The 116323-nt window shown below is 31.2% G+C and overlaps 7 protein-coding genes and 4 long non-coding RNA genes across 11 annotated transcripts; 1 reads left to right on the forward strand and 10 right to left on the reverse strand.

Annotated features, from left to right (window-relative positions):
- Window positions 1-5929: 5929 nt before the first annotated feature.
- Window positions 5930-7467, reverse strand: LOC140050056 (receptor-type tyrosine-protein phosphatase alpha-like). The gene is made up of 4 exons (XM_072095069.1): window positions 7217-7467; window positions 6849-6991; window positions 6489-6624; window positions 5930-6042 (listed from the first exon to the last, which is right to left on the reverse strand). The coding sequence occupies exons 1-4, from the start codon at window positions 7409-7411 to the stop codon at window positions 5968-5970; spliced, it is 549 nt and encodes a 182-aa protein (XP_071951170.1). The 5' UTR covers window positions 7412-7467; the 3' UTR covers window positions 5930-5967.
- A 5444-nt stretch (window positions 7468-12911) lies between these two features.
- On the reverse strand, window positions 12912-13894 carry LOC140050057 (uncharacterized). The gene is made up of 3 exons (XR_011845357.1): window positions 13777-13894; window positions 13266-13338; window positions 12912-12971 (listed from the first exon to the last, which is right to left on the reverse strand). It is a non-coding gene; the product is annotated as an uncharacterized lncRNA (long non-coding RNA).
- A 398-nt stretch (window positions 13895-14292) lies between these two features.
- LOC140050060 (uncharacterized) lies at window positions 14293-14853 on the reverse strand. Its single transcript, XR_011845360.1, has 3 exons — window positions 14779-14853; window positions 14458-14536; window positions 14293-14320 (listed from the first exon to the last, which is right to left on the reverse strand). It is a non-coding gene; the product is annotated as an uncharacterized lncRNA (long non-coding RNA).
- A 1597-nt stretch (window positions 14854-16450) lies between these two features.
- On the reverse strand, window positions 16451-20158 carry LOC140049150 (uncharacterized). The gene is made up of 7 exons (XM_072093967.1): window positions 19789-20158; window positions 19436-19684; window positions 18910-19044; window positions 18273-18413; window positions 17832-17963; window positions 17327-17470; window positions 16451-16800 (listed from the first exon to the last, which is right to left on the reverse strand). Exons 1-7 carry the CDS (start codon window positions 20156-20158, stop codon window positions 16451-16453), a joined length of 1521 nt encoding a protein of 506 aa, XP_071950068.1.
- Window positions 20159-27862: 7704 nt separating this feature from the next.
- LOC140049151 (uncharacterized) lies at window positions 27863-37254 on the reverse strand. The gene is made up of 18 exons (XM_072093968.1): window positions 36885-37254; window positions 36541-36780; window positions 36015-36149; window positions 35378-35518; window positions 34937-35068; window positions 34432-34575; window positions 33594-33905; window positions 32931-32998; window positions 32462-32699; window positions 31877-32191; window positions 31556-31634; window positions 30875-31418; window positions 30343-30415; window positions 29980-30047; window positions 29276-29530; window positions 28908-29050; window positions 28548-28683; window positions 27863-28084 (listed from the first exon to the last, which is right to left on the reverse strand). The coding sequence occupies exons 1-18, from the start codon at window positions 37252-37254 to the stop codon at window positions 28010-28012; spliced, it is 3468 nt and encodes a 1155-aa protein (XP_071950069.1). The 3' UTR covers window positions 27863-28009.
- A 3202-nt stretch (window positions 37255-40456) lies between these two features.
- On the forward strand, window positions 40457-44326 carry LOC140049153 (uncharacterized). The gene is made up of 2 exons (XM_072093971.1): window positions 40457-42112; window positions 42209-44326. Exons 1-2 carry the CDS (start codon window positions 40457-40459, stop codon window positions 44324-44326), a joined length of 3774 nt encoding a protein of 1257 aa, XP_071950072.1.
- A 5351-nt stretch (window positions 44327-49677) lies between these two features.
- LOC140050054 (receptor-type tyrosine-protein phosphatase alpha-like) lies at window positions 49678-54467 on the reverse strand. Its single transcript, XM_072095067.1, has 9 exons — window positions 54399-54467; window positions 54078-54156; window positions 53398-53941; window positions 52866-52938; window positions 52504-52571; window positions 51800-52054; window positions 51433-51575; window positions 51073-51208; window positions 49678-50617 (listed from the first exon to the last, which is right to left on the reverse strand). Exons 3-9 carry the CDS (start codon window positions 53689-53691, stop codon window positions 50543-50545), a joined length of 1044 nt encoding a protein of 347 aa, XP_071951168.1. The 5' UTR covers window positions 53692-53941; window positions 54078-54156; window positions 54399-54467; the 3' UTR covers window positions 49678-50542.
- Window positions 54468-55158: 691 nt separating this feature from the next.
- Window positions 55159-56194, reverse strand: LOC140050058 (uncharacterized). Its single transcript, XR_011845358.1, has 3 exons — window positions 56118-56194; window positions 55454-55521; window positions 55159-55222 (listed from the first exon to the last, which is right to left on the reverse strand). It is a non-coding gene; the product is annotated as an uncharacterized lncRNA (long non-coding RNA).
- A 14568-nt stretch (window positions 56195-70762) lies between these two features.
- LOC140049155 (receptor-type tyrosine-protein phosphatase kappa-like) lies at window positions 70763-82973 on the reverse strand. The gene is made up of 14 exons (XM_072093973.1): window positions 82929-82973; window positions 81441-81528; window positions 81051-81127; window positions 80451-80487; window positions 80189-80286; window positions 79675-79797; window positions 78873-79039; window positions 78362-78497; window positions 77742-77841; window positions 77212-77285; window positions 74735-74992; window positions 72797-72945; window positions 72234-72369; window positions 70763-71903 (listed from the first exon to the last, which is right to left on the reverse strand). The coding sequence occupies exons 1-14, from the start codon at window positions 82971-82973 to the stop codon at window positions 71832-71834; spliced, it is 1560 nt and encodes a 519-aa protein (XP_071950074.1). The 3' UTR covers window positions 70763-71831.
- Window positions 82974-83019: 46 nt separating this feature from the next.
- LOC140050059 (uncharacterized) lies at window positions 83020-84233 on the reverse strand. The gene is made up of 3 exons (XR_011845359.1): window positions 84079-84233; window positions 83481-83557; window positions 83020-83158 (listed from the first exon to the last, which is right to left on the reverse strand). It is a non-coding gene; the product is annotated as an uncharacterized lncRNA (long non-coding RNA).
- A 9333-nt stretch (window positions 84234-93566) lies between these two features.
- Window positions 93567-113166, reverse strand: LOC140049651 (uncharacterized). The gene is made up of 28 exons (XM_072094600.1): window positions 112937-113166; window positions 109967-110353; window positions 109435-109683; window positions 108904-109038; window positions 108457-108597; window positions 106369-106494; window positions 105950-106090; window positions 105362-105673; window positions 104891-104958; window positions 104487-104724; window positions 103525-103800; window positions 103204-103291; window positions 102946-103055; window positions 102484-102722; window positions 102020-102107; window positions 101790-101866; window positions 101411-101447; window positions 101121-101218; window positions 100581-100703; window positions 99939-100102; window positions 99548-99683; window positions 98857-98994; window positions 98524-98623; window positions 98183-98256; window positions 97629-97886; window positions 97053-97201; window positions 96729-96864; window positions 93567-96341 (listed from the first exon to the last, which is right to left on the reverse strand). Exons 1-28 carry the CDS (start codon window positions 113007-113009, stop codon window positions 96270-96272), a joined length of 4233 nt encoding a protein of 1410 aa, XP_071950701.1. The 5' UTR covers window positions 113010-113166; the 3' UTR covers window positions 93567-96269.
- Window positions 113167-116323: the final 3157 nt, after the last annotated feature.

The raw sequence follows: 116323 nt of genomic DNA on the forward strand, positions 1-116323 counted from the left end.
AACATTTAGAGAAAAACATCTCTACTCCTGCCCTACTAACCACTATATCTGGGTGGTTCTCAGTTGTAATGCAACGTTCGTCAGTAAATAGAATATCTTTTCCTTGTATGATCGTTTTATGTTTAACCAAGCTTCCCGTTTCTTCAATTCCTGAAACTCGATGATTGTTTTAATAGCTTAAAATAATTCCTTAGTTTTAATCGGGGGTTAATGCACTGTACGCAGTTTAATTTTGAATAGTTCTTGTTAATATAATATCATTTCCTTGTGATGTATTTTTGACGTTTTATGTTTAAACAAGTTTCCTGTTCTTTCAATTTCAGACACCGGACACAGATGATTATTATAATAATATTTAAATTGTTTCCTTTTACGTTACTTGAACATTTACTTCTCCATTTCAACTTACAATGTTGTATTTAATATACTTTTTATTTACAGTGATTCCTTAATTATCTGAGGGGCTGATAGGTGAGGAGAAAAGATGAAGAGGTCACAGGATGATCGAAGATGGGAACCGATGTTAAAAGGAAGAATTTAGATGAGATAGGTAACTCTGACTTCCTCGACCAGTATGATTGGTACCACATTTTTTGTGGTTTTCACAACTTAACATAGGGGTCAGCAGGGAAACAATAAACAAAACATGATAACAAAAAACTACTTATGCACACAAATAATATAATACAGTTTTGTCTTTCGCACATATATACACATTGTTTTGTTCTTCAGGTTGTTCATGGATTTAGGATCAAAGGTCAGGGAATAAGGTATTTTTTGCTGTAGAAGCCTAATAGGCGTTATACTAAAACAACGGTACTGAGATCATTTAATAATTTGTAGAGTATTTAAAAATACTCTACCATTTATTATTTTCATTTTACTCATTTTTAGCTATATACAGCTTTGAAGCTGTATATTGTAGCTAAAGCTAATTAATTTTAAATACTCTACATTTATTATTTTTAAAACAATGTTTCATGTGTGGGCCAATCAAGATTAAAACAAATGTTAGGGTAAGAGATCACATGAAAAAAGTATATTAATAGTTATATTACCATCATAATAATCCACATTGTTCTTTACTAATTCCAGTTATGATTCGAAATGGCCAACTAGGTTAATGTTCTATTGAACACGATATCTCTACTTTAAATTCGAGTGTTTGTTAAAATCATTACGTTATTTCCAATGCATAATTACCTCTGACTAGATGGTTCTCGAATACACAGTAATTTCAGCGTAACAAAACTTGCGATTTCAAATGTGGTACAGCAGGACTATAATACATTGTCGTTTACAGAAACGAATAAATAGACACGATGATTGATGTAGTCAACTAAAATTAGCACCCTGGGAATTACTTCCGAAGGAGAAACTTATCACAAAATGAGTTCAAATTTTTGATTTGGACTCATTTAAAGAAACCCAATTTGTGTTTTGTATGTAACATTAGGGTTGAGGGATGGGAAAGCGTATAGGTACAAAAAAGAACAATTTTTAAGTATATTCTTTATCCACTCAGTAACGAAATATTTCTTTCATGTTTTATAGGCCTATAAATAATATAGGCCTACATCTAAATACAGTAAAACATTTGCGATTTAATACTTTGTTAAAACTGTCGATTGAAATATTAAAGTACACGATACACCGCTACGACGTTTATATTTTTGGTAATTATTAATTAATACAAACGTTGAGAAGTAACTGTCAGTATAAAGTTTATTTGTATATAATAATGTGTTTATATATCTAAAAGTAGAGCCTATCCACAATCTCAGTAATAAAGTTTATTTGTATATATTTTTATATTACATCTATTCAGTACGAACATTCACAGTAAGAAATGTTCGATTCAAATGAGGACCAACAATAGTTAATAGGTATTTACAGTATTTTCGAAGTATTGAGCAAGTTTATTCTCAAAGGGCCCATATATTTACCTACCGTATGTGTTAAACCAAGGGCTCATAAATTTACCTACTTGTGTTAAACTCTGGCAGACTGAGAGATTGGGATGTTCCATTCATCGCAAATCAATACATTTGTAGAATCGTATATTAAATCTATCAAAATAGTATTTTTTAAAGAAAATCGGACTGACTTCAACATTTGATGCTGTACTCTAGCTGTTCAACCGGTTTTCAGCTATTAAAAACAATTATCGTAGGAGGAGATAGGAAAATGCGAAGCCTCCTCGCATTTTTGTGGCGGGTATTTTTCAAGATGGACATCCATTAGACAGTGTATACCACGATCGGAAAACACCCCTCTTTGGGGCAAATCGTTGAACCTAAATTCGTTTTAATCGTCAATAACGAATTATCTAACTTAATTTAATTAGTAAATAGGGTTAAATCAGGTGGTTAAAATCAGTACCGACGCGCGATTTACCGAATTTTGCCCTTATGTAAATTTATATATAGATATTCTTTATCCTCTGAGTAACGAAATATTTTTTTTCATGTTTTATAGGCCTATAAATAATATACCTCTAAATACAGTAAAACATTTGCGATTTAATACTTTGTTAAAACTGTCACTGTCATAATCGATTGAAATATTAAAGTATATGTCACGATACACCACTACGACGTTTATATTATTGGTAATTATTAATTAATACAAACGTTGAGAAGGAACTGTCAGTATAAAGTTTATAACTAATTACCTAACTTAATTTAATTAGTAAACAGGGTTACATCAGGTGTTTAAAATCAGTACCGAAAGTACGAACCAACTTTATATACCATCGAGTAAAAATTCTAGAAGTATGGCGCGATTTACCGAATTTTGCCTTTACGTAAATTTATATATAGATGAGTAGTACAAATCATGTACCAAAAACTTATTTTCTATATATTAGATTCCTTTGCTTTCTGTTGTTTGTATCCTGAATTAAATGCTATTGAATTACATAAGGAATAAGCATACCATTATTCTAAGGACTACTCAGGCTCTAAAGTTGGCAATTAAGGAAGCGATTGGAAGAGACAACAAAGCCGATAATAACGAGGAAACAATAATAACAAATCAAATATTTCTGACATTGAAGGTCAAATAAGGGAATAATGTTTTTAAACAATTTGGAATATTAATTGAAAAATGTATCAATGTGACAACATGTTGAAATTAATTCGCTAACAACATGAGACAGAAGATACTCTAGTTCAATCTAATTTTCTATTCAGTAATAATGTAATTATTATAGCATAATACATTATCTGATATTGAGGGAGGTGTTTATTCGAATAAATACGGTATATAAAATATAATGTATTACTATGATGAATGACAACATACAACTTACATAAACAAACATACATAAACTACTGAAATTACTGGACACGCAGTTAGTGTACACGTCCAATTCGTTATGAATACGTCATGTACAGGGAAAAATGGAAAAGCCCAGAATATGCCACAAAGAAACTTTAAAACGTGGAGGACTCGCTGCCTAAATTGTAAAGGTGTGACAGGGCCTTTAGGGTTTAAAATAAATGGTTCACAAAAAATATTTTTGTTTTGTAATGCATATATATAATTAGCTCTTTAATTTTCCTTACTGATTTAGTTTTTTGATTATTTTATTTTGTATCTCCATTGAGATCCTGAAACTGATACCAACAGCATTGTCATTTTTTCAGTATTTTGCTTTTGATTTATAAATTATTCATAAATATTACTTTCCTGCATAGTGTTTTATATAATATTATTATCATGTTAAATTATCATATTTTAACTTTTCGTGTAAACTATTATATGTACCGTTGTTTTGTGAACTGTTGAGGGCATCATGTATGTCAGCCTATGCCGTTTTGAGTTACCCTCGTTAAACAAAGAAAAATTCAATAACATGTAAAACTAATCTTAACAGCGCATGAGAAGAAACATTCAATCAAGTGTTGTCGGTAATATATTTGGTATATTTCACAGTTTATTATCGTATCACATGATATTTATACTCCTTCAAACGTTATTTATTCTATACAGAATAGTATAGCTAGACCTATGCAAGTGCACATATGCCTAGACGAACATCAGTAGGCCTATAGCACTATACTCAATACTCAACAATAGGGGCTACTATCTATAGTCACATTCCAACAGGCAGCGTCTGTTAGACTAGGCTCTAGAAAACGTATAGGTTAACAAATGGCATGATACTTACTTAAATCAAGTGAAAATTGTTCTGCAATCGACCAGCATTAGGAAAATGTAGGCTTACACACTTTGATAGATAATGTTTTAAACTTCGCGCTAACTTGCTACGACACGTCATTTCAACTCAGGGCCTGCGGGCCGGCTGCAATATAATTGCATTAGCATCATGATTGTACTGTAGATTCATTGTCAATATTCATTAATCCACAGTATACCAGTCCGTTGTAAACCGATATTATCCTTGTTGACGGAAACAATCAGTCTTTAATTCATGCTATTCTCCAAATTCAACTCATAACATGCATTATTTAGTAAACGTAACGTAACGTTCTTGTTTTGGTTGCTCTACGTTGTTTTTGTCGTCGGTAAAAATTTGAAAAGCCCGGCTCTTTGTCCAGTCGTTATCATAAAGTCAAACAACAATAAAAGAGGCCACCAGTTGTCAGAAAAAACAAGAATTACTTATAAGCAGCGCACTTATTATTTATTTATTTATTTTATATTACTATTCTTCTTTCTTAATTTATCTTATTTCAACATTATAGTAGTATTATACTGACGACGGAATAGTTTCTGAGAACCACTGATACGAAGTGAATTTAAATAAAATACTTCTTACAGAATATAATGAATGTATAAGCTTTTATTACCGAAAGAAGTAGTAAGTATAATATTATTAAGCAAAATCTTAATTAAAATATGATTTCATAAATAATAATAACCAGTTCAAAACGTAACATGACACACTCGCCTGTGCCTAGTTAGAATTGATAGTGTAATGTACAGAGCAATTTGATAATGATTTAAAGCTATTTAGGATATAAAAACTTTATTTATTTAACATCTTATTTTTATCATTTTTTAGAAGTAAAAACAGTAAATGTTGTCGATAAAGAAAGCACAGGGCAGATCGGTGTTGGATGGAGGCGGAATTATTTTTTTCCATTATTTCGCTGATTTTCAACGGACAATTAACACCTACAGCTCGTTTTCTTACTCCAAAAAAAAACGGACATTCACTGTTATAATACAAAAAGCTTTGATTATTTACATCCTATAAAGACTCATATAAACATATACTCGCTTGTATGCAGTATATATTAATTTTATGTTCCAATATTACATAAAGAACTCCTTCTGAAATTTGTCATACTCCATTTTATGTTCATTTTACCGCATTTTTAGTTTAGATTGAATAAGAAAGTTTCTTTTCTAAGATATATTGTCGCCGCCTCCCCCCCCCCCACAATAAAAAAACAAAATAGTCAGTTAAATTTAAAAAAAAACGCATTAGTAGGCAGCCAATTTTGGTAAATATATATTTTGTCGATCCAATTTTTGATAGAAGTGAATAATTATTATGTGACATTAAATTGGCATATTTTAAAAATGATTTTGTTTTCAGGAGGACAAACTTAACACAAAACAGTTAATTCAAACAAACTGAATTACACAGGGCTGTCCATTTGAAGATTAGTACAACATTAATACACGCTTTTCCATGAGTTCTTGTCTTATTTAACTATTCAAAATGGTCCATGGTTATAACAATTTAAATCCAAATGATTACTTTACATTCAATAAGGAAAATAGAACACGAGGATATATTTCATTGTCGAAAAATGTAACAATTTACTTCCGGTTACAGTAAATTCTAAGTTAAAAACACAAATAGAAAGAGACTACAACCATAGAGAGCCAAATAACAATAAGAAGAATTGATGGTCACAAAAGTGGAAGCTTAAGAAATATGAATAAAAAATGAATTAAATCCATTTAACAATTGTATTTAGTATTATTTTACTTTACGTTAGCATATTCCTCGTACATTTTCAGATAACACAGGGCAGCATCGTAGCAAAAGCTGTACTGAACCTATAAATACAACATTAAACACTATTACTATTATCAAATAAAGCTCTAGTTTAATGTTCTAAAAGTGATGTGCCAAAATATTGTAGTGATATGACATCACTATGTCCATATATGGGCACATCGCATTTTGTGTCACATAAAGTTGATATTGTAGACGATTACTTCGAAAGGCTTCAGATTCTGAAGTAGTTTGATAAGATGTAGATTTTTTTGGTTTATTTTATTTACGACATAAACAAAATTGTTTTGTTTTGCAATGAATGTCTTTTTGGCGATTCAGCTTTAAAGCACCCATTGGGTTAATTGAGTTTGAGAGCACACATTCAACGAATTTTAAACAAAAGTAATTGTTAAAATGTATAAGAAATTAAACGAAAATAATCGTTGGTATGATAGAAATTCAAGAAAGATAAGAGAGACAATAAGACGCAATAAAAAGAAACTACCTCAGAGTCCACCACAGTAGGACATGCTGACCTCAGTGTTTTAAGTGTTTGGGATACATCCACCACCTTGTCTTCTCGCATTTTCTGTATCACTGAATAAACTAGGCAAAATAATCCAGATCTACCAAAATCATCCCTATTGCATAAATGCATTGTATTAATAAACCAATACAGCCGTATTAGAATAGAAATACCAGGGAAGAGTGAAATTACCTTCACTCTTCACCAACTTGACGCCAAGTTGTTACTGTAACAAATTGTTTTGTTGTGAAAAAGAGAAATACATGTTTATCACAGTGGAAAAGCATTTATCATATAAAATAATTATTTCAGTTAATTTTACTTTTTGATTTTACTTACATGCAATGAACAGAGATTGGTGAAGTATCATCTCGTTCCATTATTTTCATAATGATTTTAACAAATGCATCAACTTCTGGAACAGGTTCGTTTTTTGGCCATTGGTTAACCTCATACTGAACAATGTGTCGTTTTCCATCATCCTTAATGAAAAAAACAAATCAATGAATCAATTCCATATTTACAGTAAGAAGATACAGGAAATGATGGTTGATAAGCAGACGATTGATTTAAATCACCATCTCATTTATTAAATTAAAATAGGTTACTACGATTACTTATAATTATTTCGTTTCAATTATTTCATTGATAAGTAATCTATAATATATGGCATTATTCACTGACTTTACAAAAAAACAAATATTAACCTTTTCTAAGACGATTCGTCTCTCATTCATAAATTCATTCTGATAATTTGATTTGACAGTGACTGTATATTCACCAAATGTTTGTTTCTGATTGATCTTTTTTGGGAGGTACAGTGCACTCGTTATATCTTCCATCTCATTTAGCTGTACTGTGACGTCACATCTATAGTCAAACACTAAACGCCAGAAATCCATAGTATTGTTAGTATGCGATGGCGTCTGAGTAACGATAAAAGCACGATGATCACTGTACCGCTTCGGAATAAAACAACATAAACATTAATTGAAAAAAACACGATTATACAAAACAAAAGAGAAAATGTGGGGGATACTTGCGCATGTGTCTTTTTATATCGTTGTATAATACTGTAAATTATTTTATTCGAAAGAAATCGCTCTTGACCAAAAAGGTAGTGTCGATAGAGTAGATAATTCTGTTTTTACAATAACACATTTTATGAAAAATCTGAATCTTAATGACATCTGGAGAAAAAATAACCCGGATACATGTCAATTCACATGGCGAAGGAAATCCACCCAAACGTACAGAAGGTTGGACTATTTTTTTATATCTAACGACTTATGTGAATATGTTAACACATGTGATATCAGGCCGTCAATCATGTCTGATCACCAAGCCATATCCTTAAAAATAAGTTTAACTAATGAAGAAAGAGGCCCAGGATTATGGAAAATGAACAATTCTCACTTAGATAATGAAGATTATATAAACAACATCAAAAACATAATAGAAAGAGCTAGATTAGAAGAACTTAACCCAAAGGATAAATGGGAAATGATTAAAGTAAAAATAAAGGAATTCTCCATAAAATATGGGAAAATGAAAAATAAAAATAAATGCAAAAGAAAAGAAATACTTCAACAGGAAATTGCTATCATTAATGATTTAATTATGAAAAAGGATAATACTGATAATAATATCCAGTATGAAACAGAATTATATCAAAAAAAGAATGAACTTGAGCAAATTTACCTATTGGAAGCTAAAGGCGCTCAAATTAGGTCAAGAGTAAAGTGGATAGAAGATGGCGAACGAAACACTAAATACTTTCTTGGTTTAGAGAAAAATAATAGTAATAAAAAACATATTAAAAAATTAAAAAAACAGGACGGATCCATTATATCAAATTCCACAGAGATATTGAAGGAAGAGGTTAATTTCTTCAAAAAAATATATGCAAAACAAGATGTTCCTTACAAATCAATTGATAAGGAGCCTCGCTCCTAGTTGGTTCGAGGCCGACTCGCTCCTAGTTCTGGTGGTGGAACAAGTCTTCTCGGATAAGGACTATAAACCGTAGGTCCAGTGTACACAGTTATAACCTGTGTGTACTTTAAAGAAACCCAGTTCATTATTCGAAAAAGAGTAGGGGGTTACCCCGGTGAACTGGTTCACACAATAGCCCCTGTATCAGAGGGATTACCACCTATCTGATAGGACAGTGATTAATTCACTATTGGTAATCCTTGGCCACATTGCCTAAAGACATAAAATAAAAAAATAAAATAAGTACCTATCTCATGTTAATTTAACTAAACTCACAGAGGCAGAACAAGAGATGTGTGAGGGTCATCTCTCTCTCTTCGAATGTGAGCAAGCAATAAAGAAAATGAAAAAAAATAAAGCTCCAGGCAGTGACGGTTTAACAGTTGAGTTTTATCAACTCTTCTGGTACCTTATCTGTGACCTTGTTTGTGATGCACTAAATTATGGTTTTGCCACACAAGAAATGTCTGTGTCACAAAGAAGGGGAATAATCAACCTTATTTACAAAAAAGGTGATCACAAAGATTTAAATAACTGGCGCCCTATCACTTTACTCAATATTGACTACAAAATAGCTTCTTTTGTTCTTACAACAAGATTACATCGAGTTGCAAAGTATATAATAAACAATGACCAAAAAGGGTATGTAAAAGGTCGCTTTGGTGGTGACAATATAAGACTAATAGAGGACATAATTACTTACATGGAAAATGAACAGCTTGAAGGTATACTTATAAGTTTAGATTTCCAAAAAGCATTTGACAGTGTCAATAGATCATTTTTAATAGAAGCCTTAAATAAATTCAATTTTGGTATTTCATTTGTGAACTGGGTAAAAGCACTGTATAACAATACAAATTGTATATTCACAAATAATGGTTGGCAATCAGAAAGTTTTGCAATGCACCAAGGTATTAGACAAGGATGTCCCTTGTCTGCTCTATTGTTTATTTTAGTAGCTGAAGTCCTAGCTACAAAAATAAGAGCATGTGATATGGTCAAAGGCCTGATTGTTCCTGCAGGCAATGGTATATTTAAAGATATTAAGATTGCACAGCTAGCAGATGACACTGTGCTTTTTCTAAAGGATATAAATAGTATAGATAACAGCATAAGTATTATTGAAAAGTTTGGAGAGGTTTCTGGATTAAAATTAAATAAGAATAAAACAAATGCTTTTTGGCTTGGCAGTTTAAGAGACTGCAAGGACACACATGGTAACATTTCTTGGACATCCACACCAATTCGGATATTAGGTATCTATGTTGGACATGATAAGGAATATTGTTATCAAAAGAACTGGAAAGAAAAAATAGACGCATTAGAAAATACCCTAAAAACATGGGAGAAAAGACACCTCACTTTTTTTGGAAGAATTACTATTGTAAAAACATTAGCGCTCTCAAAAATTATATACAATTCCTGCATTTTGCTAGTACCAGAAAAAGTAATAAAAGAGGTGGATAAATTAATTTTTAAATTCATTTGGGAAACTAAGAAAGAGAAAATAAAAAGAAAAACCATGTGTGCCAATTACAGTCAAGGTGGTCTAAAAATGGTAGAATTCAGATCTCAGGTAATATCTTTCCAAGTTAAATGGTACAGGAGACTGTATGAAAACGATGATGCCAAATGGAAATATTTACCTACATTTTATATAGAAAAGATAGGCCCAAAATCATTAACCTCAAATTTATCAAAAGTTCCGTGTAATATATCCGTACCACCATTTTACCTCTCAGTTATTAAGTCTATAGCAGTAGCTAATGCTTGTAATAATAGATTAAATAAGGAACCAATAAGCTATGATGACATTATTAATCAATCATTATGGGGTAATGAGTTTATATGTATTAAAAAGAAGCCGTTATATAACTGTAACTGGATTAGTTCAGGGTTTTTAAAAATATATGATGTAATAAATAATAATGTGTTTAAGCCTGCGATAGAGATAAAAAGAAGGTTAAGATGTACACAAAATTGGATCAGTGAATATTCATGTATATTGAAAGCCATTCCAAAAGAATGGAAATGTATTTTAAAATCAACACATGACATTAATGTAAATGATATACCTATTACAAACAATAAGGTCTTAAATATGACGTCTAGACAATTATATAGATTCATAATAGATGCTCAATATATTACACCTACGGCACAGGTTAAGTGGGAATCCATATTTGGTAATATGCCATGGACAAAAATATGGGTTAAGAAAGTTTCTGGTCTTAAAGAAAAAAAACTGGCACATTTTAATTTTAAATTGTTGCACAGAATATTGCCAACAAATGAAAGATTACATAGGTGGAGACTTGTAAATTCCCCATGTTGTGACACATGCAATGTTATTGAGAATGATAAACATATGTTAGTAGAGTGCATAACAGTAAAATGTTTATGGAGAGAGATAAACGAAATAATTAGAGCAGTAAGCATACATATTCCTGTTTTTTCTTTCAAAAGACTTTTTTTGAAACTGACAATAATTACGTAAATAAATTATACACTTTAGGAGCATTTTGTATTTATAAAGTAAAGATATTAAGTTTATTGGAAAAAGAAAAAAAAATCAATCTCCTACAAATGTTTAAATCTGAAAAAAAGATAAGAAATATGTAAATCTGCAGGTATACTGTATATGCTCAACCAGATTAAGGAAGAAAATATGTAAATGAGATACCATGAATGATGAATCTATTATGTTTTTTTTTTTTTTTTTTTTTTTTTTTTTTTTTTTTTTTTTTTTGTTTTTTTGTTTTTTTTTTTCTTGCTACTATACTGTATGTTTTGTAAACATGTATACCTTGATGATTTGAAAACAAAAAGACAAAATGTGAAAAGCTTTTTATAGATTGATGATAAAAAAAAATGATGAAGGATAAGAAGGTTTAGGTTTAAGTGGGGAAGTGTTTTCATCAAAGCTTTCATATTATAGGTATATACCGTATATATGTAATTTGCACATTCTTACTGCATGTGGAATTTTGAAATGATAAAATGGTTAAAAAGAAAAAAAAGAATGTCTAATTTTTTTAATGGATCATTAAACACAAATGTTGTTAAATGATAATGTATGTATAAAAAAATAATAGAATAAATAATAAGTAAAAAAAAAATAATTGAATGAACCCACATAGGAAAAAAAAAAGTTAAATGAAACTTTGATGGGTTATACTGTAGATGCAAAAAAGGATAATCTGTTGGAAATAAATTTTGTAAACATTTAAAGATCAAAAAAATCAATGTTAAAGGATGAGGAAAATATAATGTTAACAGTAAAAAGTTAGTAAGTAATTAGTATAACAGAGAATATGCATTGTTTAAATGAAAATATGTTTGCATAGATAAATCCAAAGAAAAATAAAATGGGACAAACCCATGGGATGGATTTATTAAACATAAACGTATTATATTTGTATGAAATAAATATGCATGTAGATGAAAAAAAAAACAAAAACAACTATGTAAGAAAAAATAAGCTTTGTTAATGAAAATGTGTTATAGATAATATGTATAAAAAGAGGAAACTATGTAATCAATGTGGTTAAATGATAATGTATGTATAAACAAAATAATATATGGAAATAGTTTTTTTTTTTAAAGAAAATAAGTAAAAAAAAAAAAAAAAGTGGAATGAATCCACATAAGAGAAGAAAGTAAAAAAGTTAAATGAAAATTTAAGAAGTTATAGATGCAAAAAAGGATCTGCTGGTTTTGTAAACATTAAAGAACAAAAATATTAATATTAATGTTAAAGGATGAGAACAATATTATGTTAACAGTAAACATGTAGTAAGTAATGAGTATAACAGAGAATATGCATTGTTAAATGAAAATGTGGTAGATGAAAAAATCAAAAACAACTATGTAAGAAAAAAAAATAAGCTTGTTAATGAAAATGTGTTACAGATAATATGTTTAAGCAATGTGATAATATGTAAACAAATGAATAAATAAGCATATGTATACAGATGATTAAACAAACATTGTAACTATAATGATATGTGAAAAATATATGTAAAGAGAACAGTGGTTTGTAAATAAAAGTGGGATGAACCCACATAAGATAAAAAAAAAAAAGAAATCGCTCTGTCTATCTTACTACGAGTAAACCTACAATGCCTACTGTACGTCATTTTTGTGTTTCTTAAATGTATCAAGATGATTTGAAAGGTTAAAATAACAAAGTATATTGTGCCATTTTCTAATATCAAACTTAAACGAGTTTCCACATGTTCATATTAGAACTCCAATATCAAACTGGCTCAATTTAATTGTTAATAGATTTAAAAGAGTTTTTCACATTTTCATATTAGAACTTAATATTACATATTGTGAGACTGGTTGTAACGACATCCTCTCCTCAATACATGCTTTCCCACAACCTGGTACCTACCTCAGCATGTGAAGCGTTAATGTATTCTTCACCAGCGTCAACATTTATTTGGAAACACCGTTTATTTACTGTATTAAATTAAATAAAAACAAATCATTATTGAGTAATTAATATTGTAGTATTATATTTGATTTTGGTCATCGGCTCAGCAAACTTCAAGTCAAGTCTTCTTTTAATTAACAAAAATGGTGTAGGCCTAATTTCACTGCATTTCACAATAATGCTTAAAAACGTTCTTCTTTAAAAAAAAATATTTTTTTATATTTGTATAGACAAAGAAAATTAAAAAATGTTTCATTATCAATTGTTATCATTTAACATAATCAAATCGTAACATACTAATACTAAGGTATAAAACTTACAGATCAAAACATCTGGTCGTCTGGCACGTGACGTGTCATCATCCAAATGACGTAGAAGCAAACTGTTTACGGTCTAAAAAGAAAAAAAAGTGAGGCTATTATCTTACGAATTGATTATTTGTTATTTTTATGTTACCGTTTTATAATAATTGAAAATCGTGGTTGAGGAAATGAAACCCATAATACACTATTTAGACATGTAATTTACAAGAAAGAAATTTAAAAACGTATTATTTATTATTATTAGTGTTGGTATTTATAAATATTTTTATTTCCATATAATATTATTCTCTACCAAGCCTCTTCCTAAAATGCTACGTTTTCCTAAAACAGGTGGAGGAGGAAGGAAGGTTGATCTATTGTATGTAGGCCTATATGATTATTTTTAATCTACTACGTCTATATTTTTCTATAATATTTATAATTACAGTTTTATTTGTTTTTACTACTGTTAAACTTGTTATTTTAAAAAGGTTTAAAATAAATTTTAATTAAATTAATAAATCAGTACCTCAAATTCTTTCTTGAAACCGTTCCTGACGCTTGATTGGCGTTTCGTTACATAATCAAGAAGTTGGGACAACTCAATAGGTTTGTATGCTTTGTCATCTAGTTCTGTGACATCAACAGCATGAGTTGGCACAGGCTCTTGTTCCGGAATTGTTTCGGGAATTGGTTCTATGTATACGGGCTCAGCAGAAGAAATGACAAGAGCAGACATATGCATTTCATATGCACCTTGATCATTAACATGATCTTGTTTATGTTCGGGTTCTATGTATACTGGTTCAGCAGCAGAAGACATGGAAACATCAGACTTAATGTTTTTATATTCACTTTGCTTTTCCAGATTTGCAACATCATTAACAGGATCCTGTTCAGGCTCAGCGTATATGGGTTCAACAGAAGATGTGGCACCACTAGCTTGAACACTTTCAAACTCATTGGGTTCATATTTTTTGTACAAACTTTGGTAATTTTTATCTTTTGCGTTTAGATCTTGTTGACGAGTAGAAGCTTTAGTAACCTCTGTTTTCGCGCTTGATTGTTTTAAACTAAAATAAAACAAAGAAATGAATACGATTAAGTCGATGGTTATTTTGAGTTTCTTCTTCTCCTTTTTCCTTGCAATGCCACCCCGAGTAAATTGTTATTTCAAAATTGGCAAAAAACTATATGACTGATACTTTACCGTTTCAATATTATCAAAGTGATAGTAACTACGAAAACGGCCACAACTACTGAACCAATTACAACACCTATTACGTAACCTAAAAAGTAAAATATTACTGTACTTGAACATGGACACTTTTTATAAGGTATTCAATGTGAACGGGTCCGGTTTTCTTTTAAGTAAGTTTAACCCAATGTACAATTAACAAAAAATAACAACAATCCGAGTGGGAACGGTTAGATATTAAAACATTTTCCAATTCTTATGATTTTGGTTTATTCGTACTGAATGAAAATAAGAAAATTCCAAAAAGTAAAGTGTGTTGATTATTTCACTAACCTTCTAGTTTCTTTTTGTCTGAAAAAGTATTGTTAGTTGACGGATTACAATCAATCCCAAACAGAATTGTCTTTGTTTGAGACGTCGTATTAACGTTTAGATATGAAGCAAAAACTGTAAATGTATATTCTATACATGGCTCAATTCCGTCACCAAATATAACTTCTGTTTCTATTGTAATTCCTTGACGAAATATACCGCCTGACAGTTCATAATGGTAGGTCACCTGATAGTCTGGAATGTCACATTTAGAAGCGTTCCATTTCACCAGTAAATGTGTTCTATTTGCAAATATATTACTTTCTATCGATGGCTCTATATACGAATATAAGTAGAATTTGTAGGTCAAAGGTGCTCATTTTACTTTAAAACTTACAATATCAATATAACAAAATATAAAAAAATATTTGTTTGTCATTTTTTTGTTTGTTTTTGACTTACCCTTATTAAAAAAAGTTTTTTTTAATGAAATTAATAAATAGGTATAAACAAAAACATAATGGGTTGAATATATCATGTTTGCATATAGTGTTCAACAAACTAAGTAACTCAATTAGTGTATTTTGGCATCCGAAGTCTAACTTACCTGATGGTGCTGTTTGTATCAATATGTCCTCTCCCCAATTACCAGCAATATCCATATTATTAACAATTCGAGCGTTTATTATATAATCAGTACAACGTGATAATCCTGATATTTCAACCTGTTTAGAACTGTTTGTTGTATTGACTACACCTTGTATATTTCCATCTCTATCCGAATACTGCACTTGATATCCAAGAATATAGTTACATTGAATTCGATCATAATCACTAGATACAGGCTGAAAATAAAGTATACCATTAAATTACACTGTATTTCGTAATTGTATAATCATGTTGAATTAAAAAACAAACAAACAAATAAATAAAAACAAATATAAAACTTTTGAGAATAATGTAACATTTATAAAAAATATATTTAATTAATCCAACTGTTTCTTTGAATGATTGAATCCAATTATTTGGAGGTTTGGCATAACTTGGCATAACTAAATGAATGCTGATACTAATACCTTTAATTTTAAGATTATTTTTTTATCTTTCCTTGTTTTTATTGTTGTTACTAGTTCTACCAATGGTTCTATAGTAAGTAAACAATACATTAGGAATAAATTAAAAATATAATGAAGTAATAACATAGGCCTATAAATTATAAATAAATAAAACAGCAAGAATAAAGTGTAAACCTATTTGTAATAGAAAAATATTTACGGGCACATTATTATTACTGAAGATATGTATAGTATTTTATTTCTGATCGAGTAAGATTGCTTTTTGTTTTTAATTGATTGAAATGTTATTTTTAAAGTATACACATTCATTACATTATTTTTTTCTCTTAAAAATCAGGAAAGTGTTTGTTATTCCAGGTAAAGTGAAATTTAACTTTTCCCTGGTTAATTAATTTTGCCATAAATGATTTTTGTATAATTATGATAATGACTATTAAAACGGCGGTTTTTATTTAAAATTAACGTACATGGTATCTAGAAAAAATATATATTAATTACATTCGGTTATAGTAGGCGTTATTCTATTTTCAAATTTCAATATAATAAATAAAAATAAATAAAATGACATTTGGCTAGAATTTATGGGTGAATATGATCTGAGCATGCGTATAGAGATATCAGGTTATAGCAAGTAATCCTGAAAAATAGTGCTTACTTGAACAAATCAATTTAGTGGATCCAACGTTACTTCTTGGTCCACCTGTCTGATTATTATAAACCATTCTAAAAAATTGTAATCTAAATTTTATTTTCGCATTTGGAATTAAGTTATCGATTATCAATAATTTATTCTTAATAGGAAAAGAGACAGAAGTCCATGTATCATTATATTCTGGCTTATACAAAAGCGTCCGTTTTATAATTGTTCCTGTTCCATAGTCTTCACCAGGAATCCAAGTGACGTCAAACGTCACGGTAGTTACTGTCTGCTCTACAATAGTTGGCGGTTCAGAACGATATGGTAATGCTAAGACAAAATAAAATACAGAATAATAAATATAAATAAATTCAAATATACAAATTACCTAGCCTATTACTATATAATGACAAATATTTATTCTATACGAACTTATTATTTTCAAAGTTAAATTGTGTGTTTACTTAACAACATCTGAATACATTTTCTTCTGTATGCAATACAGTATAATACTATAGGCCTACATTCATTTAAAAATTCAGAAAAAAAAGAAATATAAATAAAATCGAAATAAATGAAATAAATCGAATATAGGGCTGCTTTGTTTATACTATTATTTGACAACCGAAAGTTTATACAATGTGTCCAGATAGAAATGTCTTGTACGGTACCGTATTTATTGTATGACTTGCCTACGTGGTGGGTGGATACACCGCGAAGAAAAAATGAAAATGAAAATGAAAAAAGGGTAGAAAATTTGCAATAATTAAAAGTCCATAGCATAAACGAACAACAGCGGCGGAGAATGAATATTATACTAGTAGTAAATGTGTATCATAACAGTGTATGGTGTTACCTATGCTACAGTTTGGCCCGGCCCAAGCCTCATGGCATCCACTATCGCAACTTCCATCTCGAGTACAATTTTCAGAGTCTTTGCAGTGACACTGGAAATTACACAAATCACCAAAGAATCCGGATGAACATGACACATGCTCTACTGTAGTGTAACAAAGCAATAAACCAATGTGATGTGAATATATATCAAAGTATGCTGTGTTATAATAAAGTACATTCTTTGTTGGAGTCTAGATTTAGACAGACATTGATGTTCGTATTTTGTGGCAAAATAATGGGTGGACTTGTAAGAGGCCACGCGTGTTAGAAATTCTGGTTAATTATCTACCACATGAGTATTTCTTAGTTTGTCAATATGTATAGTATACATTCTTATAGGTCATGTCAAGTTCATATTGGTACACTCAGTATAGATATTTTTGGAATCATAACTGGTAAATGCAGCGTTAATTATGCCTATAACTAGATAATGTATACATAATTTAGTAACTACAAAATACTACCGAGACATCCTTCTCCGGTGTAACCGTCTAAACACATTGACTTAGTCCTACATCCACTCGTTGTATCACAATGTTCGCTGTCACAGTGACAAACTTGCCGGCAATCAGCTCCATAGAAACCTGTGTCACACACTATAAACAGATGTTTTATACAATGCAGAGACAACAATTATGTAATTATGTCACAGATAATTATAATACAAAAATTAATAAATATTCATACCTGAACTTAAATAACATGATACATATTTGTAATGACAATAAAAACACCTATTATATTTAATTAATACGATGATGACAACGTAAAAATCAACGAATATTGTAATCATGAATTACAATTATTAACAACAAATGAATAAGTAGTAACCATTATAACATATTATTTCCTCTTAAAATGCATTGATGCATGCAAAACTATATTTATATTATTTAAATGTTAACCTGTATTGCAATCATTTCCTCCAAAACCATTGTGGCATGTACAACCAACTGGATCAGGTGGAGATAAAACAATTCCTGTGCAATTTCCTCCAACAGAACACACAAAGTTGCAGTCACGACCCCAGTCGTTATATCCACAACCTTTAATAAATCAAATAAAATGGGTAAGTATATATAGGCCTACGTACGTAGGAATAAGCTAATCAATCGACCCAAATCATCTGAATTATTAAATAATCTAAATAATTAAATGATAAATAATAATAATAATTAATAATAATAATAATAATTAATTAATGATAATAATTAAATAATAATAATAATTAAATAATAATAATAATAATATTTATTTATTTTTATTTTATGTCTTTAGGGAATGTGGCCAAGGATTACCAATAGTGAATTAATCACTGTCCTATCAGATAGGTGGTAATCCCCTTGATACAGGGGCTATTGTGTGAACCAGTTCACCGGGGTAACCCCCTAATAATAATAATAAAAATAATAATAATAATACACACGTACATCCAAATTATATATTATCAAAACAAAATTCAACATTATTTTGTGTATTTAAGCTTAAGAAATAAATTTTAATTATTAATTATTACGTACTTTTAAGGAGCAAATGCAATACCTTGTTTGCAAGACGTTCCTTTAAATCCTGCTGTGCAAATACAGACACCCGTCTTATCGTCACATACTCCGCCATTATAACATACGGGACAGTCCATTTCACAGTCTGGAGGATTCCACTTTGGCGAGGGACAAGCTAAATACAATATGAATAATTAAACAGTGCCAAAATGATATCTAATAATACTGTATAAATAGACAAATAAAGGTTTCAAGATTATAACAGATTACAACAAAATCCAATAAACAAATAGGCCTTATATCTTTAATTAGTATACAGTGAGTGATGGATAAAATAAATTATTTCAGGAACGAGGATGCTAATTGTAATAGACTTCTGAGTTATGTAACTTTAGATAAAAACATTGAGAAGTCAAATTTATTTTGTAAAATACACATTATAGATGAGAACTGCATTACAAAATGATCAATAATAAGCCCTTCTACAATATTAACAAACATATATTAATAACCATTCTTCTATGGGAAAGGTTGTAGCAATCAATAATTTTATAAACGTAATGTACCTCTAACAATAAGTCTCATGATACCATGGTTACCATCAGGGCTATCACCTGTAAAACATTCATATACGCCATCATCTTTCATTCGTATGTTTTCAATCACAGCAGACGTATTGCTCCTCAGATGGTCTATTTCCTCACCGTAATTATGTCTCCAACGTAAATCGTCAAGATCAGTACCTTTACTGAGATTGATAGTGACATACTCTCCAATACCGACTGTTATCGTTCTATACTCCATTCTAATTACAGCTGTAAAGAATAAGAGATAAAAATGTGGTTTTAGAAAAAGAGTAAATTTTAATAGTTAAAATAATGGTATTAGGTTCCATTACGATCTATCTGAACTTACTCACCGGAATCGGATGTCAAGACAATGGCTGAATCTGTAACTACTTCGCCTTTCTTTGCTTCAAATGAAAAAACTCCAACTCTATCATCAGGTTGTAAGTCAGCAACACCTAGAAACGTGTGGTAGATGGAAGTTTGGAATTCAATCTTGCTATTTGTGTTAAAGATTTTACCATTGGGCATACTTTTCTCTTGTTGTTGTCCAGTATTGTTATGAGGCTTAGTATCATTCCAAGTCACTTTATCTCTCCCATCAATATTCTTGTACAATATTCCAACTGATAAATCTCTGATGTCTTTGTCCTCTTGAATTGCGTATCCTCGAAACCTGCGTTTACCACTATATCTGGACGTCAATGGTGTATTAGAATACATGGTTATATCTAATGGATCTTCACAAAGAGATATATAAATAATGTTTGAATTATTATACAAATATAATTAATACTCTTAAAAAAGTATAATACAAATATGAATACTATTAAATATAAATACTTTAAGTACAAATATTGTTATGGATAAACTTGGTATGTAAATATTTGTATTAAAGTGGTTTTGAACAATAAAAACTGAATATCTAATTGGGCGAGAAAACACATGGTAGAAAATTATTATTATTTTTCATTTTTTTTATTTTTATAATATCCTTTAACTTTTATCTAATTTATATTATTTTTATCCAATATTCTAAGTGAAGATAACTGGATAAATTGATAATAATAATTGATATCCGTTTTTGTATGTAACTCTGACATATTGTATACTAGGCCTTTTGTTCAACTTCAATGGGTATTTTATTTTACGATTGCAAAAGTTTCAATAAATGAATGAATAAAACAATTAACCGGATTGTGTAACAATATAAAATCTAAACAATGGAATTAACTTGATTATATTATTTGATTTTTCCTTTAATGGTTTAAAAAAATTATATTTCTGAAATAAACACATTTCGGTAATATAATAAATGTCGTAATACGTCCACATCTTCGACTGTCCATATTCTTTCGTACCGATTTATAATGCTTAAGAGATTGGGCATTTTGTACATAATAGGCAACTTATTCTACTAATCAATAGAGGTGTCTATGAATGATAATCTACTATGTATTAGGCCTACCTGTTTTTAGTTTATATATTGACTTTCTTGTTTAAATAAATTTATTCTTCAGGCATTTATCAAGTCAATATAAATCATATTACTGCTATCAATTGACATACCCTTTCGACTAAAATAATCCAAGGAGTCCATTAAATACGTCCTACTAGACTATATAACTCATAACAATAAATGAAGAAAGAGAAAGAGATTGTTCTAACCTTTCAAGACATACCTGATAATCCTAATTGCCACAAACAAAGACTTAAGATAAAAAGCTGAAAGCTTGTATAGAGAAACATCTCTACTCCTGCCCTACTAACCACTATATGGGTGGTCCTCAGTTGTACTCCGTATGAATGCAACGTTCGTCAGTAAATACAATATCGTTTCCTTGTATGTACGTTTATGTTCAACCAAGGTTCCTGTTTCTTCAATTCCTGAGACCCGATGATTATTTTAATAGCTTAAAATAATTCCTTAGTTTTGATCGAGGGTTAAACATAATAGTTCGTTCTTTTTTAGTGCTCTACAAGCAAGCTTTTCTAAGCGCTGAACATTATTACCCCAGTCATTTTTCGGATCAAACACGTATGTAAACATATTCCCATAATTCAGCTATAGTAATCAGCGCAAAGTTGTGTTTTGATCTAACCGGGTACCCATTTATACACCTGGGTGGAGAGGCAAACGTAAGTAAAGAGTAAAGTATCTTGTCTAATGATACAAGCAATGCGGCGAGAGTTGGATTCGAACCTCGGTCTCACGATCACTAGTCCAACTTCCAACACCATGCGCCACACGCCCTCACATGCACTGTACGTAGTTTAATTTTGAATAGTTCTTGGTTATAAATATAATATCATTTCCTTCTTGTGATGTATGTTCGTCAACGTTTTATGTTTAAACAAGTTTCTTGTTCTTCCAATTCCAGAAACTGAACACAGATGATTATTATAATAATATCTAAATTGTTTCCTTAAGATAAGATCTATCTTATCTAAATATAAATTCTTCCTTTTAACATCGGTTTCCATCTTCGATCATCTTGTTACCTCGTCCTCCTTCCACCTCACCTATCCTCAGCCCCTCAGATAATTAAGGAATCATTGTAAATAAAATTCAAATACAATATTTAAAGTTGAAATAGAGGAACGACTTCCTCCAAACTCGACCATTATGATTGGTACCACATTGTATGTGGCGTTCACAACTTGGAATCAAAGGTAACATAGGGCAGCATGGTAACAATTAAAAAAAATTAAGAAAAAAAAACACTCCTCATGCACACAAATACCATACTACGTTTTAGTCTTTCGCACATTATTTATACATTGTTTTGATCTTCATGTTGTTTAGGATCAAAGGTCAGGAATGGGGTGTTTGTTTTTGTAGTAGAGGCGTTATAATAAAATAATGTACTGAGATAGACTTATTTGTATCTATATACAGCTTAAATACAGCTTAAATACCAATTAAATGATGATATCTTGTGAAAAGTTGTGGGTCAATCAAGATTAAAACAAATGTTAGGGAAGGGATCACCTCAAAAGAGTATATTAATAGTCATATTATCATAATAGTAATACCATTTGTTCAATGAAGGTCAAGTAAGTGATGTAATTAAGTATATTAATTGAAAAATGTAACAACAATTGGAAATTAGCTCGTTAACAATTACGTGAGACAGAAGATACATGTTTAACTAGGCTTAAAGGACAACTTGACCGAGGACCATGTTTTAGGGATGTACCTATATGATTTCAGCACCATTGTGAGATTAAGGATATCGCCGCACGGGCTTGCCGTACAAGCCGTCGCCGTAAATTGCTGTGACGTCACAGGTGCAGCGCAAAATTCTGGCATTTCTAGTAAACACACCGTAACAAATATAAATGTTGATTTTGTTATTGTTTATTTTGCTTATCTAGACTCATTAAGTAGATTTTGCGATGCACCTGTGACGGAACAGCAATTTATGTAAATGATTTAAATAAATTGTTCACAAAAATAAAATTGTAACCATGAGACATAAAACTAGACACAGGAGTAAGAAAAGCATTTTTAATATTTTTGTTTTTGTTTTTTTTATTCGTATTTTAAAATAATGTATATAATCTGTATATAGGGTATAAATGAATTGTATGTCAAAAATACTACCGAAAATAACTATACAACATTAGTAAATGTATCTCATACAGTACATTTATTAGTTAAGTGTTCACAATGTTAGATGTTGAGAATTATAGAACAAAAAAAATACTAGAAAATTATGAAAAAAGTGGATAACAGAAAAGAAATAATGCTCTGATTCCAAGAACAGTAACGTTGATAAAATAAAAATAAAAAAATATATATATATATATATAAATACACCAAACCAAACAAAAGTAAGAATAACAATGAATAGTTATTATTATTATTAGAAATAATTGTATTAATCTGTTGATGAAATGAAATGAATAAATAGTGGTTAACGCCACAAAAGAGAAAAAAAAAAAAAAATAAAATTGTAATGCATTATTATATAATTATCCATAAACATAAAACATCGAAAAAGTCCGAACCATGGCTGGTCAATTTAAAGTCTCTTACCGGCTCAATGTTTTGGAACAACCTGCCTTTAGATTTAAAGAATATTTTTTCTAAAAATTTGTTCGTTAAACATATAACATAACTTTTATTATCAAGATACTGATTTAAGGTGGCCCATCTCTTATGGTTTTTGTCTGCCCTTTATTTTGTTAATTTCATTGTATTGTTATTTTCCATTGTTATTGTTTGTATACAATGTATTTGTTAGTTTGGGACAAACGCTCGATTAACGAAAGCATTTTTTTTGCTCCAATTTTCTATTGGTGAATAAATAAGTAAATGATACATTCCTGCTTAGTGTTTTTAAATTTTATTTATATATATATATATATATGACTGCACCCTGGCTCCCTTTGTTATATTTCTTTTATTCCTGTCCACCGAGGCAGCACTTGCCAGCTTTATACTCTGACGTTATCCAAATTCCTTCACTTGCACTGATGAAGGGCTAGTGTTGCCCGAAAGCTCTGCTAACTTTTCTGGCTGTTTACTTTATCGTTTTGATTTAGCTTTTCGCTTTTTATTTTTGTATCTCCATTGAGATCCAGCCACTGATACCCACAGCATTGTCATTTTTTCAGTAATTTGCCTTTGGATTTATATATATAACGTACCACGCCGAGAATGTTAAAGAGTCGCTATCCAATCGAGTTCGAACAATACCATGAAAGCCCCAGTGGTCTAATGGTTAGGACATCTGCATATCAAGCAGGCGGTCCGAGTTCGAGTCTCGGTTGGGGCGACTTGTTCTCATTCTCACAGATTTCCTCATCTTTATCGTTTCAAATTAGTTAATTAAAATTTCAGTATATCACCGGGCGGTTTAGAATTAATGTTCTTTGCCTGATTTGTTTATATATATAAAAGTATCTCTTCGGAGATCCCGCCTCGTGAATAAAAATACTGTAAGATGAGGGCGTATCAATTTGATCTCTGGTGCGCGTGCGTACAACTGAGGACTAGTGCTGTTCCGCCGTACCACGCCGAGAATGTTAAAGAGTCGCTATCCAATCGAGTTCGAACAATACCATGAAAGCCCCAGTGGTCTAATGGTTAGGACATCTGCATATCAAGCAGGCGGTCCGAGTTCGAGTCTCGGTTGGGGCGACTTTTTCTCATTCTCACAGATTTCCTCATCTTTATCGTTTCAAATTAATTAATTAAAATTTCAGTATATCACCGGGCAGTTTAGAATTAATGTTCTTTGCCTGATTTGTATATATATATATATATATATATATTATTATTATTTTATATTATTCATTCATTTATCTTTTTATTTCAGAATACAATGGTGACATAATATATCCATAGCAAAAAAGAAAAAAAATCTTAACTCATAGAACAAAAATAAAAATGTATATACACCTATATAAAAAAGTCAATGCAACAAGGCATTCCATTGTATGTGCATTCTTGACACATTAAGAACGTGGCGATTAATGGCCATGATCAAAGAATTACTACTTGCGTTCACACGATTTTTAAAACTAAAAATAGATTTTCCAATGAACTATAATGTTCTAAAGTTTCATGTAAACTTTTATGTACCGTTGTTTGGTGTGTTGAGGGCCTCATGTATGTCAGCCTATGCCGTTTTGAGTTACCATTGTTGAATAATAATTAATAAAATGATAAATAAAACTAATCTTAACAGCGCATTCAATCAATTATGGGTATTTGTGTATCTGTTGTATCATGTGCTATTTTCATAGCACATGATATTTATATTCCATCCTCCAAATTATTATTTTTCTATTCATAATAATATATATATGCATATGCCTAGTCAACTAATCAGTATAGGACAAGACGTCATACAAGTCAACAATATGATCTACTCTAAGTTTAATCAGGTAAAACAAATGGAATTATACTTACGTAGATCAAGTTAAAATTGTTTTTCAATCGGCAGTAAAATGTAGGCCTAGCCTCGTTGAAAGAAAGTGTTTTGAAATTTGCGCTACCTGGCTACTACGACACGTCATTTCGACTTAGACATAAGGCCAGCCTATTATTAAATGTAGATTCATCGTAAACATTCATTATTTCACAGCCACTCAATATTAAACCGATATAATCCTAGTTGAATGAAACAGTTTGTCTTGAAGTTCATGGTATTTTCTCAACATTCAACTCCTAACATACATTATTCAACAAACATAACTAAACTATTTTTGTGGATCTACCTTGTTTTTGTCGTCGGTTAAAATTTGAAAAGCTGGGCTCTTTGTCCAGTCGTTATCATACAGTCGCAATATTCGACAATGAAGGATGCCATCAGCTTTCAGAAACGTTTGATTCTTCAGTATGTTACAGTTATAAGCAGCGAATTTATTACGATTTTTTACTATTATTACTCAACTATCAATAATGTTTTGCGTAGATATTTTAAATAAATGGTCTTTAATGTAACAAATCTAATAACGCTGTATCTTATTATAATTTGATTCATTTCTGGATGGTTAAGGATCATTAATTGTTAATAACCATGTGATTCTTAGTTGTAAACTTGAACTGGTGAATTTGTACATCAACGGAGATTGAAAACTATTTACTAAACGTAAGTTACCGGTAACGTTCTTGTTTTGGTTGCTTTACGTTGTTTTTGTCGACGGTTAAAATTTGAAAAGCTCGGCTCTTTGTCCAGTCGTTATCATACAGTCGCAAACAACAATAACAGAGTTGTCGGAAAAACAAACATTACTTATAAGCAGCGCATTTATTATTTATTTATTTATTTTATATTACTATTCTACTTTCTTACTTTATCTTATTTCAACATTATAGTAGTAATATACTTTAGCCCTGACGACGGAATAGTTTCTGAGAACCACTGATACCAGGTGAATTCAAATAAAATACTTTTTACAGAATATAATGAATGTATGAGCTTTTATTACCGAAAGAAGTAGTAAGTATAATATTAATAAGCTAAATCTTAATTAAAATATGATTTCAAAAATAATATAACCAGTTCAAAACGTAGCATGACACACTTGCCTGCGCCTAGTTAGTTAGAATTGTTAGTGTAATGTACAGAGCAATTGGATAATGATTTACATAAAGATATTTAGGATATAATAAACTTTTTTATTTAACATCTTAATTTGTATTATTTTTTCAGAAGTAAAAACAGTAAAGGTTGACGATAAATCCTCTAAGACTCTAAAACAAATACGCGCTTGAATGCAGTAGGACTAAATATTAGTTTTATGGTCCAACATTACATAAAGAACTCCTTCTAAAATTGTTTCAAACACAAGTTTTCTTTTGGAACAATTGTTCATACTCTCTTTTATTTTTCCTTTACCGCATTTTTAAAGTTTAGGTTGAATAAGAAATTTTCTTCTCTTGAAAATATATTCCCCCCCCCCCCCAAAAAAATAATCAGTTAAATTCAACTAAAATCGCATTAGTAGGCAGCCAATTTTGGTAAATATATATTTTTGTCAATCCAATTTTTGATAGAAGTGAATAATTAGTGTGTCATTAAAATGGCATATTTTAAAAATGATTTTTTTTTTCAGAGGGAAAATATAACTTCACACAAAACAGTTGTATTGTCCCCCTGAACATTTATATATATATATATATATATATATATATATATATATATATATATATATATATATATATATATATATCTATATATTTTTATTATGCCAGTTTATGTCACTTTAATCAAAAGTTGAACAAAAAACAAATAATTTACATGTAAAAAGTGCATATTAAAGCAAATAAATTGTCAAATTGGCTGCCAGCCAATGAGTTTTTGATTTAATTTTACCGTTTATTTTGTCATTATATAACTGAAAACATTATTTTTGTTCGTGTTTTTTTTCGACGGAATTGATTAACTTTGTTAAAACTACAAAATGGTCTATTTAAAGTTTGATTTTATTCATCTTAATTTTTCATGTTTTTAGGAGACAATGCATTTTTAGTTTAAAAAAAACTGAATTAAACAGGGCTGTCCATCTGAAGGTTAATACAATATCATTACACGTTGCAATCTTTTCCATGAGTATAGATATGTAAAAGCAACAGAGAGTAACTAAACTACCTCCAGAATTGAAAGACCATAGCTATGATACAAGAAGAAATGCAATGCATCTTTCGACACTATAGACGTGAACGTTCTTGTCTTATTCAACTATTCAAAATGGTCCATGGTTATAACAATTTAAATTCAAATGATTACTTAACATTTAATAAAGAACATAGAACACGAGGCCGTAACTTCAAATAAGCAACATACTAAGACAATGCACAGAAAAAAGTTTTCTCATATTTCATTGTCGAAAAATGGAACAATTTACTGCCCGTTACAGTAAATTCTAAGTCAATTAATAAGTTAAAAACACAAATAGAAAGAGACTACAACCAGAGAAAGCCCAACAAACAATAAGAAGAATTGATGGTCACAAAAGTGAAAGCTTAAGAAGACTCTATCAACAAATGAACAATGAATGATGAACAAACAATTCAATGAACAAACAAATGAATTAACAGTTGTATTTAGTGGTATTTTACTTTACGTTAGCATATTCCTCGTACATTTTCAGATAACACAGGGCAGCATCGTAGCAATAGCTGTACTGAACCTAGAAATACAATATTGAACACTATTATTATTAAATAAAGCTCTGTGAACACTGTCATCTGTCAAGAGTTTGAAAAAAAAGTGTGATGTGCCAAAATATGGTAGTGATGTGACATCACCATGTCCATATATGGGCACATCGCATTTTGTCACATAAAGTTTGATATTGTAGACGATTACTTCGAAAAGCTTCTGATTCTGAATTAGTTTTATAAGATGTAGAGTTTTTTGGTTTATTTTATTTACGACATAAAACAATTTGTTTTGTTTTGCAATGAATGTCTTTTTGGCGATTCAGCTTTAAAGCACCCATTGGGTTAATTGAGTTTGAGAGCACACATTCAAAGAATTTTAAACAAAAGTAATTGTTAAAATGTATAAGAAATTAAACGAAAAAAATCGTTGGTATGATAGAAATTCAATAAAGATAAGGGAGACAATAAGACGCAATAAAAAGAAACTACCTCAGAGTTCACCGCAGTAGGACATGCTGACCTCAGTGTTTTAAGTGTTTGGAATACATCCACCATCTTGTCTTCTCGCATTTTCTGTATTACTGAATAAACTAGGCAGAATAATCCAGATCTACCAAAATCATTCCTATTGCATAAATACATTGTATTAATAAACCAATACAGCCGTATTAGAATAGAAATACCAGGGAAGAGTGAAATTACCTTCACTCTTCACCAACTTGACGCCAAGTTGTTACTGTAACAAATTGTTTTGTTGTGAAAAAGAGAAATACATGTTTATCAAAGTGGAAAAGCATTTATCATATAAAATAATTATTTCAGTTAATTTTACTTTTTGATTTTACTTACATGCAATGAACAGAGATTGGTGAAGTATCATCTCGTTCCATTATTTTCATAATGATTTTAACAAATGCATCAACTTCTGGAACAGGTTCGTTTTTTGGCCATTGGTTAACCTCATACTGAACAATGTGTCGTTTTCCATCATCCTTAATGAAAAAAACAAATCAATGAATCAATTCCATATTTACAGTAAGAAGATACAGGAAATGATGGTTAATAAGCAGACGATTGATTTAAATCACCATCTCATTTATTAAATTAAAATAGGTTACTACGATTACTTATAATTATTTCGTTTCAATTATTTCATTGATAAGTAATCTATAATATATGGCATTATTCTTTGACTTTACAAAAAAACAAATATTAACCTTTTCTAAGACGATTCGTCTCTCATTCATAAATTCATTCTGATAATTTGATTTGACAGTGACTGTATATTCACCAAATGTTTGTTTCTGATTGATCTTTTTTGGGAGGTACAGTGCACTCGTTATATCTTCCATCTCATTTAGCTGTACTGTGACGTCACATCTATAGTCAAACACTAAACGCCAGAAATCCATAGTATTGTTAGTATGCGATGGCGTCTGAGTAACGATAAAAGCACGATGATCACTGTACCGCTTCGGAATAAAACAAACTAAACATTAATTGAAAAAAACACGATTATACAAAACAAAAGAGAAAATGTGGGGGATACTTGCGCATGTGTCTTTTTATATCGTTGTATAATACTGTAAATTATTTTATTCGAAAGAAATCGCTCTGTCTATCTTACTACGAGTAAACCTACAATGCCTACTGTACGTCATTTTTGTGTTTCTTAAATGTATCAAGATGATTTGAAATGTTAAAATAACAAAGTATATTGTGCCATTTTCTAATATCAAACTTAAACGAGTTTCCACATGTTCATATTAGAACTCCAATATCAAACTGGCTCAATTTAATTGTTAATAGATTTAAAAGAGTTTTTCACATTTTCATATTAGAACTTAATATTACATATTGTGAGACTGGTTGTAACGACATCCTCTCCTCAATACATGCTTTCCCACAACCTGGTACCTACCTCAGCATGTGAAGCGTTAATGTATTCTTCACCAGCGTCAACATTTATTTGGAAACACCGTTTATTTACTGTATTAAATTAAATAAAAACAAATCATTATTGAGTAATTAATATTGTAGTATTATATTTGATTTTGGTCATCGGCTCAGCAAATTTCAAGTCAAGTCTTCTTTTAATTAACAAAAATGGTGTAGGCCTAATTTCACTGCATTTCACAATAATGCTTAAAAACGTTCCTCTTTAAAAAAAAAATATTGTTTTATATTTGTATAGACAAAGAAAATTAAAAAATGTTTCATTATCAATTGTTATCATTTAACATAATCAAATCGTAACATACTAATACTAAGGTATAAAACTTACAGATCAAAACATCTGGTCGTCTGGCACGTGACGTGTCATCATCCAAATGACGTAGAAGCAAACTGTTTACGGTCTAAAAAGAAAAAAAAGAGAGGCTATTATCTTACGAATTGATTGTTTGTTAGTTTTATTTTACCGTTTTATAATAATTTGAAATCGTGGTTGGAGAAATGGAAACAATAATAATACTCGTATTTAAGACATGTAATTTACAAGACAAGAAATTTAAAAAACGTATTATTTATTATTATTAGTGTTGGTATTTATAAATATTTTTATTTCCATATAATATTATTCTCTACCAAGCCTCTTCCTAAAATGCTACGTTTTCCTAAAACAGGTGGAGGAGGAAGGAAGGTTGATCTATTGTATGTAGGCCTATATGATTATTATTAATCTACTACATCTATATTTTTCTATAATATTTATAATTACAGTTTTATTTGTTTTTACTACTGTTAAACTTGTTATTTTAAAAAGGTTTAAAATAAATTTTAATTAAATTAATAAATCAGTAGTAAATATAACATACCTCGAATTCTTTCTTGAAACCGTTCCTGACGCTTGATTGGCGTTTCGTTACATAATCAAGAAGTTGGGACAACTCAATAGGTTTGTATGCTTTGTCATCTAGTTCTGTGACATCAACAGCATGAGTTGGTACAGGCTCTTGTTCCGGAATTGTTTCCGGAATTGGTTCTATGTATACGGGCTCAGCAGAAGAAATGACAAGAGCAGACATATACATTTCATATGCACCTTGATCATTAACATGATCTTGTTTATGTTCGGGTTCTATGTATACTGGTTCAGCAGCAGAAAACGTGGAAACATTAGAATTAATGTTTTTATATTCACTTTGCTTTTCCAGATTTGCAACATCATTAACATGATCCTGTTCAGGCTCAGCGTATATGGGTTCAACAGAAGATGTGGCACCACTAGCTTGAACACTTTCAAACTCATTGGGTTCATATTTTTTGTACAAACTTTGGTAATTTTTATCTTTTGCGTTTAGATCTTGTTGACGAGTAGAAGCTTTAGTAACCTCTGTTTTCGCGCTTGATTGTTTTAAACTAAAATAAAACAAAGAAATGAATACGATTAAGTCGATGGTTATTTTGAGTTTCTTCTTCTCCTTTTTTCTTGCAATGCCACCCCGAGTAAATTGTTATTTCAAAATTGGCAAAAAACTATATGACTGATACTTTACCGTTTCAATATTATCAAAGTGATAGTAACTACGAAAACGGCCACAACTACTGAACCAATTACAACACCTATTACGTAACCTAAAAAGTAAAATATTACTGTACTTGAACATGGACACTTTTTATAAGGTATTCAATGTGAACGGGTCCGGTTTTCTTTTAAGTAAGTTTAACCCAATGTACAATTAACAAAAAATAACAACAATCCGAGTGGGAACGGTTAGATATTAAAACATTTTCCAATTCTTATGACTTTGGTTTATTCGTACTGAATGAAAATAAGAAAATTCCAAAAAGTAAAGTGTGTTGATTATTTCACTAACCTTCTAGTTTCTTTTTGTCTGAAAAAGTATTGTTAGTTGACGGATTACAATCAATCCCAAACAGAATTGTCTTTGTTTGAGACGTCGTATTAACGTTTAGATATGAAGCAAAAACTGTAAATGTATATTCTATACATTGCTCAATTCCGTCACCAAATATAACTTCTGTTTCTATTGTAATTCCTTGACGAAATATACCACCTGACAGTTCATAATGGTAGGTCACCTGATAGTCTGGAATGTCACATTTAGAAGCGTTCCATTTCACCAGTAAATGTGTTCTATTTGCAAATATATTACTTTCTATCGATGGCTCTATATACAAATATAAGTAGAATTTGTAGGTCAAAGGTGCTCATTTTACTTTAAAACTTACAATATCAATATAACAAAATATAAAAAATATTTGTTTGTCATTTTTTTGTTTGTTTTTGACTTACCCTTATTAAAAAAAGTTTTTTTTAATGAAATTAATAAATAGGTATAAACAAAAACATAATGGGTTGAATATATCATGTTTGCATATAGTGTTCAACAAACTAAGTAACTCAATTAGTGTATTTTGGCATCCGAAGTCTAACTTACCTGATGGTGCTGTTTGTATCAATATGTCCTCTCCCCAATTACCAGCAATATCCATATTATTAACAATTCGAGCGTTTATTATATAATCAGTACAACGTGATAATCCTGATATTTCAACCTGTTTAGAACTGTTTGTTGTATTGACTACACCTTGTATATTTCCATCTCCATCCGAATACTGCACTTGATATCCAAGAATATAGTTACATTGAATTCGATCATAATCACTAGATACAGGCTGAAAATAAAGTATACCATTAAATTACACTGTATTTCGTAATTGTATAATCATGTTGAATTAAAAAACAAACAAACAAATAAATAAAAACAAATATAAAACTTTTGAGAATAATGTAACATTTATAAAAAATGTATTTAATTAATCCAACTGTTTCTTTGAATGATTGAATCCAATTATTTGGAGGTTTGGCATAACTTGGCATAACTAAATGAATGCTGATACTAATACCTTTAATTTTAAGATTATTTTTTTATCTTTCCTTGTTTTTATTGTTGTTACTGGTTCTACCAATGGTTCTATAGTAAGTAAAACATATTGCAATACATTAGGAATAAATTAAAAATATAATGAAGTAATAACATAGGCCTATAAATTATAAATAAATAAAACAGCAAGAATAAAGTGTAAACCTATTTGTAATAGAAAAATATTTACGGGCACATTATTATTACTGAAGATATGTATAGTATTTTATTTCTGATCGAGTAAGATTGCTTTTTGTTTTTAATTGATTGAAATGTTATTTTTAAAGTATACACATTCATTACATTATTTTTTTCTCTTAAAAATCAGGAAAGTGTTTGTTATTCCAGGTAAAGTGAAATTTAACTTTTTCCTGGTTAATTAATTTTGCCATAAATGATTTTTGTATAATTATGATAATGACTATTAAAACGGCGGTTTTTATTTAAAATTAACGTACATGGTATCTAGAAAAAATATATATTAATTACATTCGGTTATAGTAGGCGTTATTCTATTTTCAAATTTCAATATAATAAATAAAAATAAATAAAATGACATTTGGCTAGAATTTATGGGTGAATATGATCTGAGCATGCGTATAGAGATATCAGGTTATAGCAAGTAATCCTGAAAAATAGTGCTTACTTGAACAAATCAATTTAGTGGATCCAACGTTACTTCTTGGTCCACCTGTCTGATTATTATAAACCATTCTAAAAAATTGTAATCTAAATTTTATTTTCGCATTTGGAATTAAGTTATCGATTATCAATAATTTATTCTTAATAGGAAAAGAGACAGAAGTCCATGTATCATTATATTCTGGCTTATACAAAAGCGTCCGTTTTATAATTGTTCCTGTTCCATAGTCTTCACCAGGAATCCAAGTGACGTCAAACGTCACGGTAGTTACTGTCTGCTCTACAATAGTTGGCGGTTCAGAACGATATGGTAATGCTAAGACAAAATAAAATACAGAATAATAAATATAAATAAATTCAAATATACAAATTACCTAGCCTATTACTATATAATGACAAATATTTATTCTATACGAACTTATTATTTTCAAAGTTAAATTGTGTGTTTACTTAACAACATCTGAATACATTTTCTTCTGTATGCAATACAGTATAATACTATAGGCCTACATTCATTTAAAAATTCAGAAAAAAAAGAAATATAAATAAAATCGAAATAAATGAAATAAATCGAATATAGGGCTGCTTTGTTTATACTATTATTTGACAACCGAAAGTTTATACAATGTGTCCAGATAGAAATGTCTTGTACGGTACCGTATTTATTGTATGACTTGCCTACGTGGTGGGTGGATACACCGCGAAGAAAAAATGAAAATGAAAATGAAAAAAGGGTAGAAAATTTGCAATAATTAAAAGTCCATAGCATAAACGAACAACAGCGGCGGAGAATGAATATTATACTAGTAGTAAATGTGTATCATAACAGTGTATGGTGTTACCTATGCTACAGTTTGGCCCGGCCCAAGCCTCATGGCATCCACTATCGCAACTTCCATCTCGAGTACAATTTTCAGAGTCTTTGCAGTGACACTGGAAATTACACAAATCACCAAAGAATCCGGATGAACATGACACATGCTCTACTGTAGTGTAACAAAGCAATAAACCAATGTGATGTGAATATATATCAAAGTATGCTGTGTTATAATAAAGTACATTCTTTGTTGGAGTCTAGATTTAGACAGACATTGATGTTCGTATTTTGTGGCAAAATAATGGGTGGACTTGTAAGAGGCCACGCGTGTTAGAAATTCTGGTTAATTATCTACCACATGAGTATTTCTTAGTTTGTCAATATGTATAGTATACATTCTTATAGGTCATGTCAAGTTCATATTGGTACACTCAGTATAGATATTTTTGGAATCATAACTGGTAAATGCAGCGTTAATTATGCCTATAACTAGATAATGTATACATAATTTAGTAACTACAAAATACTACCGAGACATCCTTCTCCGGTGTAACCGTCTAAACACATTGACTTAGTCCTACATCCACTCGTTGTATCACAATGTTCGCTGTCACAGTGACAAACTTGCCGGCAATCAGCTCCATAGAAACCTGTGTCACACACTATAAACAGATGTTTTATACAATGCAGAGACAACAATTATGTAATTATGTCACAGATAATTATAATACAAAAATTAATAAATATTCATACCTGAACTTAAATAACATGATACATATTTGTAATGACAATAAAGACACCTATTATATTTAATTAATACGATGATGACAACGTAAAAATCAACGAATATTGTAATCATGAATTACAATTATTAACAACAAATGAATAAGTAGTAACCATTATAACATATTATTTCCTCTTAAAATGCATTGATGCATGCAAAACTATATTTATATTATTTAAATGTTAACCTGTATTGCAATCATTTCCTCCAAAACCATTGTGGCATGTACAACCAACTGGATCAGGTGGAGATAAAACAATTCCTGTGCAATTTCCTCCAACAGAACACACAAAGTTGCAGTCACGACCCCAGTCGTTATATCCACAACCTTTAATAAATCAAATAAAATGGGTAAGTATATATAGGCCTACGTACGTAGGAATAAGCTAATCAATCGACCTAAATCATCTGAATTATTAAATAATCTAAATAATTAAATGATAAATAATAATAATGATTAATAATAATAATAATAATTAATTAATGATAATAATTAAATAATAATAATAATTAAATAATAATAATAATAATATTTATTTATTTTTATTTTATGTCTTTAGGGAATGTGGCCAAGGATTACCAATAGTGAATTAATCACTGTCCTATCAGATAGGTGGTAATCCCCTTGATACAGGGGCTATTGTGTGAACCAGTTCACCGGGGTAACCCCCTAATAATAATAATAAAAATAATAATAATAATACACACGTACATCCAAATTATATATTATCAAAACAAAATTCAACATTATTTTGTGTATTTAAGCTTAAGAAATAAATTTTAATTATTAATTATTACGTACTTTTAAGGAGCAAATGCAATACCTTGTTTGCAAGACGTTCCTTTAAATCCTGCTGTGCAAATACAGACACCCGTCTTATCGTCACATACTCCGCCATTATAACATACGGGACAGTCCATTTCACAGTCTGGAGGATTCCACTTTGGCGAGGGACAAGCTAAATACAATATGAATAATTAAACAGTGCCAAAATGATATCTAATAATACTGTATAAATAGACAAATAAAGGTTTCAAGATTATAACAGATTACAACAAAATCCAATAAACAAATAGGCCTTATATCTTTAATTAGTATACAGTGAGTGATGGATAAAATAAATTATTTCAGGAACGAGGATGCTAATTGTAATAAACTTCTGAGTTAAGTAACTTTAGATAAAAACATTGAGAAGTCAAATTTATTTTGTAAAATACACATTATAGATGAGAACTGCATTACAAAATTATCAATAATAAGCCCTTCTACAATATAAACAAACATATATTAATAACCATTCTTCTATGGGAAAGGTTGTAGCAATCAATAATTTTATAAACGTAATGTACCTCTAACAATAAGTCTCATGATACCATGGTTACCATCAGGGCTATCACCTGTAAAACATTCATCATCTTTCATTCGTATGTTTTCAATCACAGCAGACGTATTGCTCCTCAGATGGTCTATTTCCTCACCGTAATTATGTCTCCAACGTAGATCGTCAAGATCAGTACCTTCACTGAGATTGATAGTGACATACTCTCCTATACCGACTGTTATTGTTCTGTACTCCATTCTAATTACAGCTGTAAAGAATAAGAGATAAAAATGTGGTTTTAGAAAAAGAGTAAATTTTAATAGTTAAAATAATGGTATTAGGTTCCATTACGATCTATCTGAACTTACTCACCGGAATCGGATGTCAAGACAATGGCTGAATCTGTAACTACTTCGCCTTTCTTTGCTTCAAATGAAAAAACTCCAACTCTATCATCAGGTTGTAAGTCAGCAACACCTAGAAACGTGTGGTAGATGGAAGTTTGGAATTCAATCTTGCTATTTGTGTTAAAGATTTTACCATTGGGCATACTTTTCTCTTGTTGTTGTCCAGTATTGTTATGAGGCTTAGTATCATTCCAAGTCACTTTATCTCTCCCATCAATATTCTTGTACAATATTCCAACTGATAAATCTCTGATGTCTTTGTCCTCTTGAATTGCGTATCCTCGAAACCTGCGTTTACCACTATATCTGGACGTCAATGGTGTATTAGAATACATGGTTATATCTAATGGATCTTCACAAAGAGATATATAAATAATGTTTGAATTATTATACAAATATAATTAATACTCTTAAAAAAGTATAATACAAATATGAATACTATTAAATATAAATACTTTAAGTACAAATATTGTTATGGATAAACTTGGTATGTAAATATTTTTATTAAAGTGGTTTTGAACAACAAACAAAAACTGAATATCTAATTGGGCGAGAAAACACATGGTAGAAAATTATTATTATTTTTCATTTTTTTTATTTTAATAATATCCTTTAACTTTTATCTAATTTATATTATTTTTATCCAATATTCTAAGTGAAGATAACTGGATAAATTGATAATAATAATTGATATCCGTTTTTGTATGTAACTCTGACATATTGTATACTAGGCCTTTTGTTCAACTTCAATGGGTATTTTATTTTACGATTGCAAAAGTTTCAATAAATGAATGAATAAAACAATTAAGCGGATTGTGTAACAATATAAAATCTAAACAATGGAATTAACTTGATTATATTATTTGATTTTTCCTTTAATGGTTTAAAAAAATTGTATTTCTGAAATAAACACATTTCGGTAATATAATAAATGTCGTAATACGTCCACATCTTTGACTGTCCATATTCTTTCGTACCGATTTATAATGCTTAAGAGATTGGGCATTTTGTACATCATAGGCAACTTATTCTACTAATCAATAGAGGTGTCTATGAATGATAATCTACTATGTATTAGGCCTACCTGTTTTTAGTTTATATATTGACTTTCTTGTTTAAATAAATTTATTCTTCAGGCATTTATCAAGTCAATATAAATCATATTACTGCTATCAATTGACATACCCTTTCGACTAAAATAATCCAAGGAGTCCATTAAATACGTCCTACTAGACTATATAACTCATAACAATAAATGAAGAAAGAGAAAGAGATTGTTCTAACCTTTCAAGACATACCTGATAATCCTAATTGCCACAAACAAAGACTTAAGATAAAAAGCTGAAAGCTTGTATAGAGAAACATCTCTACTCCTGCCCTACTAACCACTATATGGGTGGTCCTCAGTTGTACTCCGTATGAATGCAACGTTCGTCAGTAAATACAATATCGTTTCCTTGTATGTACGTTTATGTTCAACCAAGGTTCCTGTTTCTTCAATTCCTGAGACCCGATGATTATTTTAATAGCTTAAAATAATTCCTTAGTTTTGATCGAGGGTTAAACATAATAGTTCGTTCTTTTTTAGTGCTCTACAAGCAAGCTTTTCTAAGCGCTGAACATTATTACCCCAGTCATTTTTCGGATCAAACACGTATGTAAACATATTCCCATAATTCAGCTATAGTAATCAGCTCAAAGTTGTGTTTTGATCTAACCGGGTACCCATTTATACACCTGGGTGGAGAGGCAAACGTAAGTAAAGAGTAAAGTATCTTGTCTAATGATACAAGCAATGCGGCGAGAGTTGGATTCGAACCTCGGTCTCACGATCACTAGTCCAACTTCCAACACCATGCGCCACACGCCCTCACATGCACTGTACGTAGTTTAATTTTGAATAGTTCTTGGTTATAAATATAATATCATTTCCTTCTTGTGATGTATGTTCGTCAACGTTTTATGTTTAAACAAGTTTCTTGTTCTTCCAATTCCAGAAACTGAACACAGATGATTATTATAATAATATCTAAATTGTTTCCTTAAGATAAGATCTATCTTATCTAAATATAAATTCTTCCTTTTAACATCGGTTTCCATCTTCGATCATCTTGTTACCTCGTCCTCCTTCCACCTCACCTATCCTCAGCCCCTCAGATAATTAAGGAATCATTGTAAATAAAATTCAAATACAATATTTAAAGTTGAAATAGAGGAACGACTTCCTCCAAACTCGACCATTATGATTGGTACCACATTGTATGTGGCGTTCACAACTTGGAATCAAAGGTAACATAGGGCAGCATGGTAACAATTAAAAAAAATTAAGAAAAAAAAACACTCCTCATGCACACAAATAACATACTACGTTTTAGTCTTTCGCACATTATTTATACATTGTTTTGATCTTCATGTTGTTTAGGATCAAAGGTCAGGAATGTTACAGCTTGAGTACGACGCATTTGGCGTCCCATACTTTATTTTTAAATTACCTTTCTTGCTTCTCATGTTACCGAGGTTACTGTGTTGTTTTCTCCGAAAGTGAGCAGTCATCTTCACCATGTTTCATTCCAAAAGGCATAGTCACAGATAGATGTATGTTTTTATATGCTTTTAATTATTATCATACATTTAATTAATAACTTAGGAATCATATGACGTAAGATTTAGTATTTGTAACTTTATAGTTTTCTTTATTTTGTAAGTTTAAGTTTCGATCATCCTTGATTGTTACCATCCATTGTGTACAGCGTTATGCTAGCCTAAAGGATGCGATTAGCGCTGTTCGCCCGACTATATAGATTAGTTGGAAGCTTTAATTATTTATAACTTTATATATTATGATTGACATTCATCGTATTCTGTGGTAGATTTACCCACGATATTGTAGTTTATGTGATCAACATTTTAGTAGTTCATGTGTAGTTAGTTTAGCTATGTAATTGGAAACTTATATTTCAATATAGAATTCTTCATGGATAGACCATGTGAGTTATCACGGCGTGCAGAATTATGTTCGTTACGCTTGACTGAGCACAAGTAGTGCGCAGCTGCAGAATAGGCCAATAAGATTGTTTATATGTTATATAAAGGAATTGACTATAGAAATCATCAGTATGTACAATACAGTGCTTAATTAGTATTTTGATGTTAATTCTTGTTTATTTTTTCTATTAAATTTCAGTTAAAACCGTTTGACACAATAACGCGTTACAAGTTTCTGTTATTTGCCTTTTACACGTGACTGGAGGTCACATTTTAAGTTTTAAATCTTTGTGAGTGGAAACTTGCAAGAATACGATGTCACAAGCGGGATCGTCAGTGAGCAGGAGTGGTAGTCATGTGAGCATAAGCCATGCTCGTGCGAGAGCTGATTTGGCCATGGCAAAGGCACGTGTTGAATTTGCTAAGAAGAAAGTTTCTCTATTAAGAATCAAAGCTATAGCTGAGGCAGACGTTCAACTGTTAAAAGCAGAAGAAGATGAGGCAGTTTGAGATAGTGCAATCACCACTCAACTCAATAATTCAAAGTCATCAATGGCAGTTAACGGAAATGCGACACGAGTAGGTCTAGCTGTAGTACCTGTCAAAGTAAGGTGCCCAGGAACCAGAAAGACAATCAAAACGTACGCATTTCTGGACAATGGATCAACTGCAACCTTCTGCACAGACGCCCTAGCTCACAAATTAAATGCGAAAGGCAAGAGAGTCCAGTTAAAATTAACCACAGTAAACGGTCAATCATCATCGGAATGCAACCTCATCTCATTAGAAATTTCAACCCTGAATGGTGATGCAGTCTTTACAGCACCAAACGTTCACACAAAACCAAAATTGCCAGTCTTAAAAAGTGCAATTGCCACGATAGATGATATTAAGAATTGGGTGCACCTGGAAGGGGTAAACATAGATACCATTGATGCAAATGTTGATTTGCTGATTGGGGGAGACCTACCAGAACTACACCAACCATATGAAGTGAAACCAGCTATGAATGGTGGGCCATACGCCACACGAACAGCTCTTGGTTGGGTTGTGAATGGTCCGTTGACTTCAACTAGATGCCAAGTTCAAAACTGCAATTTTATCTGTGCAGAACCACTGGAAGAGCAGTTTAAGCAATTTTGTAACATTGAGTTCAATGATATCCCAACTGAGAAGACAGTTATGTCTCGGAACGACCTTCAAGCACTACAGATGATGCAAGCATCGACTAAATTCAAAAACGGCCATTACCAAGTATCGATGCCATGGAAAAGCCCACCTGAGGAATTTCCAAACAACAAGGCTGTGGCGCTGAAAAGACTCAATCTTCTAAAATCTAGGCTGATCAAGGACAGTACACTTCACACGAAGTACACAAAATTTATGAACGACCTGTTGTTAAAGGGCTACGCGGAAAAGGCGTTGCAGAAAGACCAACCTAGATGGTATTTGCCGCACCATCCGGTGTTGAACCCACAAAAGCCAGGAAAGGTTCGAGTAGTGTTCGATGGGTCAGCTAAGTATCAAGGTGTTTGCTTAAATGATAAACTTTACCAAGGTCCTGATCTTACAAACACATTAGTCGGCGTACTACTGCGCTTTCGTCTGGGACCCATCGCCTTTGCAGCGGACATCGAAAAGATGTTCTACCAAGTAAAGGTTGGAGAGACTGATAGTCACTACCTATCATACTTATGGTGGGAAGACGGCAATCTGAATATGAACCCACAAGAGTACCAGATGGTTGTACATCTTTTCGGAGGAAAATCTTCACCTAGTTGTTCCAATTTTGCTCTCCGGAAGGTTGCCAAAGACCATGCGGAAGATTTCGATCCTGTTGTAACTAACGCAGTCAACAACAACTTTTACGTAGACGACTGTCTCAAATCCGTAGACAGCGAAGAGACAGCCATTGAGCTTGCCAAGGGATTAAAGAATTTGCTGACTCGTGGAGGTTTCAACTTGACCAAGTGGGTCTCAAACTCCAACCCACTTGTATCCACGCTCACAGACAGTGGACAGAATGCTTCAACATCATTGTTTGGAGGGGAACAACAAAGAGCACTGGGAGTACACTGGTTTGTAAAACAAGATGCACTTGGTTACGTTATTTCTCCAAAGAAGCAACCCAGCACAAGAAGGGGAATTTTGTCTGTAGTAGCATCCGTCTACGACCCTCTAGGACTAATAACACCATTCATATTAAAGGCAAAGCTGCTACTCCGATAACTGTGTTTGATTGGATGCAAATGGGACGAACCTATTCCAGTAGAACTACAGATTAAATGGCATGAATGGTTAAAGGAACTTCAGAGTCTCGATAAGTTGAACATTCGACGTTGCTACAAACCATCAGATTTCGGCAACGTCACGTATAGAGAGTTACATCATTTTGGAGATGCATCATCCACGAGCTATGGAGCTGCATCCTACCTTTACCAGAAGGACGAGTGTGGAAACGTATGCGGGACCCTTGTGACTGCGAAGTCAAGACTTGCTCCGGTCAAGACCCAGACAATTCCTAGATTGGAACTACAAGCAGCTGTCCTGGCAAGTCGCCTTGACAGAATCATTCGAGAAGAGCTGCATGAAATAAAAATCGATAGAACAGTTTGTTGGACAGACAGCACATGCGTGTTGAGATATTTGAACAATGAAGAAACGAGATTCAAGACATTTGTTGGGAATAGAGTGACAACAATTCTTAATCAAACAACTAAGGAACAGTGGCGACACGTCAGTTCCGCTCAAAATCCAGCCGATCTAGCCTCACGCGGAATGTCTGCAGAGGATATGATGACAAGTGAAATGTGGTTCACTGGTCCCAGTTTCTTGATGGAAGATGAAAGTGAATGGCCTCAAATGCCTACCGACTTTATTACTATCGTAGAAGATCCAGAAGTAAAAACTGTAAACGCTGTAACCGTTAAATTAGATGACGACAGAATAAATGACCTCATCAACCGCTTTTCAAGTTGGACCAAGTTGATAAAGGTTTTTGCTTGGATACTACGATGGCGACGCAGAGTAAAGAACAAAGGTACCAACATTAACAGTTTCATATCCGTTGATGAGTGGAAAAACGCTGAGACAGTAATTTTCAGATACATACAAAATCAAGCACTTCACTCTGAAGTTAACCATCTCCAAACCAATCAACAAGTCAAGAAGGGTAGCTCTCTCATAAAGCTAGATCCAATTGTAATGAACGGTTTGATGCGAGTAGGTGGTAGATTGAAAAGATCTGAAATTAGTGATGCAGCAAAACATCAAATTATCCTTCCAAAGAATCACCATGTAACCTTACTTATCCTACGACACTATCATGCTATTTCCGGACATTCTGGCGTAGAGCATACACTGGCGGCGATACGTCAACGATTCTGGCCGATCGGTGGAAGAGTAAATTTGAAGTCAGTTGTTCGCCGATGTGTGAAGTGCCGTAAGAATACAGCGCCAGTAATGCAACAAAAGATGTCCGATCTACCAGCTGATCGCGTTAAATCTACACCACCATTTACCAACATTGGAGTGGACTGTTTCGGTCCATTTTATGTGAGACAAGGAAGGTCAAGTGTTAAAAGATACGGAATCATCTTCACTTGCTTAACTGTCAGAGCAGTTCACCTTGAATTATCAAGCTCCTTGGACACTACCTCGTTTATTAACGCTTTAAGGAGATTTATTGCCAGAAGAGGAACTCCAGTAGAGATTCGCTCTGACAATGGAGGAAATTTTGTCAAGGGGAATAAGGAGTTAAAGGCTGCAATTGAACTGTGGAATCAAGACCAAATTCACCAATACCTCCTGCAACGACATATTGTGTGGAAATTTAACCCTCCTCTAGCCTCTCACTTCGGCGGAGTGTGGGAAAGGTGTATTCGAACAGTACGTAAAGTTTTAAGTGGATTAATACAGGAACAAATATTGAAGGAGGAAGGATTAAGAACCCTGTTTTGTGAGGTAGAAAGCATTATCAATAATCGACCACTTACAAAGGTGTCTGATGATCCGAAGGATAGCGAGCCATTGACTCCGAATCACCTATTGCTGTTACGCACAGGTTCTCAACTACCACCAGCAACACTTACGCAAGATGATGCTCATGTAACCAGGCGCTGGCGGCAAGTTCAGTACCTGGCCGACTTATTTTGGCGTAGATGGAAACGAGAGTACCTGCCCTCTCTACAGGAAAGGCGCAAATGGCATCACAAGCATGGAAACCTCAAGGTCGGTGACGTTGTAATCGTTGCGAATGAGTTAACTCCACGGAATTCATGGCCGCTGGCAGTTGTCGTGGAAGTATACACAAGCACTGCAGATGGTCTTGTTAGATCTGCTAAAGTGAAGACTAAAATGTCAACTCTCGTTAGACCAATCTCAAAATTGGTATCGCTTGAAGTCGCAAGTGATTTGTTTTAAGATATGAACTTTATGAACCTTTATTTTAATCTTTATGTAGTTAGTGTAACTCAAGCTTATTGTTTGAATTTGTAAAGGCTGGTTAGTGGCGCCTTTAGGGGCCGGTGTGTTACAGCTTGAGTACGACGCATTTGGCGTCCCATACTTTATTTTTAAATTACCTTTCTTGCTTCTCATGTTACCGAGGTTACTGTGTTGTTTTCTCCGAAAGTGAGCAGTCATCTTCACCATGTTTCATTCCAAAAGGCATAGTCACAGATAGATGTATGTTTTTATATGCTTTTAATTATTATCATACATTTAATTAATAACTTAGGAATCATATGACGTAAGATTTAGTATTTGTAACTTTATAGTTTTCTTTATTTTGTAAGTTTAAGTTTCGATCATCCTTGATTGTTACCATCCATTGTGTACAGCGTTATGCTAGCCTAAAGGATGCGATTAGCGCTGTTCGCCCGACTATATAGATTAGTTGGAAGCTTTAATTATTTATAACTTTATATATTATGATTGATATTCATCGTATTCTGTGGTAGATTTACCCACGATATTGTAGTTTATGTGATCAACATTTTAGTAGTTCATGTGTAGTTAGTTTAGCTATGTAATTGGAAACTTGTATTTCAATATAGAATTCTTCATGGATAGACCATGTGAGTTATCACGGCGTGCAGAATTATGTTCGTTACGCTTGACTGAGCACAAGTAGTGCGCAGCTGCAGAATAGGCCAATAAGATTGTTTATATGTTATATAAAGGAATTGACTATAGAAATCATCAGTATGTACAATACAGTGCTTAATTAGTATTTTGATGTTAATTCTTGTTTATTTTTTCTATTAAATTTCAGTTAAAACCGTTTGACACAATAACGCGTTACAAGTTTCTGTTATTTGCCTTTTACACGTGACTGGAGGTCACAAGGAATGGGGTGTTTGTTTTTGTAGTAGAGGCGTTATAATAAAATAATGTACTGAGATAGACTTATTTGTATCTATATACAGCTTAAATACAGCTTAAATACCAATTAAATGATGATATCTTGTGAAAAGTTGTGGGTCAATCAAGATTAAAACAAATGTTAGGGAAGGGATCACCTCAAAAGAGTATATTAATAGTCATATTATCATAATAGTAATACCATTTGTTCAATGAAGGTCAAGTAAGTGATGTAATTAAGTATATTAATTGAAAAATGTAACAACAATTGGAAATTAGCTCGTTAACAATTACGTGAGACAGAAGATACATGTTTAACTAGGCTTAAAGGACAACTTGACCGAGGACCATGTTTTAGGGATGTACCTATATGATTTCAGCACCATTGTGAGATTAAGGATATCGCCGCATGGGCTTGCCGTACAAGCCGTCGCCGTAAATTGCTGTGACGTCACAGGTGCAGCGCAAAATTCTGGCATTTCTAGTAAACACACCGTAACAAATATAAATGTTGATTTTGTTATTGTTTATTTTGCTTATCTAGACTCATTAAGTAGATTTTGCGATGCACCTGTGACGGAACAGCAATTTATGTAAATGATTTAAATAAATTGTTCACAAAAATAAAATTGTAATGCCTTATTATATAATTATCCATAAACATAAAACATCGAAAAAGTCCGAACCATGGCTGGTCAATTTAAAGTCACTTACATCGGCTCAATGTTTTGGAACAACCTGCCTTTAGATTTAAAGAATATTTTTTCTAAAAATTTGTTCGTTAAACATATAACATAACTTTTATTATCAAGATACTGATTTAAGGTGGCCCATCTCTTATGGTTTTTGTCTGTCCTTTATTTTGTTAATTTCATTGTATTGTTATTTTCCATTGTTATTGTTTGTATACAATGTATTTGTTAGTTTGGGACAAACGCTCGATTAACGAAAGCATTTTTTTTTGCTCCAATTTTCTATTGGTGAATAAATAAGTAAATGATACATTCCTGCTTAGTGTTTTTAAATTTTATTTATATATATATATATATATATATATGACTGCACCCTGGCTCCCTTTGTTATATTTCTTTTATTCCTGTCCACCGAGGCAGCACTTGCCAGCTTTATACTCTGACGTTATCCAAATTCCTTCACTTGCACTGATGAAGGGCTAGTGTTGCCCGAAAGCTCTGCTAACTTTTCTGGCTGTTTACTTTATCGTTTTGATTTAGCTTTTCGCTTTTTATTTTTGTATCTCCATTGAGATCCAGCCACTGATACCCACAGCATTGTCATTTTTTCAGTAATTTGCCTTTGGATTTATATATATAACGTACCACGCCGAGAATGTTAAAGAGTCGCTATCCAATCGAGTTCGAACAATACCATGAAAGCCCCAGTGGTCTAATGGTTAGGACATCTGCATATCAAGCAGGCGGTCCGAGTTCGAGTCTCGGTTGGGGCGACTTGTTCTCATTCTCACAGATTTCCTCATCTTTATCGTTTCAAATTAGTTAATTAAAATTTCAGTATATCACCGGGCGGTTTAGAATTAATGTTCTTTGCCTGATTTGTTTATATATATAAAAGTATCTCTTCGGAGATCCCGCCTCGTGAATAAAAATACTGTAAGATGAGGGCGTATCAATTTGATCTCTGGTGCGCGTGCGTACAACTGAGGACTAGTGCTGTTCCGCCGTACCACGCCGAGAATGTTAAAGAGTCGCTATCCAATCGAGTTCGAACAATACCATGAAAGCCCCAGTGGTCTAATGGTTAGGACATCTGCATATCAAGCAGGCGGTCCGAGTTCGAGTCTCGGTTGGGGCGACTTTTTCTCATTCTCACAGATTTCCTCATCCTCACAGATTTCCTCATCTTTATCGTTTCAAATTAATTAATTAAAATTTCAGTATATCACCGGGCAGTTTAGAATTAATGTTCTTTGCCTGATTTGTATATATATATATATATATATTATTATTATTTTATATTATTCATTCATTCATCTTTTTATTTCAGAATACAATGGTGACATAATATATCCATAGCAAAAAAGAAAAAAAATCTTAACTCATAGAACAAAAATAAAAATGTATATACACCTATATAAAAAAGTCAATGCAACAAGGCATTCCATTGTATGTGCATTCTTGACACATTAAGAACGTGGCGATTAATGGTCATGATCAAAGAATTACTACTTGCGTTCACACGATTTTTAAAACTAAAAACAGATTTTCCAATGAACTATAATGTTCTAAAGTTTCATGTAAACTTTTATGTACCGTTGTTTGGTGTGTTGAGGGCCTCATGTATGTCAGCCTATGCCGTTTTGAGTTACCATCGTTGAATAATAATTAATAAAATGATAAATAAAACTAATCTTAACAGCGCATTCAATCAATTATGGGTATTTGTGTATCTGTTGTATCATGTGCTATTTTCATAGCACATGATATTTATATTCCATCCTCCAAATTATTATTTTTCTATTCATAATAATATATATATGCATATGCCTAGTCAACTAATCAGTATAGGACAAGACGTCATACAAGTCCACAATATGATCTACTCTAAGTTTAATCAGGTAAAACAAATGGAATTATACTTACGTAGATCAAGTTAAAATTGTTTTTCAATCGGCAGTAAAATGTAGGCCTAGCCTCGTTGAAAGAAAGTGTTTTGAAATTTGCGCTACCTGGCTACTACGACACGTCATTTCGACTTAGACATAAGGCCAGCCTATTATTAAATTCATAGATTCATCGTAAACATTCATTATTTCACAGCCACTCAATATTAAACCGATATAATCCTAGTTGAATGAAACAGTTTGTCTTGAAGTTCATGGTATTTTCTCAACATTCAACTCCTAACATACATTATTCAACAAACATAACTAAACTATTTTTGTGGATCTACCTTGTTTTTGTCGTCGGTTAAAATTTGAAAAGCTGGGCTCTTTGTCCAGTCGTTATCATACAGTCGCAATATTCGACAATGAAGGATGCCTTCAGCTTTCAGAAACGTTTGATTCTTCAGTATGTTACAGTTATAAGCAGCGAATTTATTACGATTTTTTACTATTATTACTCAACTATCAATAATGTTTTGCGTAGATATTTTAAATAAATGGTCTTTAATGTAACAAATCTAATAACGCTGTATTTTATTATAATTTGATTCATTTCTGGATGGTTAAGGATCATTAATTGTTAATAACCATGTGATTCTTAGTTGTAAACTTGAACTGGTGAATTTGTACATCAACGGAGATTGAAAACTATTTACTAAACGTAAGTTACCGGTAACGTTCTTGTTTTGGTTGCTTTACGTTGTTTTTGTCGACGGTTAAAATTTGAAAAGCTCGGCTCTTTGTCCAGTCGTTATCATACAGTCGCAAACAACAATAACAGAGTTGTCGGAAAAACAAACATTACTTATAAGCAGCGCATTTATTATTTATTTATTTATTTTATATTACTATTCTACTTTCTTACTTTATCTTATTTCAACATTATAGTAGTAATATACTTTAGCCCTGACGACGGAATAGTTTCTGAGAACCACCGATACCAGGTGAATTCAAATAAAATACTTTTTACAGAATATAATGAATGTATGAGCTTTTATTACCGAAAGAAGTAGTAAGTATAATATTAATAAGCTAAATCTTAATTAAAATATGATTTCAAAAATAATATAACCAGTTCAAAACGTAGCATGACACACTTGCCTGCGCCTAGTTAATTAGAATTGTTAGTGTAATGTACAGAGCAATTGGATAATGATTTACATAAAGATATTTAGGATATAATAAACTTTTTTATTTAACATCTTAATTTGTATTATTTTTTCAGAAGTAAAAACAGTAAAGGTTGACGATAAATCCTCTAAGACTCTAAAACAAATACGCGCTTGAATGCAGTAGGACTATATATTAGTTTTATGGTCCAACATTACATAAAGAACTCCTTCTAAAATTGTTTCAAACACAAGTTTTCTTTTTGAACAATTGTTCATACTCTCTTTTATTTTTCCTTTACCGCATTTTTAAAGTTTAGGTTGAATAAGAAATTTTCTTCTCTTGAAAATATATTCCCCCCCCCCCCCAAAAAAAATAATCAGTTAAATTCAACTAAAATCGCATTAGTAGGCAGCCAATTTTGGTAAATATATATTTTTGTCAATCCAATTTTTGATAGAAGTGAATAATTAGTGTGTCATTAAAATGGCATATTTTAAAAATGATTTTTTTTTTCAGAGGGAAAATATAACTTAACACAAAACAGTTGTATTGTCCCCCTGAATATTTATATATATATATATATATATATATATATATATATATATATATATATATATATATATATATATATATATCTATATATTTTTATTATGCCAGTTTATGTCACTTTAATCAAAAGTTGAACAAAAAACAAATAATTTACATGTAAAAAGTGCATATTAAAGCAAATAAATTGTCAAATTGGCTGCCAGCCAATGAGTTTTTGATTTAATTTTACCGTTTATTTTGTCATTATATAACTGAAAACATTATTTTTGTTCGTGTTTTTTTTCGACGGAATTGATTAACTTTGTTAAAACTACAAAATGGTCTATTTAAAGTTTGATTTTTTTCATCTTAATTTTTCATGTTTTTAGGAGACAATGCATTTTTAGTTTAAAAAAAACTGAATTAAACAGGGCTGTCCATCTGAAGGTTAATACAATATCATTACATGTTGCAATCTTTTCCATGAGTATAGATATGTAAAAGCAACAGAGAGTAACTAAACTACCTCCAGAATTGAAAGACCATAGCTATGATACAAGAAGAAATGCAATGCATCTTTCGACACTATAGACGTGAACGTTCTTGTCTTATTCAACTATTCAAAATGGTCCATGGTTATAACAATTTAAATTCAAATGATTACTTAACATTTAATAAAGAACATAGAACACGAGGCCATAACTTCAAATAAGCAACATACTAAGACAATGCACAGAAAAAAGTTTTCTCATATTTCATTGTCGAAAAATGGAACAATTTACTGCCCGTTACAGTAAATTCTAAGTCAATTAATAAGTTAAAAACACAAATAGAAAGAGACTACAACCAGAGAGAGCCCAACAAACAATAAGAAGAATTGATGGTCACAATAGTGAAAGCTTAAGAAGACTCTATCAACAAATGAACAATGAATGATGAACAAACAATTCAATGAACAAACAAATGAATTAACAGTTGTATTTAGTGGTATTTTACTTTACGTTAGCATATTCCTCGTACATTTTCAGATAACACAGGGCAGCATCGTAGCAATAGCTGTACTGAACCTAGAAATACAATATTAAACAATATTATTATTATATAAAGCTCTGTGAACACTGTCAAGAGTTTGAAAAAAAGTGTGATGTGCCAAAATATGGTAGTGATGTGACATCACCATGTCCATATATGGGCACATCGTATTTCGTCACATAAAGTTTGATATTGTAGATGATTACTTCGAAAATCTACTGATTCTGAATTAGTTTTATAAGATTTAGAGTTTTTTGGTTTATTTTATTTACGACATAAAACAATTTGTTTTGTTTTGCAATGAATGTCTTTTTGGCGATTCAGCTTTAAAGCACCCATTGGGTTAATTGAGTTTGAGAGCACACATTCAACGAATTTTAAACAAAAGTAATTGTTAAAATGTATAAGAAATTAAACGAAAAAAATCGTTGGTATGATAGAAATTCAATAAAGATAAGGGAGACAATAAGACGCAATAAAAAGAAACTACCTCAGAGTTCACCGCAGTAGGACATGCTGACCTTAGCGCCTTAAGTGTTTGCGATACATCCACCACCTTGTCTTCTCGCATTTTCTGTATCACTGAATAAACTAGGCAAAATAATCCAGATCTACCAAAATCATCCCTATTGCATAAATGCATTGTATTAATAAACCAATACAGCCGTATTAGAATAGAAATACCAGTGAAGAGTGAAATTACCTTCACTCTTCACCAACTTGACGCCAAGTTGTTACTGTAACAAATTGTTTTGTTGTGAAAAAGAGAAATACATGTTTATCAAAGTGGAAAAGCATTTATCATATAAAATAATTATTTCAGTTAATTTTACTTTTTGATTTTACTTACATGCAATGAACAGAGATTGGTGAAGTATCATCTCGTTCCATTATTTTCATAATGATTTTAACAAATGCATCAACTTCTGGAACAGGTTCGTTTTTTGGCCATTGGTTAACCTCATACTGAACAATGTGTCGTTTTCCATCATCCTTAATGAAAAAACAAATCAATGAATCAATTCCATATTTACAGTAAGAAGATACAGGAAATGATGGTTGATAAGCAGACGATTGATTTAAATCACCATCTCATTTATTAAATTAAAATAGGTTACTACGATTACTTATAATTATTTCGTTTCAATTATTTCATTGATAAGTAATCTATAATATATGGCATTATTCACTGACTTTACAAAAAAACAAATATTAACCTTTTCTAAGACGATTCGTCTCTCATTCATAAATTCATTCTGATAATTTGATTTGACAGTGACTGTATATTCACCAAATGTTTGTTTCTGATTGATCTTTTTTGGGAGGTACAGTGCACTCGTTATATCTTCCATCTCATTTAGCTGTACTGTGACGTCACATCTATAGTCAAACACTAAACGCCAGAAATCCATAGTATTGTTAGTATGCGATGGCGTCTGAGTAACGATAAAAGCACGATGATCACTGTACCGCTTCGGAATAAAACAAACTAAACATTAATTGAAAAAAACACGATTATACAAAACAAAAGAGAAAATGTGGGGGATACTTGCGCATGTGTCTTTTTATATCGTTGTATAATACTGTAAATTATTTTATTCGAAAGAAATCGCTCTGTCTATCTTACTACGAGTAAACCTACAATGCCTACTGTACGTCATTTTTGTGTTTCTTAAATGTATCAAGATGATTTGAAATGTTAAAATAACAAAGTATATTGTGCCATTTTCTAATATCAAACTTAAACGAGTTTCTACATGTTCATATTAGAACTCCAATATCAAACTGGCTCAATTTAATTGTTAATAGATTTAAAAGAGTTTTTCACATTTTCATATTAGAACTTAATATTACATATTGTGAGACTGGTTGTAACGACATCCTCTCCTCAATACATGCTTTCCCACAACCTGGTACCTACCTCAGCATGTGAAGCGTTAATGTATTCTTCACCAGCGTCAACATTTATTTGGAAACACCGTTTATTTACTGTATTAAATTAAATAAAAACAAATCATTATTGAGTAATTAATATTGTAGTATTATATTTGATTTTGGTCATCGGCTCAGCAAACTTCAAGTCAAGTCTTTTTTTAATTAACAAAAATGGTGTAGGCCTAATTTCACTGCATTTCACAATAATGCTTAAAAACGTTCCTCTTTAAAAAAAAATATTGTTTTATATTTGTATAGACAAAGAAAATTAAGAAATGTTTCATTATCAATTGTTATCATTTAACATAATCAAATCGTAACATACTAATACTAAGGTATAAAACTTACAGATCAAAACATCTGGTCGTCTGGCACGTGACGTGTCATCATCCAAATGACGTAGAAGCAAACTGTTTACGGTCTAAAAAGAAAAAAAAGAGAGGCTATTATCTTACGAATTGATTATTTGTTAGTTTTATTTTACCGTTTTATAATAATTTGAAATCGTGGTTGGAGAAATGGAAACCATAATAATACACGTATTTAAGACATGTAATTTACAAGACAAGAAATTTAAAAAACGTATTATTTATTATTATTAGTGTTGGTATTTATAAATATTTTTATTTCCATATAATATTATTCTCTACCAAGCCTCTTCCTAAAATGCTACGTTTTCCTAAAACAGGTGGAGGAGGAAGGAAGGTTGATCTATTGTATGTAGGCCTATATGATTATTATTAATCTACTACATCTATATTTTTCTATAATATTTATAATTACAGTTTTATTTGTTTTTACTACTGTTAAACTTGTTATTTTAAAAAGGTTTAAAATAAATTTTAATTAAATTAATAAATCAGTAGTAAATATAACATACCTCAAATTCTTTCTTGAAACCGTTCCTGACGCTTGATTGGCGTTTCGTTACATAATCAAGAAGTTGGGACAACTCAATAGGTTTGTATGCTTTGTCATCTAGTTCTGTGACATCAACAGCATGAGTTGGCACAGGCTCTTGTTCCGGAATTGTTTCCGGAATTGGTTCTATGTATACGGGCTCAGCAGAAGAAATGACAAGAGCAGACATATGCATTTCATATGCACCTTGATCATTAACATGATCTTGTTTATGTTCGGGTTCTATGTATACTGGTTCAGCAGCAGAAGACATGGAAACATCAGACTTAATGTTTTTATATTCACTTTGCTTTTCCAGATTTGCAACATCATTAACAGGATCCTGTTCAGGCTCAGCGTATATGGGTTCAACAGAAGATGTGGCACCACTAGCTTGAACACTTTCAAACTCATTGGGTTCATATTTTTTGTACAAACTTTGGTAATTTTTATCTTTTGCGTTTAGATCTTGTTGACGAGTAGAAGCTTTACTAACCTCTGTTTTCGCGCTTGATTGTTTTAAACTAAATAAAACAAAGAAATGAATACGATTAAGTCGATGGTTATTTTGAGTTTCTTCTTCTCCTTTTTCCTTGCAATGCCACCCCGAGTAAATTGTTATTTCAAAATTGGCAAAAAACTATATGACTGATACTTTACCGTTTCAATATTATCAAAGTGATAGTAACTACGAAAACGGCCACAACTACTGAACCAATTACAACACCTATTACGTAACCTAAAAAGTAAAATATTACTGTACTTGAACATGGACACTTTTTATAAGGTATTCAATGTGAACGGATCCGGTTTTCTTTTAAGTAAGTTTAACCCAATGTACAATTAACAAAAAATAACAACAATCCGAGTGGGAACGGTTAGATATTAAAACATTTTCCAATTCTTATGATTTTGGTTTATTCGTACTGAATGAAAATAAGAAAATTCCAAAAAGTAAAGTGTGTTGATTATTTCACTAACCTTCTAGTTTCTTTTTGTCTGAAAAAGTATTGTTAGTTGACGGATTACAATCAATCCCAAACAGAATTGTCTTTGTTTGAGACGTCGTATTAACGTTTAGATATGAAGCAAAAACTGTAAATGTATATTCTATACATGGCTCAATTCCGTCACCAAATATAACTTCTGTTTCTATTGTAATTTCTTGACGAAATATACCACCTGACAGTTCATAATGGTAGGTCACCTGATAGTCTGGAATGTCACATTTAGAAGCGTTCCATTTCACCAGTAAATGTGTTCTATTTGCAAATATATTACTTTCTATCGATGGCTCTATATACGAATATAAGTAGAATTTGTAGGTCAAAGGTGCTCATTTTACTTTAAAACTTACAATATCAATATAACAAAATATAAAAAAATATTTGTTTGTCATTTTTTTGTTTGTTTTTGACTTACCCTTATTAAAAAAAGTTTTTTTTAATGAAATTAATAAATAGGTATAAACAAAAACATAATGGGTTGAATATATCATGTTTGCATATAGTGTTCAACAAACTAAGTAATTCAATTAGTGTATTTTGGCATCCGAAGTCTAACTTACCTGATGGTGCTGTTTGTATCAATATGTCCTCTCCCCAATTACCAGCAATATCCATATTATTAACAATTCGAGCGTTTATTATATAATCAGTACAACGTGATAATCCTGATATTTCAACCTGTTTAGAACTGTTTGTTGTATTGACTACACCTTGTATATTTCCATCTCTATCCGAATACTGCACTTGATATCCAAGAATATAGTTACATTGAATTCGATCATAATCACTAGATACAGGCTGAAAATAAAGTATACCATTAAATTACACTGTATTTCGTAATTGTATAATCAAGTTGAATTAAAAAACAAACAAACAAATAAATAAAAACAAATATAAAACTTTTGAGAATAATGTAACATTTATAAAAAATATATTTAATTAATCCAACTGTTTCTTTGAATGATTGAATCCAATTATTTGGAGGTTTGGCATAACTTGGCATAACTAAATGAATGCTGATACTAATACCTTTAATTTTAAGATTATTTTTTTATCTTTCCTTGTTTTTATTGTTGTTACTGGTTCTACCAATGGTTCTATAGTAAGTAAAAAATATTGCAATACATTAGGAATAAATTAAAAATATAATGAAGTAATAACATAGGCCTATAAATTATAAATAAATAAAACAGCAAGAATAAAGTGTAAACCTATTTGTAATAGAAAAATATTTACGGGCACATTATTATTACTGAAGATATGTATAGTATTTTATTTCTGATCGAGTAAGATTGCTTTTTGTTTTTAATTGATTGAAATGTTATTTTTAAAGTATACACATTCATTACATTATTTTTTTCTCTTAAAAATCAGGAAAGTGTTTGTTATTCCAGGTAAAGTGAAATTTAACTTTTCCCTGGTTAATTAATTTTGCCATAAATGATTTTTGTATAATTATGATAATGACTATTAAAACGGCGGTTTTTATTTAAAATTAACGTACATGGTATCTAGAAAAATATATATATTAATTACATTCGGTTATAGTAGGCGTTATTCTATTTTCAAATTTCAATATAATAAATAAAAATAAATAAAATGACATTTGGCTAGAATTTATGGGTGAATATGATCTGAGCATGCGTATAGAGATATCAGGTTATAGCAAGTAATCCTGAAAAATAGTGCTTACTTGAACAAATCAATTTAGTGGATCCAACGTTACTTCTTGGTCCACCTGTCTGATTATTATAAACCATTCTAAAAAATTGTAATGTAAATTTTATTTTCGCATTTGGAATTAAGTTATCGATTATCAATAATTTATTCTTAATAGGAAAAGAGACAGAAGTCCATGTATCATTATATTCTGGCTTATACAAAAGCGTCCGTTTTATAATTGTTCCTGTTCCATAGTCTTCACCAGGAATCCAAGTGACGTCAAACGTCACGGTAGTTACTGTCTGCTCTACAATAGTTGGCGGTTCAGAACGATATGGTAATGCTAAGACAAAATAAAATACAGAATAATAAATATAAATAAATTCAAATATACAAATTACCTAGCCTATTACTATATAATGACAAATATTTATTCTAAAACTTATTATTTTCAAAGTTAAATTGTGTGTTTACTTAACATCTGAATACGTTTTCTTCTGTATGCAATACAGTATAATACTATAGGCCTACATTCATTTGAAAATTCAGAAAAAAAAAGAAATATAAATAAAATCGAAATAAATGAAATAAATCGAATATAGGGCTGCTTTGTTTATACTATTATTTGACAACCGAAAGTTTATACAATGTGTCCAGATAGAAATGTCTTGTACGGTACCGTATTTATTGTATGACTTGCCTACGTGGTGGGTGGATACACCGCGAAGAAAAAATGAAAATGAAAATGAAAAAAGGGTAGAAAATTTGCAATAATTAAAAGTCCATAGCATAAACGAACAACAGCGGCGGAGAATGAATATTATACTAGTAGTAAATGTGTATCATAACAGTGTATGGTGTTACCTATGCTACAGTTTGGCCCGGCCCAAGCCTCATGGCATCCACTATCGCAACTTCCATCTCGAGTACAATTTTCAGAGTCTTTGCAGTGACACTGGAAATTACACAAATCACCAAAGAATCCGGATGAACATGACACATGCTCTACTGTAGTGTAACAAAGCAGAATGTTAACAATAAACCAATGTGATGTGAATATATATCAAAGTATGCTGTGTTATAATAAAGTACATTCTTTGTTGGAGTCTAGATTTAGACAGACATTGATGTTCGTATTTTGTGGTAAAATAATGGGTGGACTTGTAAGAGGCCACGCGTGTTAGAAATTCTGGTTAATTATCTACCACATGAGTATTTCTTAGTTTGTCAATATGTATAGTATACATTCTTATAGGTCATGTCAAGTTCATATTGGTACACTCAGTATAGATATTTTTGGAATCATAACTGGTAAATGCAGCGTTAATTATGCCTATAACTAGATAATGTATACATAATTTAGTAACTACAAAATACTACCGAGACATCCTTCTCCGGTGTAACCGTCTAAACACATTGACTTAGTCCTACATCCACTCGTTGTATCACAATGTTCGCTGTCACAGTGACAAACTTGCCGGCAATCAGCTCCATAGAAACCTGTGTCACACACTATAAACAGATGTTTTATACAATGCAGAGACAACAATTATGTAATTATGTCACAGATAATTATAATACAAAAATTAATAAATATTCATACCTGAACTTAAATAACATGATACATATTTGTAATGACAATAAAAACACCTATTATATTTAATTAATACGATGATGACAACGTAAAAATCAACGAATATTGTAATCATGAATTACAATTATTAACAACAAATGAATAAGTAGTAACCATTATAACATATTATTTCCTCTTAAAATGCATTGATGCATGCAAAACTATATTTATATTATTTAAATGTTAACCTGTATTGCAATCATTTCCTCCAAAACCATTGTGGCATGTACAACCAACTGGATCAGGTGGAGATAAAACAATTCCTGTGCAATTTCCTCCAACAGAACACACAAAGTTGCAGTCACGACCCCAGTCGTTATATCCACAACCTTTAATAAATCAAATAAAATGGGTAAGTATATATAGGCCTACGTACGTAGGAATAAGCTAATCAATCGACCTAAATCATCTGAATTATTAAATAATCTAAATAATTAAATGATAAATAATAATAATAATTAATAATAATAATAATAATTAATGATAATAATTAAATAATAATAATAATTAAATAATAATAATAATAATATTTATTTATTTTTATTTTATGTCTTTAGGGAATGTGGCCAAGGATTACCAATAGTGAATTAATCACTGTCCTATCAGATAGGTGGTAATCCCCTTGATACAGGGGCTATTGTGTGAACCAGTTCACCGGGGTAACCCCCTAATAATAATAATAAAAATAATAATAATAATACACACGTACATCCAAATTATATATTATCAAAACAAAATTCAACATTATTTTGTGTATTTAAGCTTAAGAAATAAATTTTAATTATTAATTATTACGTACTTTTAAGGAGCAAATGCAATACCTTGTTTGCAAGACGTTCCTTTAAATCCTGCTGTGCAAATACAGACACCCGTCTTATCGTCACATACTCCGCCATTATAACATACGGGACAGTCCATTTCACAGTCTGGAGGATTCCACTTTGGCGAGGGACAAGCTAAATACAATATGAATAATTAAACAGTGCCAAAATGATATCTAATAATACTGTATAAATAGACAAATAAAGGTTTCAAGATTATAACAGATTACAACAAAATCCAATAAACAAATAGGCCTTATATCTTTAATTAGTATACAGTGAGTGATGGATAAAATAAATTATTTCAGGAACGAGGATGCTAATTGTAATAGACTTCTGAGTTAAGTAACTTTAGATAAAAACATTGAGAAGTCAAATTTATTTTGTAAAATACACATTATAGATTAGAACTGCATTACAAAATGATCAATAATAAGCCCTTCTACAATATTAACAAACATATATTAATAACCATTCTTCTATGGGAAAGGTTGTAGCAATCAATAATTTTATAAACGTAATGTACCTCTAACAATAAGTCTCATGATACCATGGTTACCATCAGGGCTATCACCTGTAAAACATTCATATACGCCATCATCTTTCATTCGTATGTTTTCAATCACAGCAGACGTATTGCTCCTCAGATGGTCTATTTCCTCACCGTAATTATGTCTCCAACGTAAATCGTCAAGATCAGTACCTTTACTGAGATTGATAGTGACATACTCTCCAATACCGACTGTTATCGTTCTATACTCCATTCTAATTACAGCTGTAAAGAATAAGAGATAAAAATGTGGTTTTAGGTAAATTTTAATAGTTAAAATAATGGTATTAGGTTCCATTACGATCTATCTGAACTTACTCACCGGAATCGGATGTCAAGACAATGGCTGAATCTGTAACTACTTCACCTTTCTTTGCTTCAAATGAAAAAACTCCAACTCTATCATCAGGTTGTAAGTCAGCAACACCTAGAAACGTGTGGTAGATGGAAGTTTGGAATTCAATCTTGCTATTTGTGTTAAAGATTTTACCATTGGGCATACTTTTCTCTTGTTGTTGTCCAGTATTGTTATGAGGCTTAGTATCATTCCAAGTCACTTTATCTCTCCCATCAATATTCTTGTACAATATTCCAACTGATAAATCTCTGATGTCTTTGTCCTCTTGAATTGCGTATCCTCGAAACCTGCGTTTACCACTATATCTGGACGTCAATGGTGTATTAGAATACATGGTTATATCTAATGGATCTTCACAAAGAGATATATAAATAATGTTTGAATTATTATACAAATATAATTAATACTCTTAAAAAAGTATAATACAAATATGAATACTATTAAATATAAATACTTTAAGTACAAATATTGTTATGGATAAACTTGGTATGTAAATATTTTTATTAAAGTGGTTTTGAACAATAACAACTGAATATCTAATTGGGCGAGAAAACACATGGTAGAAAATTATTATTATTTTTCATTTTTTTTATTTTAATAATATCCTTTAACTTTTATCTAATTTATATTATTTTTATCCAATATTCTAAGTGAAGATAACTGGATAAATTGATAATAATAATTGATATCCGTTTTTGTATGTAACTCTGACATATTATATACTAGGCCTTTTGTTCAACTTCAATGGGTATTTTATTTTACGATTGCAATAGTTTCAATAAATGAATGAATAAAACAATTAAGCGGATTGTGTAACAATATAAAATCTAAACAATGGAATTAACTTGATTATATTATTTGATTTTTCCTTTAATGGTTTAAAAAAATTGTATTTCTGAAATAAACACATTTCGGTAATATAATAAATGTCGTAATACGTCCACATCTTCGACTGTCCATATTCTTTCGTACCGATTTATAATGCTTAAGAGATTGGGCATTTTGTACATAATAGGCAACTTATTCTACTAATCAATAGAGGTGTCTATGAATGATAATCTACTATGTATTAGGCCTACCTGTTTTTAGTTTATATATTGACTTTCTTGTTTAAATAAATTTATTCTTCAGGCATTTATCAAGTCAATATAAATCATATTACTGCTATCAATTGACATACCCTTTCGACTAAAATAATCCAAGGAGTCCATTAAATACGTCCTACTAGACTATATAACTCATAACAATAAATGAAGAAAGAGAAAGAGATTGTTCTAACCTTTCAAGACATACCTGATAATCCTAATTGCCACAAACAAAGACTTAAGATAAAAAGCTGAAAGCTTGTATAGAGAAACATCTCTACTCCTGCCCTACTAACCACTATATGGGTGGTCCTCAGTTGTACTCCGTATGAATGCAACGTTCGTCAGTAAATACAATATCGTTTCCTTGTATGTACGTTTATGTTCAACCAAGGTTCCTGTTTCTTCAATTCCTGAAACCCGATGATTATTTTAATAGCTTAAAATAATTCCTTAGTTTTGATCGAGGGTTAAACATAATAGTTCGTTCTTTTTTAGTGCTCTACAAGCAAGCTTTTCTAAGCGCTGAACATTATTACCCCAGTCATTTTTCGGATCAAACACGTATGTAAACATATTCCCATAATTCAGCTATAGTAATCAGCGCAAAGTTGTGTTTTGATCTAACCGGGTACCCATTTATACACCTGGGTGGAGAGGCAAACGTAAGTAAAGAGTAAAGTATCTTGTCTAATGATACAAGCAATGCGGCGAGAGTTGGATTCGAACCTCGGTCTCACGATCACTAGTCCAACTTCCAACACCATGCGCCACACGCCCTCACATGCACTGTACGTAGTTTAATTTTGAATAGTTCTTGGTTATAAATTTAATATCATTTCCTTCTTGTGATGTATGTTCGTCAACGTTTTATGTTTAAACAAGTTTCTTGTTCTTCCAATTCCAGAAACTGAACACAGATGATTATTATAATAATATCTAAATTGTTTCCTTAAGATAAGATCTATCTTATCTAAATATAAATTCTTCCTTTTAACATCGGTTTCCATCTTCGATCATCTTGTTACCTCGTCCTCCTTCCACCTCACCTATCCTCAGCCCCTCAGATAATTAAGGAATCATTGTAAATAAAATTCAAATACAATATTTAAAGTTGAAATAGAGGAACGACTTCCTCCAAACTCGACCATTATGATTGGTACCACATTGTATGTGGCGTTCACAACTTGGAATCAAAGGTAACATAGGGCAGCATGGTAACAATTAAAAAAAATTAAGAAAAAAAAACACTCCTCATGCACACAAATAACATACTACGTTTTAGTCTTTCGCACATTATTTATACATTGTTTTGATCTTCATGTTGTTTAGGATCAAAGGTCAGGAATGGGGTGTTTGTTTTTGTAGTAGAGGCGTTATAATAAAATAATGTACTGAGATAGACTTATTTGTATCTATATACAGCTTAAATACAGCTTAAATACCAATTAAATGATGATATCTTGTGAAAAGTTGTGGGTCAATCAAGATTAAAACAAATGTTAGGGAAGGGATCACCTCAAAAGAGTATATTAATAGTCATATTATCATAATAGTAATACCATTTGTTCAATGAAGGTCAAGTAAGTGATGTAATTAAGTATATTAATTGAAAAATGTAACAACAAATGGAAATTAGCTCGTTAACAATTACGTGAGACAGAAGATACATGTTTAACTAGGCTTAAAGGACAACTTGACCGAGGACCATGTTTTAGGGATGTACCTATATGATTTCAGCACCATTGTGAGATTAAGGATATCGCCGCACGGGCTTGCCGTACAAGCCGTCGCCGTAAATTGCTGTGACGTCACAGGTGCAGCGCAAAATTCTGGCATTTCTAGTAAACACACCGTAACAAATATAAATGTTGATTTTGTTATTGTTTATTTTGCTTATCTAGACTCATTAAGTAGATTTTGCGATGCACCTGTGACGGAACAGCAATTTATGTAAATGATTTAAATAAATTGTTCACAAAAATAAAATTGTAATGCATTATTATATAATTATCCATAAACATAAAACATCGAAAAAGTCCGAACCATGGCTGGTCAATTTAAAGTCTCTTACATCGGCTCAATGTTTTGGAACAACCTGCCTTTAGATTTAAAGAATATTTTTTCTAAAAATTTGTTCGTTAAACATATAACATAACTTTTATTATCAAGATACTGATTTAAGGTGGCCCATCTCTTATGGTTTTTGTCTGTCCTTTATTTTGTTAATTTCATTGTATTGTTATTTTCCATTGTTATTGTTTGTATACAATGTATTTGTTAGTTTGGGACAAACGCTCGATTAACGAAAGCATTTTTTTTTGCTCCAATTTTCTATTGGTGAATAAATAAGTAAATGATACATTCCTGCTTAGTGTTTTTAAATTTTATTTATATATATATATATATATATGACTGCACCCTGGCTCCCTTTGTTATATTTCTTTTATTCCTGTCCACCGAGGCAGCACTTGCCAGCTTTATACTCTGACGTTATCCAAATTCCTTCACTTGCACTGATGAAGGGCTAGTGTTGCCCGAAAGCTCTGCTAACTTTTCTGGCTGTTTACTTTATCGTTTTGATTTAGCTTTTCGCTTTTTATTTTTGTATCTCCATTGAGATCCAGCCACTGATACCCACAGCATTGTCATTTTTTCAGTAATTTGCCTTTGGATTTATATATATAACGTACCACGCCGAGAATGTTAAAGAGTCGCTATCCAATCGAGTTCGAACAATACCATGAAAGCCCCAGTGGTCTAATGGTTAGGACATCTGCATATCAAGCAGGCGGTCCGAGTTCGAGTCTCGGTTGGGGCGACTTGTTCTCATTCTCACAGATTTCCTCATCTTTATCGTTTCAAATTAGTTAATTAAAATTTCAGTATATCACCGGGCGGTTTAGAATTAATGTTCTTTGCCTGATTTGTTTATATATATAAAAGTATCTCTTCGGAGATCCCGCCTCGTGAATAAAAATACTGTAAGATGAGGGCGTATCAATTTGATCTCTGGTGCGCGTGCGTACAACTGAGGACTAGTGCTGTTCCGCCGTACCACGCCGAGAATGTTAAAGAGTCGCTATCCAATCGAGTTCGAACAATACCATGAAAGCCCCAGTGGTCTAATGGTTAGGACATCTGCATATCAAGCAGGCGGTCCGAGTTCGAGTCTCGGTTGGGGCGACTTTTTCTCATTCTCACAGATTTCCTCATCTTTATCGTTTCAAATTAATTAATTAAAATTTCAGTATATCACCGGGCAGTTTAGAATTAATGTTCTTTGCCTGATTTGTATATATATATATATTATTATTATTTTATATTATTCATTCATTCATCTTTTTATTTCAGAATACAATGGTGACATAATATATCCATAGCAAAAAAGAAAAAAAATCTTAACTCATAGAACAAAAATAAAAATGTATATACACCTATATAAAAAAGTCAATGCAACAAGGCATTCCATTGTATGTGCATTCTTGACACATTAAGAACGTGGCGATTAATGGCCATGATCAAAGAATTACTACTTGCGTTCAAACGATTTTTAAAACTAAAAACAGATTTTCCAATGAACTATAATGTTCTAAAGTTTCATGTAAACTTTTATGTACCGTTGTTTGGTGTGTTGAGGGCGTCATGTATGTCAGCCTATGCCGTTTTGAGTCGTTGAATAATAATTAATAAAATGATAACTAAAACTAATCTTAACAGCGCATTCAATCAACTGTGGGTATTTGTGTATCTGTTGTATCATGTGCTATTTTCATAGCACATGATATTTATACTCCATCCTCCAAATCATTATTTTTCTATTCATAATAATATATCTATGCATATGCCTAGTCAACAAATCAGTATAGGACAAGACGTCATACAAGTCAACAATATGATCTACTCTAAGTTTATTCATGTAAAAAAATGGCATTATACTTACGTAGATCAAGTTAAAGTTGTTTTGCAATTGACAGTAAAATTTAGGCCTCGCCTCGTTGAAAGAAAGTGTTTTGAAATTCGCGCTATCTGGCTACTACGACACGTCATTTAGACATGGCAACCTATTATTGAATGTGGATTCATCGTAAAAATTCATTGTTTCGCAGCCACTCAATATTAAAGCGATATAATCCTAGTTGAATGAAACAGTTTGTCTTGAAGTTCATGGTATTTTCTCAACATTCAACTCCTAACATACATTATTTAACAGACATACCTAAACGTTGGTTGCTCCACCTTGTTTTTGTCGTCGAGTAAAATTTGAAAAGCTGGGCTCTTGGTCCAGTCATTATCATACAGTCGCAATATTTGACAATGAAGGATACCACCAGTTTTCAGAAACGTTTGATTCTTCAGTATGTTACAGTTATAAGCAGCGAATTTATACGATTTATTACTATTATTACTCAACTATCAATAATGTTTTGCATATATATTTTAAATAAATGGTTATTAATTGTAAAAAAATCTAAATCTTATTATAATATGATTTATCTTAATCACATTTATGGATGGTTAAGGATGTTTATGGTTATTAATTGTTAATAATCTTAGTAACAATGTGATTCTGAGTTGTAAACTTCAACTGGTGAATTTGGAGATAAATGTGTTTATGTGTATCTGTATTCCTTATGTTTATATTAAATGAATAATAGTGACATTTTTTCTTGGTAATATCGAGCCGGGGACTTATAGATATATTTCAGCTAGCAATACAGTATTGCGTACTTGTACTTTTAGCCATGGCGACGGAATTGTTTCGGACTCTCCTTTTTAAAATGTTGATAACAGATTAGGAACCGCTGATACAAAGTGAATTTAAATAAAATACTCATTATAGAATAATGAATTAAGCTTTTATTACTTACAGTACTAGGCCTAAGTATAATTATAACTATAGAGCAAAATAATTCTATAAAATATGTTACAACTTCATGCACCGCCATGGGCTAAAACATAACAGAAGATAGTTGCCTATACAAGAGGCCTAAACTAATTAGAACATTAGTATATAGTATATATTATTATAATAATATATAATAATATTAGTTAGTGCGATGTAAAGAGCAATCAAATAAGATTTACATTAAAATATTATTTCCATGTCGGTTCGTCACGGCTTGTTCAGAAGTGAAACCCGTGTTGGGTTGACGATAAACTAAGCACAAGAGAGACCGGTCTCCATTATTTAGCTGATTGTCAATGGATACTCACACATTGGGTTTGTGTTTTTTGTTCAAACTTTGGTAACTTATTGCGTTTATATCTTGACTAAAAACTTCTGTTTTCGCGCTTGATTGTACAGTATTAAATCTAGAATGAAATAAAGAAATGAATACGATTAAGTCGATCGTTATTTTCAGTTTCCACCCCAGTAAATCGTTATTTCAGACGGCAAAAACTGTATGTGTGATACTTTACCGTTTAAACAAAGTGATGGAAACTATTAAAAATACCACTACTACCAAACAAATTACAACAACACCTATTACGTAACCTGTAAATAAAAGCATTAATGTACTTATTTAATAAGTATTAATTTACTATTAAGTATTATGTGTAATCTTTTGTCTCTTACTGTAAAGTAATTTAGACTTTAATACCAAAATAATTCTAATCACAATATTGCTTGAACACAGTATTTCAAATGTAAACGGGTTGGGCTTTTTCTCGATTGTGAAGTTTAACCCACTGCAATTTTAAAAAAATGATCAGATATGTATCGTCTGAAGTTTTCTGACCTGGGCTATTTCAACCAAATTAGAAAATCCCAACAAGTAAAGTGTGTTTATTATTTCACTAACCTTCTAGTTTCTGTTCGTCTGAAATGTTATTGTTATCTGGCTGATTACAATCTGTTCCAAACATGAATTGTTTTGTGTCACATGTTAAAGTGGTTGCTGTCTGGTTTATAACAGTTGGCGGTTCAGATCGGTCAGGTAATGCTAACAAAACAAGATAATTAAACTTATGAATATGGTTATTTAATAAAATAAAAGATAGGATTTATTATTTTGCCGGAAGTCAGGGAACAACGCCAGTTGTACAGGGCGAGTATGTGAAAATAACCCTGTGATATCCACACATTTCGATCGCAAAACGCTAAATTTTGTCGTTGTAAAAGGCAAAAATTGAAAAATATCGTAATATCCGGGCGGTTTAGAATTTATTCTGTGCCTGTGATGTTTAACGCAGATCATGAAAGCGAAAGTGCTTGATACAAAATGTAGAGCCAAATAGAAATAAAAATAGAAATAAAAATAGAAATAACTGATTATTCAGAGCCAAGCACGTGAAGATTTAGTTCATACTCATGAAACAGCCTGTAGTGCAATAAAATGTTCAGTTGGTAATTTACTAGCGTCTTTATCATTTATGTCTATATACTATATATTTAGATCTTTGACAATTGTTTACACAAACAATAAGTGATCACATAATAATGAAATATTTACAAAATGGGATATAACTTACAAGAAATCGGTATTGTTGAAACTATGAAATCATCGCTCCATGACCAAAGCCCATATCAGTAAACGCACGTACAAGAAATGTGTATTTTTTATTTTCTTCCAATGTTTTAAAAACAACTCCAGGGGTATTGCCAGTAGCTGTTTTAATCATGTAGGTAATACGTGATGTGTTTCCTTTGTACAATTCGTATTCAAAGTGAGTTATTATACCATTTCGTTTATCCTCACTCGGTTCTTTCCATTTTAAAATAAATGTGTTCCTCGACAACTCGTAGGTGATATTCATTGGACAACCAGTAGGTATTGTGGAACAAGATGATGATCAAATTACGTTTTTGTCACATAAAGATTGATAGTGTAGACAGAAAAAAACACGATAATAATAGTTACATACCAGACTGTTGTGTGGTAGCGTTCATGGTGGAAAATTCTCCAAGCTTTGTTGTCTTGGCACCGACCATAATAAAATAGTTAGTGTATGGCTTCAGGTTTTGAATGTAGAATGTTTGTAACCAGGTGCATAAAGTGTCTTAACTACACCGGTTCTTTGATCAATGTACGTTATATTAAACGATCTGATTTCGCCATTTGTGACAGTTGGTTCATTCCATGTCACCAATAAAGTGTCACTGGCCTGAACAGTTACTGTCATCATTTGTAGAGGTCCCGGAGCTGTGTATCAGTAAAAACAATACATCTCTACATTAGCTTACATTTAGTAATGGAGCGATAGTATTACATGTTTTCCTGTAATGAATTTTAAACGGACCGGACACAGTCATGGACTAAATTAAAATTAATTTACTATAACTTATTGTTCCGTCTTGTGCACTGTTTTGCCAAAATTTAGGAGGTTAAAAAACATTTCTTATTTTCAATAATTGTATTGCATGCTAATTTTATCTTAAATTAACTTGGTAAATCGAAAATGATTTTTTTTATAGGTTGCTTCACATAAGATTCAGTCAAGATTTTAAAATTTTAAAGAATTTTTTTTAAAGAATACATAAATCACTCTACCTCCATCTTCTGTATAGACACTTCGCAAAACACTATAAACTCTCCGGCCCCCACAGCTTTTAGCAAACATTTTGCAATAGTATTCTTTTGACGCTTTCAGTCCCGTTACGTCACATTGATATACATCTGGTGTGATGACTGAAAATTGTTTCCATATCAATGTTCCCCTCATTCGGCACGTAATGACAAACTCTGTTATAACCATGTTGTCGGATTTTGGGAACTATAAGTAAACAGCACGTATCGCACATTAATACTTGCTTTTTTGATACAAGTATACATAAATAACAATACAGTATGTATTCTACTAGATGTGTTTGACCAGAATATTTGGAGCGAACAAGTTTGGTATAAGGAGAGGTATTATTCAATACTATGTTTTTTTACATGAATTATCATTATTTAAATACATTAATACAAAATTAAATTGAAACTTACTGTCCAAGTCACACGAATACTACTTTCACTTGTCGGGGCTTCGACATGGCGCTGAAAACAAAAATATTTAAATATCCACCAAAATATACAAAACTATAGACGAATAAAAATGTAGATGTATGGGAATAGCATGTGTATCGCAGTCTAACTGGACTCAATTGCGCATAGAAATATACTACATTATTAAGTTAACGCTGCGAGAATAGCCTGAGTGCAGTACAAATTTTGCGGGAAAAAAGTATAGGAAAATTTGTTTCTTTTTTTTTCTGATAGAGTATACCATATAGAAGGTCAGAAAAAAATCCCCATCCCAGGGTCTTGGGGAAAAGTGTTTACGGCACTTTTAAATGTTGGCCTATATAACACACACAAATGCCTTAACACACACAAATACCTATATATAGGGGATAGGGAAAACCAATTCACGTTTTTTTTAACTTGGCGTTGTGTTATGATGATTAAAATTAGCTGAGGCTTACTTTAATAACTACTTCTCATAGTAGTTGATAAATCGAGTCGATAACAATGACATCATCATGCCAGAATCCAATATGGCGTCCAATTTGGCGAAAAAAAACAGGGTATTGCTAAACCCCCGCAAACCCCTGGAAACCTCCAAAATAACATAGCAAACCCCACCAAACCAACATAAAAGTGATTGAATCATGGAGTGTATGACCCACTGGGTATATCCATGTAAAAAAAAAAATTAAATTTCTACTGTTAACTACTTATTTTTGGGGTAAAACATCATTTTTTGGTCAAAAATGATTGCTAAACCCTGCAAACCTCCAAAAAAACATAGCAAACCCCACCAAACCAACATAATAAAAGTGATTGAATCATGTGGTGTACGACCCACTGGGTATATCCATGTAAACAAAAATTAAAATTTCTACTGTTAACTACTTATTTTTTGGATAAAACGTCATTTTTTGGTTAAAAATTAGCAATCATTTTTTTTCCAAAAAACTCTATGAATGATTGATAATAATTTAAAAACCAAAAGCCATTTTTGTTTATTAAAAGGTCAACTTCATATGAATTAAAAATATCTCATATCTTTCCTGTTCAATTCTCTTAAATTTTCATGAACTTCAAATGCAAAATAACGAAACACGTGGACATTAAACTTTGTGAATAAATATGCCTATGCCAAATCTATTATTGCTCCTTATGATCAATTACCGCCATTTTTTAAAACTCATTATGGAAGCTTAAGAGCTATAAGTTACCTATAAGTTATAATTTATGTAAAATGTCTTCATCTTTCTTTTTACGTAACATATTTACAATATTGTATTGGATACATTATTTACATTAATTCTTTATCTGATGGGCTGATGGTAGGAGAGTAGGAATGATGATGAGGTTACAGGAGAAAATCGAAGATGGAAAACGATATTAAAATAAAGGAGTGTGATGTAAGAATGAAAGTAGGCCTATATGCCATACGGATATTGATCATTAGGATAAAATGAATGTGTCCTAAGGGCAAGTTGCCTTTCTCTCACTGCCTCATTAAACCATTATCCATTAATGTAAGTATTTTAGATTTTGTGATTCAAATTGCAATGACAATTTTGACTGATTTGAGTTCATATTAGTTAGGCTGTTCCCCACTATTCTGCTGCAGCAAGAACACGTATGCCTAGGCCTACATTACAACCAATGTATTCCATGCCTTACATACGTATTATGTAAAACACTTTTGACTGTGTTAACCCATTTAAAATCAATGTAACTTTTGAACTGCTATTTGTCTAATATCTGTAGGCCTATAAATGGTGTTATACTCACGTTATGCCAATAAAAAATGTAGGCAGATAATACTTTGAACTTCGCGCTACCTGGCCTCGTCATTTATCATTTTTATATTTTGCACTGTTGATTCATCGTAAACATTCATTGTTTCACAGTATACCAATTAACATTATTGCTATTATCCTTGTTGAATGAAACAATTTATAGTATTCTTCGTATCCAACGCGTAAAATGCATTATTTTACAAACGTAACTTAACGTTCCTGTTTCTGTCGGATAAAATGTTAAAAGCTGGGCTCTTGGTCCAGTCGTTATACAGTCGCAATCAACAATGAAGGAGGCCACCAGTTGTCAGAGACCCCTAGTATCTTACATTAGGCTGCGAATGATTAGGCCTACTATAATTGTTACAAAACTGCTTAAGATTATTTTGTCAATGTAAATAGACAACATTAAATAAAGAATCGTTTGTATTAAAATCAAATGACACGAAATGAATGAATTAATATATAAATCTCGAAGTGTCCAGTTTATTATTATTTTAAGCTTTATTACAATTCGCTATTTACGGAATGATTATATTTTGACTTTTCATTGATATAAATAATTTAAACAATCAAAGAATTTCTTTCTTTTTTAAACAAGTAACAGTAGTTTAATTAGTAACTACAGTATTAATATCTAAATTTTACAATAAACGCTCATTTATAATAACATAACAAAAGAGGATAATATGGAAGAATGTATATGGACATTTAGAATTTACACGATGTAAAATTGAATAAAATGATAAGTATCATATTTATTGTTTATTATGGTATTTCTAATAAAATTGGTAGTTCACTCCAGAGAAAAAAAATCAATCAATAAAACGGTTATTCGTTTGTACATAAACCAATGTAACTTATCTATCCGTTGGTATACGGTTTACAAATTTACCTTTAATTTAACAATTAATATATAATTACAATCACTGTAATTCTATCTGCATTTATAACGTATTTTTCTTTTTAATGATGGTATTTAATGTGTGTATACATGATGAAACCAATATAAAACGATCATAGGCCTAATAGTATTGCTATAGTATTATAAATATTTTAGTTTAAATAATTACAAATCGTATACTGCAGGAAATGCAATTAAGTGTAATAATAAAATGTTATCTATAACTTAACGAGTGATTAGTTTTGTGGGTCAATATAAAATTTGATAGATAGACTTAAGGAGAAAGGTATGTCTTGACAATAATTCTCCGACACTCTAAAGCAATGTTCCTGTATTCAACCTATGAAAAATGATTGTTTTAATTGTGAACATTAATCAGTAATGTAACCTACCAAAACGATACATTTATTTTATATGAAGTTTGATTATTATTTCCTATGAAAGAGTGTACCAACGATTGCATTACTTTAGAATGGTTAAACATGAATCACTGCAATGTACGTACAACTATAACTATACCTTGTCAACAAGCAGTCAGGTGATAAAGATCTCTGATAAAATCGAAACGTTCGAGTAATTACTAAATTTTTTGCACTATAACTCTTTAAAAAAAAGAAAATACAACTATGAATAGTTTAATGACTTCACTGCTTTAAACATTGACATATTCTTGATAATTCTGCAGGTAACATTTTGCTGCATCGTAACAAAAGTTGTATTGAACCTACAAGTAAAAACATTTAATCAATTTAAGAAGTGTACGACAATATTTTGGGTTGTTAGTGATGTATTTTAATTCGTCTAACTATATAATTCATATTGTAAGACTAACATGTAATGGTGGTTGGCTGGTTGAGTTATTATTATACACTGTTTGGCTGTGATAGTAATGTGTACACGACGCATATAACGAAATAAAACTCTAGTCTGATGTTCTTGTACGATTTCACAAACTCACATAAAAAACTAGCATCGTATGCTTAATGATTTTGGTAGGAGTGGAATTTAAATTAACCTAAAAGTTTATGACAATATTTATCAATAATTGCAATACCTTAGTTTTCACCATAGTAGGACAGGTTGAACGCAGTGTTTTAAGTGTTTGGAATACATCCACCACCTTGTCATCTCTCATTTTCCTAATCATTGAATGAACTAGGCAGAATAATCCAGATCTGCAAACTCCATCCCTAATACAGAAAAGAAATTTGAAAATCAGAGTCAACTATTAATTCGTAATTCGACGATGAAGCTAATTCATGTAAAAAAATATAAATAGGCATATGGTTAATTATTTAGATATTCAAATAATTAAGTTCACTCGATAATATTTTTTTTTAAGACTGTGTACATTCTCTATTACTCTCCAAAGTTAAACCAGCAATTTATTTGATTGTTAAGTGACATTATTGCATAACAATTATGTATTTATAACATTGTAACATGTACACTTTGAAGATAATAAAAGTGGGATGAACCTACGAAAGACAAACAGAAACAGATTGTGCGTTGTTGGGGAATTATACTATTATTAGTTCAATAATCTTGAATCTTGAAAACGAAACAACAACAGCAAGGAACAACAGCAAGGAACAATAATTACGATACTGTACTTACAGACAGTGCACGATGATTGGCTTGTTTTTAGAAACAACGCCCTCTCCAATGTTTGTAATGAACCTCACAAACGGATCCACTTTGGGAACGGTCTTTCCTTTTGGCCATTGCCGGAACTCGAAGTGAGCAATTTCCCGTACGTTTTTTTCCTTAAAAATATAATAATAAATTAATTTAAATTATTCCTGTTTCTTTCTTTAATTTTCTACGTACGTTGTTATTGTTAATGAAAAAATAATAAACAATAATTATTATTCATGCATACTTTCTTAAATTTAATCTTCAAATAGTAATATTTTTTAGGCATATCATTGTTGTTTTTCTTCTTATTTTTGTAATTGTTCTGTGTAATTGACTCATATGCAGTACATTCATTACTCAAATTCAATAATTTACTACTGTAGTAATAATAATATATATATCGAATATTGACATAATGTACAACTAGATTTAATTCGTCACTATGACGAATTATAGGTTATATGCATTGATTTAAATAAAGATAATTGATTTTTAAAAGATATATTGATTGATTGATTTTCTCAGAATCTTTAATTATTTATAATATATGACAGGACCTTGCTAACGTGAACACCATAGCCGGTATCACAATCCGATCAAAGATCCATATGCGTATAATGTCATAAACCACATTTGTTGTTACATAATAATAAAGACATAAGTTAATTTTTATCTAGATTTCATTATAAATCATGTGTATAATCTATACACTAAGAAATAAATTTGAACAAACAATACGGATAATAAAAAAAAAATTCTTATTTCGTTTCCCAAGGTGAGACTCGATCTCGGTACCTTGAATGCCATAGACACGAGCACAGACAATCGAGCCGTACACAACTGACTAAAAGTTGTAGAAAAATTCCTCCGTGTATTTACTATGCAGTAACCACTTTGGTGCAGATAGATTATTACATACCGAAATGAATTATAATTTTTTACTATGATGACATCTTTAAAATGTAAACAAATGATGCACTGTCAAACTACATACTTTTAACTTTAATATATGAACTTTTGAAGGAAGAAAGTTAATGTTAAGTTTGTTATTTTGGCCTAAGAAAATGTCATAATTTGTTTGATTGTCGAAATTATTATTTTTTAATTTAATATGCAATTAATGATGACTTAATCAACTTTGGTCCTCTTAATTTGATAATAGATCATACATATGATACATACACTTCAAGAAAATGAAATAAAAAATAGGTGTTCCCCTGCATTCTGACGATATATATTAATTTTAAAATTTAGCATATTTTCACCATTTTGTTAACTTATACGTGCGTAGCCAATCACTTTTGACGTGCTCGTATAACGCAATTTCGAGTTGAAACCTGAATCAAATATGATGATATTATTAAAGAAAGATTGTAAAACAGAAATCGGGCAAAAAGAGTGCGCACCAACGTTTAACGCGCAGTGCGCGTGCAAAACTTTGCGCACTCATGGCAATTTTTTAAACGCTTAAAATTGCCTGAAACGTACTCTAATTTCATCGAAAATAAATTTTGACAATTTTGAACATTTTAAGCGCGTGTACGCAAGCGTTATATGCGCTACGCACGTAATTTTATTGCCATATGATGAAATATGACCTGAAATTTATGAGTACCAAATTTTGTTTAATTGTGATTCATGCTTGTGAAGATATGATTACAAACGTGATTTCGTAAAATCGCGCGTAGACCGCGTAATTTTTGATTACGCATCGTGAAAATATAACCACATCGATTCCTGGCCATAAGGAATATACTCTGAAAACTTGACTTAGCTAGATGAAACTGATGCCAAGATAATGCACGGACAAAATAGTGCTAAGGAAAGAATAAATAAATAAATAAATAAATAAAGATTTTGACAGAATCAAGAGGTTATATGCATATCATGCATATAACCTAATAATAAAAAAGTCACCTTTTCTAGTGATATCTTTCTTTCGATCATAAAGTCATTCTTCACTACTGATTTTACAGTGACGATAAATTGCCCGAATTTCATTGGTTGTTTTATTTGCTTGTCAATGTACGCGCCACACGTTTGGTCCATTTCATTCAGCTGCACAATGACGTCAGATTTATAGTCAAACACCAACCGCCAGAAATCCTCAGTAGTATTGGCTGGGTCAGCCAATGGAGCCTGTGTCACAATGTACGCGTTGGGCTTCTTGTAATTCTTAAAATATAGAAATACGTACTATGATTAATGTTATAAAACAGAAATAATGGATTTGTATGAAACAGTATAGCCTATTACTTAACGCACTAAGATAATAAAATATAATTCATATTTTGCGCAATATCATTTTCAATGTTATAGAAACACACTGAAAAATACTGATAATCTATATATTAATGCTACTAAATTTTTCGCGTAATTTTACGTATCTCCTCCAAAACCACTGAAAGGTACGTGCTCACATTTAGCACACTAATGTTTATTGAGGGGCCGCACACGATAGGCTATGTCACTTTCCTGAATTTTAAGGATAAACACTAAAAAAAGGCAAAAAATAGCAGTAATTTGATGTCTCAGCGACCAAGTTACGTCATTGTAAAACTACTCAACCTCCTCTGTTGTGTACCACCATGGCCGGATCTACAACTACCATGCCGGGCCGCTAAATACACAGTCTTTAGTCAACCGTATCGACTGAAGTTTTAATTAATTACACCTATCCTTGGAACAGAATGTATTTTGTAAATCACGGTTTGGCTCAGTGAGCAAGTCGCCGTGACCATTGATATGAATGCTTAGTAGGTTCATGGAGGAAATATACAGACTGTACTGTATTTCCTCGATGGTAGGTTCGAGCTCAATCCGCGAAATGTGTAATAATTAAGTATCACCGTTTAAAGCTAAAAATCAAAACTAAACCACAATGTAATTACAAAACTAGCAAAAAAGATACGAAAAAATACACACAAAAAAATGGTAAAAAAAACATGAAAAAATGTAAATGAACAAATAAAACGAATCCACAAAATAAATAATAAATAAATGTCATTGTTTCATTTTTGAGCATTTTATGTAAATAAAAAACCCACACACAAGTAAAACGAATCCAATTGAGTGTCGTGTTTCCGCTAAATTCAAATATCAACGAAAAATACACCCACAATGTTTGTGTCCGAGCGCTTCATCTAATTTCGACTACTTTTTGTGTTGAGTCCGTAATCATTGTTATTATTCCAATACTTCACATCTTAATTCGATAACTTACCAATTCATTATTTTATCATTAAAATGTTTTAATCTCTGCCAACTGATTGACAAAAGTCTGTCCCGCTCATGCACTTTGTCACTTTCTGAGGCGCACCCCAAATCCAGTATTGCTTTCATTTTGTAGCTTACATATATTTCAAAGTAAAGGAATACTCGGTGTATAACAAAATCAATGGCCGTAAGTAGTTCCGAATTGTATTTTTGACAATTTGTTTGTTTAAAAAAAACAATTTGTCAGGGGCCGGGAAGTGATTTTTTTATTTCGTACAGAAGTTGAGGCCCCTTATGTGAAAGATAGCCGAACTACTTAAGTTCCTAAATATAACTAAACCTAACCCTCTCTATAATCTCTCTCTTACTATAAAATAAAAAGAACTTGCTCATCTGATTCGAACCTCATACATCGACATGTAAAGTCCAAAGCCTAATCCACTCGACTACACAGACGGCTCGATAGAAAATCTTTGTATTAGCGAATTGTTAGCTCATTTCTAACGTAGCTTATGGACATGATTAATGAATATTCATGTTTATTTTGTGACGTCTCATGAGGGGTCCCCAACTTACGAAAAGAAACATCACGGCCGGGAAAAGTACGCTTTTATTATACTTAATAATCATGCCACGGCGGTGAATTTTTATTAAGGTAGACAAACCGTGCGGAGCACAGGTTTCTGGTAGACCACACTTTAATTACTTTAATACACTTTTTTTTATCTCTACGTATCAAATAATTAATACACCACGAAAAACACCCAAAATAATATAGTTTGGCATGTTTATACTTTCGTTATGCGTTTGCGCGCATCATCTAATTTACAGCACAATTTTTCTTTAGCGTCTTTTATTTTCCAGTCAAAAGTAAAGTCAAAGTTCTACTGTACTATTGCTTTAATTTTTCAGCCTACATTATATTGAAGTGAAGGAATAGTGTATAACAAACCAATGGCCGTAAATACGGTAGTTTCGAATTTTATTCGTGATACAATTTGTTTTAATTTTAATAATTTGTCAAAGTACTTTTATCAAAGTGCGCTGTTATTATACTTGCTCATGCAAAGTATATAACAACATATTAAAGCAGAAAAAGACCGTGCGGAGCACGGGCTACTGCTAGTACAATAAATAATACAAGTAATTGTATGTTACGTAAATTTAAATCGTCTTACGTCACAGAATGATGCGTTGATGTAATCAGTACCACGGTCGGATGGTGACATCAAGAATGGACGAGCTTTGTTTACTGCAAGACAACAAGAACAGTTTCTCTACCTATACTGTATTGAATTATGTGCCAATACAACGCAATGAAGAAATCACTCATATTTGTCAGCAGAATAAATAAATGGATTTTAACAATATTTTATATGTTCATTATATGCAGTATTCTTTGGCCTATTATTGTAAACAGAACCAACCAAATATTGCAAATAAAAAAAAAACATAAAATTAAAAGATACAAAGGCGGAGATGTCTTAAAGTATAAAACCATGAGATTATGTCATTAACATGAATAAATAATGATGGGCAGCTTCGAAATCATACGAATAAAAAGAAAAAAACGTGTTTAGTATTTTTTTGGCAATGTCTGAAACTAAAATTCCAATTATTAAATAAACAAAACAGGCGTTGTTTTACAAAATCACAACCTAATGTATTTTCTTATATTCTTATTTTCTTATATAAATCTAGAACTTACGAGGTAATACGTCATCGAATCTGTTCTTGAAAATGTTCTCAGGTTGTCTTGCGTGTGACGTAAGATCATCAACAGAAAGTGGAAACAAACAGTTCAAAGTCTATGTGTAAATAAGATAAAAGTGTTAAGAGGGCGTCTCATACAAGGGGAACGATCTTTATAAATAAGCAATATCGTGTCATTCATTCATTGTGAATATAAGTATAATAGTTAATGAAATGAATTATGTTTAGAATTAAACTTAATAATGCTCACTTTGAGTTGAAAATCAAAATGTGTGTGAGTTTGTTGTGTTTGTCTTTGTATTTCGTTTTGCAATTCAGTTACAGGAATTACAGTCTTTCCACAAAACAATTCCTGAAGTATGACGGCATAGATGAACTTATATTGTTCCTGTAAATAAAATTAATAACCATTTTATTTTTAGTATTTATACGCCATACTGACCTATGATTTATGTTGAAACCAACCAAAATAAACAAAGCAATTCAACATTTTGCTTTATAAGTAAAAGTGTGAGCATACGTGCAATATAAACTTATTTATTGAATTTGATATTATTTTGCTAATTTTGTCAGTTGAAGAGATATATTTAAATAAAGAACGAATTGATGAATAACCTCTGTTTGAACCATTTGGATACGGTTCTGCCTCATACTTCGTACAAAATTGAACACGTCCACTTTGCCTTGGTCCTTCGACATATCCAACATGGCTGCAATGGTGATCACAGTTCCCGTCCTGCCAGCTCCAGCGCTAACCAATGTATAGTAAAAATTATATCAACCGAATAATATAATAATAACAATATATACAACATGATTGCAATTGCGATCATAATTCATCATATTTCAAATATATTCAAAGGTAATTATGATAACAATTGGTTTGCTAGCAATTTATAATTTTGTTGTCTCATCTGTAATTACCATATTGACGTAATCATAATGTCATGGTTGTTTAAATATCAATACCTTTTTAATGCGTGTAAAATCATTCACATTTGGATAAAATAGAGTACCGAAACTGATGTTGTCATTCGGTTAAATTATCAGTTATGATTACTAGTACAATTTTTAAAAAAGATCAAAGTTATACTCTCAGTTTGTAGTTTTTCAGTTAGATTATTACCTGCAATGTACAATAACTGGCCCACTGGTACTAGCAAACTTCTGCTGAGTTTTTCTAAAGGCTTGGATAAAATCGATTAACTGCGGGACGGCGTTGGAAACACTCTTGTCAGGCCATTCCGTGAAATGATACTGGTATACATTGTAGATGCTATTCTCATCTCCCACCTTCAATAATAGATCAAGACAAATAAACAGTATTTTATTATTTTATCTAATGTTTTGGTGTGATTTTTAAAAATAACGACTGAATACATGATGGTAATTAAAATGATTATATTAAAGTAGCTTATAATAATACACACATATCCTGTTTTTATATTATATGTATTCATACTTTTGCTATATTATATAGGCCTAAAGAAAGAATTCACATGTACTGGAAGTAATAAACTGAATATCTTCTTTTTAGAAAAATAAATGTATAAGTAATCGCTTTTTGATAATGAGCAACTCTACAATATAGGAAATGTTTTTTTAAATATTTTATATCCATTATGTTGTGTTTATTGTTTTATGTTTTTTATGTAAAAGGGTCCTGCGAAAACAGAAGTGTAAACTTCTCTATGCAGGATCCTTGCCATCATTTATGCTATGAAACTATATTTATAAAGGATGAGTAAATAAATGTGAATTGAATTTGAATTAATGATCATTTCAAATTGAAACCACAATAATAACATATGGTTGTCTCTATTATAAACGTGTTAGTAAAATTTGTTTTTTGAAGTGTAATGTTTTAATAAAGAAAAGTGTTGTAGGATAGACACAACTTCAAATCACTGGATGAAACATAATTTTACCTTCTGAATTTGAAAAATTCTTGCCACATAGAAACCGTGATTGGTTTCACCGGCATTCGCTACAGACAATTCTGCGTACACCTGCGTATTATGTAAATCAGGCCAGTATTGTTCACATTTTTTCTGCAAAATTAAAACACAACAAAATTAAATACAAACAAATTAAATAGACCTACACCAAAATTAAATACAACAAAAGTACATTACCAAATACCAACTAAATTAATGAAATGTGTTTAAAACGTAGGATACGCATTACTTGAAGGTACAGACAAAAAAATAGCTTGTATCATGAAGAATTTTGTCATGCCCTAAATAATGCACTCAATATACTTGTATTCAATTTCGCACCGTCGGAAAGTTAGTATTTGTAAATCCAAATTGTTAATAATCGGTACAAGTACAGAAAAAACTCAATAATGGCAAGATGAAGAGGATAATGAACCTTTCGTCTTTTTTACTACTTTTTTTTTATCGAATACCATTGCAAATTCATACTAGAAAACTATAATACCCTCGTTCCCTCAACAAGATTCGTAACAACGACAATAACTCTAGACTTTTCTTTCCAGACCATTCTCCACATATCGTTGATTGAAGCCATATTTGGACCTGAAAATGTAAAGCTAATACAAATTAATATTTTAAAACATTAATAACACACGAAATCATTGTATACATTATTAGCATCTTGTTTTAATTTATTGATTGCTGCTAAAACTTAAGAGACTTAGAACTTAGTACATGCGTATTAAACTGGCCTAATTAGTTCTTACCTTGGCATGCGATGAACTCATGTGGTATTGTATATCCCTGAAAAAAAGAAAGGCTACATTAAAATGGGTACAATTCAAAACAGCAACTACTACTAATATGACGTTGAAACGGTGTGTAAGAGTTATTGCTTGTAGAAATTAATTACTATAGTCGGGTTATCACTATAAAGACATAAGCGTTTAACTTTTTAATTACATACTGTTAAATCACTGCATACATACAGTATTATAGTATCTATATATAATCATTTTAATTTGTTTAAATATATAATCATAAAAAACAAACTCGCAGGACAGATTGCTATTTTTCTTGTATCATCACTGTCTCTATTCCTACACTTCAAACATTGCTTAAATCGCACTTGAAGTAGTAGAATGTATTGTTATGCACCAGAAATAAATATTAAAAGAAAATAGTGTAATATTTATCATTTGTGGAATGTCAGTAAATATTTATGTTTGGTCAATTTAGCAATCCCACTGTAAAGTATCTCAAGAACAATGAACCTTTGTTGCTATTATATTCTTTAAAGCGAAAATATATGGTTTTTAATATAATATTTATTTAATTGTTATAAAATTGTAATCAAAATAACTTACATCAAGATATGAAGCGTTAATGTAGTCCGACCCCGGAACATCTTCGATCTGGTCAAGAACTACACGGGTATTGTCATCTGAAATTTGAATAATTGTAAGTTATTAGGTTGTATAAGGATTTGGCGCGAAATAATATTTGCCAAGCATAATTCTATAGGGCCTGATTTTATTCTTGCTTTTATGCGAGCTGAAAAGAAAATATAATGAATTTTTTGCTTTATGTGCAGTTTTACATGGAAGAATGTTGAGTTACTAATTGCGTTGTATGCGTATTTGTTTTTTATATATAATATGAGTTCGTTAAATTCCGCAGTCTCCGTATAGCAACAACACAATAGTATATACCATGTTAGGGCAAATTATGATAATAAAAATGTTCAAGAAACTTACATGGAATGACGTTTGCATATCGATTTTTCTTCGTATTTATTGACGATTTTGCGACTGTGCTCGAGAATAAGGGCTTGTTGCCAAGATCCTTAAACAAATTGATAACTAATTAATAATTAATATACTCTGAGTACAGTATGTGATAAGAACTTGCTGAACAATTATGGCTAATAGAGTGGCTTAGTATTTAGGGTAAGCCATGTAAAAAAAAAATAATGCTAGCAATTTGAAAAAAAGCCATATAAAGTAATGTGCATCAACAATATGTAACTAAATATTGGGGAAAAAACATTAATTTAGAGTAAATAATTATTTTAGAGGTTCTAAGTAAAACACAACACTATATTTTACCTTTATTGGGAGTCAGTTTTATATTATGTTATATTTTACCCTTATTGTGAGTCAGTTTTATATAATGCTATATTACATAGCCTATGTAAATACGCGAACGTGATTGGTTGAAACTGCATCACATGACTACCGCTGCGAGGATGTTAATCGTATATATCCTCGAGAACGATGATATTGACTGTGTAATTTTCGCGTACCCTGTCATTAATCATATAAATTCTCGAGTACGATGACATTGACTGTGTAATTTTCGTGTGCAACACTCGCGTTTGCCGATAAATAAACAAAAGTCATCTACTGGATCTTGAACTTGCAATGCAATGTCTCTCCATCACAAGACAACGCTTCAACCGCTGCGCCACGTAACTTGCTTGAAGAAATTAATCATCTAAACTATTTAAACTATGCATACATAGCGCCCTCATTTGTTATTAGTCCACACTAAATGTGATGAAACACAGTTTGTGATTGGTCAATGCTCACGGTAGTAACCTAGTAACTACGCGCTGAACATCCGGTGATTCGGCTCCTCGAAGAGAAGAAGACGAATTGTTTATTCGGCCTACCTGATTATAATATTATTATTAATAGGCTTATTGATGGAAATTCTCCTGTTAATTTAAACGACCTAGGGCTAAGTGAATATTTTATTGCCAAGGAATCATTAATTAGTAATTATCTGTATATTATTCTTCGCAAGGTAAGGTGTCTAGGCAGGCTTGTTTAGATACAATACAAATACTATAGGAGGCTTAGCCTAGCTTCACCCAACCCAGCAGACTTGTTCTTGGCTATATAATATAACAGATATTGCCTTTTATATCGGTTAAATATAAGATTTGACATCCCCTCGGGAATGATATTAAGTTCTCGGGGAATATATATTTCCCTCAGCTGGCGCTTCGGGAAATATATATTCCATCGAACTTAATATCATTCCCTCGGGGATGTAAAATCTTATATTTAACCTCTAAGCAGTCAATATCTGTATAATATTTTACCGTTACAGTTTTCGGTCTTGTTGCTGTAATGTCACACATTATAATACATTTATTAATAAAATGAAAGAATGACAATAAAACAAAATAAAGTAAGGTATACTAACAGGCCTACTGTACGAAGTATAGCAATACGTACCTCGTACTCTTTCTCAAAACCACTTTCACTTAATTGACGCTTCATCACATACTCATGTAGTTTGGATAACTCAATGGGTTTGTACTCTTGATTATCTAAGTGTGTGTTATCATACACAGGTTCCTGATTAATTTGAGGATGAGGTTGATTTTCACATTCAGAATCGACCTCATCATCAGCGTGCTTTTTTGAAGAATTGTCGACACCTCTCACTTCATCATATGCAGTGTCTTTATTAAATACAAAGGCACCCATTATAATTGACATTTTATATATCTTTTTTTTATTTAAAATCAGTACTCAAAACGATGATTAAATCTTCATTTTTGACCTTAAAATATATCAAAAATCAAGTCTAACCGAATACCATGATAACATAGTTTTACTTCTCTTCACTGAAATCCTACCACGCCTTCCCATCCAACCCGCCTAGTTATCCTACAGCACTTACTAAATCCATCCACCTACTAAACATACTCTGCCTATTATTCCTATCCCATCCTTCTAAACTCAATTCGCCCACAAATCTTCATATACATGTAAAAATCTTACCTTCTATGTCTTGTTCTTGTAGAATGTTGCGAGATAAAATACAGGTGGATAAACTAGCGTCTTTTTTATTTCTTCGCCTAATTAAAAAGACAATCCAGAACAAAAATAATAACCAGAATAATATATAGACTCAGAAATTCATTATCTCCAAACTAGCTCATTGCATATTTGTAATGTTAACTTTGACCAATAATGTCCTGTACAATTCCTCATCTTATATTTGTGCGTATTTTGTATTATGTTCCAAAAGTAATAATAGGCAAAACGTCGGCAAGGGTTTGAGGCTCACTCGCTCCATGGTTCAGGTGGTAGAACGAGTCTTCTCGGATAAGGACTATAAACCATAGGTCCAGTGTACACATCTGGCTCATGTGCACTTTAAAGAACCTAGTATATCTTTCGAGACGAGTAGGGGGTTACCCCTGTGTTCACACATATTCACTGTCACAAGCTCATAATATTATACATACAATGGGCCCTCTAGGAGAACAGAGAATATATAATAATAATAACAAATATCTTGTATTTTGTATATCGAATGATATTGTTAACAATAATGTATTATTATAGTATCATTATACAACAATGTAGATATTACCGTTCAATTAATATTAATATTAGAAGAAGTACCACAACCACCGGAACCAAGCTACCAACTATCACACCTACATACGATTCTAAAAACAATTGGAATAAAATAAATTCAAGCATTTCAACAACCTAAATTTGCTAACGGAAGTAAAATATAGTAAACATTTATAATTATGTTACCCACAAGATTCTCATCTTTTTGGGATCCTGTCTTTGTCCATTTTCTAAATTGTCTCTTGTCATTATTGTTTTTGTTACTTTTTGTCTTGTGGGCGTAACTAAAGTTTTTTTTTTTAATTTGAGACAGAAGATGTTGTTTCTAATTATTAATAAAACAACAAAACTACTATTTATTTTACTAACTTAAACGATTATTATTTATTAAAATTTAAATAATAAAAATAAATTTCAATTTAAACCAAATATAATACATTAAAAGAAAGCTGAATGACATTCTTAACCAACAACTATAAAATCAGCAAGCATTATGACAAGATTTACATTATTTGTCTAACCTTTTTACTTACCTTTATCGCAACCAGTCCCAACCATTAGTTTGATTGTATCAGATGTCGTATTAACGTTTAAATACGACGCTAATACTGTGAATGTATATTCTATACAGGATTCAATTCCTTCGTCAAAAACAACTTCATTTTTTGTTGTATTCCCTTGTTGAAATATACCACCTGACAGTTCATAATGGTAAGTCACATGACGGTCTGGGATGTCGCACGTAGAAGCATTCCACTTAATTTGCAAGTGTGTACCATTTGTGAACGGATTGCATTCTATTGATGGCTCTATCATTGGAACAGAAAGAAAGTGACTGCGCTGGAGGTAGCCATTTAGCAAAAGGTCGATATAGGCCTAATAGTGCCAACACGTTTGATTATATCGGATGTTCTTATCATAATCAATGTAGATAGGAGTATAACATTTCTTTTAAATCCATAGTCTAGTTTTAATTACAGAAAAAAAATGTATCGATTTTATCCATATTTTGAATTAGCCAATATATTAAATTTCTACAAAAAATATAGTATTTTTACGTGTGCGTTAAAAAAAACTCACCTGACGGCGCTGTTTGTACCGTTATATTCTGTCCCCAATTACCAGCAATCTCCAAATTATTAACAACTCGAGCGTTTACGATATATTCAGTACAGCTTGATAATTCGGATAGTTCAACTTCTAATTGAGTACTGTTTGTTGTGTTGACTACACCTTGTACATTTCCATCAATGTACGAGTATTGCACTTGATATCGAAGAATATAGCTACACTGGATGTGTACAGGAGCACTAGAAACAGGCTGAAATATAAGGAAATGATGTTTATTTATATTTAGCAGACAGATTACACAACTGAGAACAAAGGCTCACTTAGCATTGCAAATCTGTGAACCTTTAAATCATATGGCTTTCTATATTCTGTATTAATTTATTGTTTTTCTATCATTTAGGTTTATTTTTTCTTCGAACTTGCATAAATATTTTTTAAACAAAAAATTACCACCGAACTTGCGCTAATGGCTAGGGTTGGATAAAAGCCCAAGTAAGCAACGGGTACTGCATCAATTGGATGATGATTGTGTGCTAGCCTTGCGTCTCAGTGAGTTAAGCAATGCCCTATTATGCTCTGACGTAATTGTGTATACCTACTTTATACTAAGTACATTGAGAACACTTGCAAACAAATTGGAAGTAATTCTAGAGTGAGATTCGAACTCACAACCACAGATCACTAGCCTAACGATTCCAGCCCAAGTAGCAGGCTGAAAATATAATATCAAACGTTTTTACAAGAAAAAAATAATAGAATGGAATATACCTTTAATCTTACGATGACCTGATTATCTTCAACGGTGTTTGATTCTATCTCAGGTTTTTCTAAAGGTTCTATGTAATACGTAATAAAGTTCATTAATACTGATAAAATAGGGGACCATATAGTTTTAAACTTGATAATTACTAACTATCAAGTTTATAATATAATAAATGATAGTTTGGACACTGACATTTACAAAAACAAATTGTTTAAAAACCTAAAATATCAAACAATAATTATTAAAATATTAGAGCTTACTTGTACATATGGTGTTGGTTGATCCAATGGTACTCGGTGGTCCATCTACTTCAATACCACCAACCATCCTCGAAAATTGAGAGTAAAATTGAACTTGAGTATTTAGGGTGAGATTATCAATAACAACTAAATTGTTACCCGTGTCATTTAATAATACAAATGAATTCATTTCCGATGATTTATACGAAAACTTCCGTCTTGTAATTGTTCCTGTTCCATAGTCTTTACCAGAAATCCAAGTGACGTCAAAGGTTAGAGTAGTTGCTGTTTGGTGTACAATTGGTGGTCCAGAACCATATGGTAATGCTAATTATGAACACAAATAAAAGTATTTCATTAGGGTAGACCACTTGTAGAACGAGATGGTCATCCGACTCGGTGAATGAAACGAAACATTTTATCAGGGCCGTCGTTTATAAAGAATATATATTTTTTTTAAATGGATTCACTTGCAGCTTGTTGATGTTGGTGTGAAATAAAATGGATTTACTTTGTTTAACAAATTGACGGCTGAAGGAGTGAATTATCAAAACGACGGCCGTGTATCATGCTAGTAGGCAATGGGCGTTTGAATTGAGGGAGCCGACCTAGTAGATTTCCGCAGAAATGAACGGCGGCCGATACGCAAATTAAAATATTATTATTTTAAAAAAATTCAACTTGTTGACCAATTCTTCTGACGAAAACAAAGCTCAACTCTATCTCCAGCTCCCATAGCGGAATAATAATAATAAGATTGAATAGCCTCTACAATACGGGAATCCCTGACTTTATGCCGCACGTGGTTGAAATGTTTTTGTATTGATAATCATTTTTTTTTGTATTTCTTTAATAAGTTAAAAATAAGTTCAATATATACCAGGAGTGGGATATTGCATCATGGATGAAAACGTTAACAAAATGCATTGAATCAGGCAATTTTACCCTTCCCTGATTGAATAAAATACAGAATTTCTGCGTTACCATCCATTAATAAATATACGGCCATACTAGCTGCTTTGAAACACCGGTTCTCGTCAGATCACAAGTTAAGTTGAGTTAGCTGAGCCCGGTTGCGTTCTGGATGGGAGACCGTCTAAGAATCGCATATCGGGTGCTTATATACCGGATAGTGATAATGTAAGGCTTCCTTTGTATTATTATAGTACCAACCAATTTCATACCTCTGTATTTAGTTAGACGTTTAATGCTAAAAAAAACATATAACAAAATAATATCTTGCATAATAATAGTGTATGGTATTACCTATGCTGCAGTTTGGTCCAGCCCAAGCCTCGTGACATTCATCAGGACAACTTCCATCTCGATTACAATCTTCAGAGTTTTTGCAGTGACATGGGTAGTTACACAAATCACCAAATAAACCAGACGGACATTCTGAAGGTACTACACAAACAAAGCATACTTGAATAACGTTTGAATATTGAAATAAAAATGTGTTCACCTCGGTCACAGTTCTTTACAGTATGATATGGATGTGCTTAAAAAGAATGGTAGTATATACTTGAGTGTATTAACATACTTAAGAAAAACGGGACAGAAATATTGACATAATATGTGCAACTCCTTCTGGGTAATCACATACGTTTGTAGCAGGCTTGGGACAAATAGGGTATGTATCACAGACGAAGTTGATTAGAAGGATTTGCATTGTCTGCTTATTTCCATGGGCATACTAATAAATAGAAAATGGCTATACGATACCTTGACAAGTATCACCAGTGTATCCATCCGAACATTCTGACCCGGATGAACATCCTGTGTGTATATCACAAACACTATCGTTACAGTGACATTCTTGGCGACAATCTGCTCCATAATACCCAGTCTTGCACTCTATAATAATAATATTTATTCGGTCATCAATGTAAAAAATAACTAGGAATGAGAATAGGCTAAAGCCCAAACAGATTCTTAACTCACTCCATAAAACATCATATAAAACATTTAATATTGTATTATTGTATTTTATAGCCATGATTGTTTTGAAAATTAATACAATTATTATAGGCATATAGTATACTGTTCCGTAGTTTTTTTGCCAAGGAATTATATTATTTTATATATGTCCCCCTGAATTTTTTGTATGTATATGCCATTTTAAAGTCACATACTATTTATGCACTTGACCATGGATCGGAAAAATAATATTTACCTAAAAAACTGTAATTTAAAGAAAACATAAACAAATTGTCTGTCAATTAGGGGTCATAACTTTATTAAAACAAAAAAATAACCTATCCATCCAAAGTCTCATAATATTTATTTTTCATGTTTTTGAGGGAAAATACATCTTCAAAATGTAACAATATTATATTAACTTGAGTATACTCATATAATTGCAACAATTCCTATGATATTAACACTCTATAACCTGTATTACAATCTTTTTCTCCAAAACCATTGATGCATGTACAACCAACTGGATCAGGTGGACATAAAAGAGCTCCTTGGCAATTGTTGCCAGTAGTAGAGGAACACACAGAGTCACATTTACGCCCCCAGTCGTTATTTCCACAACCTATCGGATTAAATAACATACAATTACGTGCAATATGATGCATGTTATATAACTCCTCTGCGTATTTTAACAATAAATTATACAGTAATTAGGCGTACCGTGTTTACAAGATTCGCCGTCGAATCCTGGTGGGCAAATACACAGACCCGTTTTATCGTCACACACTCCGCCATTGTAACATACGCGACAGTTCATTTCACAGTCTGGAGGATTCCAATTTGGCGAAGGACAATCTATTTGGCAAATACGTGAGAAAAATGTAAGTGTATGAAAATGCATTTAGGCCTAACAAGTTATTATCAAATTCAGCTGCACTGTAAAATATGAAAATATGTTTAACTTATAATTTCAGTAAAATTAAACCTCCATGAATATTTGATCTAAAGCCTATACGTATAAGCATTTGCCTATGTTTTCTCAGAAACCCAATTTTCAAAACCTATAATATAGACTCTTTATCAAAATTCCTTGTATTGCAACCTACCTCTAACAATAAGTCTCATGATACCATGGTTACCATCAGGGCTAGCACTTGTATAACATTCATATACGCCATCATCTTTTTTTCGTATGTTTTCGATCACAGCGGACGTATTACCCCTCATGTTGTATATTTCTTCACCGTAATTTTGTCTCCAACGTAAATCGTTAATATCACCACCTTTACTGAGATTGATAGTGACAGACTCTCCAATACCGACCGTTATGGTTCTGTACTCCATATCAATATTGGCTATAAACAATAATATTAGTAAACTATAGTATTGAAATAAAAATGAAATTAGAAATGCTTTAGATATAAACATTAAACACATTAGTACGTATATTTGACAATAAATCATCATAACATTACTCACCAGAAGCGGATGTCAATACAATAGCTGATTTTGTAACGACTTCGCCTTTCTTTGCTTTGAATGAAAAGACGCCAACTCTTTCGGTCTGAGGTTGTAACTTGTTATCAACACCCAGCCACGTGTGAATCGCCTCGTTTACTCGGTATATAATTGTGCTGTTTGTGTTAAATATTTTATATTCAGGCATATTTTTTGATAGTGGGTTTGTACCACTTTTATATTCAGTATCATTCCAAGTCACGTTGTCTTTCCCATCAATAATCTTGTATAATATTCCAACTGATAAGTCTCTAATATTGTTGTCGTCTTTAAGTGTGTATCCTCGAAACCAACTACTACCAGATGACGTCAGCGGTGTTTCAGAAAAACATGTTATATCTAATGGATCTTGAAAAAAAAAATATTCTTGAATAAATCATTTTGAATCAGGCCGCTACTTGCTCCAGAAATGGTCCCAATTGTAAAGAAAACAGTACTGTACTATATACACAATTTAATTTATAAAGTAATTTTCATAGGTGGTCGTGTTAGCCTATTTAATATAGTAGGCCTTTATATTTCATTTATTGGAAACCACATAGCACCAATCGGAGTAATGTATAATTTTACAACATATTTGGACCAAACAATACGTAAACTTTTGCAAGTAATCTATACGATTTACTGAATTTAGAATCAGACGGATCAAGTAAAATGTAAAGTAAAGACTATTATGCATGCTATGTGAACGCACAGAGGAATTTGAGTTTTGTTAAAATTAAATTAGGCCTAAACATAAAAAAAATGTTACCTTTTAAAAATCCTGTAAAAAAATAACTGTTACACAAAAATAAACATTATTCCAGTTAGAATATAAACATTTGTAAATAACATTTTTTTTAAATCTCTAATGAGAGTATACACAACTATATGAATGAAATACAACTGAAGTGATCCGATTTACAGTCATAAATTGGGAAATAGAAGAAGTATGGCCGATCGTCAGTATGTAATACAAGTGTCAAAAGTTAAAAAGAATCATTGATATCTAGTTATTTAAGCAATATAAATGCTAAACTAAATAGGCTAAATCCTACCCGATGATCTGCTTTGGCACGTCAGAAAGAGAAGAAGAAAATAGTTTCGAAAACATTTGACCAACATCTCGACGAAAGTCATGAATGTGTTACCATTACCTACAATCTTAACCTTAATGCTTAACACTTTAAATCAGTTCAACTATACAACAGTTAGTTGTGAATTATTATTGTAAATTACAACTTATACTAGTTTATAATGCGTTTCCTTGTTTATGTAAGTGTCCATTTGGAGATAAGATGAACTTGAGTTAGTTCCTAGTTCTTATGCAAATAGATTAGTTACTTTGATACTGAAACTTCAACATCTTTCATCTAATTATAGTAGTGTACTGTATTTGTTGATTTATATGTTTTTATCACTTTAGTCAAGACAAAATAACACTACATTTTACAATAATCATCATGAAAGTATATTATTACTACTTTCAGAAAGTGTTTTTCTTTGTTCTGCCCAACAACTAGTCTATACTCTAGCTAATACCTGTAATATTAGCCCTTTATTATTATTTTTTTTTAAACGGGATTTCTGTAGTTATGTGTTGAATGCCAGAGCAGGTTTATTTCAGTTTCAGCAGCTTATTTTTCATAATGAGCAGTAAGCAGTTTGACCAAACTATTTAACCATGAAGGAAGTCAAGACACCCAAAGGCTAAAGCGGTGACACCAGTCTTAGCGATTGTCTGCACGGAAAATGTCAGCAGCCAGAAACATGTTTATACTTGAAATGGCACTGTATGCACAACATGACTTTCCAATATCATCATCACAATTTTCTACATTGAACAAAATTGTTAACGATTACTGTATCGTGAAATTTCACTTGCTAGAGTTTTTTTTTCAAGAATTATTTCCTTGTTTATTTAGATGTCATTTATCAAATATAATAGGAACTTGTATGCTATTTCCTAGTGCATAATAGTGATTTTGACACTTTACTGCTACTTACTTCACACGATACACGATAATGAATCGAAAAAAATTATTTCCTGATGAAACTATAATTAGAAGTCGATTCAATTGCATAATACATCAGCTGTTTACACTTGTAAAATGTTAAGAAACTTTTAATAACTTCTTATCAACCATGGTGATTTAACACCATCAAAACATCCAAAATGTCCTACATCTTACTAGGAAGAATAATTTAAAAAGTATGAAACGATAGGTAATTTCATTTTCATAACATTTATTTACAAACTCTGACAAAAAAATAATATTAATAATACTAGTAATTTAATTTAATTAGTAATAATTTTCAAAAAGATATTTTATTTAATATCTGACAAAAAAGTAAAGAAAAATACAATGCAAATAATATAATGATAATAGGTCAGATAATGACAAGGCAGATGCCCGGAAAGGTGAAGAAAAACATTTTGAGGTGGGCGAACCTTAATAAATAAAATAAATAAGAAAAATAATAAATAAATAAATAAACAAAACAATTAAATAAATAATTAATTAAATAAAAATGGATAAATATAAAAAAGGAGGAAGTATGGAAAAGATAGGTACTGGTCAAGATATGACAGGCTAATAATTTTAAAATTTAAATACATTTTAGAAGGCAGATTATAAAAATGGACTATTCCATAATGTGGGTCCGGAGTATCTAATATTGTAATAATGAGTTGGTTTTATGGATAGGTACAGAAATAGTGTTATGAGATTGTATGGTTGGGATGGAGTGAAGAGGTGAAAGTAAAAGGATAGCAGAGGTGGTTTGGCAGAACATGGTAAATGGAAGAGAAGACAACATTATTTTGTTGGATGAGATTAATGTCATTGAGTTTCATAAGGCAAAGCTTCAAGAATAAATTTGATGTGTGGGACAGTGGTGGTGCTCCAGATATAATCCTGAGATTCTTTTGGAGAGTATGAAGCTTTTTAAGGTTGGTAGGGTATGTGTTGCACCAGACAATGTTGCAGTAACTCAGATAGGAAAGAATGAGGGAGCAATAAGGAATCCGTAAAATATATTTGGGTAAATAAGATGATAACCTGAAAATAATACCAATTATTATAGATTTTATTTTCAACACCATTTATATGTGATTTCCAGGTGAGACCGCTAATGACTTTATCATGACTAGGAACATGTGAAACAAATAGTTATAGATAACAGACCAATCCAGACATTAGTTTAAAGAGGTCGACAGGTTGTCAACGTAAAGCTTGGTTCCCACTAGAGACGCAACGCAAGGACGTAAGCGCAACGGAAGTGATTTGACCAATCATAGGGAATGGATTTTTAGAACTTTCATTGGTCAACTCACTTGCGTATATCGTTGGAACCAGGCTTTGGGTAAACACAGTAGGTATTTTTGTTCAGCACAAAAGTAAAAAATATTAACATTTAAAATATTATATGTTAGGCCTATTTCTTGGTGAAATTACGGATTTCACACCGTAAAATAAGCCATTCAAACTACCGGAATAAATGGTTACCTACTGAGTAACATACCAATAATACAACTGCTCACCGTTGTACTTCCCGAGTAATGTACACGCAAATAACAACAGTCTCCAATAAGTGTGCCTACGACTTGCGATCTACCAGCTTAAATAAACATGTTTAACATACGATAAACACTTATCACGTATTCAATAAATTACTGTACTTTTAAATTATGATTTTCCAAACAATGACGGAATTCTTGATATACTAGTAATACTTGCTGTGGAAGATAGTGTTTCCTGACGATTAGTTGTCGGTAACTGTATGAAAAATAAGCCATTCTTCAAGTCGTAAATATGCGAAGCTTGTGAAGCCACCAACAACTATGAATAATTTTTGATGATGGCTTTCCTTTATTAAATTGCATAGTGTAGGTAATGTATAATACAGTCAGTTTAGCCATTTGTTTTTTTCAATCGTTCAGGAAAGTGATGATGTGAAGCTGTTTGTTGCCGCGAGTTTTTATTACTTATTTATACCAACAATTATGGGATTCACACCCTGAAAACATCACTAAAATTCATCCACCAAGCACATTTTTTGTTTCTAATTTAAATGATGATGATTAATTTAACTATGTTTAAATTTGAGATAAAACAGTAATGTTTGTTTATTTATCTGTATATTTTTATTATTTTTATTCATGTACTGAAATGTAAATTCTCTTTTTAATTTGCATTCTTTGAGTATTATTTTATGTATAGGCACTTTCAGCACAAGCTCTGCTTTTTGAAAACAGTGCCTCCTTCGTGATTTTTTCTGTATATTTTTGTTTATTTATGAAGAAAATAAGGTTATTTTGATTGATTGATTTTTTGACGAAGTCAACAACATATTATTATACAAGTATAATTACACAACTTTTAAGAAGTAACGCTCGGCCTTATTAATGAATAAAGTACAAACCGTACCCCAAATGCTTATTATTATGGCCTAACATTTTTTAGAAAGGGAGAATCAACCAAATAAAGTCGTTGATGTAAAACAATAAAATAAATTAAAAAAAAACACAAACCCGATGGGCCATGAAGTACGGACAATCTTTTTCCATCTGATTATGTATAGTAATACATTAATTTATACCTATTTATTTATTTATTATTTTTTTATTTATTCAATTTCGTCCATATACAATACAGAGAAGTAAAAACAAATATAAAGGCAAGGAAAGGCCAAACAGGTGCTAAACACCTATGCTAGTTGGTCAACCCAGAACAGAGTACAGAAATAAACAACAACAAAATTACATTCTACAATTAAAGCATCTACAAGAAATTTCAATATCAAAATTGTTTAAAAATAATGAGATAATTTAATAATTTGGTTTTAAAAGAACTAACAGAAATATCTAAGTTGCGAATTTGACCGGGTAAGTTGTTCCAAATTAGGGTAACACGTGGGATATATTATTGAAAAGAAGATTCTGTTCTGCAGCGACGAATATCAAAAAGAGTACAAACAGAAGAAGAGCTACGAGTAATACGCTGTGGATTGCGAATATTAAATAAATTGTCAGTATTAATTATATTAGAATTGAATAACTTAAAAAGAAAAACGATATAAGTAAATTGACGCCTATACCATAATTGTAATAAATTGCATGTTTGAAGTCTGCATTTGTAATCAGCTTCTAAATAAATTTAGTTGCTCTACGCTGAACTCCCTCAAGTTGTATCATATAAGTTTTACAATTGGGAGACCAGACAGTAGAGAAGTATTCTAGGTAACTACGAACAATACTTAAATAACGGATAATAATTCACTGTTGTTGATATTGGCACATTATGTCGTTATTTGTGAAAAACGCGTATTGGCGACGCAGAGTCAGAAACGTATACAGTATACTGGAAATAATAAGTAAGACAATTTATTATACTAAATATAATATATTATTAAAAGTATAATACCGAAATAAAAGTATCACAGCATTGCATTGCTAATAACTATGATTTAGAAATGTATTAAATATTGTTGAATAATTCAGTTTATTTATCTTTTTATTGATATCACATTATAATATTATATATTGTTACGGTTTATTTCTTCTTGTGTTTCCATACAATGCTGTACTATTACATATGCCTATATGTATGTGACTCCTATGAACCTAAATTATGTAATAATGTAATATTGAATGTAATACAGTTGTTTTATATAAATGTACACGACTATAATATATACTATGTGTATACAAAATGGAGTTAATATAAGCCTATTCTCTATTTAAATATTTTAAAAGTATATAATTATTATATATTATCATTATCAGTTTTATATAAATGTAGACGTACTACTATATATACTATGTATATACAAAATGGAGTTAATCTAAGTCTATTCTCTATTTAAATATTTTTATAGTATATAATTATTATATATTTTGTTATTATTTTTATTATTATTATCATCGGTGTGTAGATATTTACATTAGTGATACTGTGTAATATTTCAGATAATATAATTTAGTTATATTACAATAATAACAATATCAAAGTGTCTAGTACTGTACTACCAGACTTGTTACTTTTGAAGAGTGTTGTGAAGTTCGGGATATTCAGCAGCTAGTGGTATTGAACATATAGACTCAGAATAATGAGTGTTGTAATGTTTAGGAGTATACATAGTTTATGGGTTAAGATACACAGAAGCAAAAGTGGCTTGTCTTTGTAGTCCTAAGCATAAACATAAAACATATACAGTACGGACGCATTACATTAACAAAAAATGACATTTTGAGACAGAAAAAGAAAAAAAAACAAAGTGAGATAAGCAAAATATTTACAACCCCAATTTTGAAGTAGCAATAGTAGCTAGCAATATGTTTCAAATATCATCTTTTTAATATTGTACTTTAGCATAGGGAGCGAGGTCATGTGATTTTGTTCTAGAGTAGACTGAAGTTTATTCCAGTAAGTTGGTCCTTCAATCAAAATTGATCTTTTATTAATTTCTAGTCTACTGTGTGGAATATATCTTATTTGCGTTTCTTAATGTCTTTAAGCGATCAGTTTTAGGGTATCTCAGTTACTAGCACTCAACTTATTACCTTTGATGAAGGTTGTGAGATTTCAGTCTGTTATATTCCAAGTAGGATAAGAATATTGAAACGGTCAACCGTGCGTATACTTTTTGGTGCTTATTACTTCTACTCGGTTTCTAGGTAATGAATATACGTATCAAGTATTAAGCACTGCTTTAAACATTGACATATTCTTGATAATTCTGCAGGTAACATTTTGCTGCATCGTAACAAAAGTTGTATTGAACCTACAAGTAAAACAGTCAATACAATAATATAAGTCACTATAATTGAAAGTATACTAAGTATAGTATAAGTATCGTATGTATGTATAGTACAATATAGTTCTTGGTTACATAACTAAAAACAAATAATGTAATGTCACTCGTGTTTGTCTAAGTATTTAACGAAAATAAAACAAGTTACTTGAATCATTGGTTATGTATTTGATAACCTTAATTCAGAATAGATGATACAGGGAATACACCTTTGATAGAAGAAACCATTAAAAACAGAAATACTCCAAAACTATATCCTACAAATGTGAATCTTATCTCGGTGTTTATGGAGTTGATGGTTGACGATGGTGGTACTAATAATAATTCTATAAAACCATTTAACAATAATTACAATACCTTAGTTTTCAACATAGTAGGACAGGTTGAACGCAGTGTTTTAAGTGTTTGAAATACGTCCACCATCTTGTCATCTCTCATTTTCCCAATCATTGAATGAACTAGACAGAACAATCCAGATCTGCAAACTCCATCCCTAATACAGAAAATAATATTTTCAGAAACAATTGTAATTAGTACGGTGAAGCTATTTTTCATGTAATTCGTTTTATTAAAAATATAAATATAGTTCTGAATTAAATTATACTATTATTAGTTCAATACTCCCTTCTTTTAAAAACAAAACAGCTAATAAGGAAAGATAATGACAATATGTATTCTTACAGACAGTGCACGATAGTTGGCTTGTTACTAGAAACAACGCCCTCTCCAATATTTGTAATGAACCGCACAAACGGATCCACTTTAGGAACGGTCTTTCCTTTTGGCCATTGCCGGAACTCAAAATAAGCAATTTCCCGTACGTTGTTTTCCTTAAAGACGAAAGGTAGCAATAGACTCAAGATTCATTAAATGTTATTGGTCTAATTTGAAATGGAAATTTGTTTTGCTTGGCATAATTAAGACAATAAAACAACAAAGAAAAACTGTTAAAAAACTGGAGAAAAAAAATGCAGATTGTAAAAATGCCATAGGCCCTGTAAAATACTGTTAAAATTCCAAGTAAAAATTACAGCAAAGAGTTATCTTCGAACGTTAGAATTGTACATATTATTGATATTTACAACAAAAGACTTCCTATTCTACATAGATTATAATAATAATATTCATGTATACTTCCTTATAATTATTGTTTGACAGTAATACCTTTACTAGACATAACATTATTCTATTCTTCGTAATTGTTTTAATTACTGTAGAAATTACATCCATCTGTATTAATAATCAACCAAAAGTTACCTTTTCTAATGATATTTTTCTTTCGATCATAAATTCATTCTTCATTGCAGATTTCACAGTGACAATAAATTGCCCGAATTTCATTGGTTGCTTTATTTGCTTGTGAATGTACGCGCCACAAGTTCTGTCAATGTCATTCAGCTGCACAATGACGTCAGATTTATAGTCAAATACCAAACGCCAGAAATCTTCAGTAGTATTGGCGGGGTCAGCCAAAGGAGCCTGTGTCACAATGTACGCGTTGCGCTTCTTGTAAACCTAGACAGAAAAATAGAGAACAACCTTTGTAACACCACACCTTTTGATATCAGCAATCAAGACAATGATGTAGGTTATTTGTGTATTTATAATGTAAATCCAAAGGCAAATTACTGAAAAAATGACAATGCTGTGGGTATCAGTGGCTGGAACTCAATGGAGATACAAAAAAAGCTAAATAAAAACGATAAAGTAAACAGCCAGAAAAGTTAGCAGAGCTTTCGGGCAACACTAGCCCTTCATCAGTGCATGTAAAAATGTATTTTTTTTTTGTTAAAAAAATGTAATATCCTTACGTCACAGAAAGATGCATTTATATAATCAGTACCACGATCGGATGGTGACATCAATATCGGACGAGCTTTATTGACTGAAAAAAATAAAAATTATTTTAATTTGAATTATTCCATCTCATCCAAAACGCGATAAAGAAGAGGTAGCTAATTTCTTCCAGCAAAAAGACGTCATTTATGAGTTATTAATAGGCCAGTAAAACTTATTTTACAAAAAAAAAAAAAAAATAGGGCTAGGCCTACTATGTTTTTAAGTGACTAGATATAAATGTTAGTTTTGGTATGGCTTTGTTTATACTGAGCATAACTCAATGTTTTTCTTTATAGTAGATACTAGAACTTACGTGGTACTACGTCATCGAATCTGTTCTTAAAAACATTCTCTGGTAGTCTTGCATGTGACGTAAGATCATCAACAGGGAGTGGAAACAAACAGTTCAAAGTCTAAATAAACAAAAAGTGTTGAAAGGGAGTTTCAAACTGGAGAAAGATTTTCTTTTAGAGTCAAGCAAACGTGTTTTTTGTTATTCCTTGTCAATTTAAGTTTTAGGTAAATACACTTTGATCCAATTAATGTGGCCATTAAAATGGCATATTCAATTAAAACATTTGTCAGTATTTATTCAGGGAGGCAATACACTTATTATTAAAACAAATGATTGAAAAATAATGCTCACTTTGAGTTGATAATCAAAATGTGATGGCATTTTTTGTGTTTGCCTCTGTATTTCGTTTTGCAATTCAGTTACAGGAATTACAGTCTTTCCACAAAACAACTCTTCAAGTATGACGGCATAGATAAACTTATATTGTTCCTGTAGATAAAATACATAGTTTAACAATGCAATATTAATGTTTGTGGGTTAAGTGCGTGGAGCGGATGTTATTGCTTTTCGGATGTGGCGCTGAGTGCCAAATAATGACGGGTTGCGAACAATATTGTAGGTCTGACAACATACTGTAATCGGAAAAGTAAGGTAATCCAAGATTGTTATATTGCTATAGATAACATAAACGTACCGTAATGTATGTAGGCCTACACTTTATAGCTTATCGAGTTCACTATTAAATAGTGAACTCGAAAGCTATACATTTTCAAGACGGTAGTTTCTGGTAAAACAGGTCATCCGTATGTGTACATTTGGTTTATATTTTGTTTAATGGAGTAAGCAATAAGGATATATGATTAACTTCCTTCACCAATTTATTTATAAAACGGTTTATATTCTGCCATATAAAGTAAATAAACTGATTTCCCCTAAACAAAATATTGTTTTGTAACTTTTCTTCATTTTGTTTATTTCTATGGTGCCATGCTCATAAGGCTCATTCATAAAGAAACAACAGATCAACTGAGTCATGTCTAACCTCTGTTTGAACCATTTGGATACGGTTCTGCCTCATACTTCGTACAAAATTAAACACGTCCACTTTGCCTTGGTCCTTCGACATATCCAACATGGCGGCTATAGCGATTACAGTCCCCGTCCTGCCAGCTCCAGCACTAACCGATTAAAATATAATTAAAATAATATAAATTACTTATTTGAACTTTATAACAATATAAACAAGAGTTGTTTGTGGAAATTATTTTTGTTATTGATGTAATTGTAATGTCATGGTTGTTTCTGCAAAGTGCAATGCTTGGAAAAAATGTATAAATGTATTTCAAAGTTATTGAATCCAATCGATTAAGTAATCGACGATATTGGAAACACTCTTGTTTGGTCATTAAAAACAAAGTTGATGATCATATTACCTGCAATGTACAATAACTGGTCCACTGCTAGCAAATTCCTGCTGAGTTTTTCTAAACGTTTGGATAAAATCAATTAACTGCGGAACGGCGTTAGAAACACTCTTGTCTGGCCATTCAGTGAAATGATACTGGTATACATTGTGAATGTTTTCTCCATCTCCTACCTTATACATTTAAATACAAGATTAAACTTACGATAAACTTTTAAAGAAACCGAGGAAACTGTAATGTGCAAAACGATGACTGGATGTTCGAATTAAATACCTTTTTTGGGTTAGAGAGAGACTTATTCGTATAAAAATAATTGTTTCAAGTTAATTTTTATTACCGACGTATTAATTTAAATCCTCAGATCTCACGCATTATATATTTAAAAAAAGATATTCTGTTATTGTTTTCTAATATATGTTAGTTGATTGCATAAGTACAGACTAAAGAGTTTCATTTGTACTAAAAATTAAAAACAAAAAACAATGATTTCAGGCCTACCGTATATTGTACGAGTGTACAACTTTACATTAGTTAGGACGGCCATGTTTCGGTCTTTTCAAAGTTTTAAATTACAATCAAAGAAATAACAATTAAATAAATTAAAGAAAATAAACATGCATTAGCATTAGCTAGACATAAAATAATGTTTACCTTCTGTACTTGGAATGTTCGGGTCACATAATGACCGTAGTTGGTTTCATCGGCATTCGTCACGGATATATCTGTGTATACTTTTCTACTGTTTAAGTCAGGCCAATATTGTTCACATTTTTTCTTAAGTAAAAGAGCATGAAAACGACTAGTAACAACATTAAAGTTACAATAACCATTACGGTATATTTATGTCTGTACATTTTTCTGTACAAAGGATATTGCAGTTACCATAGATCTTTTTAATGAAGAGTTTACAGTATGCTGAATAGTTTTAATAATGTACCCACACCTCTATTTCTCTTACATGCACACACACCATTCCTGCGACAAATCCAACGTGTAGATATTGAAAATGTTTGAACCTTTCTTTGATTATCGACCGAGAGGAACACAAAGCAGATTTATCTCCAGAGTAAACTAACAAAGTGTAAGTCTATGTATAAAGTTAGTTTAATACTATGAATTATCATCATTGCTACTACTTTCTAAAGGCAATGTAAATGTTTACATAACTATGTAACAAACAAAATAAAGTACCCTCTTTCCTTCAACAAGATTCGTAACAACGACAATAACTCTAGACTTCTCCTTCCAGACCATTCTCCACATATCGTTGACTGAAGCAACATTTGGTCCTGAAAATCATAAATAATGAAGAGTGTTTATTAATTCTAAACTATACTATATTGTCGTTATTGTTGTTATTATTATCATGTCTATTTGAATTTATTTTTTGCAAATTGAAAGAAGTTTTCTTTTTAGATAAAATGTATGATGCCATATAAAGTGTAGACTTTAAAACACATATACATTTAAGAAATGCTTACCTTGGCAGGCGATGAACTCATGTGGTATTGTATATCCCTGAAAAGGAGTAATTTCAGTTTGTAAAAATATAAAACTAGTATAAAACTAGCAACTACAATATCAAATGCTGATCTAGAATTATTTTCGAATGAATGAAACAAAAGCGGTCATTCACTATACATGCTTGGTTTAAAATTGTCAGAACAAGTCATTTATATAACTTGCGTGTGTGTGTGAAATTCCTCTCAATAGTAGGCCTAATGTGGTCTGTTCTACTTAGAGGGCCTACGGGACATTTTCTCACTCTTTGTTGAAATTAGCTTCTTCAAACATGCTTGATCATGTGATAATTTCAATAATGTATTCTTTAATTTTAATAAGATTTTTTAACCAACTTACATCTAAATATGAAGCGTTAATGTAATCAGATCCCGGAACATCAGCAATTTTGTCAAGAACCACACGGGTGTTGTCATCTAATGTTATAATAAAGAAACTTAATCATTACTTAATACAGTGATTAAGCATTCAGAACGTTTGAGAGACGTTCATCTGATTATTACATAATAAATAAATATATTGTTACTAACGAAATTTACTAATGAACTACTAAAAAATATGTGACTTACATGGAATTACATTTGCATATCGATTCTTCTTTCGATTTACAGATGATTTTGCGACTGTGCTTGGAAATAAGGGCTTGTTGCCAAGATCCTTAGATAAAGAACAATTCTCAGTGTGTGAGAATTAAGGAAAGTCATGTTTCAAAACTGTGCATTACGTAGTAAGAATAGGAATAGTTTGGAAAATCTGAACTTCTGTGTTTAATAAGAATCATACTACCAAACATTTTAGAAGTTCAAATTGAGTATACAAAGAATATGGTATACAGCAGGTATACAGAGTCAGTAAATAAAACCATGAAGTATACAGTGCAGTACTTTTTATTATTATATATTATTATTATATTATTTATTCAGGCAATAGATACATTTCACAAATATAATACAAATCAGCAAATTAAATAAACAAAATCACAAACACAACCTAAGCCACTGACACCAATTGACACCTATGCAATGTAACCTACCTCAAATTCTTTCTCAAAACCTTTTTCAACGCTTAATTGACGTTTCGTCACATAGTCATGCAGCTTTGATAACTCGATGGGTTTGTATTCTTGGTTGTCCAACTGTGTGTTACCATACACAGGTTCCTGGTCAATTTCATTATCGGGTTGATATTCGGATTCAGACTCGACCTCGTATTCGGTGTGTACTTGCTCTTTTGAAGAATTGTCGACACCACTCACTTCATCATAGGCATTGTCTTTAAACATAAAACAAATTGTTTTTACTTATCGTGTACCGGTATATACATTTGTTTTCAAAATATCACTAGTTATGTTATCGCTTATAGTTTTAAACAAGATTATCGAAATGTATAATCCTAATAAACACATTTTGAGTCCAACATAATACTTTTAGTATATTAACTCCTAATTTAAAATCTACTCCTCAACCCCTCTCTTTTACATAAATGAGTATTTTACCTCCTATATCTTGTTCTTGCAGAATTTTACGAGCTGAACCACCGGCCGGGGATACACCAGTGCCAAATGCGCCAGCGCCGGGTACACCGGAACTTTTATTACTTCTACGTCTATAAGTGAAAAAAAACCAAGATTTTATTATCGTTTTCTTGCGGTATAATCGATAAAAGGGGTTGTGTTAATGTTCAAGGCCTAATGAAAAATAATATAATCGGATAGGAATACACATTTTAATTCGGTTTAAATTTATCCGTTTACCGTTTGATTACTATTAACACGACAATAAGTACCACCACGAGCGCTGGAATCAGGCAACCAAGTATCACACCTATCGAAGCCTCTGTACCTGAAAATGAACAGAAATACAGTTGTGTTGTATTGCAGTCTTGTTGAAACCCAATTTGCAGTAATCGTATATTATTAGTCTGTGCATATTCAGCTACATCTTCACCATCCTTCAAATACCACCACCTCAACCAACATTAACTTTTACACCATAAACAACCGATTTGTACAGTGCCTAAACGAGGCAAAGTAAAACAAAGAATGTTTAGAATTTAGAAAAATAATTGCACTTACCTTGATCCGGACAATTCGATCCAACAATGATTGTTGTTGTATCAGACGTCCCATTAACATTTAAATAAGATGCTAATACTGAGAATGTATATTCTATACATGATTCAATTCCTTCACCAAATACAACTTCAGTTTCTGTAGTATTTCCTTGCTGAATTATTCCACCTGACAGTTCATAATAGTAGGTCACCTGATAGTTTGAGATGTCGCACGTAGATGCTATCCATTTCATCAGCAAATGTGTTCCATTGAATGAATCATCTTCTATTGATGGCTCTTATAATATTAGAAGACAGAATAAATAATAAATTATTATAATAATACTGGTTTTTGTTTACAGAAATAGCACAGAAGGGTAACTCTTATTTTGTAATAGACTAGTAAAACTAAATCTGGTTCATGTTTCTCTGTTTCCGAGACTTACGATGACACACATTAAATCCTGTTTGTAACAAACTCCCACCTTTGTCAAACTTTCACCTACTTTTGATTCATTTGAAATTAATTTAAAAACTCATTGAAGCCGATTTAGCTAATTTCATGATACAATGCGCCTTTGATATATTTTTTTTTGTAAATTGAATGTTTGATTATTATTCTGATTACTGAGTGTCGCTGGTTCTGACTTTTCTTACGGTAGAGTTACTTAGATTGTATTCACAATGCCAACTGAATATATTTGACTATCAAAACACTAGTATTACTGAATCAACATATTCTACAAAATGTATGAAATATAATTCCTAGATTGCATGAGAGGCCTTCTAAAACCGCGTAAAAAGTTTGACTGGCTATCGACACTTTCCCACATGCGGAACATTCTTTGTAACCTCTTTCACACTATCCTTAAGTATCTAAAACCTAGCATAATTAGAATCTTTTAAAAACAATTTTGTTTGTAAGGCCAATTTTTTTATAGGCCAATTTTTTTATAGGCTAAAAAAGGAATGACAATTTGATACCTGATGGCGATGATTGTACCATTATCGCCTGTCCCCAATTGCCAGCAATATCCATGTTATTAACAACTCGTGCGTTTACGTTATATGAAGAACACCACGATAATCTTGATAGTTTAACTTCTAATTGAATACTACTTGTATTGGTAATCTTACTTTCATTTCCATCAATGTCCGAGTATTGCACTTGATATCGAAGAATGTATTTACATTGTATTCTATCATAATCATCAGAAACTCCCTAAATAATTATAATATGATTATTAAAGTTTATGTAGTAATATATTGTAATAGTGACTGATTAAACATTCATATTCATTACTCATATTTCATTAAAGTCCGTTTAATAATGCACAATCAACTAATGTTTGTAACATAATTTCAAAATTTTAATAAATATACTGTACCTTTAAATTTACGGTGACTTGATTTCCAACAATTGTTGCTAGTTTTATCTCTGGTTCTTCCAAAGGTTCTAACATAAGTAAGGTAATCAGTTAATAACGAACAAAATATAAACTATGCTATCAAACGAGCATCAGAAATTAATTCATTATATGATTTTTATTTCCTTTTTTCTTATTTGAACCACGTATTATCTATCGTATCAGTTTAGACAACAAAGCAATTACCGTACATGTGGCTAAAATGACATATCAGTAAATAAGTAATGGTAGCAATACCAACCTAAAATACCCTAAGTAAACATTTAGAAAGGTAAGATCATATTGAATTATAAAAATATATTTTTATAAAAAAAGTTAATTAATAAAGATTATCTACCATGAACTCCAGGCCAGCTAAGTTCCACTTAATGTCCACGAGTATGTGCGGTTTTCTATATTTCAATAATAGTGTTGTTTAATGTTAGAGCTTACTTGTACATATTGTATTTATTGATCCAAGTGTACTTCTTGGCCCCTCTGTCTCAATACCACCAACCATCCTCGAAAAGTGAGAGTAGAATTGATATTTTGTATTTGGGATGAGATTACCAATAGAAATAAATAAATCATTATCTTCTTCGTCTATTGACATAATTGAATCCATCCCCGATGATTTATACGATAGCTTCCGTTTCGTAATTGTTCCTGTTCCATAGTCGTCACCAATAATCCAAATGACGTCAAACGTTAGAGTAGTTGCTGTCTGGTTTACAACTCTTGGCGGTTCAGAACGGTATGGTAATGCTAATTGTTATATAAATAAATGCAAACTTTGTTTAAAAAAACTGTATTATTCAATTCAATAGCTTAGATATTTTGCATCATGAATCATCGTGAATGTCACACATTAAACAGATTTGATTATTATAAATTTTTATTATTATTATTATTGGAGTTGTTCCATTATTACAGTACGGAGTAATTTTTGTTCGAATATTTCATGGCAAGGCCTAATTGTGCCTATCTAAACTAAAAAAACACATATATTTATTTTTTTATAATATTTATGTCTATCGTTACCTATGCTGCATTTTGATCCAGCCCAAGCTTCATGACATCCGTTAGGGCAACTTCCATTTCGATTACAATCTACCGAGTCCTTGCAGTGACATCGGAAATTACACAAAAAACCAAAGAATCCAGATGAACAGGACAGGGGTACTTTAAATAAGCAAAACAGGTACATGTTTTTTTTTAATAACACATGGGATTTGTTCAATCGTTGGGATATCCTAAAAATACGCATAGATATACTATAAAAATGGTATATAATATATTATTTCAGAATTACTATATGCAAAAGTGAAAAAAGCAAACAAAAACTAAACGATTTGTATTAAATAAAATCTAAAGATATGGTAAGTTAGTGAAGATAAAACAAACTACAATTGGTAATCTCCTTGGTAGTATCAGGGAAATAGCCTTGTTGTGTACACTACCTTGACAATTATCACCAGCGTATCCATCTAAACAGCCGGTAGAACATCCTGTGTGTTTATCACAAACACTATCGTTACAGTGACATTCTTGGCGGCAATCTGCTCCATAGTATCCAGCCACACACTCTGTAAAATAATGTATTATATTTTATCACAGATACCTGTTATCATCTAACTGTTATTATTTTTAATTTTACTTGATTTAACAAATAATTACAACATTAACTAGATTTAATTCGTCACTATGACGAATTATAGGTTATATGCATTGATTTAAATAAAGATAAATGATTCTTAAAGGATACATTAATTGATTGATTTTGTCAAAATCTTTAATTATTTATAATGAATGAAGAGGATTTTGCTGTCACAAATAGCCAGTATCACAATCCAATCAAAGATCCCTCCGCGTATAAACCATCATTGTTACATAATAAAAAATAAAAGTTACTTTTTTCTCAAGATTTTATTATAAATCATGTGCATAATCTATACACTAAGAAATTTATTTATTTTTATTTATTATATATTATATACATCTTTTAACAATTTAAAAAAATTATGCACTGTCAAACTATAAACGTTTAACTTTAATTTATGAACGTTTTTAGGAAAGTTAATGTTAAGTTTGTTTTTTCAGCACAAGAAAATGTCATAATTTGATTTTTCGAAATTATTTTTTTAAAAAATCATACATATGCTACAAACATTTTGCGTATCCTGTAACTTTTTACGTACTCCTATAATGCAATTTCGAGTTGAAAAGTGAATCAAATATGATGATATTATTAAAGAAAGGCTGTAAAACAGAAATCGGGCAAAAGCGTGTGTATTAACATTTAACGCGTAGTGCGCGTGCAAAAATCTGCGCACTCATGGTAATTTTTTTTAACGCTTAAAATTGCCTGAAACGTACTCTAATTTCATCGAAAATAAATTTTGACAATTTTTAACATTTTAGGCGCGCGTACATATCCGTTGTATGCGCTGCTCACGTAATTGTATTGCCATATGATGAAATATGATCTGAAAGTTATGAGTACCAAATTTGGATTAATTATGATTCATGCTTGTGTTAAATTAGATAAACCCGTCACATGGAAGAGCCATATAAACTTTATTAAAAATAGGATAAAAAAGAAATCTGGAATTCTGTTTAGTTTACGCCATATTGTACCCCGTAATATTTTACTTATGCTTTATAAATCATTTATTCAATCAAATATTATTACTTATGGTTTAGAATTCAGGGGTAGCACGTATAAGTCGAATCTATATCCTATTTTACTTGTCCAAAAAATGTGTTTTAGATGTATAACTTTCTCTGATTTTATGGTTCCATCTTCTCCATTATTTAAATATCTGATTAGACGTTTTTAAGTTGTTTGAATTAAGTATAGTTAAGTTTGTTCCTGACCAAATTAACGGCAAAACACCACATCAAACAATGGAATACTTTTATTTAATTACACATAATGCTAGTACCAGATTTAGTAATAGATATAATTTTGCAATTCCGAAAGCTCGCATAGATGCTGGTAAATTTAGAATTTCTTTTAATGGAGCTCTTCTAGATTTAAATTCATAAAGGAAGTTAAATGTTTACTTTTACAAAAATATTAACGTTAGCCCTTGTCTACGTTATTTCTTTCATATAGTTGCTGTTTCCTTCTTATTGAATTATTGTTGACAGATGAAAATGTATGCATTATGACTAATTTATTTTTTGTGACAGGAGTCAAACCTTGATTAGCGAAAGCTATTTTTTGGCTCTTTTTCACACACACATACATGTTGTATTGTATTGTACTATTTATGTATGATGACGTGAATAAAGTTGGTATAATATGATTACAAACGTGATTTTGTTAAATCGCCCGTAGACCGCGTAATGTTTGATTGCGCACTGTGAAAACATAATCACATCGATTCCTGGCCATAAGGAATATACTCTGAAAAATTGACTTAGCTAGATGAAACTGATATCAAGATAATTGACGGACAAAATAATGCTAAGGAAAGAATAAATAAAGATTCTGACAGAATCAATAAGAGTAGGCCTACAGTACTGAACTATAATGTATTAACCTGTATTACAATCGTTTCCCCCAAAACCATTTTGACAAGCACAGCCGACTGGATCAGGTGGACATAAAAGAGCTCCTTGGCAATTTCCACTAGAAGAACACACGACCTTGCAGTCACGACCCCAGTTGTTATTTCCACAACCTATCACAAATGAAATAGGCCTACTTAATGTTCAATAAAATGTCATCTTTTTTGTTTACATTGTTATACAGTAATACGTACATAATGTAGCTGTTCTGAAGAACAACAAAAGAATAATGAGGGCGCTATTGTATAGTGTGTAAAAGGCCGTTTTGGCGTGTCATAGATAAAAGAAAAAGAAAAACAAATACCGACAGCGTGGTTGGTAAGACGTGTGCAAATAAATGATAATAAAAATCAGAAAGTTCTTGCGTATATATTATTTATGGGCCTTTCTTCAGTACAGTAGCAATATTTATTTATTACCCTGTTTGCAAGAAGTTCCTTTAAATCCTGCTGGACAAATACAAACACCCGTCTTATCGTCACACACTCCGCCATTATAACATACAGGACAGTCCATTTCACAGTCTGGAGGATTCCATTTTGGCGAAGGACAAGCTAATAGACAACGATTTACAAAATGTAAATACATGGAATTGTATTGGTCAGTTTATAATACATCTTTATGTGAGCTATAGAACAGAACGTAACTTAAATTTGGCATTAAAGTAATTTGAGGCAGTTTAAATTACGTTGTAAAATCACACAATTTAGGCCTACCAATAAATTGATTATTTGGATCCAAATATAATTGTTTCAAAATATAAGCTAGTTTATTTTGGAAATAAAAACCTAACTTTACTTGTTTATTCGCCACTAAAAACTGTTAAATAATATTGAAATCAAATGTCTGTAGTAGTCTGACGTGTTATACATTTTACAGAATTTCTTGTATTCATCAATGTAGTTGAAAATCAAAACAATGATTGATTTTTAATAACTGTTTAAACTTACCTCTAACAATAAGTCTCATGTTACCACGGTTACCATCTGGACTATCACCTGTATAACATTCATATACGCCATCATCTTTTCTTCGTATGTTTTTAATCACAGCAGAATTAAACCCCATCAGATTTTCAAGTTCATTATTGTAATTATGTCTCCAACGTAAGTCGGGAAGATCACCACCTTTACTGAGATTGATAGTGACAGACTCTCCAACACCGACCGTTATCGTTCTGTACTCCATTTCAACATTGGCTATAACATTTTACGAATATAAACTAATAGTAATAGTTATATTTTATTAAAAATTTTTTAAATAAAATTAAAAATTGTTGTTGAATATCCCATTTTAATGTAACATAATAGTTATCCAATTTGACCAAAAATTGGATAGAAAAAATGCATTTACCTAAATTAAACAAAACTGTAATTTAAAGCAAAAAATGGTCAAATTGGCTGCCAGCCAATGGTATTTTTTTAAACATTTATTTTGTTTTATATTTTTACAAATAATAAGATACATCTTGTCATTACTCACCAGAAGAGGATGTCAGTACAATTGCTGAGTTGGTGACTTCACCATTTTTCTTAGCTTCGAATGTAAAGACACCAATTCTATCTGCAGCCTGTAATTCACTAACACCGAGATATGAAAATTTGTCTCCACTACGTATTCGATATATAACTAGGCTTTCGGTGGGAAATATTTTACCGTCCGGCATATTTTTGTCTTGATCTCTAGAGCTGGGACCGTCAAAATTGCCAGTATCAGCCCAAGTCACGTTGTCTTTTCCATTCTTGTATAATATTCCAACTGATAAATCTCTGATGTCTTTGTCGCCGTCTAGTGTGTATCCTCGAAACCAACTCTTACTAATCTCGCCAACAATAGGCGTTCCAGAAAATGCTGTTATATCTAATGGATCTTGTAAAAATGAAATTAAGTTTTATAATTAATTTATTACAGTCGTTTCACAGCAATTTGGCCTAATAAATCAGGTGAATAAAAGTATAACATTGCCTCGAAAAGAGTAAGACGAGAATACATTTCATGTGATTAAACACGACGCGATGTGCTTAAACTGCCGCTTCTGACTCATCAACTAACGTTGATTGATCCAAGTGGGAACCACGATACTATACTATACTTATTACTATTATTGTCAATGAGTGGTGTTCCAGAAAAAGTATGAGAATCTTTATTATGACCATTTACACAAAACGTGAAGTGGACGGACGTTCTTCACTTACCGTTTCTGCTCGTCTGTGTAAATTGTCCTTAACAAAGAGTGAGACGCCATAATACAGTAGGGACATTGTATCCAGTTTTACGACCAAAATATGTTAAAAGTTGAAATACCGCAAAATGTACTACCAATTTACTTCTAAGGTTTAATTCAATTATTACATTAACAACGTGACATTCTAAAACATATATATCAGTGGCAATACAGTGTGTGTAAAGTAACCCCTCGCACACCAGCGACGCTTTCGAATTCACCGCGTCTTCTGTGCCATGTGATTGATCAATCATGAAAGAGATAACAATAAGTATTTCCTCAATGATCCAATCAGTGGGACAATGTTCTCACTTAATCCTCGCTATACCGAAACCGGTCAAAACAAATGCTCGTTTCATAATCATATTCTACAAAAAGACTGACAAGTAAAGTAAATACATTTTTGCTGTGTCATTGTAGATCATTATCATTGAAGTCGGTTTGAAACTTCACAGCAAGATCAGTTGTCGCATACCGAATATACACATTTAAACAATGTTATATCCAATAAAATATTGATACATTTTTAAAAACATTTGAAGAATGAGTGAGAATTTACACCAGGAAAAGGTTGAAAAAAGAATTAAAGAGATGTAGGCCTAGACTTAATGAATTGGCAGGAAAGAGAGAAAAACAAGCAAAGACAACCAAAATGAAAACAAAGCCCATCATTGTGTTTGTTTGTATGCAGAGAAATTCCCACTATTTAGAAAAAAATAACAAATAGAATATTGCTTTGTAATCGACATGTTTTATGACACTTTAAAAACTTACAAGCAGAAAGAAATGTTGAAGATGGAAACATGGGAAGGCAATCGCAATAGTCAACGCTTTCGATTAGCGCAAACAAATTCGCCTAATAGTGGAAAAAATCTGTAAAGAAAACCATCTAGCTAGCCTACATTATAAAACATACGCTATAAAATATTCTTTAGATTAGTGGATATTACGTTCCTTTCATGGATATATTGTTCACTCTATCCATACATAAACAAATAATACAATATATGTTTTTGTGCGTGTAACTGATCTCAGTTGTTATTATAGAGTAAAACAGTTCTTATAACTCATCATGAGCTTAGCCCTTGATTGTCAACATAAGCCGTTAGGGTCACCTCTATAAATAAGGTTGAATAAAAAAATAAATAAAAACAAATAAAACAAATTCTTCAAAATAGTTTGCATGACAAAGTGGTGACTTTGTTGACTAGTTGCTAATAACAAAATAGGCTAAGCTAACCAGAATAGGTTTGTTTTTAGCAAAGGCAACCTTACTCTATTTAATTTAATTATATATTATATTATTATATATGGCCATTACTATTAAAACATATGGCTTCCATTTAATATGTATTATTATGTTATTGTGTTTTGAAAACAGTCAACTGAAACATTGAATATTGAAATATTTTATTCATACTGGGCGATCTCTTCAGTCAAAGACTAGTCTCTCAGAGGGCCCAGTTATGATCAGCGACTGTGATGTACTAGTACACCGGGGTAACCCCCTACTCGTCTCGAAATATAATACTAGGTTCTAGGTTCTAGTGTACGAGCTAAATATGTACACTGGACTCACGGTTTATAGTCCTTATCCGGGAAGACTCGTTCTACCACCAGAACCCAGCGAGTGAGCCCCGAACCCTTGCCGATGGCCAGTTACACTGTTTTAACCGCTCGGCCATTCACTCGTGTATCCCTTATGTCAAGTATCACGTTTATTCAAATAAAACTAAAAATCCGATTTCAAATAAAGTAGGCCTGAGCAAGATTATACAATATATATGTAGCACTCTTTATATAAATGACACAGACTGTTGTTATATTCTCTCAATGGTACTTTATTTACACTATATACAGGTAGGCCTACACAGAGAGTGATTAAGTTGTAGCTATCGGTTCAAGTTATTTCCAAATTGTGTTAATCTACAAGAAGTGTTAATTACAGAACATACATGACTATTTAAGGAGTAGCCCAGTGAGGTGACTTATCAGTTCAGTGAACCTCCTTGTCCCCTCCCAAGAGCTGGTATATACATTAAGATCACACCCAAGTAATCATTAGTAAGTTATTACCAATTCCATAGAATAAGGCAATTAATTATTAGGAGTTGACACCTTAGTGGTTACAGCCCAGGTCTATAGTCTACATTAGTTAAGTATGGAAAACCACATGAATTCCAGGAGAGTGAGTGACCTGCTACATCAAAACATAATTATAAACATACCTGATCTTGAATGGAATGCCAAAGAGAAAGCTATAACCAGGCGGAACAAGTTTACAAAACGTTTAGCCAACATCTCCACTAATGTCTCACGTCATGTTCATTAAGTAGCCAGTTATAACAGCAATGGTACGCTCATACACGTCTCTAGAACTTAATATTTGGATAGAATGCTATATAATACAATGTATAGCAATTAAGTAGTTAAATTAGTGAAACACAACAGACTTATACAGCACTAAATAATAATACGAAGTGTTTCCTTGTTTATTTAGTTGTCTGTATATTAACCCATGACCCTTTTATCTAGTAATAATCCTATTTCCTCATACTTTAAAACCGGTACTATGAAAGCTGAATAGAGATCACCAACAACAAAAACTATTGTCTAATTTTAGCATCGCGAAAGAAAAAGAAATATTATATAATAGTATATTTGATTGAGTCATGTACTACATCAGAACTTTTCATCAGCAGTGAATATTTATATTTTGCTTATTATTCATAACAATGATTTTGCTACTTTACACAACTCGTTTTGGTATGCATATTAAGTCTTGGTAGTGTTTTGTTTATCATATCACTACGTTCACAAAATAGGTTATAATCAGAAACTCCCCAGAGAAGTTGAAAGTGCACTTGGCGATTTTCAAAGCGTATAAGGAAATAATATTAATAGCAATTATAAGTGGCGTAAATCGAACCATGGAGCGAACTTTGTTTGTTTATAAAGAGATCCGTTTAGAAATATTGACTTGTGACGATATGCTTCAATGCATTTTGATAATAAAAATAGACTATCTTTTCAAACTATCACGTAGGCTATCATTTAATCCTGATTGGATAAATTGATATCAAGGAACGCGGATATTAACCAACAATATGTAACATTAATCCTAATAATAGAATAATTACACAGCAAAATTTGAAATTCTAAGCAAGAAAAAAAAATCTTGTTTTAAGAAAAAATTCTTAAAATAAGTATTTTTTTTCTTGTCAAGATTTAAAATTACTTAAAACAAGAAATAATTTTCTAGAAAAGACACATTTTCTTAAATTAAGTTTTGCAATATTCTTGAAAATGCTTATTACAAGAAATATTTTACTTAAAATAAGAAGTCAATATCATTCTCTTCTTATTAAGAATAGTTTTGCTTAAAACAAGATTTGAAAATACTTAATTTGAAAAGTATTTTACTTAAAATAAGAAATCTATATTATATTTATCCCTATCAAGAATAATTTTTCTTAAATCAAGATTGATGAATTATAAAAATTACTTAAAACAATAAATATTTTTCTAGGTAAGACAAAGTTTCTTAAATTAGGTTTCGCAATAGTCTTGAACATACTTGTTTTGAGAAATATTTTACTTAAAATAAGAAGTCAATTTCACACTACCCTTATCAAGATTATTTTTACTTGAATCAAGATTCGCAATATTCTTGAAAATGCTTATTACAAGAAATATTTTACTTAAAATAAGAAGTCAATATCATTCTCTTCTTATTAAGAATAGTTTTGCTTAAAACAAGATTTGAAAATACTTAATTTGAAAAGTATTTTACTTAAAATAAGAAATCAATATTATATTTATCCCTATCAAGAATAATTTTTCTTAAATCAAGATTGATGAATTCTAAAAATTACTTAAAACAATAAATATTTTTCTAGGTAAGACAAAGTTTCTTAAATTAGGTTTCGCAATATTCCTAAAAATACTTATTTTGAGAAATGTTTTACTTAAAATAAGAAGTCAATATCATACTATCTTATCAAGACTATTTTTGCTTAAATTGAGATTCGCAATATTTTAAAACATACTTATTTTGAGAAATGTTTTACTTAAAATAAGAAGTCAATATCATACTATCTTATCAAGACTATTTTTACTTGAATCAAGATTCGCAATATTCTTAAAAATACTTATTTCGAGAAATGTTTTACTTAAAATAAGAAGTCAATATCATACTATCTTATCAAGACTATTTTTGCTTAAATTGAGATTCGCAATATTTTTAAAAATACTTATTTTGAAAAATGTTTTACTTAAAATAAGAAGTCAATATCATACTATCCTATCAAGACTATTTTTGCTTGAATTCAGATTCGCAATATTCTGATTTTGAGAAATGTTTTACTTAAAATAAGAAGTCAATATCATACTATCTTATCAAGACTATTTTTACTTGAATCAAGATTCGCAATATTTTTAAAAATACTTATTTTGAAAAATGTTTTACTTAAAATAAGAAGTCAATATCATACTATCCTATCAAGACTATTTTTGCTTGAATTCAGATTCGCAATATTCTGATTTTGAGAAATGTTTTACTTAAAATAAGAAGTCAATATCATACTATCTTATCAAGACTATTTTTACTTGAATCAAGATTCGCAATATTCTTTAAAATACTTATTTTGAGAAATGTTTTACTTAAAATAAGAAGTCAATATCATACTATCTTATCAAGACTATTTTTGCTTAAATTGAGATTCGCAATATTTTAAAAAATACTTATTTTGAAAAATGTTTTACTTAAAATAAGAAGTCAATATCATACTATCCTATCAAGACTATTTTTGCTTGAATTCAGATTCGCAATATTCTGATTTTGAGAAATGTTTTACTTAAAATAAGAAGTCAATATCATACTATCTTATCAAGACTATTTTTACTTGAATCAAGATTCGCAATATTTTAAAAAATACTTATTTTGAAAAATGTTTTACTTAAAATAAGAAGTCAATATCATACTATCCTATCAAGACTATTTTTGCTTGAATTCAGATTCGCAATATTCTGATTTTGAGAAATGTTTTACTTAAAATAAGAAGTCAATATCATACTATCTTATCAAGACTATTTTTACTTGAATCAAGATTCGCAATATTCTTTAAAATACTTATTTTGAGAAATGTTTTACTTAAAATAAGAAGTCAATATCATACTATCTTATCAAGACTATTTTTGCTTAAATTGAGATTCGCAATATTTTTAAAAATACTTATTTTGAGAAATGTTTTACTTAAGATAAGAAGTCAATATCATACTATATCCTATCAAGACTATTTTTGCTTGAATTGAAGTCAATTCTATTTTAATATTCTTAAAAATACTTATTTTGAGAAATGTTTTACTTAAAATAGATTGTCAATATCCTTATATTCACACAACGGTAGAGCAGTTAGCACTTCAGTTTCAACTGATGAAAGAATCTGGGTAATCAAACTGTTTGTGCTTTGAATAATCGATTGCACTGCAACCTAAAGAAAATAATATTGATTTAATATTTTTTATATTCAAGTTTTAATATGTTTAAAAACTAAGTTGTGCTTTAGTTGGGGAGCTATGCAGCCTAACAAAAAAAATGTTATTTGTAACAATGA

This window comes from Antedon mediterranea, chromosome 5 (genome assembly GCF_964355755.1).
Source record: "Antedon mediterranea chromosome 5, ecAntMedi1.1, whole genome shotgun sequence".
NCBI classification, from domain to species: Eukaryota; Metazoa; Echinodermata; class Crinoidea; order Comatulida; family Antedonidae; genus Antedon; species Antedon mediterranea.

Bases quoted from the DNA above. Each gene is read 5' to 3' on its own strand.
- LOC140049651 (XM_072094600.1), bottom strand. From the start codon at position 113,009: ATGTTGGCTAAACGTTTTGTAAACTTGTTCCGCCTGGTTATAGCTTTC. The intron at 100,704-101,120 runs GTACTTTATTTT...CTTTTACTTAAG, and splicing joins ATCTTGTTGAAGGAAAGAGG to AAAAAATGTGAACAATATTG. The intron at 97,202-97,628 runs GTAACTTTTGGT...TTCGTCTTTAAG, and splicing joins GAAAAATATCATTAGAAAAG to GAAAACAACGTACGGGAAAT.
- LOC140049150 (XM_072093967.1), bottom strand. From the start codon at position 20,158: ATGTATTCTAATACACCATTGACGTCCAGATATAGTGGTAAACGCAGG. The intron at 18,414-18,909 runs GTATTGCATTTG...GATTTATTAAAG, and splicing joins AGGAACGTCTTGCAAACAAG to GTTGTGGATATAACGACTGG. The intron at 16,801-17,326 runs GTAACACCATAC...ATTTTGTCTTAG, and splicing joins CGGGCCAAACTGTAGCATAG to CATTACCATATCGTTCTGAA.
- LOC140049151 (XM_072093968.1), bottom strand. From the start codon at position 37,254: ATGTATTCTAATACACCATTGACGTCCAGATATAGTGGTAAACGCAGG. The intron at 34,576-34,936 runs GTAGTATTTTGT...GTTACACTACAG, and splicing joins CACCGGAGAAGGATGTCTCG to TAGAGCATGTGTCATGTTCA. The intron at 32,700-32,930 runs GTATTAGTATCA...CTTTATTTTCAG, and splicing joins AAATAATCTTAAAATTAAAG to CCTGTATCTAGTGATTATGA.
- LOC140050054 (XM_072095067.1), bottom strand. From the start codon at position 53,691: ATGTCTTCTGCTGCTGAACCAGTATACATAGAACCCGAACATAAACAA. The intron at 52,939-53,397 runs GTATGTTATATT...TTTTCTTTTTAG, and splicing joins GTTTCAAGAAAGAATTTGAG to ACCGTAAACAGTTTGCTTCT. The intron at 50,618-51,072 runs GTAGTTTCTTTT...TTGTATTTCTAG, and splicing joins CTACTGCGGTGAACTCTGAG to GTTCAGTACAGCTATTGCTA.
- LOC140050056 (XM_072095069.1), bottom strand. From the start codon at position 7,411: ATGGATTTCTGGCGTTTAGTGTTTGACTATAGATGTGACGTCACAGTA. The intron at 6,992-7,216 runs GTTAATATTTGT...TTTTTCATTAAG, and splicing joins GACGAATCGTCTTAGAAAAG to GATGATGGAAAACGACACAT. The intron at 6,043-6,488 runs GTAGTTTCTTTT...TTGTATTTATAG, and splicing joins CTACTGTGGTGGACTCTGAG to GTTCAGTACAGCTTTTGCTA.
- LOC140049153 (XM_072093971.1), top strand. From the start codon at position 40,457: ATGGCAGTTAACGGAAATGCGACACGAGTAGGTCTAGCTGTAGTACCT. The intron at 42,113-42,208 runs GCAAAGCTGCTA...GAATGGTTAAAG, and splicing joins TAACACCATTCATATTAAAG to GAACTTCAGAGTCTCGATAA.
- LOC140049155 (XM_072093973.1), bottom strand. From the start codon at position 82,973: ATGAAGCGTCAATTAAGTGAAAGTGGTTTTGAGAAAGAGTACGAG. The intron at 79,798-80,188 runs GTATTATAGTTT...TTAATTTTGCAG, and splicing joins ATCTTGTTGAGGGAACGAGG to AAAAAATGTGAACAATACTG. The intron at 72,370-72,796 runs GTAAGTACAGTA...TTTCTGTATTAG, and splicing joins CCAATCATCGTGCACTGTCT to GGATGGAGTTTGCAGATCTG.